The following is a 119,518-nucleotide window of genomic DNA, read 5'->3' as shown; positions in this document are numbered from 1 at the left end:
TTCAAAGGCACAAGCCTTTAAAGTATTTCACACATAGACAGTTAGCCAATATTCTCAATTACAATACATGCTTTTGTTCTTAAAGAAAACCACCCCTGCTATTTATTTCACTGCTGATACAGGTTTGTATCTGTTGGTGCTTTGAATTTCCTGATTTGGATACTCCCAGAAGGAGTACTTCTATATAGCACCCTGTCCCAGATAGCTTAATACAGAAAAGGGTTCCAGTAAGTCTTGTACATGGATGTATGAACACACTATATATAAAAAGAAATGTACACCTGTAGAGCTCTGGTATTGTGAAATACAGCATTCAAAAGTGCTTAGCTCCCTGAAGTATGATGGCTCTTCATTTGATCTAGGATATGCAGGAGTGGTACAGATAAGATGTGTGGAGTGATAAAGAGTATTTTATATTAACAGACTCAAACGTTTCCTTTCCTTCCTTCTGTGGGTGCTCTTCCAGTACGCTACAGCAGTTCTGCTGCTGAACAATTTTTCTGAGTTTGACCTGTTATTAGTCACAAGATTATCCCAGCTTCATGCTGAGCCTTTACCTAGGCTTAGTTACAAGGGTTTTCTCAAAACCTGGTGAAATGCTTTTCACCCTCAGTACATAGCTTGGTTTCCGCACACAGTGTTCTCCTGTGGATATGTAATGGACATATGCAATGTCTTTTCCAAATCACAGCAGGTGGAAGCCTGCTTTGAGACTACACTGGAACATCCAATAGCACTGACATTTTAGGCAGTGGCTGTTAAAAGTTCTTGGAAAAGCAAGAAGTACTTAAAGGTCAGAGGGTTCAGGAAGTTAGCAGGAGCTTAACTGGCATCAAACCATGGCACAACAAAAAGAGTGAAGAGGGTATTCTTCTGCAGCTTGCTTTTTGAAATGAGAAAAATGGAAACAATTTATGAATGTAAACAGGAAGGGCACAGCACTTTTCAAAGAGTTTTGAACTGCAGAGATGTGGAGTGCCTGCTTCTTCCCAAAGCAGAATAATACCTAGAAACTCAGCCAGTGGGTGAGGGCATTGCACTGACATCTCACCTGAAACAGCAGAGGTATCCCTTTTAATTTCTGCCAACACACTTGATGGAATGAAAGATCCTGAGCCCAAAGGAAAGGAAATTTTAGTGTCCCCTAAAGGATGGACTGCTTCCTGATGAGAAAGTGCTAAAGATGTGCTGCTCTCTGTGCAAAGCTGAAGGGGTGCCCAGAGAAACAACAGCATGTCCAACAGGTGTGGTTAATCCTTGTCAGGGAAGCAGGCTCTTCCCAGGACTACCGAGCAAAATATGGCTGAAAGAACAAGTGAGAACAGAACTTTTTATTAAATATTAGCTTCAGCCTGGATAAAAACTTGAAAAATTATACGTTCATTTATTAAAAAAAAAAATCTAGAATGACATGCTAAAAATCCTCATCAAAGACCTGTAAAGAGACTCCAATCATCAGAGCAGTATATTCCACTTAAGATTTAAAAAATGTACAACAGAATTTGGTCTTGATAAATAACTTGTGTGCAGGATCTGGAGCAGTTTTGTTGGGATCTCCAGCAATGCCATCACTCCATCTCTAAAAGATTTTGAGGTTGGTGTCATATCAGCAGTATCAAGCCTGCAGGCTGTGTAACAAGCTAATGATGCAACACTTGAGGATGAAGGTGGAGGTGCTGCTAGAATGACAGAGTCCCACCACACACAAACAGTAAGAACCAACTGAGATTACGTGAGGCTGCAATCAAACATGAACCATTAAAGACACTGCTTATTAAAAACACAGACCCAACTAAACTGAATTTATATAAACGATCTAATTAACAGATTAGAAAACCTGATATGACCTGTGTGATCTTCTAGTCTGACTTCTGGCATAATGGAGAGCAGATTTTCCTGAACTCGTCCTGTCCCAACTAGATTGTATCATCTTAAGGGGGGGACATATATCTTGATATAAATATCAACAGGAAATTTACTATAATTCTTGGTAACCCTCTCAATGGTTAATTATGGGTAACTATAAATTAAGATTGCAGGTCTTGGATCTTTGTCTGCCTGAGCTAAGGCATAGATTTTTAAATTAATATTTACACCATAGAATGGTACATAAAGGGCCCCCATTAACTTTCTCTTTGATAAACTAACTAGGTGGAACTTCTTGAACCCCACATTCCAAGGAGAGTATCCTTTAATCATGTCTCGTCTCTACTCTATGAAATCCTTCTAATTTTTCATCACTCTTTTGAATTTAAGACCCAGATCCTGAACAACATTCCACCTTTCCTTGCATTGGTACCAGATAAAGGCGAAGTATAAATCTCTTTATCCTTTCTCAATATTTACTTCCTTGGGCAATCAAGAGTTACTTTCCATATTCTGATCACCATGGAAGAGAAGTAGCAATTGTGATCTGATAAAATTCCTTTTCAGTGACTTTGCTTCCCAGCAGAGGACTTCCTAGGAGATTTGCTGGGCCCTTGTTCTTTCTGAAATACATATTCTGCATCTTTATTTGTATATGGCAAAAAGGCTCTCTCAGTGATTTTGTAGAAGAATAAGGTTCAAAGGGATGTATCAGAGATTACCACAAAGTATTTGTGAAGAAAGAGACTGGGGACAGGACAGATCTCCTGAATCCCATACTGGCACTACAGTACTGCACATTTCCATGTGAGGCTGAAGGACAGAGGCCATGGCCAGATGCATTGTCAGCTGATGGATACAATCCTGGGATCAGATTGAATGCTGCCATTTCTTTCCAGATGTATCTAAAAGTCACCTGATGAAAAAAAAAACCAGGATTTGAACCACTGAGTCTAACTCTCTCCTGCCATGCCTTCTCTTTCATAAATAATTCCATGCAAGCTTAGGAAATAAAGTATTTTTCCAAACAGGAGAAAAAAAGTGATCAATTTGGAAATACAGACAAAGGAAATATTATTTTAGTTAATCCTTCCTTGTCAATTTGTACGTAACTTTTACTGAAATGTGCTTTTAATTCTGTCATCTGTCTCTTACTGCAGAGAACAGAGATTGTCTCCAGTGTCGGTCTGGTCTGGGTAAAGCATCAAACTTGTTGAACTGTGCAGACCAAGCAGAAGAAATCCTGTGATAAAAAGTCCAATGTAAGACCAAATCTCATTATGAGTTTCATTTCTTTGTTCAGTCAAACCCTGTGCACCAGTCAGGATTGGCTCTCACAAGCTTCCACTGTAAAATTATACAAAAGAGACTGAAATCTAGGCCACAGCTAGAAATAATTCTTAGGAAGCTCTCTGGATTTCCTGGAGGGTAAGGTGTGGCTCTTTGTGTGGGAGGTAAACGCCAGTGTTTTTCTGTTACCAATAATTATGTGCAACTTGAGTTTCAGTAATAAGAGCTACATATGCATGCTGGAAAAAAAGAGTTTATCTTACAATGGGATTATACGTTCCAAGATAAATGTCTTACATTGCTTTTATCTTTGTTATTTTGTGATTAGCACTTTTAAATGTCCAAAAGAATGCACATAGTTTATCAACACATAAATAAAAAATACAGTTACTGAGAGTTTGTAACATAAAAGAGAAAGAAATCTTGTAAATCGTCATATTAGCCCACCAGTCTGTCTACACATTTTGGAACTACCACTTGCACTAGCATTTGTTTTTATTAGCTTCAATAATTTTGCTTTTGATGTTTTTTATGATCACTGCCAAATACAGAATATGCTTTCCAGAAAGTTATCCTGAGGTGAACACCCAACATTGAATTATCAGTCTTAAAGGATTTGATAAACCAATAAAGAAAGAAAATCATATCAGGGGAAAGGGGCTTGGTAGCTTAAATAAAAGAAATACTGCAATTCTAATGACTATTAATCAAAATATAGAAATAAAGACAGGCAAAACCCCCAACTTTAATGTAGCTAAAATGTAGCCTGTTAAATGATTTTAAAGTCCATTCATTGCAGTGTCAAACCCCCTACCATATGAATATTATGGAAGATATTCTGCAATTCTTATAAAACATTTGAAAGAGCTTTTTCTACTTCATTTTGAGTTTTCATAGCATCATGGGTTTTCAGGCCAGAAGAAAGCACCACAAGTCTCCAGCCTGACCTTTTGCATGGTACAGGTGATAATTACACTGAGGGATGTGTCCTTTGGGAAAGAACCCACCACCTTGGTTTAAAGTTTTCATGTGAAAAAGAATACTTCACGGGCCTATCTATCAATTTTTTTCCGAAGGCTTAGTTAATCCAAGAGGTTTTCTGTTTGCTTTGATTTTGGTTTTAATCAAAAAAGATCTCTTGACTCAGTTTTCAAACCTTGCATCTTCTAAAAGATTTGTCTGTTAAACTGGAGATTTCTAAGATTATTCCCTTTATTTATGTAATTTCAGGTGAGTTAGTTCTTCCCTGATTCATTGATGGGCCAAAGAGATGAAGCTTTTTAAGTCTCTTTTGTAAAAAGGGTTTCTAGATCCCAAAGGAACCACATAGTTCTGCTAAACCAGTTTCTCAGTTTTTGTCTCAGTATCAGGGCAAGACCTACTGTTCCACCAACAAAATCCCCATTGCTGCAGTGCTCCCCACATTTGTTCACAAGGATGGCATTTCTGTGTGTCCCTAACTGCATTTCTGCACCACTCCTTTTCATGATGCAGCCCTCCCTCAGGTAACTAAATTACATTTTTCTTTTCTAGCAATATTAGCCTGCACTTAACTATCCTAAAATGCACATTGTTTAAGTTAACTCACCTAGATTCTGGGAGCATTGTGGACTAATTTCTTATCATGTATCACTTTACAACTTCTGTTTCTTACAAAAGATTATCTTAAAATTTGTAAAATAACTAGTAACTGTCACTAGCTATTTATAAATACTTCTCACTTATTAATAATGCCAAGTAAAAAAATGATCCTGACTATTTTTCTCAATTTAAAATGTAAAGTATATACTAAGAGCCTAGTGTAATATAGCCAGACACTGAAATGTATTGAAACAGAGGAATATTTAAGCAGTATTTTGCTTGTTCTTGATAGAATGTGTGTTGACAACATGGAGTTAAGAGCAGTCTTCAAGGGGAAGAGAATGACAGTTTCCGTTGACACCTTTTGCTTTGTAATAAAATAATCACCTTATTTCTGTAGTAGCACCTACAAATTATGTTGCAATAATTTTGAACAAGGAGAAAATCCTTCTCTATCTGTGGGCAAACTGCATGCAGAAAAAGAAGCAAAATTATTGGTTATACCAACTCTATTTCAGCAAAATTATTCCACTACTGCACAAATAGGCTTTAATATAAAATAACAGAAATTTAATAAATAAAATGAAAACACAAGGTAGCATATTCTGAGAAATATCTGCCTAGAAATAAGTCATACTCTAATCTTGGATTAACTCCTTTTTTTTCCATACATAAAGGAGTGTTTTATTAAGGCAGCCCAAGCTATGTGTAATTGCACCAGCAGAAAGATACAAGCATCACTTTCTGCAAAGAGAACCACACCTCCCAAGAAACACAAGTTTTTCTACATACCCACAAGGCTGATGAAATGTTGCCATGGACTATCTTCTCTTTTACAGGATAATTCTTTAGCAAAGGGTAGGGATCTCCAGAAGCAGCAAAATGAATTCAGCAAAATACCAGGTTGGAAACAGTGGATGCTTCTTCAGTACTTTGCCATGGGTAACTATTGGATAAACTTCTCAAAAAGTCTAATTGTGTCAAAATACAACTTTATTGTCCACAGAATTTCTATTTGGGGAAGTATTCCAGTTTTCTACACTGGACACTTGAAACTCTAGCAACTGCCATTATCTATTTTTTTCCAGCTTATATACAATTAATGCATTGTCTAATATTTATAATCTACTAACCAGAAATGCTGACACACTTGTAGTAATCAAACACCCAGTACCAGCCAGGCCAATCTGTCCAGATTAAGAAAATGACCAGCTATGCCATCTTGATAAGTCTTGTGGGAAAAAAATATTATGTTGGTTATAACCACATGTTTACTACTGTGTTGACATCCATACATAAAGTCATTTTTTTAAAACTCAAGCAAGTTGAAAACTGGATGCTCATATGCAGCAGAATATGGAATTTCTATAAATTTTAAATAATACATTTGCAAGGTTTTTTTGGAAGAATTCCTTATAAAATGCCTTCTTTTTTAAATCCTCTCCTTTGCTTAATTCTTCCTTAGATTATGCAAATCTTGCTCAGTCAGGCTTCCAAAAGCTTTGCTTCTTTTTCTTTCTCACATGCACATAACCACAGACACACTCTGAGACGTTTGACACAGAGCACTTGAACACATCCCTACTCTTTGCAGTGTTTCAGTAGAAGGCTGCACCAGGAGCTGCTGCAGCTGCAAGAAGAGCAGGAGGGGAAAGCCAGGGAGCTACAGGTCTGCTCTGTCCTCAACGTGAGTGTGGAGCAAACACTGCTGGGACACATTTCCTAGTGTGGAACAAACACTGCTGGGACACATTTCCTAGTGTGGAACAAACACTGCTGGAACACATTTCCTAGCACTTGAGGGACACAAAGGTGGCTGAGAACAGATGGTGCAATGTGGCCTTGCCAAGGGCAAACCTTTGATGGGAAGACTGGCTCAAGAGGAAGAGCAGTGCTTGCTGTTTACCCTGACTTTAGGGAGATCTGCAGCATGGACTCCCACAGTGTCCCTGCAGTGAAATGGGTGAAATAGGGAGTGGAAAAGTGTGCAAGGTGGATGGGTGATCAGCTGGGCTGTGCAGTGAAACAGGTGTGGATCAGCAGTGCTTACTCCACATAAAAGGAGGCTGGTTACTAATGGTGTTCCTCAGGGACCCGTACAGGGGCTAAAACTCTTAATGTCCTTTTTAATGGCATTCTCAGCATGTTCAGATGTGATACCTTTTGTGAGCAGGGGTGTCAATACTCAGGAAGATAAAGCTGCTATTCAGAGAGGTCTTAGTTCTTTTTTACCATTGTTTTCTTTTTTAAACCTAGGACTTCTTACACAAAAGCGTGAAGATTGTAAAGAAGCTTTCAAAAGAAAGAGCACTACAGAATGAAAACGAAAAAAAATCATTTGGTCTCCTTATTGACCCATAGTACACCAAACTTTTTTAAACACTCAGTCTGCATTCCTCATTTGCTCAGTGATGTACCTGAAATTTGGTGTCTAGAATGATCCTGAGCATGCGGACATTAATTGTGAATCTAATTGAATATAGTTGTGGTTTGAACACGTGGTGCTAAATATTTGTAAAATAACCTTTAGATGTCTTACACTGGGCATTCTAAGTGTGTTTGATAAATTTTGTTTTGACAGACTAGTTTAATTTTCCCATCTGTATAATGGACATCATGCCTTCTTTCCAATAAGCATCTTAATGCTTGTACACAGCTCAGGTACTGTAAAAAAGAGCAACCCAGAAAAGCATACAAAAATTTTTTTTTTGGTGTTATGTTATGGGATGAGGACAGGGCATTGAGAGCATATGGTTAGATCTAGTGTTCATCCTGAAATAATAAACAATACCCAACCTCATTGTGCATGGTACCCATTTTATCCATTAGAGAGATTGCCCTGGGTGACTGAAAACACTGAAATTAAAAGACTGTAGACAAGATCCACTAAGGAATGCAAGCCTGTAAGTCTCAAACAGATCTTGAAAAACTACCCACACACTTCCTGCATAGTCACCTGGTAATTTAATGAAATGCACTCCTGGAGAAACAGCTCTGGGTATGCCTGAGTCTGGGAACAATGTGGAAAGAGCTACGCAGTTCAGCATTTATTTTGTGCTTATGCCTAGCTGACAAGAGACTATTCTACAGTGGAAGCCCCCGATGGCTTGGTACAATAATACAAACCAAGCACCAGTGGCTTAGGCTCTCTGCAAAACACAATTGCAGGCTTTCTCTCAGAAAATGATGGTGTGGATGTCCATCTTTCATAGGACAGCATATTGTGATGGGCCCATGCCCAACTTTCTTCAGCTGAGGAGAAGTGGGCTCAAAGACAGATTCCCCTGCCACAGGAGCATCTCCCACCACTCTGACTGTTCCACCCTGGTGAGGCCACGCTGTCTGTTCTTTCCTGTGCAGAAAGCCCAGCAGAGCATCAGGCCAGCAGCGTAGAAGGAACCAGATTCTTCAACTCAGAGATGAGAGCGTACACAGAGAAACTGAAGCTGGTCTCTATAACTTGTTTTTTGCTGTGTAACTTTTAAAGTAAACTACAGGGAGAATACTGAGATCTGGCCAGTAGTCAAATCTTGCTTGCCTTCAGAAGGAGAGTGCCCAGCCTGGCTATTTGATTCAGCATTTTCTAGATCTTACTTGACACACAGCAGTAGCTTCAGCTGGAAGAATGAAGACACTTCTCACCTCAGAAAACCTGCAGGCTTGTGGTCTCAGTGTTCCATTGACAGGTAAGATGATAATCTCCAGAGGCTGGAAAGTCCTGTCTTCTGTATCCTTCTTCAACTACCAGTTAAGCAAAGCCACTATCACTGACTCTGCTGCACATTCCATGGTGTTCAGCAGCCCCTGGAACACCTACCAGAGAGAAGCTGTGAGCATGAGGGGCCTGCTGAGGGGTCAGATGTGATCAAAGCTGCCCTGAGGTGTTTACAGGCATAACAAAGCCAGAACTTTGGGGTACTACTTCATTATCTACACAGCATTGTGGAGGGAAAGAGACAAGTAGTATGTGCTCTCAATCTTCAGGAAAACCAATTAAAAAAAACAAACAGGAAAATAGCAAAATGCTGGTTATTACACAAAAATAAACAAACAAAACCCAAACCAACCAACCAACAATCCCCCTAAAAAAACAAAAACAACAAAAAGGACAAAGAAGAAAACCCCTCACCTCCAAAACAGTTCTCTGAATTACTGAATCCAAAGGTACCTTACCCTATTTTCTCACCTCTTTCTATATTTTCTTACTTAATTTCCTTTCCCCAGATGAATTTTTGTCATTTTTACTTAATCTCAAAGGGTTTTTTCAATTTTTTTGAAATGACAGAACAGAAAAAAACCAAAACAGTGTTCCATTGATACAACTTAAAATGATGCTTCACTACTGAGCTGGGTTAATTTACAGAATTTTTCTTCCAAAATTTCTAAGTGCTTACATGGAATCAATGTCTTCATTCATCACTTTTCTATAGAGAAATTGCTTGTTGGGGGGTTTTGTATGGGTGGGTGGGGGATTGTTTGGGTTTTGGGGTTTTTTTTTCCAATTGTTTTGTTTTTAACCAAGCAGTTTCTTCCAAAATATTTTTTATCTTCCAAAAGGTTTTTTACAATGCTACTTAAGTTGTGAAATAAGAGTATCCTGGTAAAAATGTTGTTTGTACAGAACTGAGTTCATAGCTAAGAAAGACCTTGGAACTTCTGTGAAAAAACTAAAGTAATACTATGCATGCATTTATTAGTTGGGCCTTTTATTGAAGTTTAATTGTACCTTGTCAGTGATCTCTACCAAATCCTCAGTGTGCTTCTGGTGTCTTTCGTTGTCCCTCCCCTGCCCTAGGAAGTTCTTGTATTATTGTGTATCATTATTTTGTTCCTCTGAGTCCTTGGAAGAAAGGTATTTGAATAATATTAGGAGGCTGTCATCCCTCTTGCTAGGAGGGAGAAAGATGATATGTTTTTTCCCCTTGTATGCACTCAGTGATCCCAGCAAAAACAGCATCGCAAACTGGAACTACAAACAACACAGAGCTCCCTGTATGCTCTGCTAATAGCACTGATGAAAATCTCTGCTAATGACTTTGAGAAATAACCTTGCAATCTGTGACATCTGCATGAGCTAGAGAGATAAAGTTACACCAGTCCTTGGTTAACATATTCTCAACAAAATCCTCTCAACCTCAATTACCATGGAAACTACTTATCCTTAAGGCAGTAAGGATAGCTGAAATATTTTCTCTTGACAAAAATGGGAGCGAGGCCAGAAATATATGGGATTGTGCATAATGAGGCCTTTGATCTTTGATTTCTGTGTTAAGCAGAAGTAATCTCAGTGAAGCAAGTTGAGTTGCAGAACAAAATTTGTTTATAGGACAGAACAAGGCTTAAGACATTCTTTATTATTCTGGTTATTTCTAGGTATTTTTTTATTATCTTTCTATATTCACGTTAACAGATTTCTTTTTCCCTTTTCTAGTGAGAGAAAAGCATAGTAAAGACAAATAGTACTTGTATATAAAATTAGTAGACATCGAGCTTTGAAAAAATGCTTGGGACAAATGGAACTAAGCAGTCCCATTGAGGGTCAGAATTTTGCAGTCTGAAATTAAAAATGTCTCCAATTTAGAACAGGTCCCCCCAAATCCCTGAGTACTCAATTTCTATAAAACACTGTGTAGTCTTTGCTGTGCAGAAGCATTTGCACATCTCCAAGCATGAAAATCAGCTCAGGAATAGAAATGACTTTATGTAAATTGAATCTCTAATTTGCTGTAGGAGTTCTTGTTTCATTTTAACATCAAGTTTTAACAGACTTTAATGGAATAAAAATAACTTTTGGGAACATTATCATCAAAACCCCTATGGTTCCTAATAAACAGGTGCTCCCCAAAACTTAAATCACTTTGAGCAAAGGTCTGAAAGTGTGCACACGTGCAAGCACTGCGGGGCCATGATGTTACCTGCAGTAATGTAAACGCATCAATGTGTCACGTTTGCTCAGAGCTTCCCACTTTGACAGCTAACTTGGTTTATAAAAAACACTGCAGCAATAACCCCTATGAAATACACTGATTTTATCTCCAGGTTCGCTGTCTGCTGAGCAATGAGCCCTGACACGTCGTGGGTCGAGCGAGGTGACAGTGCTCTGCACTCAGCCTCGAGTATTGTGTGCAATTTTGGGCACCACAATGTTAGAAAGACATTGAACTATCAGAGAGTGTCCTGAGGAGGGCAACAAAGATGGTGAAGGGCATTGACGCGAAGTTGTGAGGAGGGCACTGGGTCTGTTCAGCCTGGAGGAGCCTGAGGGCAGAGCTCACTGCAGTCACAACTTCCTCGAGAGGGGAACAGGAGGGGCAGGCACTGATCTCTGCTCAGTGACAGGGACAGCACCCGAGGGAATGGCCTGGAGCTGAGGCAGGGCCGGTTTAGATTGGATATCAGGAGAAGTTTCTCCATCCAGGTGTATGGGCACTGAACAGCTCCCCAGGGCAGTGGTCACCGCACCAGCCTGAGGGGTTCAAGAAGCGTTTGGCACATGGTGTGTGCATATGATGTGACTCTCGGGGGCCGTGCAGGGCGAAGAGCGGGACTGATGAGGCCCCTCGGCCCCCTCCAGCTCGGAACACTCTGTGAGGGTGCGCGCGGCAGGCCCGCGCTCCGCCCCGCCCAGCGCGAACCCGCCCTGAGCCCGCCGCGCGAGCCCCGTGCAGCGCATGCGCGGCGCCGCCCGGCGGGGCAGAGGCCAAGGGTGAGGGGCCGGCCCCGCCCCGCAGCGGCAGCAGCGCCATGGCGGGTGAGAGCAGCGGGCCCGCGCCGGGGGATGGCGCCGGCCCGCCCGCCCCGGAGCGGGTGCTCTTCCCGCCCACCTTCAGCGTGTCCGAGATCAAGAACAAGCAGCGTCGGCACTTCATGTTCCTTCGCTGGAAGCAGCAGCAGAGGAAGGTGGGGCGGGCTGTTGCCGCGGGGCGAGGGAGGCCCGGGCCTGGCGGGTCTGGCTAACGGAGCGCTGTTCCTCTGCCCGCAGGAGAAGTTGGCCCTCAAGAAGAAGCGGAGGAAGGAGCGAGAGGCTCTCGGAGACAAAGTAAGGGTTCCGGCCGCAGGAGCCGGGGTGGCGGCGAGGTCGCTCCTTCCCCCCTGCAAACGGGGCGCTGCTCGCCAGGGTGAGAGTCCGCAGCTCTGCCCGGAGCTGGGGCTCCTCAGCTTCCTGAGCCGAAGGGTTTCTCCGCAGACTTCAGGGAAGCGGAGCAGTGAATACAGTGAAGGTGATAAAACACTGCAGCGGGATGCCCAGAGTGCCCTATCCCCGGAAACGTTCAAGGCCAGGTTGGAGCGGCCCAGAGCAACCTGGTCTGGTCCAAGATGTCCCTGCTCACTGCAGTGGAATAAATGGCCTTGAAAGGTCCCTTCCAGCCAGACCATTCTGCAGTTGTATGCTCTTTGTGCTCGCTGGCTGTGGTAGCCTTCAGAGACACTGTTGTCTAGCAGAGGTATCAAACAGCTGACTTCAGAAACCTTGTTGCTCCTGTGCTGTAAACAGGCAGGATGAGTTTTAAACTTAATGACACATCACCACTCCTGAAAAGTTGTCTCTGATGTGATTGCTGTTGTATTTGTGTTGCTATTATTAGGAATTGTACTGCAATTTTAATTTTTGTGTAGATTAAAACAATCAGAACTGACCAAATCATGCCTAGACCAGTTATCTGCTGGATTCCAAGCCCAGCTGTGAGGGAAGGTTTTGCTTCCTTACTGGACTAATTGAAGATATTCAGATGTGAGTTCCTGTATTACAATAGTCTCACCAGAGTAGTGTAAGTTAACAGGGTAAACATTAAAAGCTATTAGTCATTAAATTCTAGATATCAGGGTTAAAATGTGTTGCAGTTGAAAGCAGAATCCTTTTCTTCCACAGAAGAAATAAAAATGGAAAGAAAGTTCCCCTGTTTTTTGTGTTTTGTTTTGAAAAGTGACATTGTTCCAGTGGTGCTTCTCTGCATCTGATGCTCTCTGATGTCCCAATAGCTGTGCATATTTTAATCAAGGTTATGTAACTTCTTTTTTAAAAGTGACATCAAATAAATAATACTTGCAGTTCTGTGTAGAAATACAAACAATATTGGGGTGGTATGAATGTGGTATTTGCAATGCATTTAATAATGACACCAATATGTTATGTTAATAAACTTTATGTATTTTAGGCACCTCCAAAAGCTGTACCAAAGACTATTGAAAATCAGCGAGTGTATGATGAAACCACTGTAGATCCCAATGATGAAGAGGTAACTGCATGTGCTAATAAGTTAACCATTGTTTTTCTAACAAGGGACATAAACTCCTTGATGAAACTGAACAATCCCCACTTTCTTGTTAATCTGTTGATGAATTACTTTTTACGCATATCACTAAGAAGTGATATCATTCTTTCATTATCTGTATTAAATAATTGCCATACTGATAAAAGCTGCCCATGTTCATCACACTAGATTCTTAAAAATGTGAAAACCATGTGCCTTTGGGTGATTAATTACAGAATAGATCTTGTGAATTAAAATTTAGATCACATTGATCTAAATCCTCAGGTATTTCATACATGGTGGATTTAACAAAACTTCTGTTCTTCCAGGTTGCTTTTGATGAAGCAACTGATGAATTTGCACCATACTTTAATAGACAGACTGTTCCCAAAATTCTTATTACAACATCAGACCGACCTCGTGGGGTATGTATGTTTTACTTGGAAACCAAATGGTTTATAAGATACCAGGGTTTTCATCCTATGATTGTTACATTAAAACTGAAGATAATAGCATTCACATGGATTTTTTCTGTCATTTTATTTAGTGCCCAACAGTAACCTTGTATGTGTATGTAATCCATTGGTTTCTTCAGCACTGTTTGTTTCCTCCATAAAAAAACCCCAACTTTGTGCATGTGTTCTTGTATTGAAATGATCAGCATTGCTTGATTAAAGAGATTAATGACATTTTTGAAAACCATAACAGAAATTGCTTTAAAAATAAGAAAAAATACACCTCAAACAGTTTGTCTGAAAACTCAGACATGAGTTCATGAAGAAATTGTTATATTGTATTTTGAGATGCTGTGAACTTTTTATAAACCAGTGTGCTTTATAAATAATGAGTGTGGAGAGTATGCTTTTTGCATTTTCCCGCTTTTCTGTGATGGAGGAAGGGGGAAAAGAAGTCCTTAAAACATCTCTGGTGTGCTGCATTCTTTACTGCAAATATTTTTTTTTGCACTAACTGAATGAAGTAATTTAATAGCTTATCTTCAAATCTTTATAGAAGAAGTGATACATGCTCAGGGAGTGTAGTTGGACTGACCAACCCTCTGTTCTCCTAACAGCTGAATTCTGCCCACTGCAATTTATCTGCCCTGTTTTGCAGAGAACAGTGAGATTCTGTGAGCAGCTGGCCACTGTTATACCCAACTCACACGTCTTCTACCGAAGAGGGCTGGCTTTGAAAAGAATCATTCCACAGTGCATTGCAAGGGACTTCACAGATTTGATTGTCATTAATGAAGATCGCAAAATACCAAGTATCCTTTTGTGTGTTTATCAGGGAAAGGAAACAATTCTGTTGTGTGCACCAGAGATCTACTTCATTCTGTTTTCTTTCTCTTCACAGTGCAAATTAAAGAGTTAAAAATCACTGTGCCAACTTGAGTGTCTGATGGCTAATGGAACTTGGACTTATTAAAGAAAGTGTTGGCACTTTTTTGTTGTTTGCAATGCATGGTTAAGCACTGTTATTTTATCAGTAAATTTAACAGTTTGATTAATTAGTAAGTTTTTCTGACCAGGAAGATCCATTTTTTTTTCTGGCTAGATATAAAACATTATGAATTCATTAAATGTGAAAACAGTAGAGGATAACCCTTGTTAGCATGTAATGGACATCCTTCAGAAAGCTAGTTAACCAGTTTGGGAATGTATGTTTGAACATACAACAAAACCTTGGGAATAGATTATGAATCTAAACCTCCAGTGTAATACTGCATTTTGCATTGAATGTTCCTCTATAAGTTACATGCTCAATTTTATCAGCCTTTTTTTTTTAACTTGGTGCACAGATGGTCTTGTTTTAAGTCACCTTCCTGATGGTCCAACTGCTCATTTTAGAATGAGTAGTGTGCGTTTGCGTAAAGAAATAAAGGTGAGACTCAAAAATATTTGAAAAATGGGTTATCTGTTGGTTAATTACAAATACATCCAGTCTACTTCAACTGTCAAAACTGCATTTTGAAATGATTCAGCTTGATCTTGTAAATGTGGTTTTTTGGCAAGCTAACAGGAGGCTAAGGACTAGTGTATTCTACATCATAAGCAGCATATTTCCATTTTCAAGCTTATTTGCTGTATTTCTTTAACTGCCAAGTATTTTATAATCTGACAAGTATTTTTAAAATCATATGATTAAATAGCAGATGATAACCTACATCAGTAGGAAATACCACATGTCTAGAATACACACAATAGGGTATATGAAATCAGCAGTGTAAAAGGTTTCATTGGATGTAGTTTGTCTTGAATAAAACCTAGGTCTTCTTGTTCCTATAGCCCTGTCACCTCTGCTTAGTATTGCCTACTTAGCCCTAAGTAATTTGCAGTAAAATGGGTTTTCTTCTTTGAAATAAGTAATCTCTAATTAGTTTTTATTAAAGAAGCCCATATGCTCTCAGTCCCATATATCCCTAGTTGGTATGAGTACAGGGGGAATACTCCTGTGATAGGTAGAGTGCATTGTCTACTATAACAGGTTCTGCTAAGAGTAAAAAATGGTGCAGGAGAAAATATAAAATTATTTGTGCTTTTTCATTGAATTTATATTGTTGAACCAAAGATCCTTATGTTACCAGCTGCTCCTTTACACATTTATGAACTTAGGTTGTGTTTGAAGGAATGATTAAGATCTGGTTTTGGCCCTGTCTTCCTATTTCAAACACTTCTTAGGTAATACATTAAAATCCTTTTGCATTCAGTCTGTTCTTTGCATTGTTACTGCTCTGATTTCAGCGGAAGGGGAAGGAGCCCACAGAACACGTGCCCGAAGTGATCCTGAATAACTTCACAACGCGCCTCGGCCACTCCATCGGCCGCATGTTTGCTGCGCTCTTCCCACACGATCCTCAGTTCATTGGAAGACAAGTAGCTACATTTCACAACCAGAGAGACTACATCTTTTTCAGATTCCACAGGTGACATTTTCCACAATACTCATTTACAAGTGAGAGAGAATGCTCTTGTAACTTAATTCCTAATTTTAATTCTTTTCTTCCCCAAGATATATCTTCAAGAGTGAAAAGAAAGTGGGAATTCAAGAACTTGGGCCACGTTTTACATTGAAGCTGAGGTCACTTCAAAAAGGAACCTTTGATTCCAAATTTGGAGAATATGAGTGGATTCATAAGGTATGTCTTAGTAATGATAATAGTCTTGCTTGGGGAGGCTAAATCTGACATGAAATGTAACCAAAAATCTTACCCTCGAAAAGTGGTATAAATGCAGGTCTCAGTGGGGAAGCACTTAAATTAAGTATTTAGAGGTGTATTTTGAGAGTCATGCAAAGCAGAAACATCCTATTGTATTTCAAATAAAAAATAAAAATAGCAAGGACAATGAATGTCAATATACCGTAACTACTTATTTACAACTCTACTGTACAATAACTACATTTCACTGTCTGCCCTGCTATAAAGTGGAGTGGTCCTCCTTGTTTGTTTCATCCTGTTGCATGAACTTGCTGGTAAACAACTTTCCTATTCAATTTCAGCGTCGAGAAATGGACACAAGTAGAAGAAAATTCCATTTGTAAGTGAAATCTGCCAATTGCTGGTGACCAGGAATACAGCAGCTGCTTTGAACTATGGATGATCTTGGACTACTAACTAATGATGATGATACTGAACAGTATCTGTCTGCAGAAAGACAAACAGGAAACATTAAAACTTTCTACAGCAGCAGATCAAGTAGGATGTGACTCTCTTCCTATTTGTAGCCAACGTGACAAGGACAGTGACTTTTACCAGTTTAGCAGGAAAAACTATGGCTGTATTTGAGCAACTTGTCATTTAGCCATCACTAAGGATTTGCCAGAAGTGCTGCTGTGCTGTAGAAACAGATTATGCTTCACAACATCAAAGACAGCAAATATGTTGGTTAAAAAAATTTTCAAAATAAAATATTTCTAGTTTTACAGTTCCGTTTTATTTTTTCTGTTAACCCAGACAGCTTCAGTTAATCAGGTAAGAGATAAATATTTGAAACTTATTTCTAACTTACAGTTTGCTGTTCCCTGACAGTATGGGGAGTTTTCCAAAAAGGTTCTCCTATCCAGAGAACATGGAGAAGGCAGTATGCAATCCATGAAGTCCGTGGTCTTTTATTTCATTAGCATTTTGCATAAAATAGGCATGTTGCTGAAGTTACAAAAACAATACACGTAACTCCTACAGGCATCTCTTCTGTATCACATTGACAAGAGGTCTGTATATCCAAAGCAGTTGAAAAGCTGGGAAAGAATTCATAAAACCCCCTTACAGGACAGACATTTGTAAAGCTATCATCTAAAAATGCTGCTCAGTGACTATGTGAGGTCTCTGAGCAGGGTTTTCCCCACTAAAATTTTAAAAATGCTTCGTCAGCCTCACAGCAACACTTGAGTTTGTATTATCTGCACATAAACTACTGTTTTGCCTTAAGTTGGCACATTCACTGACAGCTAAAAGGTCAAGTTTTCTTTGAGCTACTTTCCACATACAGCTGTAAGTGCTTTTTCATATTTACCTAATGAATAAGAAGGCACATAGAGTAAGTTATCTCCTAGGGTAGAATTACTCATTAAGATTAAGATTTACTCTGTCTTAATGTGATTCTATGATATGGCACAGCTGTATAGCTGAATTATAAACAGGCTCAAATTTTTTTCTGTTCTATTTCTGTTATGCTTCTAAGTATGGTCCTGCTGGAGCCTCATTGTTCTGAAGGACTGTTAACCCCAGGCAGACTTGCAGCAGCAGACGATATTCACACTCCTCTCTCTGCCCTCCAGCTGCTACAGGGATGCACTGACTGTGAGGTGCCACCATGCCCAGAAGTTAATCCAATTCTTACAGTAATTTCAAGACCAGACTAAGTCAAGACACTTTTATTTTTTGCTTGGCGTATAAAAGTGATTCCCATATGAAACAGAAATACGTAACTAGCATACAGTTCATCTGGAGAGGTAGATGGTAAGAAGTTTGACGACAGTAGCACTTTTAGAGTTAGATTTGGCACGTTAAAGCTAAGCTTTTTTACAGACTTCAAACCAGGCCACTCCTTGAGGCACTCTGCCCATACACACATCAGCAGGTAGGAAAAGATGCTAAAAGATCTGAAAAACAAAACCAAAATCTAGTTAGAAAGGTATCACTGCTGAGTGAAGCAAATCAAAGAATACATATTTCAGAGTATGCCATGGACAACTGTTTAGGAAAAAAAAAATCCATTTTCCACAGCTGTTTTATTAGCTTAAAAATAAACTTTAAGTGAAGTCATGCCCAAAGATACAATAAGATAATCAAAGCTCTTACAGAAGAACTGAAGCTTAGTGTCTCCTTGAAACCAAATTGCTAAGTGAAAGAAGCAGCTGTTCCCAGTCACTTTCTGCTCACCAAAACACCAGGTTTCTACTTTGTCTTTGAAAAGCAGGGAATTTGTTGTGTAACTAACAAATTACACTTCCTCCTCAGTGAGGTGGTGCTGACTGTGCAAACACAAAGACTACTGGCTCATCAAGAAAACACAAAGAATCACCTCTTTTCAGGAAGTGCCTGCAACAGATACTGCAAAGTGAAGGAGTTTCACATAGAGGTAGTGTAACTAAACCAGAAATTAGTTCCATTCCAAAGGCTGTAGCAGAGAAAGAAGATATTAAGCCTTCTATGCCCTGTGTGTGCAGGTGTGGTGTGAGACAGAGGAAACTTTGTTTCCCTACATCCACATCCAGGAATTTCTTAACCTTGGCAAACCTCGGTGGGGAATTGTACCTGTCATGGATTAGAGTTTATTTGGCTTTGTGTATGTTTTCAGTCTATAATGCTTACAGATGATCTGATGTCTTCCTTGGATTAGTGCTTACAGCTAAAGCTACACTAGGGTAGCGTCCGAGAGGTTTTTTTTTAAATAGCAGTAATTGGCAAAAATTCACAACAGAAATAATTGTAAAAGCTACAAGAACTCTAAAGCACATTTCAGTTATACTGTTGTAATTCACTGCTCAAAACAATGTGGGCTGTGGTTTTGCTTGTTATATAGTTAGGGATCAACTTCTATATTGTTACTATTCTAGCCTTTAAACGTGGTTATTCTGCTAGTACACACATCTGCAACTTTTCCACAGTCTGCTTGAGGGGAGAATAATTTTATCAATCCAATCTGACTGTGGTCACCCTTCTATAAAGCTGCCTAACAGCACAATTTAAATCTAGCAAACTACAGTTCTTTGGATGATAGAAGTCAGCTACACAACCAGAATTTTTCAAGGTTAAGACTCACTATGAGATATGTAAGGATTGTGAACTTTGCTTAACTGTGTATCAGGTGCTTTGAAATAACGTCTGTGCTCTCATCTCCAACAGATCCACATCAAGGGGCAACAGGAAGAGGGAACATGGTAAAATCATCATGCATTTACTGTGGTCAAAATAACCAAGTTATTTGGACTCTGAATTTTGGTGAAACTTGTGCATCTAAAACCCACCTTGCTAAAGAGGTTAGCCTAAAATCTAGTCACCAAAATGGCAGGTGAGTGAGTAGTCTTCCTGGTGATAGCAGCAGTGCTAATGAGCCTATGAAAGCTCTGGAATGAAAATCCACATGAGTGTTCCACTGTTTCTAGTTATTTAAACTGCTACCCCTGTAGTAGCTTACTTGAGTGGCATGTGGGCTTTTAAAAGTAAATACTTCTTAAAAAGTATATATTTTTTTCTTTTGGCAGAGAGGGCATCTCCTCCCCACAGTGGTCAGTGCTCTTCTTGGGGACCACCACCACTAATCTGTTTCTGGAACTGTTCATTAGAAGTTTAAGAACTGAAGTCTGTTTTATCTGCCACAATTAGGATTCACCACATTAATTCTAAGTGAGAAAAGGGAAATAATACCCTTATAGAGAGGAAGATACAGCACAATTACTGTTCAGCTGGGTTAGTCCAAAGAGCAGCTCAGTAGTAGCTGGTTCCACCATTCTGCTACACAAACTGGTGGAAGCTGCACTAGCAAAGTGCTGCTCACAATACCAATGGCCAGCACGTGTCCAGTACAGAACTGTGACCAGAAAAAGGGAAAAGGGACCAAAAATGGGATCTAGACCAACACCAGCTGCACAAGTCAGATGTTTCTGAGTGCCTTTCATAGAGCCTGTCTCATTTAAATGACAAAAGAGTTTATGAATTGTAATTCAAGAACTTACCACTGAAAGATACTGAAGTAGTTCACATAATTACAAAAAGGAACAAACTTTCTGGGGTCTGAATGGATTTGTACTTGATGATACTCCCGTCAGTAGGGGATCGTGTTGTGCATTCTGCAGGCAGAATTGCTTCAAGTCAGCTGCAGCTTGAGAAACCTAGTTATAATAAAAGCTGGCATTAGAATTCACTGAACACTCTTTACTGAGGATGTGTTTTTTACGTTGAAAAGTACAAAGAATACTACTAAATTATTCTGCAATACAGTTTATGTAGATTTTATGCAATCATTTCATTGTAGTTTTTTTGTTTCTTAAAGACAAGAAGATGAACAATGTAAGAATGAGAACTGATTTGGAAGTTTTAATTTCCATAGTAAACTTTTAAGTATGAAGGGTGACAGATGAGCAAGATCTTAGAGATGACTTTATTAAATATATGAAGATCCTTGTTCTGGCATAAGCAATTCAAAAATACTGTCTATGTTTAACATGTTCTACTTCACTGAACTCGCATTTCAGGCTCCCTTGGAAAGCCTGAAAATCCTGAAATCCTTATGATGAGATAATGGGGTTCTGAGCACTCTTATAAGGGGTTTTTGGCATGCTGTGCCTTGCTAATAAGCGATCAGTGAAAAAAAATCTTTCTCTTGCTTTTCTTTGCTGTAACTCTGAACTCATACAATAGAGCGATCGAAGTTGCAAAAAGTTGCATCTTCCGCTGACACTCGGTAGGTATCTGCAGTTTGCCCGGTTTCTCTGCCGTGCCAGGCGCGGTCTGGCCCCGGCGCGGCACGAGTTCAATGCACTCGGTGTGCCTGGCAGCGACATCTCCATCTTGCCGTGCCGGGCCAGCCCAGCCCGTTGTGCGCCCCGCCCGGGCGGGCTCCCCGCAGAGCCCGAGGGAAGGGCGCTCCTCGCTCCGAGGGCACGGCCGGGCCGCGTCCATCGCCCCGGGGAGCGCTTCGGCCGGGAGCGGCCCCGAGGGGCGGCGGGGAGCGAGCGCCCGAGCCCCGGCCAGGGGTGGCGGCGGAGCGGACGCGGCTGCGCTGCCAATCCGGGCTCGCCTCGGCCGGGGAACCCCGACGGAGCCCCGGGAGAAGCGCGGTGGCCGCCGCCCAGCCGGGTCCGTGGGGCGGGGCAGGTGGGAGCCCCCGGCCCCGGCCCGGCCTCGGCGCGGCGGGCGCGGCCCCGGGGCGGTGAAATGGCGGCGCGTCCGCCCCGTCCCGTCCCGTCGCGGCTCCGCGCTCACCTTCACGCGGGTCACGCTGGCCTCCAGGCGCAGCTGCTGCACCACCTTCTTCATGGCCGCCACGTTGGAGGAGCCCGACATGGCGGGATCGGCGGCGGGCTCGGCTCGGCACTCGCAGCACTCCCAGCACAACTTCCCGGCGCGGCCACAAGTGCCCGGAGCGCGGCGCCTGCGCAGCTGGGGCCGGGCCGTGTGCCGGACGGGCCCGCCCTCACACACTCATCATGGGGACTGCCGGGGCGCTGCTCTCGCACCGAGGCGGCGAGTCTTGGTGGTAATACCCACTGGGTTCCAATCTGGGGGCCATTTTGAGATAAAATGGATGAAGTTCCTAACTTAGTTCGTGCTAGCAGTTTGAGTGTTGACTGTAGCCTGGAGGATCAGTTTTCTAGTCCTGTTCATTGCAGGAAGTGCCCGGGAGCGGCAGTGAAGCGGGGCGCGGGGTGACATCAGGTACAGCAGCATCTTCCCTGTCGGCGGGAGCAATGGCAGCAGCCCGTGCTGTGCCTGCCTGTGGCGGGCAGTGACCGGGGCACTGATGGGTGTCGCACCCGGGCCATTTGAGGGAGCTTGCAAGTAAGGACACTGACCCTGTTAAGCAGGTATTTCCCATTGACATGAGGAAATCTTAATTCCACAGCACCAGGGTGAGACTTGGAAGGTCTGGTCACTCGTGCTCAAAAGCAGGTGAATTAGAAGTAGCTGGGGTAGAGGCAGGAGGAGTGGAGAGATCTCCTGTTGAGAGCAGGAGAACAGCGCCTGAGTTCAGTAGGTGAAAATCCAGAGGAGGTTTGTAACCTCAGAGGGGCTGGAAGAGCCTTCAAAGAGAACACCAAGGAAACTCCTAACAAAAAGAAAAAGATGGAAACGAGCATTTTAGCAGGGCCTGTTGCAATAGGACCACGTGAATGAGTTTAAACTAAGAGAGGGTTGATGAGAGGTGAAAGGAAGAAGTTTTTTACACTAAAAGTGGTAAAAGCTTGGAACAGATTAACCAGAGAGGTGGGAGATGCCCCACCCTTGGAAACATTCAAGATTGGATGTGGAGGTCTGGGCAACCTGGCCCAGTGGGAGATGTCCCTGCTCACTGCAGGGCTTGGACTAGCTGACCCTCAAAGGTCCCCTCCAACCCAAACTGTTCCCTGATTCTATAACATGTTAGGACAGAACCACGGTTATAATTTATGGAAGTATTTTTCTGCCATGGTTGCCCAGCACAGTCACATTTCCTCAGAACACTGCATTTGGCTGGCACAATGTGTTTGCTGCAGTTCACAATAATCATCACTTTATCAGATACAGGTCCTGCAAGAATCTTGTTTTGTGGGGTTTTAGGTCTCTGTCTTTAGGAAAACAGTGGAATTGTGTAGAAAATTGTGTACTACCAAATTCATATTTTTATGAAAGGGGAGGAAATGTTAAGAGGAAATGCTCTAGGGCAGATCTCAGAGGCTCAGGGCTATGATTTAGCAATTCCCCCCGTTACTTAGGTGACACTCACTTGTGTAGAAGGTGTGGTTGGTTCTGTTTGCAGTTAGCTAGAAGCTTTCTGCCTCAGCACAGGCACAACTTCCGTTTTCTTAAGTGGAATGAAGATCAGTAAGTGAAAAAAGGATATTTATGAAGTAACTTCTGTCACAACAGATTATCATGAAACTCATTCTTAAAGAATGCTTCAATCAAAAAGAAAATTAGAAAGCCTCCTGGCATTTGCTGTGGTCACACAGAGGGACCAACATGTCATTGAATCAAATGAGACCTCGAACTTCACAGGTGAGAGATTTTGTGCTTTTCCACACAGATTTTTTAGATTTCACAAACAAAAAATAAGAATACATTAAAATAAGGTTCTAGAATACCTGCTTTTAAAATAGTATATGTAGAAAGAATTATTTTCTAGTTCATATTAAGTAACTCAACACTTGCAGAAGTATTTAATATAGATTATTTGCATGGTTTTTAGTTGAAGGGAAGTGTATCACCCTTATCAATACTATCTGAGTTTTACTAAAAATATCAAGAGCTGGAAATTAGCAGTGCAACAACTGCCACAGGTCTCAACACAGCCCAAGTGAACCTTGCTCACAGCCAGCTTAGTTATTCTTTTTGCAGACATTAGCAGGAATATTTTTGTGTTTCCAAGGTAGCTAATATTATTTAAAACAGTCAGAAATATTTTGAATTTTTTTTTCTTGATTACACAGTCAAGCTGTGGTGCTATTTGAATCAAGCTTTCAGGGCTTTGCATTTTTTATGAGATGAACAAAGGTAGGATTTCAGCTGTGGGATTCTTGTAGTCATGACACTCTCCAGAGTATCAACTGGTTTTGGTAAGATCTCTCCATTGCTGTCACAGTGATACACAGCAGTAGCACAGGCTCTTCATTATCTCACTTGCATTGGGGAGCTTGTTCTAATGTGACTTGTTTCAGCTGGCACTCAGTCACAAATTGCTCTGCTGTCACTGTTGTCACAATCTAGTCATCACTGTGAGACAGGGCCTCACTGTTCTAGTCCCTGTGCTAATACCAAAGGAACCATTCCTGCTACACAAATTGGAAGTCCACCTAAAAAAACCAAAGTGTATAGGAAGAGGATGGTAATACATTTACATCTGTTCTTTTTTCTAGCTGTTGGAACTTCATGTTTTTTATGTCCCAGCAGAAGTGTGGAACTTCAAGCTGAATACAGTTCCTGTAGCTCTTACTAGCAAATTTGTCTCAGCTGGATTTATAAGGTGAGTGTGGTTTTGTGGTTCATGTACATGGTAGGTCCTTCACACTGTCCTTCAGTCCAACTTTTAGTCCAACTGTTGCTCTAGAGAGCACAATTACATCTGCAGCAGAAACTTGTTGTCTAATGAAAAGTCTGGAGTGTAAGTGGTGACCATAACCAGCATTATGTTAATTTGTACTGTGTCAGGCATGGTGTAGACACTGAAAAGCACTTCCAGAGCAGTGCTAGTATTTCTGTAGAAAGATTTTTATTGTAAAATCATATCTTACATTCTTTCTGTCTCCTTGAGTTTGATTATCAAAAGCTGGAATACTTCTGGGCAATGGGCCAGCCTCAAGAAAATGGCATGATGAAGATTGGATAGCCTGTCAGTTCCCAGGAACAGGGGTAGGGTGGTCTGAGCTCTCTCAGTCCAGAGAAAGAGCTGAAGCCTTGTTTCTCAAGGGAAAGCCTTACAGCCCATGAACCAGCAGCATTTCCTCTTTCTTCTTGAAAGAAGAAAGTGAAAGGCTGTGCACAACACTGTGCACTGTGTGTGCTCTCAGGTAGCTGTTTAAAGGACTTAGTGAAAGAATACCCTGGTTCCCAGTCCTAGGCTCAAACCTGGCACAAGGAGTTGTATTTTTCATCTGTCAAAACTTTGAATTTTTTTTAATACTCCTAAAACGCTTTGCTCACAAAATTCAGTATCTAGTGTGGTGAGAAGTTGTAGAAAACTCAAATAATGTAAAGAAGTGTATTGAAACTGAGATTTTACATACACCTTGTCTACATCTGTGCAAAACCTGTCAATTCAGCTAAAAGTGCAGGGAATAGAGGTTTTAATTAGTTTAAATTGAGTCTTGTATTGTCCACTTGAGAGAACATACAGTGTAGCTGAAAAGACTGACAACAATCAGGTAGGACCATGTAGGGCAGAATGCATTCATTCTCACAGCTGCTTTTGTTGAAAGGCTGCTCAAAACCAGAGAAAATAAGAGCATAAACTCATTTTGTTTGCTGTTCTAGTCTGCAGCAGAGGTGCAGAATACAGGTGTGAAGTGGTAACTTCGTTTCATGTCATGGACATCTGCCACTGCCCTATATTTTCTAGTGTAAATTTATTTCACTGAGGCATGAAATTAAATTAGGATCCTCACTGATTTCAGTGGGTTTGTATCTACCTGGATAGTGTTGCTTGCTAGTAACTCTTAGATAATTGTTAATTAATTCTTCTGGGGGTACTATGGGATGATAAAGGATATTAGCATTAACATAACTCATACCTGGCCAGTGAATCACTGTCTTTAAAAACAAAAAATATTTTTAAAAACTTCTTTTATTATAATCCAGGAGAGGGAATGACTGGTACTCCTGTGACTTGGACCTGTTGATAGCTCTGTTGTTCAGTCAGCTTGACAATGCCAGTGCTGTCTGAGTCAGCTTTCCAAAGGATTCCTGGGTCAAAGTACAGGCCACTTCCATTAGCTGTGAAATTAGAGGAAGATGTTAAGGGTGTAATTTTCTATGGCCCTGAGTTCTTGTTCCCGTGAACTTGATTTCTTAGACTGTTTGAGCTTTTTTTCCCATTCCTCATTCCTCACCACAGAAGCCAAACTTTTATTTTTTCTGGATGAGATGTCTGCAATGAGCTCTAGTTTGCATTGCTTTTAAAGGGACACCCTGAAGCAAGTGACTTGTATGTGACTGTTTTCTGCCAGCCAGTGGCAGCAAGTGACAGACTAATATTATTGCATTTTCCTAGCAGCTGCACTGGCAAACAATTTTGAGCTAAATTTCTGCCCTGTATCTCAGGATCTGGATACCTAGATACTTTTCCCCCATTATAAATTGTAGATGTGTCCACTCTGCAGACTGTTTATGATCTTGAGGAGAGTCCTCTAAGTCCAGGGTATTTGAAATAATACAAGGCAAGCATTGTGTTCATGAGATGAAAATGGCAGTGTTTTTACTACGTGCTTGAGCTGTGAGCTGAAGGCCTAAAGGGCTGCTTGCAAGTGCAAACAAACCTTGACAGGGTAATGTTGAAGACCTGTTCAAATGGAAGACCTGGCAGGTTCTTGTCTGTGCTCTTTGCTGAGAATGGCATGTGCAATCCCCCAAGCTGTGTCTGTGCATTGCTTGAGGAGTCAGAGCTGCCTGGGCCAAAATCATCCTGCCACTTAATCAGAGTGGGTCATTAACAGTCTCAGGCCTGCATTTGTTCCCTGGTTTCTTATATGGCAGCTTAGAACAATTAGAATTGCTTGTGCTGTGCTGCAGTGCTTTGGTATGCCTCTGGCACATTTGGATTTATTGTGCAGAGATGCTATTTATTCTGTAGTGATCTTTCTACTGAGCTCATTACCTAAATATTTGCATACTTTCAAGTAGTACATTAAATGATGTAATTCATATTTGTGTCCACATTCTCATCCTCAAATCATGGTGGAAATGTTCACACTGCAGTGTTTGGTTTTTATTTAAAATACATTTGCATGCACACATGCACACACCTAACTGTAGATTTGTGCTGGAAAAGAAAAAAGCAAAGGAATGTGCCTGCTGCTTAAAGTGGACAGTGCTGAAGGCTCCTCTGGTCCTGGATGCTTGAAGGGAATGTTCAACAGTCCTGGTCCAGCCCATGAAACTGTGTCACTTATATGGAAGTGCATGACTGTAGCTTCCAGTGGTGTTGTTATTCATCTGCAGATGAGCAACAGCATTCTGAAGTAAATTTCATATTTTGTCTGCTTCCATGTGTTCCCTTTGTGTGTACAAGGTGAGTCTTGCTGGTTGATGTTAGGACAGCCCTTAGAGTGCAGTGTTCTGAGTGCCACCCCAAAACCCTCTGGCCTGTCTGTAACTGGCTTCAGTTTTAGGACACAGCTCCCAGTTTGGGTCATTCTGGCTGTGCAAGCCAGCTCATACAGACCATTATCTTCCCCCTCCTACTAACTAGCCATCATTATTTGGTCTTACAGATATATTAATGAATGACAACATTCTAGGGTGTCTCCTCACATCACATTAAGAGTGCTGCGGGAGAGGCTTGGAGAGTACCTGAGTGGAGTGACAGTCACAGATAAATTCAGGTTTTTAAAATGCATTGGGAAAAAACTAGCAGTGGTAAGTTATTTCTTTTTCTTTAATGCTTTTCTGTTATATAATGTAAAGCAGAGATTTCATTCCTGCAGATGAAATAATATCACATAAAGTAGAGATAACTTTAGGGGCACTGTTAGCATTTCTTTTAAACATGCTGCAGCCTATGCTCTTGTCAGAGCATATCTGCTTCCCCAAGTGCAAAGCTGGCCAGTTGTATTACAACTACCTTTAAAGCAACAGGTGTAATTAGTCACCATCCAGTGAAAATATAATGGTTTTGGTAAGTCCATGGATTAAATATGACAAATCTGGTTGCATTAAAAAAACCCAAACCCATAAGGCCATTACTACCTGTACAAGGTTGGGGATTATTCAGTTGACAAAGTGCAATGGAAGCTCAGTCAGAGTTCCTCTAATGGCTCCTGCTGGGACCTACCCAAAAGCATTTAAGACATTCTCTGAATGAAAGCTTCTCTGGAAGTTCCACTGTTTAGTCCAATAATACAGCCTGAGATGTCAGTAATGAAACCTCTACATGTGTGAATCATAACTGTTCCTCCATCAATTCTACATATATATCTTACAAAGTATAGCTAAAAATTAAATCAACTTCAAAATTAGTCCAACTGAAAGTTTGTTCATGTAACACACAAAGATACAAGTCATTTATGTAAGTATAGAATACTTTTTCCATGTCTCATTTCACCTCTTTCTCATGAATTTGGAAACTAACTACGAGCAGGAAATTCGGTGCCATTCTTTATTTTATTTCTAGTTGAGTTGTCACTAAAATCACTCTCACAGAGACTAGAATAAATACTAAGTGATATGCAAAAACTAGGTGAAAATACATGAAAAGAAATTTAAAAGAGTGTGATACAATCTAAATTGGAAAGTATTCATATGTTTCAGTGAATTGAGGTCATTTTAACTGGATGACAATAAGTAAGATGATTCATTTTCATCCCCACATAAGATAAATGGAGAAATCCCCATCAGAGATAAATGGAGAAATTTTCCAGCCTTTATAATGTCAGCAAATGAATAAAATATTTTATGTTAATAGAGAATTAAAGGTACTGGTAACGTACATGAGGATTTATAGAGACAAATGAAATATACAGTTTTTCTTTGAGATATTTACTGTTGCTTGATGTTTAACTTTATAGCAAAGTGTAAAGCAATGAACCAACTGCTTTATTTGTTGTTTAGGGTCATGGTAACCTCATTGAATTACATCTCCATGATCAAATATTTGTTCTCTCCCCTTAGTCTTCTGTTTCACAACTCTAACAATGTAAGCAGAACTAAGAGCTGTGCCCTACTTGCAAGCAGGGGTCTCTTAAATGAAAAGATAAACATAAACTAAAATCATGTTCATTTGCTCTTCCTTTTTTATATACAACCTTTGTGTTTAATTCAATATAGTGATTTGAATGTAAGTTCAGATTTCTTTTCCTTACATTGGAGTACATCTTTCAAATATATATTGACTATTTTAGACTTTGTTTTCAGGACAACTATTTAAATGTGAAAGTGTCTGTCACAAAAAGAATATGAAGGAAAATGATAAATACAAGAAGACATAGGATAATATTTGACTTTTTTTCCATATACATTCCATATTTTGCATTACTGTATTAGGGAAATAGAGAAAATTATGTGAGACTCAGAATTTCTGTCCAGATTCAGCTTGAAGCAACTTTTGATAAAGAAAGTTGCAGATTTTCTTTTCCTGGGACTGTTGGATCACGTGTAAAGGATAAAAAACCATTCAGTCTGTGCATGTAATCTTGTGGGTCTGATTAAGATTTTGAAAAATAGACAAAGTTTCAGAACTCTGTCTGAAAATACAAATGTACTCTGAGATACTTTTACCCCATAAAGCCACTACAGATTATAGTGATGGTTATAAAAGAATGCAATGTGTAAAAATGACAATAGAATGCATGTGTCACATGCAACACCATTGATGAAAAAAGTATTTTATTTGTTATGTTTCCATACTTTATCTTCTGAGGTGAAAGCAAAGCAGGAAACAGAACTGGAACTGAAGTCATTTGCTCCTCCTTATGTAAGTACTGAATGGCTTGTAAGGTACCATTTTCAGAAACTTTACATTGCACATTTTCTTTGTGTCTGATGGATATAATCTGTAATTTCAGGCACTTTATCCTGAATTATATTTATTACCTGGAGTGGATTATTTTGAAGATGTTTATCCATTGCTATCATCACCTCAACAAAAACACCACATTAGTGAAGAAGCCAATAATAGGTTTGGTCATGGATCAAGATTATCCAGCCTTTCCCAACAGAAACCTGAAAAAGGCAAACCATTTTTAGAAAGTATACAAAGCAGGCATCAGGTAGAAAATGTGGAAGTGCCCAGTCCTGTGGAATGGGGTGAGAAAGAGCCTGTTCCAGTTTCACACACAAACAATAAGCAAGACAATAACAACAGGATTCCAGAAAAACAGTTTGAAGAAAAAGGTAAGCTTAACCAGTGTGGTGAAGGAGGGTGATGAATGAGAAGAAAAATAAATATTGTGGTTAACATTTACAGTAAAATAATATCTCTGTCATATTATCAATTATTATACAGATCAAAGTAGTTTTGATGGATCTCTCTTCACACCAAGTCATTCCAATCCTGCAGACCAGGAGTGTGGAAAGTGGGACCTGGTATTGCAGACCTCTGAGCAGAATCATCTCAGCCAAAATGAAGAAGACTGCAGTGCTCCTAGGTGGAATGACAAAGCCAAAGGAACTGCTCTTACTCATGTAAACCACAGTGATGAACAAGGCCAGGGTAACCAAAGACCCCAAATTCACATTAAATATCAAAAGGGTACACATGTTTGTTATTGTCTTTGTGCTAAAGCAAAGTAAAGCTAAGTTTTAAGAAATCTGTAATTAAAGTGTAAGTTGGAGTAGCACTATGAGAGCAATATTCCATTTTTTAAAAATAATGATATCTTCCAAAGAGATGTGTTTTTACCTTTGAGTCCTTCATTAGCAATGTGTGCTGGTATAGAGAAACACTTTACTGTAGTTGATACATTTGTCTAATCACCAGAATTAGTCAGATATAAATTCTAATTACAAAAATACCTTTTTCCCCCCTTGATTTCTTTCTTCTGTTGTTTATGGAGCATTTCCAAATCCTAGAGATAACACCACTTGCTGCGTTGATTCACTGAACTTCCAATACAGGTTAGAAAGCCCACTCATTGACAGTCAAACCAGCCTCATTTTTGCAAGTGTAATCTATGTATTTTTGTCATCACTATCCTGTCACAGAGCTAGCAAACATGGAAAATAATGAGCACCAAAAAGATACCAAATTAAGAAGAGACAGAACACAGGATGCTGAAATTCTTAAAATAGGGGAAGACCAAACTACAGATTATGTCCACAAAAAACAAAGGTTAGCAAATAATACATCTCCTAAAATAATGGATAATATTAATTCACCAATACAAACTTACTTTATAGACTTCAAATAAATGGAAGAGAAGGAGGGGAAAAACATTTTGGTCAATGAACTTTTGCTTGTTTTTTTGATTTTATCTTAGCTTGCAGCAAAACAGAACTAAGAAGACTAGAGTTGTTCTTGGTGAAAAACTGGATAATCAGGTATGTTTTTCAAAGTAACATTCCTAGTAATCTTGAGCAATAAATATAGTCCTCCACCTAGAAACAGTCTCATTTTGTACGACTGGTGACTCATTATAAATATGAAAGATTTGAGAATAATTGAGAAAAGTTTATTCATGCTGTGCTACTTAGCTTAGATTTTCTAATGAATATCAACTATATTTCTAAACAATTAAAATCTACAATTACAAATTTTAATTTAGAAATTGGCAGGTTTTGATTTCATAAATAACAAACCAGGTGGCCATTTTAAGGCCCTTAGCTCCTGGTCTTGCATGGGACTATCAGTAACTTGGGGGTTATGGGCATGGACAAGAACCAGTAGCAATAGTCTGTAGTTTTGTCTGTGTGTTCTCTGTGATGGAAAAGTTCAGTGTTCTCATTTTGTTTGCAGAGATCCAGCTGTTTGTAATTTAGTGGTCATGGGTATTGGTAACAGACTAAAAAATCCTGCCTGAAGTCTAATTCAGCCCTCTCCTTCACTCAGGCCACTTTCAGGGCATGTGTCTAATGTAACTATTCAGGATTATGGTTATGTACTTACAGTTGTGTCTTTTGACTCTATAGGCAGATGAAAACAAGCAAAATCATCTTACTTGTCCAAAAGAGTGTATTTCAGCTCCTAGTTCACCTTTTTTGGCATTTACTGTAAATCCAGCTCAAGTTCCTGTAATTCAGGCAGCAAGTGAGTACATGATTCCAAGAAATTGCAAGGAAGTGAACTTTTAATCAAGACTGAAGACTCAATGAAGACATAAATACCTGCACTATTCACAGTATTGTTACAAATTTTAATTTTTAATAGAAAATTCCAGGTATTTATGATTGCACGGGCTGTCCTAGAGCTTTGCAGGTTCCCAGCACTAGAAAACCCAACTTGTCAAGTGGATGGAAGGAGAAAAGGAGGGAGATCAGATTAAATGCTGCAGGCTCAAGTGAGAATGCAGCTAAGAAAACCACAAGTAGTGTTGCTGAGGGGGAGGATACTGAGAAGTTAAGTGTTAGACCTATTGTTGCAGACTAGTGACAGTCTCAGATATTGTCCTGCAAGCTGGAGTTTCGGGCAAGATTTCTCTACAGTTTCTATTGCAATGTATTTTAAGCAGGAAATAGTCTTTTGGAGGCTTTTTAGGCTTCATTGAGAAGAGTTTGCAATGTATGGAGTGAATATATTTCTTGCTTACATAGTTTTAGTGATACATTGTCTAAACATACAGAAATATGTTTGTTTGCATGTGTGTGTGCATGCCTGGATGCATGCTGGATTTCCATCTTTTTCTAAAGCACCAGCCATTCTGAAAAGTTAGATTAAAATGAAACCTGATTAAAATGAAATTGTTTCCACTGCTTGCTCTGACAGAGCTTTTGGCATTATTTGTGATGAGTGCATTACAAAAGTCTTCACTGATCCTTTGTACTTAGAATATTCAAATGCTTGCTAAATATAATTGTAATATCTTTAGAAAACAGGATGGCAGAACAATTGCAACAAATGAAGGAAGACAGAAGGCACATGGAAAAAACTAGAGAAGAGCTGAGAAAAAAAGCTAAAGGGCTACTGGAACAAAATAAGCTGAGGAGATACCATGGTACACTTCTAATTTATTTTGGAATTTGGATTGATTGAGAAATTACTGTGGAACCAATGTGAAAATATTTGTCTCCTTGTCAGTGAGCTTAATTACAGAGAGATCAGTCTGCTAACCAATAGCTCCAAGAAGACTCATGTTGTGTAATAGCATGCTAGAAGTATTCAAGGTTGCAATGTTTCCTTACACTTTTTTTTTCTTTGTGGCATGTCTTATAAAGTTAAGGTTGTTCTGCCTTTCCTAAACTATTCAAATTGTGTCTCATGTATGTGCAGTGCTCAGAGAGCTACTGCAGGCTTTTCTCTGAGGCCCAGGGCAGCCTGGCATTTTCTAATCCTGCCTTTAGCTTACAAGAGGCTTGTACTGTGTTGATAGGGCTTCAGGTAAATTGCAGCATAATAATTTTTGTTCCTCCTATCCAATGGTATTCAGCTTATGACATGGAAGTTCCAAGCCTGTTGTGACAAGCTGGACAAACTTTGGTTTTTAACAAGGTCAAATCTCATTGAAATTTCACACAAATTTTCTTCATAAAATTATTTTCAAGTTTATACTTAAAACCATCTTCCCTAAGTCACATCCCAGTTATACAGAAATGAGATTTAATAATTTTGATGTTTTGAGAGCTTTCTCTTCGTGCTTAAATGTCACTAAGTCATTACTAGTCTCAAATATTACTTGTAGTTCATTGAAAGGAGAGATCATTCTTTCAGTTATTCTCTAAGGACATGGCTGCACAGCCTGGGGAATTTGTATTTAAAAACCCCAAACTTGGGTGTGTGAAGCAGTAACTCTGTAGTAGCATTGAGCTGCAATTCAAGGTAGAGATAAGCCCTAAATGGCACCTGCATTGCCTTAAATTATGTTATCCAGTTAGGTAAAACAAAGATTATTTCACAAGGATTCAAACAGCTTCTGCAGGTTGTGCAACAAGCATCTGTACCTCTGATTTTTTTTTTTATCAGACCTGAAGAGTTTTGTAAGTAAGGGCACATAGCAAGCATGCTTCTTTACAAGGTATTAAGGAAAGATAACAGCCATCCAAGTCTGTATTTAATATCCTCCTAGGAGTGCCATGCTGACAGGCACTCTCAGTTACCTGGCACAGAGTCATCCTCCAACAGTTGAGCTCTTTTGGGTGAGTTTCTGTTGTCCTGCTCCCACAAACTATGCCTTGAAAGAAGGAATTCATTTAAGACACTGCAGATTTGCAGTGGCCATAAGACTGGGGCATAAATACAGGGGCATTTATGTGCTACCTCTTGATAGCACACTGACAACACAGGGGGAATCATAGTGAAGTGTAAAGGTAACTAACTGTTCCCTATAATTTGGGATGTCAAATTGAAGCTGTTCCAAATCTCTGGCCATGAAGAGCATAAATTTTGCTTAAATCTACAATGCTACATTTTCTGGTACAGTAGAGCTGTGGAATTCAGACTCTGCTGGGCATACCACTCTTCACAGGAGCACCTAGGTGCTGCAGAGCAGCCAGGCTGAATAAACTTTGGGTTTGGACCCTGTGTTTTATCTCAGTGGACAGATAGAGCCCTTTGTTGCAGGTTTATGTGAAAATTCAGTTGCATTTAGAGAGAATGTAACTTGAATGAAGATTTTTTTCGCTACATGTTTATTTTAAAGAAACCTTCTGCCATGTTTCAGTATGTGCATTGGCCAGCTGAAGCTTGTGGGGTGAGCTGTCATGACTGCCTTCAGCAGACCTTATGATAAGGTGAACAAGACCAAACCCTGTTACTGTTCTCCTGTGCAGTGCGTGAGGAATGGAAGAAGAAATACTTTGAAACCAAGAAAGCTACAGTTTCACTGGAGGACACTTTAAACAAACTGCAACAAGATTTAGAGCTTTACCACCAGAAATTGCTCTTGCAACTGGAAGCCAGAAATAGCCAAAAACGACCAAACAAAACAACAACCTCCAAGGTATTTGCTTGTATTATTTATTATCTCTTTTTTCACAGTCTGAAGGTTTTTTGTATAAAACATAAATTAAAGTAACAGATTTGTCACCAACCAATAATTTGTAAACTAGCTTTAGCTCAATGATCTGAGGGACAGAGTTCCTTCAGGCCATTTGTCTTCAAAAGACTGCAGAAGTGCTTGAGTTTGAGCATTTGTTTCTTTCTGCTTTCTGTTGGTACCTTTTTGTAACAAAATCCCCTTCTGTTCAGTGTAGTTAATGGATTGTTCAGTTCTACTTTGTTTCTATCATCCAAGATTTCATACAAGGAGGCAGTGAATGTTTGGAGCACAGAAAACATATCTGTAGCTTTTGAAGTGGTTGCACTTCAACTATTGTGCAACTGTGAGTTTCACAGGAAGTTCAGAGGGATTAAAAAGAGAAAAGATAAAAGAAAAGGAGGAAACACCCTTTCCAACAGTTGTCTGCTAATTTTCTACGTGCACTAATGGAAGCAAGGCTGTTGAAAACAAAACTGAAGCTAGCCTAGGAAAAATAAAAGTCCCTTTCTTGCATCTGAAAGGTGTTTGCATGCACAATCTAAGAGTATATATTATATACAAACATGTATTATTGGAACTGTCTTGAAATATCTATGAAATAAAAACAGGAATAGGGTTGGCATTGCATTGTGGCTATGCTCAGACACATTATTGGTCCTTTTCTGTAGTGGGCAGCCCCCTGAGAAGGGAGCCAGGATTTGCAGAGCTGTGAGGCTGAGCAAAGGATGCTCCCCAGCCCTCGAGAGCGACGTGCAGCCAGGCAGGCAGCAGCCAGCTGGGCAGGCAGGGAAGATGGAAAGAGGTTGTTAGAGGATTGTTTCTGAGTGGTGAAGGAACACCCAGTGAGGGACACATGCACTAATGCTGCACCTCGAGGTTTGTTGTTGTTTCACACAGAATTACACAATCATCCGGATTGCTACAGTGCAGCACGAACTCCATCAACTGAGGAGGAAGCTAGAGGACACAAAAATGAGACTCCTTATAGAAATTAAGGTACTGTGCCTTTTAATTACAGTCAAAATGTGGCAACGTATAGAAAAAAATGAGAATTTCTCAATTATTAGATGATGTAAATATTCGCTAAACAGTTCTTGTTTTATGCTGTTAGTATTAAGGTGTTAGGTGTTGTGACTTTAGCATTTGAGCTAAATTACTCCAGGACACAGGTTATCAGATGATTTGGAATGTATGGCATCCAAACAACTTAGATACTCAGTGTACTATGTAAGCTAAGGTTCACAATCTTGTTCATGAAATTCCCATTTCATTCAAAAGGTAATTGAAGAAATACACCTGGTGTGGTGAGGCACTGAGCAATAATAAATAGACTGTGGCTAAAGGTAAAACATGGAATAAAGGAAAAAAAAAAATAAAAGGCTGTCTAAGCAGATGGCAGAACTTTTCCTCTGCTTTATTCCATATCAGTGTTGCCTATGACTCTTTTTGGAAGGTAAGTTCTTCACCCTGGACAGCTTTCCAGCTCTGAAAGCTTGAAATAGGAGTGTTCTACATCACAGAGATTGCCCATGCTCCTGTTTACTGGGTACTCCAGGGTGGCTGGAATTATTATGACTCCTCTATTGTCTAGCAAGGAGTGGAAAGAACAATTATTTTTGCAGTTGTTTCAAAAACATCAAGGCAAATTACAGAACAAAGTAGTGCTAGAACACATAAAATTTCAGAGATGAAAGATGTATTCTGTATTCAGCCATCCTGCATAAAATTCAGTCTTAGTTATATAAACCTATATACATGTCAGCTCCATAAAAAGCTTCCCTAAATTGCCATTCCTTAAATGATGGGTTTTCTTGCAGATGAGAAAGCAAGCAGCATCTGATTTACAAGCACTGAGAGCAGAACTGACCCAGAAGAAGATTCATTCAGCTTTAATTCTCCAGTCCGGAAAATCAGGAATTTAAAAAGATGACATGAGTAACAGCTGTGAAATGTACAGCTCTCTAGTGTATGGGAAAGAGAGTTTCAGAGCATTAATTTGTATGTTCTTGAAGTAACTTTGTAAAAAGACATTAACTATATAAATGTTGTGGAATTTGTATGCTAGGCTACTGAGGTAATGCAGCTCACTTCTTTTTAAATCTCACTGTAAGATCAGTCAGCTACTTAAACATACAGTTTAAGCTAGAAACATGTCTGAAACTAAGCTGTTATTTTTAAAGTGCAAATTAGTTAATTGTGTAACATGCCAGTGGTATGCTGATGTTCTTTGATTAACTACATACCTACCAAGAAATAAACCTAAAATCTATAACCTCCTGTCCTTTTTTTCAGGCTCACACATTCTGTTTTTTAGACATTATTAAAATATAGTTTCTGTAGAAATACAGCAACAGTAATCCTTTATTTGGCTATTTACTGGAGTATGTTTTTGTCATTATAAATACATCTATCTATAAATTACCAATGTATCATTACTGTATTATTATGAAGCATAAACAAAATCTCAGATAATCTCACTTTTTTCCATATCTAGCTGGTTTTGTTCCCTCTCTTATTAGGAAAGGCACAAAAACATTAAGTGTATTCTGTAGTTTGAAAGCTTGCCTGCAAGCTTTCTCTTGGGCCAGTAAAATGATGATCCTGGTCCAATTTACACTCCTGCATGTTCTGCCTTTCCTTAATTCCAAGATCACGCCTGCCCTGAGATTAATAATTCTCTGAAAGAGGAATCAGAATCCTCTTCATAGGAATTTTTTCTAGCTCTGCTGTTTGCCTCTTTGCAAACCAGATGTTATTTTATTGAGCAGAAGAATAACATGCTAGAAATTAATCTCAGCTAAAAAGCTATCAAGGCTGTATTTATAACTGGAAGTGAAACACTCATGGGAAGTAAGTTATGGGATAAGAAAATTATGCAGCTCTCAGAAGAACTAAGTTAGAAATGTCTTGAGTCAAACCACCCATTATCCAATTTATTTTCTTAAAGATAGGACTTAACAAAGATTTTAGTGCTAAAGGATTGAATAAATTATTAAAACTACACCCACTTTTGCCTAATTCAGGGTTGAAGCTCACATTCTCTATTTAAGAATTGTGTCTTATTTAAGATATGAAAGCAGGCTACCAGCTACTGGAAAATCAGAACCTAAATTTAAAGTTTAATATTATCAATTCATGATTCTTGACTGCTACACAAAGGAGCGTTTTATAATTAAATCAGCTGGCCATCAGAATTTTGCAGGTCAGATATTTGTAGCAGAAGACTCTCAGTTCAGCAAATAGTCATTTCACAGTATTTAAGCATTTAAGTAATAATACATGAAGTACATATGTGTGTGTGTATATATATATATATGTAATATATAAAATGTAGGAGTTTCTCTTAAGACTTATAGTTCTAGTGAAAAGCATTCTGATTTGTCAAGGAAATTTTTTAGTTTCTGTAAGAGCAGCAGGCTCCACCTTCTGCTTTCCATCTCCTGTAATATCAAGCAGACACTTCAGATGAACTCTTCCAGTCTTGTCCTCAGTAGCCATTATGGTAATGCTGCCATACTATGGTAACTCTTCAGCAAGCAAAAACAGCAAGCAAAGACAAAAAAACCCCAAGCCCCCCAACCAAACCAAACCAAAAATCGCACCAAGCCCACAAATGACTACATCTACCTAATGAAATAATTTTTTAAATTAATGGAGTCACTCAAGCAGGGCTCAATTGCACTTTAATCTGGTTGTGAAACAGTTCTGAGAAGCAGACAAGCAGTGTGGGCTGTAAGCCGTAGAACAAGTAAAGCACAGACAGGGAACATTGTTTACAAGCCTTACCAAGAGCAGCATTTTATTCAACAAAAAAATCCTGTAAACACCAGCTAATCTTTACATCACTATGGGTATTTTAAAAAGTTATACAACTTCTTTAGGCAACTGATTTTATGAAAATATGAACTAGAAAGAAAACATAATCTCCTGTTATCTCAGAGGCAACATCCCATAAAAACAAAAAACAAGCTACTGAATAAATCTTAGGGTGTGTGGGAAAATAGATATGCAGTTTATTAAATAAGCTTCTGAATTCTATTTTCAGGAAGTAAAGTAGTTTGAAATGGAAGGAAACATCACCCAAGTCGTCTTCATATTAATGCTTCTTCTTCAAGCTAAGGTCAGAGATTTTCAGCTTTTGAAATCGAGGAATTTATGTGATACATAAGCACAGTGAAACTGGAGTTAATTGAATATTCCTTTCTAACAACAACTTTGATAAAAATCTTAACAGCAACTAGTTCATGTTATGTAATTTCTTCAGTCCACAAAAATTTTTTAATCTAGAAGAGTAACCAAGCTGGATATAATCAATAATCTGTCTCTCCAGTATTCTGTTTAATCTGATTCTAGAGTGACTTAGCTAAAATATTGTTTGGGTTGGGAAGTCAGAAGGCTGAGACTGCACCTGGAATAAGTATTTGCTGCACCTGGCAGCTTTAGCAAAGCATCATTATGAGACTGCCCCTGTAAATCCATCAATTGGTTTTGTTACCAGATACACACTGGGTGCAAGCATTAACTAACTTACAGTAACTGTGAAAAATTAAAAATATGAGCAGTCTTAAAAAAACCTACTGATACAAGGATTGTTGTTCCAAAGCAACAATGGAACTTTCTGAAGAATGAAAATACAGCTTTGCATATAAAATAACAAGATTGATTTGCCTAAAGTTTTTTAATCACAATATATTTATATAAAGTCAAAATCTGTGATAGTGTAAGCCAAAATAAAAAATTACCAATTTTCATCATTCTAAATCAAGGGTTTATACAGTTCTTATGGTGTCAGAGCTTGCCACATTGCTTGAGTTTGTTGTTCTGCTGCAGCTTCCCTGGAATAGTCAAGACTATTTCCATTCCACATGCCAATGCCCCTTAAGCCTCGACTCTTCACATATGCTGCTTTTAGAGAGATGCTGTGAGGGTCATCAAACCATACCTGGTGGAACTGACCAACAGAATCCTAGAAAAACATTTAAATACCAGTCTCAGTGATCACATTTTCTTTTGAACAGTAAACACCGTTAAAAGTACAACTAAAAACTGAGATACACAAGCTACAGAGATTTATATAATATTTTCCTGATTTATCAATTCTTTGTCATATGGGACAATTAAAAATTCTAAGCCAAATATTTGGATTTTTTTAAATTGTAGAATATTAGTTATAAAACAGTGACACAATTTAACCGAATCTATCTAGATAAAAAGGCTTATCTAATTTGTTTTTTAATATTTTTTAAAAATACAGCTAAAATTTCAGATACAGTATCTAAGATAACAGGTGAATTTAGTTTGAGATTGTGGGTTTTTTAAGCAATAAGCAGTTTTAGAGGAGGTTATAAAATTTTATCAAGATCACGCTGCTTTTACCTGGTCATTGCTTACAACATCTTTTTATCACCAACATGTGAAACTTAAATAATGTTTAAAGAAACAAGACAAAATGGACACACTGTAGTGTTCTTGTAAGCACAGTCATTTATGGACTCTTTCACTGTGTCCATGTAGAAAACAAATGCAGAAGAGAACATGCATGCAAGGCATCAAGCTGGACAAAATTAAGAGCATCTCAGAATCATTTTTAGTTTAAATCATTTATCAACTCATGAAAGTAACAATAATAGTGAAGGATGGAGCTATAGGATGTCTTTGTGCCAAAATGTCCTTTTTGCCATCATGCAGTATTGGAGTTATGTCCAATGCAGTAACTCAAGAAGACTGGAAAGTAATAAAGATTTTTACTACTCCTGTAATCTTCAGGCACTGCATTCCTCTCTCAGACTAGGAATTCAAGACACAGCTTTTCAGCGATTCTTTACCGTACAAAAAAAATAAAAAACCAACCAAAACAAAACAAAACGTAGAAAACATAAAAGGAAGAATCTAACCCAAATAACTTTATAGTCAAAGATCTGTGGTTCATGAATGTTTACTCCACACCTCAGTGGCTTGGAAAAAGAGAAAAAGACTTACCTTGTACTCATAAAATGGAGCCTTCTGCACCTGATCCCACAGCAGCCCTGAGAGAGAACTGTTCACCTGCTTCATGATGGCTGCGTAGGGCACCTGGCTCCCCGCAGCATCACTGCAGGGAGCCCCACGGAAAGGCACCTTGGGGAGGGAACAAACATGCTCCTGGGAAACAAACAGGGAGCCACGAGTGTCAGGTGAGATACCCTCAACTCCAGAATAGGAGTACAGCCAAGAACAATTCACAAAAGGCGTCAGGGCCACAAGAATTCCAAATCTTCAAGCAAATTCAGCAGATACTATTTGTAGAGAAAAGTAAATTAAAGCAGCTACATTTTCTTTAATCTTAATACAGGACTGGATGGATGCCCTTCAGCTTAAACGGTTTTATCTTTTCCACCTTTAATTGACCCTTACATTTTTCATAATATTTGAGACCTCATAAACTGCTATGCTGTAACAGTCGTAGGTTTGCTATGGTTTGTTGCACCTGTCTTTACAGTGGTGTTCAGAAGGCACATAAAAGTGTTGTAGGGCCTTTGGACTTCATCTCTTCTCATACAGATAACATTTATAGCTCCTTAGCCAAACACAGGGCTTGGATGTCATGGGGTTCAGGCTGCCTAAGGAGCTAAAATGTCTGGTAACACACTGCCCATGAGTTATCAGCCAAAGAAAAAAATTAACAGTTTGATTGCAAACAAACAATCTTCACCTTACCGTGGACAGGTTTTGGCAGACATAGTCATAGCCATACCAGGGGACACCCATCACAAGCTTCTTAGGATCAATGCCCATAGCAATGTACTCTTCATATCCTAGTTTTGAGGGAAACAAAAATTAACATGCATTATTTACTTTTCCTATACTTTTTATTCTTACAATTAATTTAGAGCCAGAGCCATTGCATCATACCCAGAAACCAAGGTGCAAGCTGTCCTTTGCCTTCAACCTGCGCTCTCCAGTGAGTGAGAGGCTTGGTCTGCTGAGATCCCAGTAACTGCTCCAGTTTCTCACATTTAAAACCATCTGCCCTGAGCAGAGGTTCAAAAGATGAGAGAAATGTTTCAGGTTCTCTGCAATCCCAGGCAGACACCACTGCTCTGGCTGCCATTTGTCATTCCAAAAGCGTTCTTTGCACTCCTGAGGTTACAGGGACCAACACACAATGCTGAAGGTCTGCCTGTCTGCAGGCTCATAAGGACCAGGGACACTGTGTTCATACCCTGGCAACACACATCTGAGCACACTCAAAGCCTCACTGCAACAATAGCAAAAGAAACCTGTCTGAGAAAAAGCCCTCTTTTCTATCTACTCATGTGAGCAAATGGCAATGTTCTGACTCTTGGGGAGGTGTTCAGTCCTCACCAACTAAAGTCTGCAGGTAAGGAGCATTGGCTTTTGCAACACAGTCTGTCCAGATCTGGCTCTGTTCATCATATGACATCACAAATAAGAAGTCACAGGCATCTGCAATCCCAGTGTAGTTGTAGCACCTTTTATCTATGCATGCTGGAGACCAAGCCACATCAAAGGTTACCTGAAGGAAAAATGCACAACTTAGTAACAAGTATGGCACTCAGGAGCCCTTGTTATCTCCTAAATAAAAAGTTATGACTTTTAAAGACAGTATTTCCCAAATGGTACAGTTTAACACATCTTGATAATAATGAACTATAGAAGAAGCTGCTCATCTGATAAAACAAACAGAAGATAATAAAGTGAGTACCCCATTAGTGAACATATAGCACCAAAGAAATTAAAATATAATATGAAAACCCCCCAAAATATGAAGCATGGTGCAAATCTTGAAAACTTTCATCACAGGTTTACCGAAACACTATCAAGCTTTTGCCCCAGAGGGCTGTATTTGCCCTACTTTCAACAATTCATTAAGGCACACTAAAAACTGCCAGCTCACACATAGCAGTAACATTGCATGTACAAATCTCAGCAAAGCCCATCTCTCATTGAAATTCACACAGGTCAAAAAGAGTGATTCTTACAAGATTATATCACAGCTAACATTCATAATTAAGCATTCACTAGAATATTATATTTAGATCTGCATAAACTTTTTCATCTGCTAAACAGCACTGCCAAAAGTCCTTACATTTCATAAGGATAAATTTAATGTTTGCATAAAGTACATTATTATTACCTGTGATCCAGCTATTTCTCTGTGAAAAGCATCTGTAGTTTCTTTAACAAGCTCTGTCAATGCATAATACTCAGGGGAGGTTTCATTAACTTCTTGCTCTATATCTAAGTTAATTCCATCCATATACTGCTTTTTTGCAAGATCCACCTGTTGGGATATCCATGCTGCTCTTTTAGCAGGATCAACAATTTCCTGAAGAGGTACATCACCTGGACAAGAGGCCTTCAAGAGTTAACATGCATTTGCACCACAGTAATAGTAGGAAGGAAAAGTTTGTCTTTAGTTTACCAACAAATTTAAACACAACATTAAAAATGCCCATATCAATACTGGTAAAATACAAAGGAGTTCATTTTTTCCTTGAGCATAATTTTGAGAAACCACCCCAAAAAAGATTACCAAGGTCCTTTGAGAGAGTGGTGTTAAAATTAAGTTCCTTTCTTTATCTATAATTTTAATCTTCTTGCTTCTGCTTAATATTCTTTTAGCTATTGTAAATTACCTTTTTTGAAATCAAAGTACTTTTAGCATTTTAACTGGTCATATTTAGAGGAAAGCTACTTTTGTGTTTAACATTTGCTATTTTCCACAATGTAGTCCTGGATTCTGCTTTTTCTCAACAGAGCCAAAAGGTATTTACAACATGTAAGCTAATGAACTTTGTCTTTCTAATCAACATTTGTACCTGCACAGAGTTCCTGAGTAAGCATGTTTTAAAACTCAACCACTTCCTAATACAGAGGGATTAATTTAAGTGCAAAATACTAATTACTTAAAATCCCTTTCCTTACATAGTCTTTTGTGTACTCCACATAAAATCCAGCATACAGACCCAAATATCCGGCTTTTTCTTTCCTCCCTCTTTCCCCATAGCAATGATATTCCCTGTTAAGAGAACTTTTATTAAGATGTCACTGGGATGGTTTGGTTACTACTGTGGCACAATCCACTGTTGGTTTCAATACCCTGCATACCAGCACATGCAAAATGTCAAGGGTTCATTAAAGCCTTATTAATTAATTCTCTTAATGATTTTAATACTCTGCATACAACTGAATGTAAAATGTCAAAGTAATATAGCCCTGTGCACCTTATCTTATTCCCGTATCATAAACACCCATGTTTCTCCAGTGTAACCAACCTTTCAGTACTACCCTCGAGCCTTTGGAGTGGGCATAGCACGTGAGCTCAGGATCGTACTTCCCGAAAGCTGCCACAGTGGTAATTTTGGACCAGTCGTAGGATTTCCAGGCTTCCTTCCCCACATCAAACACGAATACCTGGAAAAGGGGTAAAACGCACCCTGGTTATCCCTGAGCGCTTCTCAGCAGGAGCAGCATTCTCCCGCGGCTCCCGCACCGGCACATCCCCGCTGGGCAGGGATGGCAGCCGGGGCCGAGTGCGGGACACTGCCCGGGGACACTGCCCAGCCCGGGCACAATGCCTGGGGACCCTGCCCGGCCTGGACCGAGCGCAGGGCCCCCGTTCGAGAGCGTCGCCCGGGGCGCGGTACTTGCTGCGAGCGGCGCTGCTGCCGGGCCCGGCCCCGCCTGCGCCGCCAGCGCCCGCCCGGGCCGGGGCCGCGCACCTCGAAGCCGGCGGGGCCCGTGACGGGCTGGCACAGCCGCGGGTCCCGGCAGGGGCAGGCGCCGGCAGGGCCCAGCAGCTGCAGGAGACCGACGGGCAGCAGCCACCCGCCCCACGGCCGCCCCATGGCCGCCGGTGCCGGCCCGGCCGCGCAGCCTCGGCCCCGGGGCGGGCCCGGGCGGAGCCGGGCCCAGCGCGCCGCTTGTGCAGGGACAAATGAGCTCGGCCAGAGTTCAGAGAGCAGCTGTTTATTGAAAGGTCACCCCGGGGCCGGGTGCCCGGGTTGTTTCCAGGATCCCCGGGAGAAGAAGCAGAGCAGAGAGGCCTCCCGGAGGGCACGGGGCCGATCCCCGCTGCCCGAGGCGGCCGGGCGGAGCGAGGCCGGAGCGGGGCTCAGGCCGGGCACTGCTGCTGGCACGAACACGCCGTGTGAGCGGACACCGAACTCACGACATCCTCGGATTTCTGGTCCAGCCGAAGCTGCCCGTCCAGGCTGAGAGCGGAGTCTGGGGGAGAAAGGAGAGCAGGGTTGGTTTTACATCGGGGCGCTCCTGTGTCAGTGCGGTTTTTCACAGAACCCCGGTGACACAGCGTGGCGTGCACAGCTCACCAGACTCACCGGCTGGAACGCAGTGGAAGCCCACGGACACGGAAACAGTCTGGGTTGCTGAGCAGCCTTTCACACAGCGAAGGACTGGCTCCACGGAGAAACATTTTTCTGCTGCCTTCTCAAATGAAAGTGGCTTCTCACTTTTGACAAGTTTGTGCTGCAGTTTACAAGCTACAAAACATGAACTCTCTTAAAGCATGCACAGAGTTTAGACAAATAGCCTTCAGTAGTTAATTTGTAGAACTGGCAAACACTAAGACCAATGGATGAACAGTGTGACACAGCTAGATGAAGGTAATCAGGTTGAAGTGAATCAATTTTTTGTCAAAGGCTCAGGCTGTGAGAAAATGAGGCACATGGAGCACAGTTGCAAGGACAGAGATGGGATCTGGATGGGACACTGATGTCCAAATCCGAAAAGATACATGTGAAAACCTTGGTCAGCTGACACTCAACTTTACTGAAACTAAGACAGCACTTCATTTTGGGGCAGCAGTGGCTCCAAGGCATATCCTCTCTGTACTGTGAGCAGCACCACACCTGCTTTGCCATGGCTGAGTAGCTTAGTCCTTAAGTCTATGATCCAGCCACCCCGGAGAAACTTGATCTAAGAAAATATTACAGAAAGGCCAACACATGCCCACAGGGTTGTGTTCCACACAAAATGTGTAGTGCACCCTAATGTAACCAACACATTCATGTTTTTATGTAGGACCTGGATGGCAAGAACAATCAGTCATTCCCAGGCTGAAGTTTTCAGACTGTGTTAATCTTCAGCCTGAGGACATTAAAACAAGTTTTTCCCACCTCAAATGCCCTCTAGTTTGATAGTCAGGGCTAGATATGATATTTTAAATCTAAACTAAAAGACTGTAAATAACAGAAGTAAAATAAAGAATGAAACTATTAAAGATAACATAAAATTACTTTTGTCAACAGTCAAACTTCCTCCTTTTCACACTAAGTTATCAACTTAGAGAGTTCTAAGTTGAAAACACAAACTCCAGGTAACTACTAAATTCATAAGATGTTGATATAAAAACCCAACAAAACTAGAACTTGCAGTAAGCTACCAAACTCAGGAAAAACAGATTTTTTTTTCTTCATTTAGTCTGTGGCTACTAATCACAAAATCAGCAAAAAATGAGATGACTGTGCTACAATTAATATAAACCAACTATTCATGTGATTGATTGATTGATTAATTAATTATATGAAGGCAATTACATTAATATATGTTGGCATCTTAGTACCTCCAGTACAGGGGTCTTCTGAGACAATCCAAGAGTGACCAAAACTCACAGCATCTTTAGCTAAATATCCACTGGGTGTTTGATATTCTCTTTCTATCTCAGCATCATATTTTCCACAAATGCCGCATGTTTTTCCAGCCATCCAGAAAGCAACTTGAATCTTTGTGGAAATACAGAAAAGTTGCATGTAAATGCTTTTCTTCTAAAACTAAACCCACTGAAAGTAACTTAAAAATTACCTCAAGTTTATGCCCATCATAGTATATTTTATCTATGCCATAATCTGGGGCCTTTAGTGTCAGTCCTTTCTTTTCACTGCTGAGCAGCATGCTTGCAGCTGCAACAGAAAAGAAAAATGTGATCTTTCCTAAAATGAAGTTATTGTTTTAGGATCCACCCTGAACCTTTTGTTAATTTGCTGGGGACATAATGCACACTCTACAGAATCCCAAAAGAGATGGTGGGAAGTAAGAAGACTACTGCTCCCTGCCCTGGGAAGAGCTGAAGCCACTCACAGGGGTGGCTGTGACAGGGGTCATCTAAATTCCTGTTCTGGGGGTCTCTGGAATCAGCAAAATGTACTGCAGGCCTCCATTTTTGGTCTGTGCAAAGATACACAGGACCAGCATCTCTTTCTTTGCTCCTCTTTCTTGCCACCCACGAGAAAAGCTTGCATGGAGGCATGTTAAAGTCTCCCAACTCTTTCTCAAATTAGTCTCCTAACTCTTTCTCTTTTATCTTGTGATGGGTCTGCAGGATCATGTCCTCTCCTTAATCAAAGGATCAGGAAAGATTAAACAGAATCTAAAGATGAGTCTCTTACCAGTATTAGATGTGTATGGAAAATCTTTTGGGGCTTGGACACCATTAATCTTCAACTGGATGAGTCCATTGGAAACATACATGTCAATCTCACTTTAAATAAAGGAAATTAGTGTAAACAAATGCTTCTCCTTTGCCCTACTCAGCTTATAATTTGCTGTTCTGGCAGAACCATCACTGCAGGATGCTCATATCATCCTGGCATGAATCTGCCCTTTAGGGGAAGGCTGGGGGCCCAGGTGAGTGTGCCAGCAGGAGGGCTCCCAGTGCCCCTCTCCTGGCTGTACCCATCTCTGGGGGGCTGCTCATGGCCATGGCACAGGCAGGGAGACACCAGGCTGCAGGAGCCTTGCTGCAGAGCCACCCAATTGCTATGACCTTCACATAAATGGAAGGTGCTTTACATTTCAAAGGAAGGTTGGGTTCCCTAGGGCAGTTCTCTTACAGCCTGAACAGGTTGTGTATTGTAGTATTTTCTTCAGAGCAGTGTTTCCTCTAATAGAAGAAATATGAAGCTCAAGCACATCAAAAGCACATCCATACAATTGCATGAAACAATCAGGAATGATTCAGTGATGAGGAATGTCTTTATCACAAAAGATACAGTCTATAAAACAAGCATCCTTGTGTTCTTCCACAAAACAGGTGCAGGGAATACTGGATTCCCTCTGTTTCTCTAACACTATGGCACGGTTAGGCACACATTTTTCAGAAATAAACAATTACTTGTAATGAAACCTTACAGATCAAAGTCTATTTATGTGCTTTGAAGAACACTCCCTGCAATGATTTTAGTATGCATAATCCCATACAATTTAGGGGTGATTGCTCCAGGCTGAAACAAAGTGTATCTTAAATGAATTTCAAATAGATTAGAATATTATGTACCGACTGAGAGATGTCCTAAGAGAGTGCCTCTAATCTGGGATAAGTAATGCCCTTTTTAGCTATGTCCACTTCTCAACAACTCTGTGTAATGAGTGTGGGTTCTAATTTGTTCTAATTATTAGCTTAGTGTAGAAGGCCAGACGAATGATTAAAATTTATGTGTCTGCCTAATCACTAAGTACTGAAATGAGATGGTTAAGTTCCAACAAATTAATGAAGAATATGTGGCATTAAAGTCTTGAGGTTGCTATGAACCTCAGATATATTTCAGAAGCACTTTTAAAAGACAAAGTCCCAAATTTCAGTGACACTCCTAGATATCTTTCCATTGACATCAGTACTTTCTGCATGGATCTAATGCTGCCCTGCCAATCTGATCTTCATTTATAGCATATTCAGCTTGGCATCTATTTTTTATTAAGTTTTCAATTACTTACTGGCTGGCGACTCTGACATTTACTGCTATAAGGTCAGCAGCCTCTTCAAGTCTTTTCACCATCACCAGGAATTTAAGCTCTGGACTACAGTCCTGCACCAAGACATGGTAGCACTTTACAGGCATTGAATAGTTAAATTCAACACCATTGAAAGTTGTGATCTTATTTTGGAAAACTGTACAATGACCTGAAAGAAAAAAAACCAGTAAAAAGTAAGCATTTTATAATTTATATGAGACAGATATTTTATTCTAGTTTTGTAATTAAAGGAAAAAAATCTTCTGATTCTGCATGTTCTGATGTAGAAATGAATTAATTCTGTCAGATGAGATTTTAGATTTGTAGTAATTCAAAAGTAAAACTTTTCCAGTCCCCAGGCAGCAGGACAACACCCCTGTGATTCAGGCATTGCGTGAGATGAATTGTGCTCACAGCTGGTGCAACTCTCAGTTTGTGGCATTTTGGCTTTCCTAACTTTGTTGTAATCAAAAGAATTTCACAAGGGTTGATAACAATTCACATACCATTACCACTAGAGAAAGTTTACTGAAATGCAGATGCCTTTATGAAGTCATAACCAGGGTTAGAAATAGAAGTTGGGAAGGAAAAAATGCCACACTATATTTTTGTCTTTTTCACTGTGATGGCATTTTGTTGGAAATCCTACCAGCTCTGATTAGAAATTATTTTGCAACAATTGGAGTTAATACAGATTAGTTCTGGTGTTTACCTAAGAAATACCATAGAATGGCTCAGGTTTGAAGGAACCTCAAAGATCATCTTATTCCAATCCCCTTGCTATGGACAAGGACGCCTTATAAATATGCATGGTATGATATTATCCCACTGATTCCAAGCAAAATGTGACTCCTTATTGTAGGATTACATAAAGCTTTTAATTTTAAAACTTATCCTAAGTAAGTATAATGTGATTAGCTGTTAATACAGCATTAATAAAACAATAATCCCTTCAAACTCAAAGTGCAGGATTTGAAATTAATGAGTACACTTTTGGAGCTGTTTCAGCTTCAACATAACAGTGCTAATCAAGCAGAGCACCCTAAATCAGAGGTTACTTAGATGTCCCTCTCACAGATTTTGTATTGTATTTTCATCACAAACAATTTTTGCAGTGAAGCTGAAATGGATGCATTGGGAATGGAAGTATTTGAAAGTATTATTTGGCATGGAATTGAATGTTTAATCTTCCTAGTGTGTCTCCATTTCTTTATATTTTTGCAGCTTCACAGATTTTCATAGAGATGCTTTGTTTCTATCAGACATCCAACTGATTTTTAAGTGAATAGATAAGTTAAAAAAAAATTACATCAAAAGTGTAAATCATACAAAATTTACAGAGTCAATCAATGGCTGTGCAGATGGTTACTTGCTGACCTTTAAGACTTTCAATGAGTGAAAGTGTTGCTTGGGAAAAGCCCTTCCAGCCAGGGGATGGTGATGCTGAGATGGCTGTGCCCAGATGTGAAGGGACTGGCAGGGGCAGACTGATGGCTGTGTCGTAAATTGTGAGCTGAAAATCAGGCAGGAAACAAGCATGAATGGGAATGGAAGTGCAAAGTACAGTATAGAGATAAGGTAGCATTTTCCTCTAATTTTCCAAGACAACTGTGCTGACTGAAATCTAAATTAGCATCTGGATTTCTGTCAGAGAGAAAAAGAAATCAAGTCTTCTATCTACAGCATGAAATAGTTGTACAGTGTGACACATCTGCAACCAGTGGAAGAGCAGTGCTAGAAATGAATTTGGATAGTCACCAATTTGCAGCTTTTTGGGTAGCTGTACATCACATTTGTTCTCAGGCTGAGCAGTTTGCTCACCTGAGATACTCACATTCTTTCTGCCTGTACATCAAGTGCTGCTGTTTGGCTGTCTCAACAGCCTGGTTTTGCTGTCTTTTCCAGACCACAGGAACACCTGTCTTCTTTCTTAAGATTTTGGGAGGAGTGGGCTTTTTAATAAGTTATTTTTTAACTTGCTGTCAGTCATGATGATTGTTTTCTAACCTGTTTATTTCATATGCTTGTAAGCAAATGAAATAAGCATACATGTGAAAGACAAATGTGTTGTAAGATATTTTCATACTAAAACAAACTGCATGAATATAATGTCTTCTGAAGCCAGCTTCTTTATAGTTTTGTTTTTTTTTTAATCAGCAGGTTAAAAATCCCTTAATAATCCATTTCCTAGGTATTGATTGCTTCAGGATAAAAGATGATGGAAATTGTTACCTCTGGCAACTTAAAGACAACATCACAGGTTCTTGGGGATGTCAAAGCCATAACCAAGGTTGCCTGGTGAGAGGGACTAAGCTGTTGCCTTTGGGAAAACCCAAGCAAATAGGCAGCTCCTGGGAGAAATGAGTAAAACCTGGGGGGGAAAAAGGAAGTTATTAAAATGAACTGTCTTTGAAAGAAATTATTATTATTTGTTCACACTAAAATACCTCCATAAAGTAATATGCATATGTGTTAGCATCAGGGCATGTTTTGCATCAGGGTTTGGTAATGCATGATGTTGTATATTGAAAGAGAGGCAGCAAATTTATTTTTTAATTGGTGTAAAAGATCTCAAGAGTCTGGATGGAAGAGTAATATGAGAAGAAAAGTGGGGCAAATTTGTTTTAAACACATTCAAACTTAAAAATAGGCATCAATTACATAAGCCACCAAATACTAACATGCTAAAACAATGCTAAATTAGTATTTCACTTTAGAAGGTCAGTCATGCAGTGGTAACTTTAGGCAAGGATCCTTTGCCCACTAAGACTGTCAACAAGCTGATGGAGGGATCTCTATGAATGAGTTTCCAAACAATCTTGGGACTCAGATAGAGAAATACAGAAAATGTTCCTTTATAAAAAGGCATAATCTCTGAGCAGAAAAAAAAAGCTAACTTCTGTGTTTTTGCTCCAGGATAGTCAATTGGGTGGTTTACCCTCCTCTAATAAGTGCAGATAACAGATGTGGGTAATTCAATCTAATGTAAAAAGTTACCTTCTTCAGGAGATTTTAATCAAATCACCTGTATGCCTTTAATGTGAAAACTTGTAAGTGTATTTAGTTAACTGAGTTGCTGTGCACGACTGTATTTTAGTAGCACTATGCCAAAAAAAGAGGCCTCAGTGTGTATCTATATGTTATTGCAGGCAGATGCGTGGAGGGATACAATGAATGAATGCAACAGGTATTTCATTAAAAAAGAGAAACATGTGAATGGACCCCAGAATGTACAGTTTTCAGTTTTCTTACATTAACTGTCATAAAATATTTGTTATTTAATGTGCATAAGTTTTATGAGAAGTATTTGTATCACCTGCTTTAGAAGCCAGAGGCAAGTGTCTGCATTAGGAAATTAAGTAAGAGACTGATTTCATCAGAGACCCATGGTCAGGCTTCTGCTCTGAGCCTCCATGAATCAGGAAGCATGACAAGAACAATCTCCTAATTCAGGCACTTAAAATTACAAGTCTGCAATAGATTAGGTGAAATCCCATCATCCCAAGTGGTTTTCTTGCATACAAAAATGCAGTAATTATGCTTTGAGGGAATGAATACAGAGAAGGCAAACATTTGTAATCTGATTTTATGAAATCCTACTGATTGAAGGGTTTTTTTTCTAGCTTGGAAATTGCAGAACTGAACCTGCAATTATTTGGAGCACTGAGATATATTTTTCAAAGACTAAAGTGAAATCTCACCATCTTGCAGTAGTTCGGATTATTGAAGGCACTTTCAGCCACTCCAGCTTCATCTGCATAGCTGGGTAAGCAGCAAATTGTCCTGTTGCAATCTGAGTAGCAATCTGGTAGTCCTGGCAATTTTTACCCCATTTAAGAGAACCCTAGTAAAGGAAAATAAATAAATTTTTACATAAACCATAGTAAGATCATTACGTTTCATTTAAATTTGGGCCGATTGATATTTTAAACTTACTGATATTTTTCGGTAATTTATTACTGAAGCATCAGCACAGAGTTTCCATCTGCTTGGTCCTGTGATGCTTGAACCAAACATCTGTATTCTCCACCTCTTGGGCTGTGTGTCAGTGTACAGGACAAGCTGAAATCCTGTTGGCTGCTTGTTTCTGTAGATGGCACGAAGAACTGCAGCCAGTATTGGTGGCTTTCTGTCTCCCAGGAATTCAGGCTTTGGTGAGTAGAGAGGAAACAGAGACCAAAGGCACAAAGAAAGCATTAGAATTACCATAGTAAAACCACTGGCATGACCAATGCAAGTAAGACTATGATGGGAATTTTTTTGTAAATTTTTTTGTAATTTCAATGCCTAATGAACAAAAGAGTGGCAGAGTCAACACCTAAACTTTTACAGAAAGATACACAAGGAAAATATCCCTGAAAACAGCTTCTGATCCAGCAGGTCAGCACTTCTAAAGTGTTCTGGTTTTTATAGTGAATTATTTGCTGAGCAAGACAAATTTCAACATATACAGCAATACATTCCAATTTCATTCAAAAAGATAACCTGTATTAAATTAATATTAAATTACAGTCAGTGATTATCCAATGTGCTCACCTTTTTAAAAAAATAAAATAAGAAACAGTTCAATTTCTTTCTATATACCTATTATGCTAAATCACTGTAATTTTCCTATCTGTTATAAATATACAAAAACTGGAAATGCAAAGTAAATGTTTGGGTTTCTTGCAGATTAGACATTCACCTGAGATATGGCTCTGGAGAAATCTTCATCACTAGCTGAGGAAGAAGAAGAGCTGATGCTGATGTTCAGGATTTCCCCTCCTGTGTCCTGCAAAAACAAAGAATCACCTTGAAGCAGGTGCCTACCACTGGAAGCTGTTGCAGAATTAATTTATCATATTTTCACTCCCAGAGAACTAGGATCTAATTGCAGAAAGACAGCAAGACTAGTTGTACATGCTGCATGCAGTAAATGTACCTGTTCATCCACTGGCTTAAACAAAAGTTGGTAAACAGGTGGGTTTGCCTGTGAAAACAGATAGTATGTAAGATCCAAGAGAAAATAAAGAACTAGCTTTTGAAAAATGCATTAAGAATTTCAGTTCTGAGTATGGAAAAAAACCCCCTGCAAAATTAAGTTTTTTAAACATTTTACAGTGAAAAATTCTGAAATGTCAAAATTCTGGTCTGAAATGCTTCAGAGAACCAAGGTTACTCTTTCTTTGGTCCACAGTCTATGAGCACAATTTTCTGATGTACAAAAGCAGTCACTATAAAATAAAAGGTAATTACCTGTTGGTTGGAATATTCCCTGTCCCCACTGCAGTGCCTGTCCCCAGAGTGGTCCTCCTGGCTGCTGCTGCTGCTGCTGCATGCTGTGCTGCCAGCAGAGCTCCCACTGCTGCTCCTGCTGCCACGCTCCTGCCCAGACTGCCTTCTCTCATCTTTCCTGTGATGATCTCCAGGCTCTCTGCCATCAGCAGAGGAAGCAGCAGAGGAGGAGGATGAGCTGGATAGGTGGGGTGTGCTGGGCTCTGCCCACAGGCCTGTGTGTTCAGTGTTGTACTCTCGGTTGATCCGTTTTGTGCGGCGCCGTGTCTTATTTGCAGCCTCCAAAAACAGTTGAAAGCATTATGAGTTTATAGCTTGTTCTGTTACATTTCCCTGGCTGTCAGACAAGATGCTCACCACAGGCTTCCAAAGAAATAGAATTCCTCCCAGCCCAGCTCCTTGCTTTCCCATACCAGTTTCCCGCAGTAGAAACCCTTGGCTTCATTATAGGAAATATTTCCCTCCCTGATGCTCAAAGTCTCTTACCATGAGCACCTCTTCAATGCCTAGAATCTTCTTCAGTTTAGCTTGAATGTCCTCGTATGGAGCTGCCTCTCCCTCTTCCTTTGACCCTGAGCTTGATACCTCAATTATTTTTGAAGCTGCTTTGGGTCCTGCTTGAACCTCCAGCTGTATTTTGTCAATGTCAGCATCTGTACGAACTAAAGGCAAAAGCATTCCAGGGTTTGCTGCTTGAGCATTATCTACAGTGGTTGTCAGAAAAACTTGTTTTTATGATTTTACCTGGCTTTAAAATTATTTTGGCTTCAAATTCTTCATATAATTCATGCAAATAGGTATTTCTTAAGGAAGCAGAATTTTGTGATTTAAGGCTGAGACAAGTAGAACATCCCAAACTTTCAAATTTTTTACAGAACCTGCGTGTGTGAAATCTTCTTCTTGCATTGTTGTGACGTATCTCTTCTAGACCTTGCTGGTATCCTTTGGATATTGCATTAGGCATGCTGCTTTGCTGCATTAAACAAAAATAAGGCAGATAAAGTCATTTTCCATAAAAAAAAAAATTGTCCCAGCTCTTAAAATAATTCCTCCAGTTAATGAAGAGAATGATGACAGTCCTGCTTAAAGAAGGAAGCAATGCTTAGAATTAGAGATGCAGGCACTGAAAGCAGTGCAGTTTCCTGCAAAATGCTCTGTGGAAGAGGACATCTCTCCTGCTCACCCTTTCTCAGGCAATGCTTCACAAACACACTTCCAGTGAGAACCTGCAGGGCTCTTTGCAGGGGCAGTGCCTCTGCATCCATTTCAGGCTTCTGGTCCTCCTGCTGGAAGCCAGTGCAGCCTTCCCATGCCAGCCTCAGGAGCTAAAGAGCACATGACAGAATGTGCTCCTGCAATCCACTCAGGGTTATCTCAGGATTTGGGAAGAAAAATCTATATCCTGCCCAAGAACCATATTTTTCCCAGTAGTCTGATTAAAAAGAAAAAAAAAAAAAAAGAGATATTGTACAGAGGATGTGAATTTCAGACACCTTTCCATGACTGTAAAGAAATAGGAAGACATGCTGTCAAAGCAGCCCTGCCTGCATGCAGTGAAGAAAGTCAGTGGACTGTGTAGGATCATGTAATGAACCCATTGGGTTTTAGGCTTGGTGTGGGAAGTATCAGGCCCCTGTTGAATTTCACCATTCCTGTGTTTGTGATCTGGTTGGCCAGCTCCCATGTCAGGGGTGCCCAGCCCTTCAGGGGAGCTCTCTGCTCTCTGCCTGTCTGCAGTACAGGTAGCAAGAGGCTTCCTTACCTTCCAGCCACCAGGTTTTGATGATCCTCCTGTTGACTCCGGGTCAGAGATACTTGGTATTTCTCCTTTGGGGAAAATCTGGGATTTCTTTTCAGAATCTACTTCTTCCATGTTCCTTGAAATAGCATAAACTTCACTCCTGTGTAGGTGATAAATGGCACAGAAATAACACCTTCTGATTTCACTCTACCCATCTTTCCTGGTGCAAAAAAGACAGTGCTAAGCTTTGTGTGACTGCTGAGGTATGGCAGCCCTTAACAAGTAGTTGTATACTTGTTATTTTATAACAGGGAACTCAAAATCAGTAACACAGAGCAAGCAAAATGAGAAAAGCTCTTCTGTACCTCGCAGCTGCGAGCTCAACCTCTTGATGGCAGGGAAGGGTTTCAATCTTCAAATTTTTCTCTTTCATATTTATCCTGGCATCAAATTTCATTGTAGTGTTGGCACTGAACTCTGCATGATATTCAAAACCACTCTGAAAGTACTGTGTGTTAATCCCCATCATTGCAATCATATGAAAATATGCTCTGAAAGAGTGGAAATAAAACCAGGCATAATTATATATTAATATGCAAAAATTTAACTTTGAAATGCAAAAGTACATTTTCATGCTGTTCTTTTTATTGTAAGACCCACTACAGATGGATGAAGAGATTTATCACAACAGGATAAGAAAAAAGCTAAGATGTCACTGGAAAACGTGGTTTGTCTGAAAAACAAAGCTAACATGGACCTTCTGACTGCATTGTCACTGGTATTGTCATTGTCATTGCTTGAGGACAAGCTAACTCCAGAATCTCATAGCTTCAAATTCTGCCTATTTTTATAATATTGTCACTCCTATTATTGTTATCATCATTGTTACTATTATCATTATTAGTACTGTTGTTTTTGCAGATCCAGAAGCATTTCTCCTTGCTCCCTGAAATCCTTCTGGCTTATGCCAGGTGATGATGCCATTCTATGCTGAAATTGCAAAAAACTTGATACGTAAGATAATATATTTTCACATCTGAGTATCTTTAGTCATTGAACAGGTACAAATGCAAGCATTTCTTGCAGTGGCAGAATAGCATAATATCCTGTGGGATACTATGCACATTGCTGGATTTGCAGGGTTGTAAAGCATCAGGGGATTGTGTTACATTCTCACAATCTTGCTGCTCTAGACTAGCAGATTTGTCCAAAATCTGGGACAAGTAAGATACCTGTATAGCTACACATAGCTATATCTGTGTCACAACATATCTATGTCAGATATAACTATAACTATAAATATTAATGCTTGTGTGTGTATGTGAATATATATGTAATATTTACTTTGGCCTGATGTCAGCATGAATATCCGTCTTGGTTTCCCACAGCTGTGAGGGTTTAAAATTGTCAGATACTGGTGGTGATACCTTTACATCCACTGAAAAAGACAGACAGAAATTATATGAACAGAGAAACAATAAATTATGGGAATAAAATACTTTCAATAAGCATAGTCACTAAGGCAAGGGCAGTGCTTTTACATTTTGAAATACTTTACATGTTATTTAAAGGTTGCTAATACCAAACCAGAGTTATACAAATATATCTCAATGACATATCCTAATTACTTCTCAAATCCTTCGGAGGCAGCTGGTCACTAATGTTTCAATATTACTGGGGTATCTTTCAAGATTATAGAGGATTCAGTTTGAGCAGAGGGACTGGACCCACAGTTGTGTGGGGAAGTTGCTCAGTTTGCCTTCCCACACTCACCATCAGCTGCAGCCTGGGCCACCGCGGCCCCGCACAGCCCGAGCTCCAGGGGCAGCCCAGCGACGGTGGGGACGATGTGCCTCATCTCAGCCACCAGCACTGGCAGGGTCCATCGCCCTGAAATGCCTCTCTGGACCTCCTCCACCACTTTTTTCACTACTGGCTGCCAGTCTGATGATCCAGTTAGACTCTGGAAACAGAGAAATAGGTTAGGTAAGAGGAGACACGGAAGGGAAGTTATTCAGAATTGCAGACAAAAAGTCAACAGCCTTGTCAGTACCATCATCGTCTGTTGAATGGCCTCTTTGTCAATGTCAGCAAAGGCAATCTCTTGACCGAATACTTTGATGTAAGCAGATACCAGGGGGTCTTCTGGTGGCAGTTCTTTCCATCCCAGAAACTGTGGTGTTTAGGAGACATGGGGAGAAAGGGAAGGAGCAGAAAATATCATTTAAAGTGAAGCAATGTATTAACAAAGAGTAGATCCCATCTGAAGGATGAGAACTGTGGTTCCTTAGCCAAAAACCCAATAGGCATGTTATAGGTCTGAACAAATGTGGCCTTTCTTAATTGCATAGCTGATTTCAGAAGGAGTTTCCCCATGTAAGGATGAGGTAAGGGCAAGGTAATTTATGCTGCTGTAAGTAGTAGGTGACACCCAAGGAGTCATGAAGGAAAAACCTTATTCAATTATCATTTCAAAATAGAAGAACAACCACTTAGTGTGTTCTAACATACACTTTAAAACATTTTGGCTCTCAGCAGCAGCCTCATCTTTTGTTCTATACATTAAGAGCTAACACATGTTGAGTGAAAAGGTGGCACCTGTTGAGAGAGTAAGTACAATGTAAGTGCGGCTTTCCATGACTGAACAGGATGACAGACTCCTTTCTTCCAGAAACATCAAAGGGATGGCTCAGTGGGTGGGTGATGCAACCCTGGTGCTGTGAGGAGCTGTCTGATGCAGACAGGTCAGAAAGGTGCCCAGACATACCGATTTACCCAGCTCCTTCAAGGTCTTGTACGTGTCATACTCAGCAAAGGGAATGTTCTGCTTCCTCAGGAGCTTGGTGAGGCCTTGTGACCGGAAAGCCACCTGTAGGAAAGAGTCAGGCAGCACAGCCCCAGTACAAGAGAGCTCAGGAAAACTCTTGTGCCTGGGATTAACTCACTGAGGCCACATGAAATACTTGTTTCATTAAGCCATTGCATTATAAGGACATGTGTACCTGGTGGGTGGCTGCAGGCTATGGCTGCAGATGCTGAGGATGTGCTGAGCCAGCCAGCCTTAAATTAGTCAGCAGGGATAATTTTAGGGTAGGGCAGAACTCAGCCCAGGCTACAAAGCTTGCTCAAGAAGCTGTGTGAATTCCTGCATGCTGTTACATGGAGCTTTGTGCTGCCCTGGCTGTACTGCTGGCTGAAATTTAATTTCCCTGTACTTATGCAAAATACCCTGGATCCCATGTGACTTTAGGTGGGCAGATGGATGTTCTGCTGCATAAGCTTTCCTCCGCTCCTAGGCTTACATGCCTATACTGGATGTGTTCATTGATGAATGTGTGTGTCAAGAAGCCCAAATAAAAGAAGTAAAATCATAATCATTATCTAAATTTTCCCTTCCACATCCACCCTCACAGCCAGAACTAGAGTTAAACACTACATCACAGTCCAAAAGCTGGCTGCCTTAATGCAATACTTACCTCGATAATATCCATTGCAGTGTTTGCATAATAGCCTCTTACTTTTGTGATTATGTCAGATGGAAACATGGTGCTGGGACTGTTCATTAGATAAGCCCTCCAAATGGCACCAGCCTGATACTGAACTGTCACAGGAATAAAAAGCAGCAGAAATTAGGGTCTCCAAGGTTCTGGTGCACATAAGCCACCTCAGCTATGTGCTGAGGGGTCAAGATCACAACGGGTTGTGTCAGGGTTCAGTCCCATAAGTCCTCAAGCTTGCAACCTCAAGAGGAGGACTTTATTCTAGGGCAGAGTCAACACAAGCCCAGGGACTGAAAAAGGAGGCCTAAATCTGTGTGCAAGCACCACTTTCCCAAGCAGATACCAGAGATTTGGATTTGGAAGAGTCACAGGAAACTTTGCCTGTTAGGAAGTTCTTCTGTTTTTTCTATTTCAAGAGTGCACTAAACTCACAGTTCATGATTGGATTTTGGATGAAAATCACAGAGCACAATAGAGGCATTTGGCTACCTAAGCTGAGGAAGTGCACATGCAGCTGGTACTCACAGGAATAGTCACTGATCTGAATGACCTTGCTGTAGCGATAGCTCAGCCTGTCAAGCCTGGGGCCCAGGAGTTTAATGGCAACGTTGCAAGCAGCAGATCTGAGTAAGAGAGTTAAAATCATATGAAGAGAGTAAACTGTGACCAAATTCTTAGAAAACTGCATGGAAAAAAAAAATCTCAGTTTTCTACTAAAAATACACTTCTTCCTCTACTTACAGTTTATGGAGCTGTGGGATCCTGCCTGCTGCCAAAGCCTTCATGTGAGAATATGCAAAACTGGCTACTTGCAGGCTGGGCTCTGTCAGCAGCGAGGTGGCCAGAGCTGTTACTGTTGGAAGAGCAGGCTTGGTTTCGAAGAGAACGACACAAGCCACCATTCGGACGTTGGGAGCAAGCGTGCTGTCCATAAACACCTGCAGGGTGAGCTCCCTTACCTACAGGGGGGAGAGAACCTCTGAGAAGCCCATAACTTCCTGTGAGCAGTGCTTCCAGAACAGTGCATATGTGCTCTGCAGAGGATGGAGAACAGAACCCTAAACAAGAGATGTGGGCACGGCAGCTGTCACCAAAAGTGAAGATATTGCTGGGTGCACAGTGAGCATGGCTGGGAGAAACAGCCATTAGGATGAGCATTACAGGGACTAAAGCACTCTTTCCCAGGATATCAGCAAGGATGGGACGATGTCAGGAGTTTGCAGCATGGGCAGGAGGAAGACCAGTAACCGAGAAGCCTGTCCAGAGTTGCTAACATTACCTGATGGCTTTGTAATCCCTGAATCACTAAGCAAACCCAATCCATACCCTTTAAGACATTTGTTTAAATAATAATTGCAGTTACTTTTGCAGGGTCTTTTCTTGCAATTTTCCTTAAAGCCAACACAGCATCAACATGAATTCTGTTTGGTAATGAAGCTGCAGCTGCAGAAAACGTTGGCAAAAACTTCAGGATGCGTTTGATACTGGCTGGCTCTCCTGCATTGCCCATCGCTTTCAGGGCCAAGGACATGTCTTTGGCATCACCTCTGCTGGTGGCTTCAGTAGCAAGGTCATGGAGTGGCTGAAAATGAAGCAGACACTGTTAACCTCACCAGGTAATGGTCAATGATCTTGTAGAAGTGCATAAAAATGTGCTTTCCATAGCAAGCAGAACAATTACTGCTGCAAATCCCAGAACTGAGCTCTTCAGACTTTTCTCCCAGGAAAATCCCGTCATTATCAGGATGCTAAACATGGACCATACAAATAAACTTGGTTTTCTCCTTGCACAGTGTTGTAGTTGATTTTGAATTGTGCCTGAGCCTGAGTGTAGGAGACAATCCCAGGTGGCTGCCTGTACCAAAGAGCCTTTTGCAAGTCCAAAGGCAGTGCGGAGCTGATGCCAAGCTCAGTTCTTCCCAGGGCCACCTCTGCCAACCCTGCCAAATTGCACTTGCATTTTTCACTTCCTACAATAATTTCAAGTTTACTTGAACAGTTCTGCTGTTCTGAGAAGTAGAATTACCATTCTGGTGGCGTGGCTTTATTTCACTTTATTTTGGAAGATTGAAACACATGTCAAACACAGCAAGGCCTTCTCAGTGCTGTGGTCCTGCTGAGCAAGGAGCTGGGGCTGCACGGTCCAAGGACAACATTCTGAATATTTCTGCAATTGTGTAGCAGGGCTTCCTTGGAAGCCCTAACCTATGACATACCTAGAGCTTTGCTTATATTCACACTTCACTGTCTTTTTAAGTGTACTCTACCTAATGTCAAAGTGGAATCATAGAATCATGATTATTTTGCTTTAATCCGAGTTTTGTCACAATTTAACTCAGTTTCAGGCTGGTTACAGGATCCATTATCCTAATGGGCTTCTAGTACTACATTTGAAATTCTGAACTATTCCAGCCTGTTCTCTCAAAGGCATCAGATCAGTGTTTCATTCTGTCTTTGTATTGCTGAGTGAGGCATGCAAATAGTGAGTTACCTAATTGCCAGCATTGTGAGAGCTAAATTAAAAGCACTTTTAAAAATTTTTCACCTTTTATGAGTAAGAAATGAGAGTCACATACCTGAAGAAGTTCATTTGGACACAGTAAAGCGTGAGCACAGTATTTATTCACCATGCTACCATATCCTAGGTAGACAATTATCCTATGCATCAGTACTTTCTGGATTTCGGGACAGGTCAGAAAACTCTGCAGAAGAGAGAAGTATCATTTTTTACATTTACATTTTTACATTTTATCATTTTTACATTTAGAAGTATCAAGTTTCTAGTAATTAGAGCTGTATTTATCAATAAATGCATGTGAGAAATAGATGAAATTAATTTGTGCTGTTTCTAAATAATTTCAGGAATTAAATCGAATGCTAGACATTCAGCTACAAGAAAATTAAGTAGATTTGCCCCAGTTATGTTTATGCTCTTTAGATACTGATTACATATTATTTGCTTGAGTTTGTCTTTTTTCTTTTTAACTTCTGATTTGGCAAAAAGAATCAACAGTAATTTTTTTATAGTTTGTGGGGTTTAATATAAAATATAATTACAAACTTTTGGAAACAAGTGTTTGGGAACATTTTCTGAAGCATTTCCCATTTTTGTTACTACATTGCATTTTATAAGTTTAGATGGAAATGTGTTGTATCTTTCACTTATAATCCTATGAATTGACCTTTAAAAGGGAGTGAGAGGGAAAGCAAAAGGACGAATGATCTGTACTCACTGAGGCAATTTCCAGGGTCTTGATGTTTGGTGTAACAAAATGGAAGGCAAGAGGGAGAGCCACTGTTGCTTCCCAGATGCTCAGCTTCTTGTCATGGATTTTTTGCTTCAGGAATCTGAACGTGTCAGTGGCTCCAGCAGCACAGATGGCACTCAGGAACCAGGGCCTGCCAGGGAAAGGAGCACTCATCACCTCACTGCCCAGTGTGCCTCTGGTCAGAATCCCTGGCTGAAGGCCATAGTTACCTGTAGGGGAGTTCCTTGACAAACTGCAGCCACAAAGACTCGATTTGGTCAAGGGTTGCTACACGAAAAAGCTGGATCATTTGTAAGAACTTGGCTGTAGCTTCTTTGGTGGCTCCTTTCTCATTATTCTGAACCAATTGCCGCAGCGTCTCTGTTAGCTGGGGGAAAAACAGACAGCTGGAAGCATCCACGTCTAAAGTAATTACGTGATGACCTGTTAACCTTATAAATAGTGAAAGTGGTGAAAGTAAGCCTCTAATACCTGTAAATCTGGATTTTTTATCCTTAATAGAGGAATTGGCATCTGGAGTAGCTCTCCTGAGAAATGGTAACGAAGACTCCCCTGTTTATGCAGCTGAACTGTTGGTTCACTGAGAGGAGGCCTTTTAGTGCCCACCAAGGACAGCTCTTGCCTTCAAGGGAAAGAGGGAAATGCATCAGCAGACAGCAAGCACACTGTGCATGAAGGGCTTGCACAGCGTTGGAGCAGACTGAGGGTTACCCAGCAGGACTGTAAATGGAGGGGCACTTCTCTGTTCATCCATGGCTCTGGATTTTCTGGAAAAGTCATAGACTGCAAAAGCCTTTGTGAGAGCTTGCTAAAGTCTCTGAGAGGTTGGACAGATGTTTTGGGTGGCCTAAACAGTAGGGCACAGGCCAGCTGAAACACCCCGGGCATCCTGGGCTGGGCATCCCAGGAGCTGTATGGTGTTTTGGCCCTTGGCAGCCACAGGCCAGACACTTCTTGTTCTCTCACAAATCAACAGCAAATATATAATCAGTTTTAAGCATCTCCTCCTGGCTGTGATAATGTAAGGACATGCACAGTGCCTACCTCACCTCCACGACTGCTGCCCCGTTGGGTTCATTGAAAGGAGAGATCTGGTACACCTGGTCTGACGTAGCGGACGTCAATGATGCCCCGCTGTCGTCATACCTGATCTTGTAGGTGGATGTCACCGTGCCCTTAATGTTTCTGGCTTTCTAGAAGTGCAAAGAGACCACTCAGAAATGGGAGTGGGCTGGTGAGCCCACTCACCAGGAGGAGGAGTGGAGCCAAAGAGGAGAGGAGCCAAAGCCCCACGAGCAGCAGTGCAGGGGCGGCTCCTGCCCTCGTACCAGGGCGCAGGTGGGGCAGGGCCGCATGTAGGCCATCCCCAGGTTCCTCACTGCTTTGTCCTGGCAGTCTGTCAGGTCCTTGCTTTTGGAAACTGTGGCACGTTTATTCGTGCTGTCGTCCTGGATAACGTATCTGGTTTGGCAGATGCCTTCAATTCCAGCCTGCAAGTATGGGTTAAACACAGTGAATGCCCACTTGAAACAGCAATAAAAAGGTCAAAGGAAATGGTCTGGGAAGTATAACTTACTCTTTAATTTGAAATGAGACTAAAAGCAAAATCAGAATGGAAAAAACAAACCTCCTGTAGCTCATACACATTTTGTGTCTTTTTGATGGTTATCTGCAGCATGTTCAGAACCCCTCTCGCTAGGTTAGTGCACAGAACAGGACAGTCCTCAGGGGCAAAAATACTCCCAACCCTTCCTTCAGTGTATTCAAACTTAAAGGGCTGGCTGAGACAGGCAGCAATGGTTTCTGAGAGCCTCGAAGACGGAGTGAAGGAGTCAGTGGGCCAGAAGCCATTGTGTTCCTCCAGCTTTGGAGATCGAATCTGTGAACAAAAATAGGAGAACAATCATACTGTTCACCATCAGATTGAAATAGTGCTATCATACAGAAACTGGACACTCCTCTTCCATGGCAAGACAAAAGTCACTCGTCTAACACTGCAGGAAACAATTTCCAATTTGGACTCCTGTGCTCAGCCTAGGGAGCATCCTTGAAAATGCAAACTTCCATGAAGGATTTCTGCCAGAAAAATAAGATTATGTGAGCAGAATTCAAAAGTTCAGCAAGTCTGATTAAGTTTGTGGGCTGAGTGAAACACCAGCTACCAACCATCAGTACAGGCAGGATACTCACTCCTTTCCCTCAGATGACAAGTGATATCTCCCTTCAGTCTGCAAGGCAGCCAAGCCATTATTGCCCAAGCTGCCTGCCTGAGCACACAGGGACTGTTCTGGCTGCTGCTCCAGGTCCAGCACGTCCCGAGCACCAAAGGCACGGCACAGCTGATGGGAGCAGAGCTCACACCTTTGGAAGTGGCTGACACCCCTTGAGCTCCTCTGGCTGTAAAGCCTGTGCTCAAGTCCTTGACTGCTACCTAGTGGAAGTGTGTGCCTGCAAGCACAGACCCATCCAGTCCCTCACACACACACCTCCCACCCTCGTGCATTAAAGTACATGTTCCTGCAGAGGGAAAAGGTGTGGGCTCAGTGCTCTGTTCTATTTTAGGCATTTATAATCGATGCTGTAAGGGTGGCTTGCTCTTGTCACATTTTCTCAAATTAAATCCTACTCAAGGCTCCTGTCTCAACTCCAGCGAGGTTACACAGAGCCTGCAATGGCAGCCCTGTGCAGTTTGACAATAGATATTCCTTCCCACTGTTTCACTTACATATGTGCAGGATTACAGACTGAGAAAACTCCTAGGTGAATGCTAAGGGCAGAGCTTTTTCTCCATGTGCTGTTTTTCTCCATGTCTTCTCAGTCCCTAGTCTGTGGCCTTCGTGCCATGCCAATATTTTAAGCTGTTTGATTTAATCTTTTTGATGAGTAAAAATGCTTCTAGATCTGATATTATGATAAACACAGATATTACCATTAGAATTCTTCACATTTGAATTAATGCCTATGTGAAGAATATCAAAAGGGGGACAATGGAGACAGTTGGGTCTTTCTCATGTGATATCTGAACTCCAGTGCTGAGCTTTTTTTAGGCAATGGACCAGGTTAAAAAACATGGACATTTCATTCTAGAATGCTCATGTTCATACCCAAGCTTAGTGTTGCCTTAGTAAAATCATGTTAGGACAGTTGCTTAAAGCAGCTGCCAGCCATATTTTGTATGGAGGTGAACCTAGGGTAGCTTTAGTCAGGGGGCCTCAGGCACTGATGGCAGCAGAGAGAAGCAGCTCCAGCTCCTTCCTGCAGAGGAGCAGGCTGTGAGCCAGCCTGTGGTGCTCTCTGTAGGTCCCTGCCAGTGACCAAAGCGTTCTGGATGAGCTGCAGACCCTTCAGCAGTGCCCCCAGCTCTCCCCACCCATAACTTGGTGTGCAGGGTGCAGAGCTCAGTGCCCATGTCCACACCTCTGTCCCTGCTGGGGAATCTTCACTGCCTCAGGGAAACTGCTGGGGCCTGGAGGGCCATCTCAGCAGTGGGTAGGGCCCACAGCTTTTGTGAGAGCTCTACATATTTTTGTCACTTGTTCTGCCAGCCTGGAGGAGTGAAGGAAGCATCTTTAGCTGCATGATCTCGGTGGGAGGGTGGGAGGGCTCCTATGGCCATGGTGATTTACCTGCAGAAGGTGCTCACTGAGGGACACACGGCTGATCTCCACCTTGCTGGCCAGCCTCAGCCCTGCCGTGGCCATGCTCCTGTCAGGGAGCCCGTGCATAATGATGCTCTCATAGCTGTACAGGTAGGTCTTGCCCATGTGAAAAACAGGCTCTGATAGGGAAAAAATATAACACAAACACTTCCATGACTGTTGTGATGTTACTTGAACCAGCCCAGCAAAGAAAGATGAAGCTGCCACTGCCACAAAACAGGGGCAAGCAGCGGGCAAGGCCAGGCTGTGAGGGAAGGCAGCAAGGGAGCTGCTGCCTGGCAGGGGAGCCACTTACCAAGGTCCTGCTTCTGGCCCTCTGTGAGGAAGGAAAGAGAAGTGTTAATGAAAAAAAACATTTCTGTAGATCCTTTAATGTATTATTCATTAAGTCAGCATGCCAATGGTTGGCAAACCACCAGAAATGGGGCTCACCCCACACCCCCAGGACACCAAGCCCATGCCAGCCCTGCTCACTAGCTGCTGCTTGCTTGGCTTTGCTGCTGAGCTTAGCACAGAAATCTAACAGTTTACAGCTGAAGCTATTAAAGGACTTCAGCAAATGAAGTTGTAAATATCCCTGAAAAGCCCCAAGGAGATGCATTTGCCCAGGATCACACTGGCTGTCACAGCTCAGCAGTGATGGTAAAGCTTCTACTTACCCACGAGGGCGAGCACCAGGGCCAGGATGAGTCCCTTCATGCTAAAAGTGACTGAAGTACACAGGGGAAAACCTGTGGCTTTTATAGAAGAATTATTAACAGGCACAGTGAATTTTGTTGAATTATCAACTTCTTATCAACCACCCAACAAACCCTTTGAGGGAGAAGGGTTGGGGTCAGGGCAATGGATATTTTTGCTGAACCTAAACCATCACAAGTTCTGTTGTTCTCACTTCACCAACTGAATGTCTTGAAAGTACCTTTAGAAACAACTACCTAGAAGTATTAAAACATAGTTAAAGCCAAAATTTTTATTATGTAAACAAAACTACTAATTATCCCCACTCCCTGAGAGCACCTGGTGCTATTGCAGTCTGTGCTGACTCTGTCTGGGTTGTCCTGACCTGACCATAAGACACACAGCTTATCTAAGTGATAGTGCTCCAGCAGGATTGTGCAAACCCTGGGCAGCCCTCCTGTGACACCGTGCCCACCCCTGCCCTGCTGTGAGTGGGACAGGCTGTCAGCACAGAGCTGCTCTCTGGGGCAGGGACTTCACCCAGTGACACAAACATGCTGTCATTGTCACGAGGGCCATGGCTAAATGCTGCTGACGTCCACGCTTCCCTCTCCTGCCTTCTCTTCCAGGGCTGATGTGCCAGCCCTTCCACCAGTTTGTTTGGGCACAGAGAGGTGTTGGTTGGGGCTGCCTGGCAAGGGGGACAGGGTGAGGCTGACAGGTGTTACAGATCAGACCTCTTGGTTTAACAAAGGTGGACAACATGCAGGCCACCCAAACTCTTCACATCCCACAACAAGGGAACTTCTTCAGCCCATGGTGGAGCCCCCTTCTCTCATCAGAAGGCATTTTCCCTGTCCCTTTGTAGCCAAACCCACAGCTCTCTCAGGCTGCTCTGGGCTCCACATTTGGCTCTGTTCCCTGCAGTCAGGTCATGGAGTGCTCCATCAGGAATCAGCACAGGGAGGGCTGAGGCAGCCCAGGGCTGGGGGTTCACCTTGGCGCTGTGTGGCCACTGCTTCCCCACCAACCTTCTCCTCTCTGGGTGGGAACAAAGCCACTGCAGCCCAGCTCGCTGTGGGAAGGGACTGGATTCATTTTCTCATCCACAGACCAGCGGCTCCTATCCAAGACAGCTTAGTTTTTGTAATGCTGTTTAGCTGATGGGGTTTTATAATTAGCCTTTGGGATATAATTTATAATGTCTGACAAACAGTGGATTTTCTTTCTAGATCAAAGACAGCATCTGTAGGGAAAAAAAAAAAAAAGAAATTTGAAGCATTAAAATCCCTCACCGTGTTTTTACTGACTCTATTCAGGTCCTGTTTTTTTTAACCCCTTCCCTTGTAAAGCTGGTAGCACATGATGGAAAGCCAAGGTATTCACTGGAGAGTTTTGTCATGTCTTTGGAGATTTGGTAAATGTACTTAAGGATTTGAGTATACAGCTACTGGCCACTGGCACTCAAGGTTCAAAAGCTATTATGGCATAGCTATGGCAGCTGCATAGGTTTGGGTTTTACAAAAAAAGAATCCTGCAGGCAGCAAGGACTTGAGGTCAGTGGCAGTACAAGTAGAAAGCTGCTGTGATGGCAATATTAAATGCAACAACGCTTGTATTCTCAAAATCATAACACTATATCACTGCAACATCACACTATAACAGTGACTTCTCAAAAAAAAGGTCAAACAACATTCCTCAAAATGAAGGTCCTCACTGGCAGCTGTACAGGCTGCACCCAGCTGCAAGGGCAGGGTCTCCCCCAAATCACCAGCACTGCAGAATCTTGTCCCCATCCCTCCCTCTGGGCAGCAGATGCTGCATCCCTGGTCATCCCAGCCATGCTGCTGCCACAGGGACATCTGTTCTTCTGCTTCAAGGGTCACCTAAACCCGCTGGCAAGGGCTTTGTCTCTAGTGACTTCTTTATGAAACTGAAACCTCTCCTTTTCTAGGTCACTTCTTCAGTACCTCAAGAACAATTTCAAATCCCAGTCTTTGCCCCCATATATTCACAGCCCTTTTACACTAGTGTTTCTCAGAAGGATATGACCTGAATTAAAAAGAAGAGAGGAAAAATAATCCCCAAACTAAGAAAATTGTGAGGGTGACAAACAGTTTGTCTGAGCCCATTTCCCTCGAGCTGTGGCAGTGGAGAGAGGAGCAGAGGCTGCTGAGGGCTCTCCATGGGCCCTCATGAGATGGACACCTACACCCACCTGGCCTGCAGTCCCACAGAGGCTCTGGCTGCCCTGGCTGATGCTCACCCAGGCTCTCCTGCCAGGGCAGTGCTGCTGGGGTTCAGCAGACCTGCACGCTGAGGCTGCTGAAGAACAATTCCCCCAAAACTCCGCTCCAGCCTTGGCACATTGGGAAGAGCCCCATGGGCTGCCCCAGCTGGAGCTGGAAGTTTGTGCCAGCATTGCCCACAGGGGCCACATAAAGCCCTGGATTCTGCAGGATTCAGCCTGAGGTTACCTGGAAATCTGTGCTTTCCATCACTGCCCTGTGTGAGTTCCAGGCACGCAGCAAACCACCAGCTCATGGCTTTGCTGCTGCTCCAGCTCCCCAGCATTCTGCAGAGCACGTTACCATGGCAGCATCTAAACTGCATAGAATGGTATATTTAGATCTTTCAAACAGATTTCTTTTGGTACTAAGGACTTTACCTTTCTGAACTATAAAACTGATACCCAAACAAGAAAACTCAGGTATGTGCATCCATTGAAGGTGCAAAAGCTGCTGGGGAGAGCAAAACGACACAATTTTTACAGAATGTTCTCAAGTGTTCTCAAAGTCCCATTCACCCAGTGTGCATACTCAGCCTGCAAACAGAGCCTCAAGGCAAGCAGAAAACACCCTCCAGGTCTGTTGGAATCCTTTGGGCTGCACTGCTCAGGGCAGATGAGCTCGTCCCTGGCCATGCCCACACAGACCTGGGCAGGGCAGGAGGCAGAGCCCACCTGGGGGGGGCTGCAGCCACGACTCCTGCTGGGCACAGAGGCTGGGGCATCTCCCCCTGAGTGCAGAGGCTGGCTCAGTTCAGAGCCTTTGGCAGGTGCTGTGCTTGATGATGCTTGGTGTGCCCCACCCTGTCCTGCTCCAGGACACCAATTCACCATAGCTTCTGCACGTGGCACACCAGAAACTTAACCTGTTCCTGGCTTCCTCAGAGCAGCCTTGCCCAGGGACACAAGATTCAGGTTTATTCCCTGAGCCTGCTGCTCCCTGCAGCAGCCCTGGCCCATCCCAGAGCTCTGGGCAAGCCTCACCGCTGCGTGGCTGCTGCAGAGGTGCAGCATCACACCAAGGTGCTGCAGGTGCACAGGATCCCAGCCCCAGGGAGGGAAGCACTGGGGGAGCAAGCAGGAGCAGTACCACAGCTTCCCAACCCAGTTCCCAGTGAAACCCTGAAAAGAACCCCAGTGCACAGAACTCAAGAAGTCTACAAAATGGGGGATAAGGAGAACATATGCAGACCTCTGTCCACCACCAGTGAAATAAGGAAACCTTCACAATTTTTTCCATGCATGGATTTATTATGAAATCAGATATTTATGGGCAATCGTAACAGTTTCTACAATAATAAAGTTTAATACTTTAAATTACTTGGGAAGATTCCCCATACAAGATCCTTAAGTACTTAATTTAGTATCTATTATTCTTTAAAACAAGGTTTTTTACACTACACAATAGAAACATGAAAGTATTTCTGTTTTCTCCTATGCTGCAAAGGTACAGCTTCATATGCAGTTTTCATTCTCACAACTACATGCTATGTGTGCATCAACAGTGTCCTTCATATCCTCTGACTTCTGGTCAAACTTAATCTGCTTGTCTGTCAGGCTGGTGGCTGAATCTGATGGGGAACAAGAAATGAAAATTAAACAGTTTACTTCACAAGTAGTTCTGCAAGCTACAGCATTTACCATGCACTAGTTATTAATTACAGCAGGCTTGGCTGTTCCTCACTGATTTACATATTCATATTTGTCTAAGTCACACAGAGATGTTCCAGGAAATCCACTTCATTAATAAGTCAATTCTACCTTGAAAGCTACTACTTCCATGAAGAATTTTATTAATGATACACTTAGGAAAGGGTATTACAATCTTTAAGAAAAAAAAAATTGGAAAACAGATACAACTCTATTCTCTATATAATCTAAATCTATTTTATCTAATGTCTTATAATCTACAATACATGTATAGAAAATAAATCCTCCTATATATCCCTGGGTCTGTGTGCAACAATCCTGTCGACACCTGCCCTTCTAGTACCTAAATCAGCACAGTGAAGTAGGATCACACCCAAAGGCAGTGATTTATAAAAAATGCAAGGCAAGGATCCCTGTTTTGGGGTGCTGTGCTTGTTCCTCCATGGCTCAGCCTGCACAGGCTGCAGTACACAGCTTTTCAGCTGAATCCCAGGGCTGACTGTGCTGTTGTACTGCCCTTACTTTGCCAGCCCTAAGCACCACGAAGGAGAATTCAGTTTAGACTTTAAATCCCAGCACAACGAAAACAATTAAATGTGCAACAGAGAACCATCTCCCTCACTGAAGGAATATTTGCCTATTAGTAGAACAGGGAAAGGGCTTCAGCCAATAGGGCAGTAAGTCCATGCCTGCCTATGGCCATGCTGCATTCATGTTTTTCAAGTGGAACAACTAAGTGACAATGTATTGCTGCTCCTGCCCAGCTCCTGGGCAGCGGGATGGGTGTTGCCTTACCTGCCGGGACGCAGTGGAAGCCCACGGTGACCGGGGCGGTGCGGGTGGGAGCACAGCCCTTGTTGCAGCGCAGCACGGGCTCCGTGGAGAGGCAGCGCGACTCGACCCCGGCCAGCTGCACCGCCCGCTCCAGCTTCACAAAGGCGTGCCGCAGCTTGCAGGCTGCAACGGGCGGGGACAGCCTTGTGACAACGGGACACAGCTCCGGACCCCCCAAAGGACAGCCTTGTGCCAACGGGACACAGCTCCAGACCCCCCCAAGGACAGCCTTGTGACAACGGGACACAGCTCCAGACCCCCCCAAAGGACCCGTCTGCCCACACTGCCCGCCTGCAAATTCCCCTCTGTGAAAACTGTGCTTTGGTCATAAATGAAGAAGCTTTACTGGCTGATCAATCTTTCGAATCAGCTTGTTGGATATGGAGCCCTGGAAAGCTAATTTCCAATGCAACTGGTCTGCTTCTAGATCAGGATATAGAAACATTGTACTTTCTAATAAACATTTTTCAAGGTAAACTGAAAATCCATCCAAAATCCATCGGTCCATTCCGAATAAACTAGGAGGCATACTAGCCCTAGCTGCCTCAAACCTCATTCTATTCCTCACTCCATTACTACATACATCAAAACTGCGACCAATAACTTTCTTTACTGAATAGCTGTCAAACCACATTTTAAAATGTTGAATGTTCAGCAGTGGAACTAAAGGGGAGACTTCTGACCAAATAAAATGAATCACTAAAGAACTGCATTATTACCAATGTCATTCAGACACAGAACTGGTCAGAGCGAGAGCAACAGTCACTGCTGCCAACAAGGAATATTGATCTCATTTTGGATTCCCAGGACAAGCAGTTACAAGTGAGAAGCTAAACAGACCACAATTTATTCCTAGATATAAATTTTAGTCTTCAAATTTCAGCAGCTTCCACCATATGTTAAATGGAAGCAGAATGTGCTCACCACCAGCCACAGGAAACTCCATATCCATCTAAAGCAAGTTTGTTGTCCAGAATTTGTGACAAAAACATGGAAGGGTAACAGCTAATGCTGAGCTAGACATGCACGAGCCATCTGCAGGGACTGAGGATGCCCTTCCCACAGGACAAGTCTCCGCAGATGCAACGTGCCTGCTCTCCTCAAGCACTGTGGTGTGATGTTGCATCATAGCCTCAGTGAGAGCTGCACACCAAAAGATCCTAATCTATGAAAGACTTAAAATGCAGCTTTTTAATTTCAACCATGTAATTAAATCCCTGGACTGCTCATCTACTTTGTACATACAAAACATGAATGCTTTGTCTGACAGGTTGCACTGGTTCAAAAACCAGGTGGTCAGCCCTGGTAATAAATACTAATCCCCATCTGATTTTTGATGGACTAATTGCTGAAAATTGATGTCCAGAAAATGGGGTTGTGCTTAAATAAAAGCATTGTGTGTGAAGCTTATCCTCTTTCTGATCCTCATTTAAAATACTTCAAAACTGAAACAAAGATTTTGATTCATATTATTTTTTGAACTTAACTAAGTTGTATATTTTGGCTTGTATAACCTGTCTTTTCTTATTTCTTTCTCAACTTGCAAGTAATTTTAAAAGTTAATATATAACGCAATAATGAATCTCCTAATATGCTTTTTTTCCCCCAAATATATATGGATTTTAAATTTTCTGAACAGATTCCACATTACCTGAACAACTGCAGTAATATTAGATTAAATTTATTAGAGCTTGCATACCTCCTCTACAAGGCCTTTCTTCCAAAATCCAAGAATGCCCAAAGCTCACTGCATCTTTAGCTACATATCCGTTGGGCATCCGATATTCCTGTTCGCATTCTGCATCATATTTTCCACACAGTCCACACATTTTCCCTGCCATCCATAGAGCAACTTGGATCTTGGAGAAGAAGAAGAAGAGAGATTTCAAGTTAAAAAAAAATGTAATACCTGTGGAGCACATTTTTGCTATGCAGGTCCCTTCTAGTGCAAGTTAATGCACAAACATTTAAAATCTCTTTGATAAGAATTTAAAAGGATCTGACAGTCAGATGCCAAACTCCTGTGGGGCTGCAGAATCTGTAACTGATACAGTCTTCATAACCTACTGTGCTAGTCTAGGATGTTGAGTTATTCATGCTCTAGACTGTTATTAATATGCTGAAGCTTTTTTCTGGTGGTTGTTTTGATGGTATACAAGAGACAGACATGAAACTGTTTACCAACCCCTTATGTTCCAGCTTCATGTTAACTTCTGTGCAGACTTTAAACCACTCATTTATCTAACAAGAATGGTTGCATTTTTGCTGTTTTGAAGAATTATACAGCTGTAAGGAGAGTGTCAGGGGCTGAAAACTCATTTTTCTTGCAAAGGCACTGCTGACTCAGCGTGTGTACACTCACAGACCCGCTTCCCAACACACATTTGTACTGCAAGAACAGAATACTTGTGTTGATCAAAGATTCTCATTTCTCACACCCAGAAATAAAGAGCTACAGGACTGTGCAATCCTGTAGCATCATCTTCCCTTTGGGGTTTTTTGTGCCCTGCACACACTTGCCTTTGCCACTCTACACCCTTGCCCTCATACACACAGATTTAAGGGAATTCTATGGAAATTTCTTAGCACTCAATCTTATGAAGAGGAAGAATGATACCCTGAATGTGTATCCATCAAAGTACAGTTTGTCAATGCCATAGGCTGGGGCGAGAAGTGCAAGCCCTTGATTTTCACTGTGGATCCACAGAGAAGCACCTAGAAGAAAAAACAAAACAAAACCAGACCAAACTTAGCTTCTTTAGGAGAGAAAAAAAAGCAACTGTCATGTTTCTAAAATGTTCTTTTCTTCAAAATTCCACACTTACCCTATTCAAGAAACACAAATATAGAAGAAAGCAATGTAGAAATGGGAATATATAGAAAATGGATGCTTGCAAAAGGATGGAAGAGAATGTTAATGGTCACAGATTTATTAATTTTTTTGGGGTTATTAACATAATCTCATTTATGTCTATAAATTATTACTGAGCTGTCGATAGTAGCTCTGTAGTTGCGCAGATCAACAAGGCTCCAAGTGCACTGCATTGGAATATGGAAATATGAGGAACACCTTGACTGCCACTGGAGCCATTTCTGGCACAATTATCACTTCCCAAGTACATAACAAATAGGACAGAGCTCAGCACTGGTACATGCTAACCCAATTTCAGCAAGATTTAGCCCAATTCATAAATTGCAGCTCTTCAGTCAGAATACCCACACTGTATATAGCCCCTGACTGCACAGGATGAAACAAGGTCCTCCTGTACTTTTCACAGAAACAAACTATTCCTGTTTTGGGAGAATCAAGCAGGCTGTTTCACCAGCTCTCCATACCTATCCCTGGCAGAATGCAAGCCAAATTTATACCTACAAATCAAATCAGGAAAAAACATCAATATACAAGTCACGTGTAGTGGATTTTAGAAAAGCTCTACTATGTTAATCAAGCAAAATTTGATAGCATAGCCAAAACCCTTCTCAAATTTGGAACTACAACAGGACCTGCAATGTTGCACAAAAAGGTGGGATCTTCCTGCTAATTATATCTTGCTTATTTAGGCTACTTCAAGAGCTTCACACTCTAATCAATCTTTCTAAGTGTCCCTCTGCAAATGAGTAAAGTACATATTCTTAAATATTACCTTAAAACCAAAGAAACACGGATTGAATACAAACTGATCAAGTCTCCTTCACAGATTCCGTCTCTTTCCTCCTTTCTCCCAAAGCACATGTGACCACTGAGCAGCCCGTGCTGCACCACTCACCAGCAGATGTCAAGGACACGTTGGCTGGGCTCTCAGCCCCATCCACCAGCAGCTGCACGTGTCCGTCGGCAGGGCGCATGTCGACCTCACTGCAAGGACAAGAGTGCTCACACCCTGCCTGTGCCACCCTCACACACTCACAGTGCTTCCTGCTCACTCAATATCACTGCTCAGAGCACAAGCTCATTTCAAATGCTTAAATTGCAGCAGGGGTACTCTTGTCACCCAAGATGCAGGATAAGAGCACCAGCGTCCCGTTCAATATGCATGGAAAATAAATAAGGGGAGTGCTGAAACCCCATGGGCTGCTGGCCATTGCAGGAAAGCTCAGAGTGGAGCTCCTCTCATGCTAAATGTGGGCAGGGAGGTCCCTCATGCTCCCAGCATCTGGCAGAAGTTACTTACTGATTGCCAATCTTGATGTTGATCACTTTCAGGTTCACAGATTCATCTCCATTCTTCATCATCACCAGGAACTTCAGGTCAGAGCTGCAGTCCTGAGCCAAGATGTGGTAGCAGTCTGCCGGCATGGTGTAGTTAAACCGAACTTCATTAAAGGTTGAGACCTTGTTGTAGGAAACTGAGCATTGAGCTGGTTAAAAAAAAAAAAAGTGGTTTGTTTTTGTTTTCCATGAGAGAAAGCCACTAAATTGTGTGGTTTGTTTTAGTGCCATAGTATTTTAGCTTTGTATTCGTTTCATTATGTGATATTTTCATATGGTTCACAGGGACTTTTGGCTAGTAAGCACCCATAAATTCTTAAAAAGGCATATAAAATGTGTTCTTCTATCTAACAGAAAAATAATTGACAGAAATTTAAAATTTTATCAATTTGGATAATTGGTATCTTGATCCCTGAAATGCTGATGATTTCTGTTCTACATGCACAGTCTTTTCTCTCAGTTGAACCATCCTCACATCATTACAGAACATTTCCTAATCAACTGAGATAAACAATGCCAGAAAAATTTACAAGGTCTCCAAATGAATTCTGAGACTGAAGTTGTCATGCTTCTGAACCCAGTTAGATCTGACCTTTCAGATTCTCGAGCACTACAGAAGGGGCTTTAGCAAAGACATTCCAGCTGGGAGGCTGCAGCTCTGACGTTGATGTCCTTGGCCCTACAGGGAGTGACAGGGGAAGCCTCATGGCTTTTTCATAGAGGGTAATCTGAAAAGGAATTCAAAAGCACATTCAAAATCTATCTGGCCAGCAAACAGCTAGGATTTTTTCCCTATTTCTTCTACTTTCATTGTAAAGAATTATGTGAACATCTGACTCGTTGTCCATGAGGTTTTTGCTTTTGCTCAGTTTTCTCTCATGGCGTGAGAGAAGTCATTCAGGTATTGTTTGGGAGATAATTAATTACTCCCTTTCAAAAGTGATGAGGTGAACACTTATGGAGATACTACAGATAGAAACTCATGTCATTATGAGTACCCACATCTCTCTCCATGAAAAGAATCACTCTATAGACATGCTTCTATGAAATATTACAATGATAGAAATATATAAAAGTAATTTTCATCATTTGCACCCAAACTAATGCTAACTTAATTTTTCTTTCTCAGAATTGACCCACTGTAATTAAACAGTTACATTTTTCTACTAGGAATAAGATAGAAGAGTGATAAAAATATTTCATAATTACATCAGGAAGCTTGATAACAACATCACAAGTCCTTGGAGAAGTTAGAGCCACAATCAGCTTGGCTTGTCGAGAAGGATTCTTGTCCTCTTTTTCAGAGAATCCCAGCATAAATGCAGCCCCAGGGACAAACTTGTAAAACCTTAAAATGTTCAAATCAGAAAGATTTAGTGAGATGGAGAAAAAAAAGGCTGCACACATCCCAGCTAGATTGTCTCACACCTGTGTGTAAGCAGCATAATAGTCTGCAGGACCCCTGGTTATGTCCTCACACCCACTCTGCTCTTTCAAGTGTTCAGTGAAAGGATCTGTTCCTCAGTTTTCAGTAATTATGGCAAATATCAAGAGTTACTGTATGTTAAAATGAGATGTAATCTCACTCAGCTTTTATGTCCAAAGGCAGTACTTGGACAGATCAGAGAATAAAGTATCAGCCAGGACTTAAGCCACTAGAACCTCGTGTGCAGATGCTGATTTTTCCCAGTTGACCAGCACTGTTAACAAGTGTCACTGCAGACTCAATTCTCACCATTCTGCCACGGATCTGATGCTGGATGGAACTTTAGGCCACTCCAGTTTCACTTGTACAGCAGGGTGGGCAGCAAACTGCCCAGTTACCAGCTCAGATGAAACCTTGTAGTCCTGGCAATTCCGTCCCCATTTCAGGTAGGCCTGTGATGGAGGGACAATGGTTCCTTTTTTAGTGCCTGGAGCATTCCTGTGATGCATACAGAGCTGTACAAGCCAGTTTTGAGCCTTACCTTTGCCTTGTGAGCATTGTGGACTGAAGCATCAGCACAGAGCTTCCACTTGCTTGAATCTGTGAGGTTGGACACAAATACCTGCATCCGAGGCTTGATGGAGTCAATATCAGCATACACCACGAGCTGGAGGCCTCCTACCTTCTTATCATCACGGATGCCATTCAGGAAAACTGCTAACACTGGGGCTTTAACATCTCCCAAAAACTTGGGCTAAGAGGAAGGGGGAGAAGGCATGCAAAACATATAATTATAGAAGAGTTACCATGGAACATTTTAGATGCAAGATCTAGATGGATAAATGGAAAAAATAAACAACTGAACCACAAATATATACCAGCATATGTATCACACACATATACATGCCTATAAAACCTCATGCATATGTCTCTAATGTGCACGTGCCTCTGCATGCCAGATGGCTTTTAGCACTGTGTTTTTATGAGCCAAAATGTGTGCCATTTCCTGAGCTACAGCTGCTACCATGGAAATAGTCATATAATTAAAACACAGCAATGACTATATGATTGGGGCTTCATTGTTAGTATCCAGCCTGTGAATAAAAGCAAGTGGTTCAGTTTGAACATCAGCTGTCAGTGGTATGCGTCATGCATTCCCACAGCAGAAACATCCCCACTCATCTCCTCTTGTTTATCTGTCTGGGTCCTGTGCTGGCTTTCTGCTCACACTTGGGCTGTGAGCTCTGTGGAGCAGTCAGGTTCTGCGTTTGCACAGCAACTCAGCACAGAATATAACCCAGGACATTTTCTGCAACATCAAGAACCCCTTCCCTTGGAGAACAGCCTGAAGTGCATCATGACCTTCAATATCTTCTCTCCATCATTCTCAATCCTGCACTCCTCTGCCTGGTGGTGCTCCATGCCCCTCTGGAACATGACTTTTGCTACCATCAATGTCCTCACTCTGGCACTGCAGCACCTCAATCTCCCTCCAGGCTGCAGAGGTCACAAAATGAGTCTCTGCAGGCATCTGTTGGGTGGGATTTCCATGAGGGAAGGGTTGTGAAGAAAGTAAGAAGGATCCTCACTGCTGGGGAAAGTGCATGTGGGAGCTATGGTGCACGTCTTGACTGCTACCTGAGACTCAAGAGGCTGGCAATTCTCCCTTCCCATGATTATTGTAGCTATGATTATAGACAATTACTGTCAGTGCACAGCCACTCTGACATTATTCCAAGCTGTCAAAACCCCCTAAAAATGATGCAACTAACCCATGAAGCTCGAGATGTGGCATGACTGGATCTGGCAGAGGAATGTGAGCTGTCAATTTGGTCATCTGGGAGTTTTCTTTCTGGGACCTGCAAAAAAAAACAAACAACCAAAAACCCCCAAAAAATCAAACCACAACAGGCTTAAGAGGGTAACTTTAAAGCATGCATGAAGAAATTGCACGAGGCAGTCCTGAACAATACTCTCTCATGGCACTTGGCTTTGCCCTGCTTACTATATAGGATCTAACTCTGAAAAATTTTGTTTCCCCAAAATGTCTGACTCTTCACAGTCCATAAGGACCATATGTAGATGAGAATTCCCTGTATGAAAAAACAATGGACCAAAGCAAGTCAGATTTAATCAGCTTCTCACTCAATGTGACAGACCAGAAATTCTGCACAGGCCTGATGAACTGAATGGACTAACTGAATGGAAAGGAGCATCTGAGTGGACACACACTGCTCAAATGTTACTTTTTGAGGAGCACTAGTGCCAAGTACACTGCTCTGGCTGGCTCATGCCCTAGTAAGAATCTGCTCAACCAAAATACTATATAATAAGGTATCTTTCTACATTTGTCACCATCACTATCCTCGCGTACCTCAGTGATTTCAACCCAAGAAACCAGGTGATCAAAGCCAATCAAGTGAATCAAGCTTCTCATGGTTCCTTCAAAGTGTGCAGCTCCAATCTGTTTTATTGTTTTAGAAGAGGCTTTGTAGCTCCTTTGCAGAGCCACAAGTGGCTTCATGTGCACAGCACAAAAGGGAACACAGCTCGCTGACTTTACCCATCTCAGAAGAACCACCACGGTTCTAATGTTATCAGTACTGTAATTTTCCTCAACAAAGATAACAAGTTGCCATTAAAATCTCCATTTGACTCTTGACAGATTCCATACTTCTTTTAGTGAGGAAAGAAAAACTCACCTCTTCTTGTTTGTGTGCTGATTTAAAGCGGTACTGATAAATCTCATGGGCTTCCTTTGAAAATGACAAAAAACAAGATTAGAAGTCTCAGAGGAAAAGAAATGCTGCAATTACATGAAAATCTAAGAATTGGAAATTAAATAAGAAATTTACTGATTATCATTCATACATAGTCCTGCATGCTTAGTCACAAGAACATAATTTTGCATTGCCTTTGTCAACATGAAGTAATTTATATAAAGCATTAATGTTTCTACTGCAAAATTAAGACAGAAATATGCAATGTTTATGGACAGCAAATTGTCAAAAATCCATTTCCTGACAGTAACAAAATTTTCAACAAACTTGTGAAAACTTTTGAGATTAAGTAGACATCTGTGCCAATGATTGCAGGTGTGTTTGTAGAATAAATTCTTCAATTTTATGTTGCTAAAATCTACTGGCCATCCCCTAATGTCCTGACTTGTCATGCAAAGCCAGGAGCGTGATTAGTAGCATCAGTTGATTTACTGACAAAATTACCCATATTTTGGAATATGCACTGCTGCTGCTGCCACCTTCCAGATGTCCTGAATGATGTTCATGGCTGCGGTGGCTGAGTGACTCGCTGCTGCTGCTGCTGCTGCCATTCACATGCCTCGAGTGATGCCCATGGCTGTGATGACTTGATGACTTCCTGCTGCTGCTGCTTCTGCTGCTACTACTGCTGCTGCTGCTGCTTTTGCTGCTGCTACTACTGCTACTACTACTGCTTTTGCTGCTGCTGCTGCTTCTACTGCTGCTGCTTCTACTGCTGCTGCTCTTGCTACTTCTGTCACTGCTGCTGCTGCTACTGCTTTTGCTACTGCTGCTCTTGCTGCTTCTGCTGCTACTGCTACTACTCTTGCTACTTCTGTCACTACTGCTGCTGCTCTTGCTACTTCTGTCACTACTGCTGCTGCTGCTCTTGCTACTTCTGTCACTGCTGCTGCTCTTGCTGCTTTTGCCACTGCTGCTGCTCTTGCTACTGCTCTCACTGCTGCTACTCTTGCTGTTGCTTCTGCCACTGCTGCTGCTGCTCTTGCTGCTTGCATCTTTGTTTTTCGCTTGCTCTTCTTGATTATTCTCATCTTCATCGCCAGCCTCTTTACGACGAGGAGAAACAGCAGATGATGAGGAAGAGGAGGCAGCTGAGGAGGCAGAAGATGAGCTGGAGGGATGTTTTGTGTCAGGGTCTGCCCCAAGCTCTGTAAGCACAGTGTTTTCTTTCTTTGCAGGTTGCTTCTTCGGGTGTCGTGTTTTATTTGCAATCTGCAAACACAGTCCAAGAGGTGCAAAAGAGAGAATACATCTGGTCCTGCTTTTGCAAAATAAAACTTCTGTGGGTGTTGGACAAAGCTGGGTTCTCACACCAGCTTTTCAAGGAAAAACCACCTTCCTGCCTCACTCACAGCAGAAACTGCAGAATTCCCTCAGATCCACTCCATCCAGCTGAAACCCAGCCCAGCCCACCCTGCTGGATGCACCCCATAGGAGCAATACCTCAGCCTGGGGCACTGGCACCTTCCAAAGCAGCCCCAGCCTTTCTTTTCCATGCCAGCTTCCCACACTGTACCTCTAATTCCTGCCCTTATTTAGGGGAAAATGTTCCCCACTGCCATACTCAGTCACTTGCCTTGAACACATTGTCAATGCCCAGAATCTTCTTCAGTTTAGCTTGAATGTCCCCATACAGAGATGATTCACCCTCTTCCTCCGACTCCGCGTTTACTTCATTAATTATTTTGGAAGCTGCTCTGGATCCTGCCTGAATCTCCAGCTGAATTTTGTCAATATCAGCATCTGTTTCAACTACACACCAATTGCACACGTTAGGAAGTTATACTGCTTCAGACAGCACTGACAAGCCCAAGACGCTCAGTATTTTACCTGGGATCAAGACTATTTTAGCCTCGTGCTCTCCGATCAGCCTGTGCAAATAGGTGTTCTTCAGGAAGCTGGCATCTCGTGACCTGCTGGCAAAGCAGAGCTGACAGCCAAGGTGCTGCAGCTTGACACAAATGTCTCGTTTGTGAGCTTTCCTTCCCGTGACGGGGCCAAGATCCTCTTGAGAGCCATGGGCACGTTTCCTTGGGGCGCTGTCAGCTTCTGGCTGCGTTAGAGATGAGGGTGTGAGTGCCACTGGGACTGTCACCGGCAAGAGCGAAACTACAGATATCCAGTGCACAGAGGGTGAATATTACTGTGTAAGCCAAAAAAATAGGTTACCTTTGTGAAGTCTTCACTGGAAGCTTTATCTGATGGTTTGAAAGGTTCTTCCACAATATTTGATGAAGCATCTCCTGGGAGAATTGCAGTTCTCTTTTCAACACCTAGCTCTCCTAAATTTCTTGATACAGCAAAAGCCTTATGTCTGTTGAGATATATGCAAAAAACAGTAAATTATTCCAACCCCTTGTCTTTGGATTCATACATCCTTGTGAATATCATTTGACAGCACAGAGGTAAGATATTTGAACATAGGGATTATATATGAATTCAGAAATATAAATATTATTGAAAACAAAAAAAGAGTACATGACAAATATAATTTTCTTATATTGCAGGAAGTTCTCAAAGTCTAGATAAATTTCAACAAAATTTCCAAAACATCAAAAATATTCCTTCAAATATAAATCAAAATCCTTAAAAGACAATAAAATAATAAAAAACAATAAGAATACAAAATAATAAACAATTTAATATAAAAATCACACTGCTAAATAATTCAGATATCCTCTGATTTTTAGCTACAGTATTTGTCTTCTTTGTTCTTTATCCCAAAGGTTCTGCTACACACTGAAGAGTCACTCTGCCTCCCTAGAGACCTCTGTGGGAGCTCAGTCAATAGTGAACTTTGTGGGGCTTCAGCAACACAAAATATTCTGCAGTAATGCTACCGTACCTTCCAACCACTAGCTCAGTTTCCTCATGGCATGGATTTGTTTCAATCTTAATATTTTTCAGCTTCATGTCTATCTTAGCATCAAACTTGATTGGCACTCTTGTCAGGACCTTGCCTTGAATTTCCACAGCTTGCTGGAAGTATTCTGTGTTGACACCCATTGTTGCAAATTTCTGTATGTATAAGCTGAAACAGAGTGCAGCAGTCAGGTGTAAGGAAGGTGCTCTTTTCACCCATGTGGTTCTGCCTTCCCTTGAAAACCTCCTTCATATGGAAAGCCTCAGAAACCTGCCATACCTGGGGTTTATGTCAGAACGAATCTGCACGGTGGATTCGAGCAACTGTGAAGGTCTAAAATCTCCAGTTAAAGGGGGAGATATCTTTCCATCAACTGCTAATGCAAGAACAATATTTAAACATTGTAAAAATGAAAGAAAGGAGTCAAACATAAGCAGTTTCCAGTAGGAGGTAGTGTTTTTGTTAGTACAGCAAATGCAGACGGAAAACAAGACAGACTTTGGGGTACATGAAACCTTTCATGATTCTGAAGAAAACTGAAAATGCAGAGGAAGCTTGTTATGTAGGCAAAGGTTCTGATGCAACATACTGAAAATGGAAATAAAAATATACTAAGAAAATGAAGAGCTGACCCAAATTGAAAGTTTGATAATTGGTGTAACACTAAAATTTCAGAAACATGGGGAGTCAGAAGACCCTCTTCTCTTCCTCCTTCTTAATGTTACTAACATTAAGAGTGCACTTCTGATTGTTTTCTATTTTCTTCTCTTTTTAAATCAACATTGATTCCTCCTTTGCTTGTGTGAGCACCTCTCAGGAACCACCCCCTTCTGCCCATGTCTGCATCAGCTCTCCAGGCAGCTCTTGTGGTTTTATGGCTTTGAATGCTGTGGCCTCTCTCTCTCTGATTTCCTAGGTTCTCATCTCACCTCTTCTGTCTTCAATCCCTTCAAACTCAACGCACAAACCAGTGCACCCACCTTCTCTTCAAACACCTTCACTGCCCACTCTCCAATCCCCAAGCCAGCTCTATTTCTAACCTCCTGGCTCTCCCTCCTTTCTCCATGCTCTCCCAGGCGTCGTCCCCCCGCGCCCGCTCCGCGCTCACCGCTGGCAGCGGCCCTGGCCAGGGCCGTGCTGTAGGAGCTGTACTCCAGGGGCAGCCCGGGGGCCGTGGGGACGATGTAGCGCAGTTCTCCCAGCCACAGCGGCTGCGCCCACTGGGCCGCGGCGCCGGCGCGCAGCTGGGCTGCCGCCCTCCTCAGCAGCGTGCTCCGGCCTGCGGGCTCCAGCACGGCCTGCGGGAAAACAGGGAGCAGAATGTGGGCACGGGGGGCTGGAACGCTGGCCAGGACTGCACAGAGAGCACAGGGCCCTGGTACCTTCACGGCCTGCTGCAGCACCTCCTTGTTGATGTTGATGTAGGCCAGCTCTTGGCCAAAGAGTTTAAAGTAGGCTGATATCAAGGGGGTTTCTGTTGGCAGCTCCTTCCATCCCAGCAGCTGGGGAACAGATAAAGAGACAAGCAAAGTTTCTTATTGGAACACTTAATAAATGATAATTCATCCTAAACCACCCATATCTAAACCCATCACTGGCCAAGCTGCCCTTTTCCTTTGTAAGATTTCCAATTGTAAATAGGATTGTGGCACTAGTTCACACTTTCTCCCACCATTGAGATGCCCACAAATGTTTGGTATCCCAATACAGTAACATTCACACACAGGGTCTGAGCCATTAGTACCACTAAACCCAGTTTGAAAGCACTGCAAAAAAAAAGTCTTTTCTCTTGAAGACAAAGGCATATTCTTGTAAACTAGATGAAGGGAGGGAGTAGGAAGCCTGCCAGGCATGTGACACACTGTGCTGCAATGCCTGCTACTCCCTTTCCTCCTGTGCTCCTCCTGCAGCCATCTCTGAGGTGGAGAGGAGGCAGAGCCAGAGCGAAAACTGGCAGAAGCCATTGCAGCCATGGCAGATGTCCCCTGCAGTCCCCACTGCACATCTCTCGTTCACAGAAATACTTGAGCTGACGCCTTCAACTTCCTGATACAAGGCTTTGCTAAAGTGAGAAGCATCACCAATGCCCCTTCACATAACCCACATGTTGTATTACTGAAAATACCTACAGCTTTTCCAATCTCCTTTATCTTTTTGTATGTGGAATATTCAGCAAATGGGATATTTCGTTTCATGATGACATCTGTGAGGCCTTCCACGCGGACACCAGCCTACCAAAACAGCACAAGAAGGAGCAGTCTGAAACATGCTTACAGAGAGGAAACTTTGTGAGGAGTTTTAATTTGAATTTGATTTATTATTGACTTAGGTAAATATTTACCTCCACCAAATCAGCCACTGACCCTGCAGAATATGCCATCAGCTTGGAAATGATTGCTGATGGGAACATTGTTCCTGGGCTGTTCATAACAAGGACTTCTCCAGCAGCACCAACTTTATAGTTATCTGTGGCAGAAGAAACATCAGAAGAGACATCTTTTTTCTAACCATTCTGTTTATCATTCAAGATCATATTCATGCAGCTTTTTCCACTGCCAGCTTTAAGATATATCAGTACATAAACTCTAACTGTTTAGGCAGAAATTATTAAATGGCTACTCTAAACATATGAATCTCACATTTAATTTAATTTCTCACTGAAATAAAGAATGCCATATATCTGCATTAATATTTGCATTAATAAGGACTTAATATTTTAAGAATGGATTTCTGAAGTGAAAGTTTCCTGATCCCTGAAACACTTACTCACCAAAGTAACCACCAACACGTATGACCTTGCTGTAGCGATAGCTCAGACTGTCCAATTTGGGGGCCAGCAGCTTAAGGGCAATATTGCAAGCTGAAGATCTAAACAAAATGAGAAAGGTAATAGCATCCAGAAACAAGCTCCTGTCAGTAAATAAACTGATCTCAGTTCTCAGCACGTGCAGAAGATCATAATTTGCTGAAGAGCACCTGCTTTGTTGCTGCCTCTACTCACATGTTGTACGTGTATGGCAACCTGCTCTTGGACAAAGCCTTCATGTGGGAATACACAAAACTGGCCACTTGCAAATTGCTCTCCTTCATGGCCACGTTGGCAATGGTTGTTATCAAGGGAAGGGCAGGCCTTGTCTCAAAGATAACAGCACAAGCCATCATCCGCACTTCGGGGGAAAGCGACTCGTCAGCCAGGATCTGGATGAGATATCCCTGCACCTGCACAGACAAAACAGGGTCTGGAACTAACAATAACTGAAACCATTTTGCAATCTGGATCCACACCTAACCCACAGAAAACACGGGAGAGGGGATCATTGTCCCTGCAGAAAGGTTTCCTGATCTTTTTTACTGCAGGGTTCCACATAACTACTAATATAACTGAAGGGGCCGTGGTGGAACAGCCCCATGAAACCACTGAAATGGAAATAAATGTCCATCTATCAACCCATGACAATCCAAAAGGCATCAGCATTGCTTTGTACATTACCGATATTCAAACATCAGTGAACATCTATGGAAGAAAAAAATGTAGATAATAACACAGATTCATTGTTTGAAACAACTCCACTGACTCAATGAGCATGCTTAATTATTTTAGACCAGTTTTAAAAGGGTTCAGCAGTTCACCAAAGACAGTCTGAGTGAATGGTTTCTCATATAGGTCCTATACCTAAACCATCTGAAAATCTTGCCTACACTTTCTGTGACAGCAACCTTGGTGTGGGGTCAGTGGTGACTCGCCCAGCCTCAAGGGAAGGGTCTAAAAGAGGCAGAGCAATGCTGACATTTGGCCAGGGAGTTTAACAGAAAGTGTCTCTCCTCCTGATTACAGAGGCAATTTAAATTATATGTCTGACTCTTAGGTGGCTAAGTGTCCACTATCTATAACTAGCACAGGACTTAGTTGGTTACAACAGATGATAAAAGCAACACTGCTGGAAGATTCCTACTGACTAATTATCATTACATCTTAGCAGAAAACATCAGCTAAATGTAAAACTGTGTAGTATGGTTCTTAAAAATAATCTTTTTTTGAAAAAACTGAATTCACACACACAACCATTAAAACCATTACACTTATGGTACATATTCTAATTCACTAAGTTAACAAAATCTACCAGATGCTACGTACTGTTTTGCAGTCCTTCCAAGCAATTTTTCTCAAGGCCATTATGGCATCAATCTGAATGTGGATGGGGATATCAGAAGCACTGGATGAAAAGATGGGGAGGAACTTGAGGATGCGCTTGATGCTGGCTGGTTCTCCCATGTTGCCAATGCACTTCAGAGCCAATTTCATTTTGTCCTCACGGCCCCTGCTGAGTGCTTCATCTGCCAGGTCATGGATGGGCTGCAAACAAAGCACAGTTCAGTCTTCTCACTCTAATCTATAGACTGCCCACAGTGTCCCCCTTACCCACTGAAAAGCCCACCACAATAAAGCAACTGGCTTTGATAAAAATCACTCAGTGCTGGTTTCTCCCGGGATTTTACCCTTGCAATGTGAAAACTGTGTTTTCAATGATGAAGCAAATTATTACATTGACAAAATTATTTGATGCCTTTGTTCTGAAGAAAACCTGCAAAATGTGTATTTATACTTCCAGTCATCCTTTTTATACTGTATATTAAAGAATTGAGCTAATATAATGAACATTACTAAGCTATTAAAAAAAAAAAGCTTGGCAAAAAGCTACCTGGAGAGCTTCTTTAGGACAAGCTGAGGTCTGAGAACAGTATCTATTCACCACAGAACTGTATCCCAAGCTGGCAAGTTGTTGAAGCAAGGGATTTTTCTGGACTCGAGAACTTGTCACTAAATCCTGTGAAGAAGAAAGAAAATTAATTTGTCAGTTAATACAGTGCTTCACAAAGCTTCCAGAGCAGGAAAACCATCAGATCTTATTTGAAGGGATCAATTTCAGAATGATTACTGTTCTTATCTAAACAAATTAAAGTAGGTTGTAGACATTATATTTGGAAGCTTTAGTTAGGAGCTTAATTCTCCACTAGTTTATACATACATAAGCTTACATATAAGCTTACATAGCTACATTTTGATTTTTATCAACTGAACACTGAAAACATTAAGATTATGGATAAACATCAATGTATAAATGGAATACCTCCAGAAAAATGTGCAACTCAATAATATTGATGATGCACTTTCCCATCATTTCTGCTTTTCCTGTTTAAGAATATTGGCAAGAGATGGCAAAAATCCTGTTCAGAATTAATGGTTCATTATTGTGTCAACGTATTGTATGCTTGCACTAATACTTTTCCTGCAGCATTTTCCCCTTCATGGAGTAGTTTGTAATTGAAAGAGCTGCTCAAGTGACATAACACACCAATCATCACTTGTTTGAGAAGTAAGAGATTAAAGGGACAAAGTTTTGTCTGTAGAAGGCATGCCATGTGAGCCCAGAAAACTAAAATGGGAATTATTGCCAGAAGCTCTTATAAGAGAAGGGCTTTACATCAATATAAATAAATGAAGACACGGAACTATTCTCTAATAAATGCTATGCCAAAAAAAATTCACGGGTCAATGTTTCCACAAAATTAGTGTGCACAAGAGGAGAATCCAGCCTCTAATGTACTTAATCACAGTTGCTGATTATCCCTCCTTTTGTTGTGAGACTGGAAAGATTCACATGGCTTTACTCACTGCAGCTATTGGAACAGTGTGTTCATCAGCTTTTGTGAAATGGAGAGCAAAGGGAACACTGAGAAGAGCCTGAAGGTAGCTGAGGTCGTCACTGCGGATTCTGCTCTTGATGAATTTCAGAGCTTCTGGGGTGCCCGTCGCAGAGACTGCGCTCAGCAGCCACCGCCTGCAAAGAGATAGTAAAAATCCTTCATTTTAGCTCCCAGTTGTCACAAACCCAGAAGAGTTTCTTATAGGCTGGTACAATGAAATACCTGTAGCGGGGTTTGTCTGAGCATTGTCTCCAGATGGACTCAAGGGTGTCAGCGCTTGACAGCTTGCAGAGCTGGACGAGCTCCAGGAAGCGGTATGGGAGATCATCATGGAAATCTTGCTGGTTATTCAGGACTATGTGTTGCAGTGTTTCAAATATCTGTTACAGAACACAAGACAGAGGGCATGCACAATTACAGTCTTTGGAATTTATGATCAGGTTGGGTTTTTTTTAATTAGGAAAGAAATTTGGAAAAAGTACCCGTTGCTCAGGGTTTTTGGTCTTGATGAGCTGCACTGACATCTGTGGCAGTACTGCTGGGAACTGGTATCGAAGGCTTCCATAGTTCTGCGTGGAGATCTCTGGGGAGCTCCCCCCTTCACTCTTCACCTCCAGCAAGGTGAGTTGTTGTCTGTCAAGAGACAAGAGTCACAGGAGAAAGGCATTATCTCTCTTCACCCGTGTGCCAACTTGGTTTGTTTGTTCAGTGATACCAACAAGGTAACTGTCTCACTCTTTAAAAAAATTTCTTATCAAAAGAAAACCTTTTGCTAATGAATAAAGCTTTCTATCTAGAACAAAATGGCATTGGAGTTATCTACAATGAAACTGTTTCCGAGGAGAAGCAAAACCACTGTCTGCTGAATGACAGCTACTGACCTGGTGTAATGAATGATCTTATTTCTACAGACACTATTTCCTCCTGACACTACAAATTAGCCCATTTTCAGAACAAACAGAGCAGCAAAGTAGCCTTCTTATGGTATAAGTGAACAAAACAGCTTTTCCCCTTTTCTTTCATGCAATTGTAATGCCAGTTTGACCAGGGTACAAATAGAAAATGGTTTGCTGAACTTTTTGGACTGTGGAAACTCCAAGTGTGATTACACATCTCCATTCAACTGCTGTGGAGCCCAATTCTCATTTCACTTCAGCTGGGGGTGAAGGGAACTGATAGAACCTCTAATTATTCTCACTTTGTGAAGCAAGCCCACGTCCCACCTACTTTGCTTCCGTGACAGCGACCCCGGTGGGTTCACTGAAGGGTGAGATCTGATACACCTGCTGAGACACAGCCTCTGTGATCAGGGCACCACTGTCCGACTGCTTCAGCTTGTAGGAGAAAGCTGCAGTCCCCTTGATGATCCTTTCTTTCTGTAGGACAACAGGGAGACCCAAAGAGTGAATAAATGGGAACACAGTGGCTGTATTTGCAATTAGGAAGATCTTTCCACATCTCACATACCATCACGTCAACAGGGCAGGGGTAGATGTAAGCCATTCCAAGACTCTTCACCACTTTTTCCTGGCAATTATTTTGGTCTACGGTTTTGGTCACAGAGACTCGGTTGTTTTTCTTGTCTTCCTGGATGACATACCTTGTATGGCAAACACCACCAATCCCAGCCTGGCAGATGAATACAGAAAATGTGACTTCCCAATTATGTCAGGATTTCACTGTGTGAGAAGTTTTACTTAATGAAAATTCTCAATGAATCTGCTGCTATTACATACAATCATTCCTACTGAACTAAATAATAGGCACGTGAGCAATACTCGATCAGGGGATGGAGTTTAATCTTAAAAAGTAATCAATTAAGATCAACAATTAGCAAATAAAATCAATCAAATACCTGTATTACTGAGACCATATAAATTAATGGATAATTTAATTAATTAACAAATAAATTAATGGATAATAATTATTATTTGCCTCCAAAGAACTGCATCTTAAGACTTAAAGACATATGACTTAAAAAGAATTCAGCCCAGGTAATTTGTTGAACACACATGCACACATCTACTTCTATGTGAATAAAAATCACCTTTTTCTTACTGCAATCACACAAAAGTAGATGCAAATAGACAGAAGCTCAGAGGAAGATCAACTAAAGAGAACAAATACATTCTTTCAGCAAAACAGTTTTAGAATGGAAAGAAACACACCTCTTGCAATTCATACACATTCTGTGACTTCTTAATGGTTATCTGGATCATGTTCAGTATTCCTCTCACGATGTTAATGCAAGTATCAGGGCAGTTTTCTGGGCCATAAATGTTTCCAACCCGTCCACTGCTGTATTCAAACTTGAAGGGCCGGGCAAGGCATGAGGAAACCATCTGTGTGATTTTGGAAGATCGAGTGAATGGGTCCCTGGGCCAGATGCCATTGTATTCCTCGAGCTGTGGGGAGCGGATCTGGGAGGAAATCAAGATACTTACGTGAATAAAATCCCTTTGGTACTAAATACACAAACATATTGGAATAAATTAATATAACCCCTAGTGAGATACTCTTTTCTTCCAAATGTAGGCTTAGAAAATCATAGAGCAGTTTATTCTTTTGTCTTGTGCTTACACTATTGCAAAACCAGTGCAAATCCCATCTGCTCAACAGCACTATTTTATCTTACAGAAGCAGTTAACATATCAAATAAAGTCTCCCTTTTTGTCAGCCTTATAATAAATATTCTGCTTTAGATGTAGCATTTAAAAAGCTTATACCATTCTAAACATAAAAAAATTTGCAGTTTTAGAATGTTTCATTTTAACTTATTCCTATACAACTTTTTTTAGACTAAACTAATTACTACATTTGCTTCATATTTGTTACTTATTTAAATCAACCAAAATACTCAAGCAATGAAAAATATATTTATAAACACTGAGATACAATGTCGATAAGAAACAATTTCAATAACTTTGGTAAAGTTACTGCCAGCTTAGGTGCCTCAGAGCACAGGCTGGTGCGCACCATACAAGAATTTCAGGACAAAGTCTATAGTGTGAAATGCAATCCCTAGCCCCCAGTTTTGAAAGATCTAAAGTTCAGTACAACTGGTGACAGCTGTCACTGAATTCAGTATTAAAAAAAACCCCTCTGATTTGTAACTGAATTAAAGAGATAAAAGTATATTTCTGAAGCATATTTATTTTGAATTTAGTCAGGTCCTATCACTGCTGACATCAGCAGAGGCATGATTTCACTTGTACAGACCTTTTACTGCATTATTCAAACACCAAACATTATTACACACTCCTTTTTCATGACTTTCACTTTTTAATCTTACCTTGTATCACTTTTTATCATTAGCTTTTATCACTTTAAGTCTATTTTTATTAGTTGCCTTCATGACAATGATTTTACACACCCAAGTCCTGGCTTCCCACAAGGAGTTAGAAATGTGTGCTAAGACTAGAATCAAATCTTAGAGCAGGTTTAAATGTCTTTAGTTTGCCATTTTCTAGCAAACCCCCAGCAGCTATATTTACAATGAGTCTTGAGGAACAGCTGCTACCAACAACTTCCACAAGGAGCACAGGTAAGTGATCCATCCCTCTGAAACAGCAGCTTGCCGCTCATTCTCTGACACCTACAGTGATAAGCCTCCCGTTGTGTTTCCTGCAGCTTTCCTACACCCCACATCAGGCAGATGCAATTAAAGCTGCGATTTTAGCTCACTGTTGCACATTTAGGAGGTGCAGTACCTTGAGGAGGTAGCTGTTCTCTGACAGCCCGCTGATCTCCAGTTTGCAGCTCAGGCGCACGCCGGCTTTGGCCAAATTCTTTTCTTGAAGCCCATTCAACACCCAGCCTTCATAACTGTACACGTAGGTCTTTTTGCTACTGAATCCAGGCTCTGAGAGAAACAATAGCCATTTTCACAGTACTTGTAAACATGTTCTAATAAATAGAAATAACAGCAAATTCACTGAAAACAGGTTGTAGAAGGAAATTTACTTACCAATGTCAAACTTCTGACTACCTACAAAGAGAGATGAAAAACCAGGTAAGTAATGTTCAGTCTAGATCCAATTGCTGCCACTGAACTTTAAGGAAAATTTGGAAAAGAAAGGTGAAGCAGGGATACGTAGCCTTACCTACAAGGGTGAGCACTAGTGCAAGGATGATCCCCCTCATAGTGAAGGTGAATGGGGCTGGGGCAGACATGGTGAGACTTTTATGGAAGGAAGCTCAGGAACACGTGGCTGTGTTCTGCTGAATTCTCAAGTTTTTTATCAGTTAATGTAAACACCTCCCTTTTTGCAATCATACTTTCTCTTCAGATGGAATAACAGAAATCAAGTCATACCTTGGCATCTCACTGATTATCTCATGAGCCCTTTGCTGAATTGTTTAAAAGTTTCAACTTATCCTAATAAGTTTTTACTAGATCACTTACAATAATTTTACAATAAACACATTACTTCATTTCCTAGGTTGTGTCACAGCTGGCTGCTGATATTTGGTCCTGCCATGGACTAGGTTGAATTTGCCCAGGTTATGCTGACCTGGCACCTGACCCAAACTGTTATCTAGCTGATAGCAGCCCAATTAGCAGAGTCAGTATCACACACTGGCACTGTTCCTCCCCTTCCCTCAGCACTGCCTCCAGCTGCCCCTGCAGACAGCACATCAGGACAGATATCCCCTTGCTATTATACTCCTGTGTGCACCAAAGCCCATTAACAATCTAATGAAAGCCTATATATATGGCATATAAATATATTTATTCAAATGAATCAGAGGAACAGTGTGTCCTTTCAGCTCTGGTCACAATGACCAGGAATATTTTTAAATGAACAAAGATTTCATAAGCCATCAGTAAATATTTTATCTTTCAAGGTAAATGACAGCCAAATCTGAACAATTAAAAGCCACAGACTCCTCCAAGCAAAGCAGGGGGAATGGGAGTGCAGGTCAGCTAGAACTTTCGCATTTCCTAAGGAGTCAATCCCAAAATGCAGCTGAATCACCTGAACAGTTGCAGGCTTGCAGCCAGCTTCACCATGAATTAACAGTGAGAGCCCAGGCACACATTCACACAGGGTTTTTTCTCTTAGAAACCTCAGGGCCACGGAGGCAAGTGGAGACGCACCAAACACTCTTGGTCTGTTCGAGTACAGTGAGGGACAGGGGGATTGACCAGACCCATTCCTCCCACAAGTGACACAGTCTCCCAAAGCCAGCTAGGTGGCATCTGAAGAAGAAACAAAAATGCACAGGGGCTTCTGAGCTGCAGGATGTTTCTGAAGGAGCACCTCAAAGCCTACAGTTTGTGTTGCCTGAAGTAACACAAAAGTCATGAATCCCATTCAAATTCAACATCTATGACAAACTGGTTAATCAGACACTTTATTCTACTCCCACAACTCCTATAGTTACATGATTAACCACAGGAGCATGCTTTGTGGCAAATGCTATTTGAACACCCACAATGAACATTTATTTTCTATTTCACAGCTCTACAGCCTTCCATTAGCAAGTGCTGTTCCTGGGTTGTCTGTCCCATAGGCCTTGACTATTTCAGATTCCACATGGACTGAAAATCCACCTCAGGCTGTATGAACTATTTTGGGAACTGTCACCCAGCTCACTGCAGAAGACATTTGAGGGATGAAGGGTGGACACTTGCAAGAAATGTCTCATTTCTCACTATTACCTATGTTCAAGGGAACAAGCATCTTTTGTGCCTCAGGGGACAAGCTCTTTTATACAGTTGTAAATAAATTTTTATTAGTAAATACTTATTTAAAACAAACTTACCTGTTATGTGTACCAAATAGTTGTACATCTTGTACAACTCAAAATGTGAGTAAAGAAACAAACACTGACAAGCGTGAAAACGACAACAAAATATGAAAACTACAACAAAATGCACGCCATGGCAGCTTAGGTTTTCATTGCAGTGCAGCTTTGTAGGGTATAGTGAACATTAGATATCAGATGTATTTTCTGAAAGCAATAAATAAATCATTGGATAATCTGAACACTTCTTGTGAGGTCAGCTTTTTGATACAGCTATGTCAGCATTTCATTTCTTCTCATCAAATTCTCTTGCAAATCAGAAAAAATCTAAAACCGAGATATCTCATAAGGCTTAGTGATAACTACAAATTCAAAAAAAAAAAAACCTGTATAATAACTAAGCTAATTCTACGTGCACAGTATTGCCATTATTCTGCACATCCTTCCATTTTCCTTTCAAGAATAATGTGATTGTATCGGTATTATCTACATATATGAGTTACCTTGACCTGGTTGAAACCTACCTGGACACAAAACAAGCCCCAGAAAATAAGTTAAAATTCAAACTGTTTTTTCTTTTGTCCTGCTACAAGTGAAGTAGTGCATGCCTGCAGAATCTGGTGGAAGTAGCTCTTCAAAGTAGGAAGAAAACAACAGTTGTTTTGTAGGGAGAAGGTTCTCTTAAGAAAAATTTCCATTTATTAGGTTTTTCTGCTATACAGTCTGTGTTGCAGGAGCTATATATTGTATAGCCCTTAGCCACTGGAGATGAAAGGGAAAAAAATTAACATCTTCAACATAATCCTGGAAAGTAAGTACTCAGACCTAATCAGACTGATATTTAGGGTAAAAGCACACTCATCACAGCCTGAAAAAGCAGCAATGAATGTTGTAGCTAAAGATTCTTGTGAAACACCACAGTTTAAGAGAGCCACTCATCTTTTCCATATCATGCATGAGTAGCTAACAATAGCTATTTTGTCTTCATTTGCCGAGAGTCTCTACTTCTTGTTCCTTGAGAAGAGCACTCAATACATTATTTCAAATATACACCTATGTGAAGTGACACACCTGTATCACATTCCTGCAGGAAGTCTCCCTCCTTTTGCTCTTCAAGTCTGAGTAAGATCCTGTAGGTGTTTCAAACAGCTTTAAGTACCACAATGTCACCCTCTGCAGAGTTCACACCATTATTAGCCATAGTTTCAGATTTAAAATCTTCCTGGACACCGTACATAGAGAAATCCATAAACTCTAGCTATATTTTACTTCTTTACACAGACAGGACCCAATCTGTACTCCAGACTTTCAGACCAAGTCTGAGGCCAGCTCAGGACTCAACTGCATACACCCTTCTAGCACAGTTAGCTCTTCCATGGAGACAGTCACACATTTCCACTTCTGCAAGACGGGTTACACAACTCTAAAGCAAAAAATTAGTACAAAATCTTTATTAATTGCTAATCACTCAGCAGACAGAAACAAGAGTCTAAATAGGTTAGTTATTTTGTTATTCAAGGCATTATTATCCCACAAGTTAAAGAAAACCAGGCTGAAGAAGGAAGGCCCAAGGAAAGCAAACACAATTGACAGTCCCAGCAGGGCACTCACGAGCAAGCACACAATGGAACAGCAGCAGCCCCTGGTGGCACCTGGATCCTGCCTCAGCCATTGAGATCTCCAGCCACTACTGGCTTGAAAATAATCCTGCTTGCAGAGTCCTGTTCTCCTTAATATATTAAATTTTCACTGAAGTTTTTTGCAAGCGTATTTATTCTTCCACAAGGAAAATTCAGGCAAGAGCTGCCCAACAGCTGGGAAATAGGAAACCAAACAGGAACTGTACTCTGCTAAAAAGCAGTGAATGACAGGATTCTGAACACCCATTTATTGGGCAAGAACAGGAGAAACAGAAATATGATGCTGTCTTTCCAACCTGACTACCCACGCAGCAAAAAGCCCACCAAGACAATAGTACTGGTTTATCATTATATCCACTTGTGCTCCCTTACAGGTGCTACATGAAAACCACACAAGTATCATCCTCTGCAGTTTACATTGGCTATTACTTCATCTCAAGCTGGAACTCAATGGACTGAATTCACTGCAGCAGAAACTGCAGCTTTTTACCTCAGTTTCTTTGAGAACTGCAGTTTCTTCTCCCTGTATGATCCTACTGCTATTTTTCCAGATAATCCAATCACTACACTCCATCCAACTCTGAAGTGAATGAGCAGAGCAGCAATATCCTTCAGTGAAGGATTCTAAACTTGAGTTAATTTCCCACCTCTGACCCCAAGAAAGGCAGTTTAAGCTCAGACATCTTCCAAAAGGCCAATTACACATGGATCAGAGCTATTCAAGTGATCACACACGCACAAAAACCCAACAAGAGAAGATGGATCTGTACTGGGCAAGGAAAATCACACACACTGAGTAAGGTGAAGGAGACCTTGAAACATCTTACCTCTAACTTGGCTATTTTTATTACATTATAAACAAGAGACTTCCCCAAGGCTACACAAAAAATAACATTCTGGAGTCAATTAAAACAAAAAACCAAACAAAATACAAAACCAGCACCAGATTTGTATACATTGTATATAGCCCTATTACCATGGTAGCTTAAAAGTTTACTGCACACAAATCATAGAACCAGGGTTTTTTAGAATAGAATTTCACGTTTATTGTTCACATTTGAAATACTTTGGTTCCTGACTGAACCACTGAAAGTCCTAATGGATCTGTAAACTGAGTATCACTAGAAAACAATTTAAAATGCATGTAAAATAATATTTATGTATGCATGTGTTTCATTTCATGGTTTCTCAGCATGACCACATGTTCTATTTACAAATATATAAAGATTTGCACTTTAAATCATTGAGATATCAAAGAGGTATTTTCAAATCACACAATAAATATAGAACCTGTTTTGTTAAAAATCTACAGTATACTGTACATTCAAGTTGAGGCAAAAAAGGATTTAATGCCAGTTACACTTGAGACTTAAATGAATGTTTCCAATAATTAAACAATTTCTAAAAGTGCTATCTCTGCCTGTGATGAAAGGTAACATTAAGATCCAGTATTTCATTACAGTCAAAGTTTCAGACCATTGCTTTATTCACAGAATTAGAGCTTCTGTTACTAGAAAAATATCAAAGCTTTTATATATTCTTAAATTTTCTTTCAAGACTTGCAAGAAAGAGGCAAAAAATGATCTAAAAAATAAAAGCCATGTGCACACACATAGAAACACACCACGATTCAGATCACCACATAATCCTCCAGAAGAATGATCAAACTCAGAGCATTCTGTTTCATTTAGAATGATAAGTTTATGAATAAGTCTCTAACAAAAATCCCAGCAGGCAACCCTAGAAGTCTAAGGCAGCTGTTCCATGTGCAAGTTTCTACATAGAGTGTCGAGTCCAGAGTCTTCCCATGTCTTTGTGCATTCTTCAGTTTCTTCTTTGCCATCACTTCCCACCCACAGATTTGGCAAGTAATCTGCAGCAGGTTTTTCTGATGCAACACTGGAAGCAGAAAAAGAAGTTACAATACAAATAAATAATGCTTTGAATGGAAACAGAGTATTGCTTTTATGATACAATGGTTAATACCCTTGGTTATATACCAAGCATAAGCTTTAGATTACGCTGTGCTCTCCATGGAGTTCAGCACTCCACAAACCACCCACAACATTGTTTCACAAACCTGTTTTGGGTAATGTACTGGGATATCTGGCAAGGCTCTGGTGAAGCAGTAGTACTCAACACAGAGGGAGGTCTCTTTTGCTGAGATGCAGATCTCACTAAACGAAGGTCTGTGTCAGCACCTAGGAGAGACACACACCAGTTAAACTGCAGCCCCCTGGAAATAAGCAAATCCTTCAAAGGTTTGTGTCCTCTGCTTTAAAGAAAAAAACAAAAAACCACGAAGATCTTAAAGTAGAGCTATAATAAAACTGTCATTGATATAGACCTGGGATAACATTTTTAAAGTATTTGTAATGCTATTGAATGAAGTTATGTTAAAATTAGGACTCTAAATTTGAAAATGCAGCATTTGCATACATAGCTACCACTGAAGGTAGTCATATGAAGTCACTCAAGTGTAATTTCTCACTTTACAATTAATAAAGCTTTTTTATTCCTTAGGTAAAGACCTCTCCAGCATGCACAGACATAACACCAACATGAAACCTGCAAACCTGTCAGAATATAGACAACAAAACCAAAATGAAGTTAGATGTCTTACTGTTTACATGAAACTAACCATCACTCAAGTCAATGGAAAGACATGGCAAACTTAGCAGGGCCAGATCAATCCCTTCTCACATTTATATTGCAAAGTTTTTATATGAAGTGGAAAACCAGAATTATTACATGTTCTTCAGTATTTATGAAAGCATCTGAAAGTTACCTGCTGTGCTCTCAGGTATTTGATATTCACCAGATTGTTTCACAAATATAAATTCATTACATAATTACTTATGAGGAAGGAAATTACAATTCCTTTTTGCAAAGGAAACTTTCAACCAGTTGCCCTGATATATGGAGGTATACAGATGCATGGTAAAATTTTTTTGAGACCTTTTGGTTTTTTGATTGTTTTATTCATAGTTGTGACTTCTTGAAAGGAAGAGAAAGAAACTGTACAAGAACATAATCTGAACCAAATACTTGCTTCTTAAGAAGGCACTTGGAGTTGTTGAATTTTCAGACTTGCAATCAGCAGTCATACTTAAGAACTGGTGCTTCAGCCATGCTCCTCTATCTTCCTCAAATGCCTTTCTCTAAGAAAAGAAATGACAGTTTACACTTATGACCACAGGAAAAAACCTAGCCCACATTAATTTGATGCTATTCTATTTTAGAAAGCTAAAGTTGTAGCATGTTCATGTCACCAAGGAGAACCAGCAGATTAACACAGCAAATACTGTCTGAGAGCAAGCTTTTAGCCCAAGGAGGATTGGCTGAGGAGGCACAGCCAAATCCCACAGTTTGTTCCACAGAGGTCACAATAATCCTTTCACTTCACTGCTCTCCACTCCAGTGACCGCATCTCCTGTGCTCCCCATTCCCCCAGAGCAGCACCACCTCTTGGAGCAGCTCTCATCCAAGGCAGCTACCAGGAACAATTACTTCTTAAACCTTCTAAACAGGGAAAAATTACATTGAAAATATCCCTGATTGCTTCTGTCTAAAAGGGAAACAGGTTGTTTCCCTTTCCAGCCCCTCTAAGCACAGAAAAAGAAAATAATGCCTAACAGACAACCTCCAAGAGATCCAACAGCTCTGGAATCAAGCAACAAGCTATTTCATCTCCAAAAACCATCAGTGAAACAGGATGCTCCTATTCTGTGTCAGTAGAAAAACAGAGGAAGCTGAACTCCAACGCAAACTTTCACAAACACCTACAAAGCTCACAGCATTGCTTCTCATGTCATACCTCAGCATTCTGACAAGCTGAAGCATGAGCAGTTATACTTAGGCTGCAATGGAATCCTAAACATTTCCAGACAAACAACTATTGTGTATTATCACTCATTACCTTTAAACCTGAATTCAATGTGCAACATGTAATTAACCCACTCACTAAAACGCAAATAAAATTGAATTAGTCATAATTTGTATTTGTTACCATGTGAACTACTGCTATCCCAGTAGCTAAAGTAAAATATGGAGTATTTTATATTCTGGGTCAGACAGGTTGGCCAGTCAGCTCTGTATTCTGTCTCCAACATGGCCACAAGAGATGCTATTTATGAGCACAGTCACTTTCTGCAGTGCATTTCCTCACAGGTTCCCATTCCCAAAAGCCTTTTGATTATAGATACTGAAAGGCACCCCTTGTGCCCCATTTTTATTATCTGTGACTGTGCTGCCCATAAGCTCAGAAAAGTGCTTTTTGAACTTGATGGTACACATTGCCTTTACAATCTCCTTCCAAAAAAACCAGAAATCAACTACCTAACTATAAAAAAACTACCTTTTTGGGTATGTTTTTGATTTAATTTCAAAATTAAGAGTCCCCTCTAGTCCAAGTCTTGAGGGATTTGGTGAACAACAGTAGGGCTTTCATCTCCTCAAACTGAATCCACAGCTTTATAAATTTTAATCACATCCCACTCCAACTTTCTGCTCTGCACATCAAAGCAAGCTGTTCTGTAAGCAATGAAGTCCATTTCTCTTTTCCTGTCATATCTGTACCATCCTAGTTCCACAATCACTCCATGATGACCTTTCCCTGGCAAGCTTGTAAGCCCCTTCACATTTTTGATCTAAACTATGGGCTAGACCAAAGGACATGTGCTAGAGCTCATTCACAGACACATCTACCCTGACTGCCAGTACCTGTGCTTACTTAAACTGATTTACTGCCCAGCTTAACTACAAAACCAGAACAGATAATGACGCTGTTAAGGGAAGCATAGTAATTACTTGGTGTTTTTGCAAAAAATCTGGTTTTCACCAAATCTTAGAAATCAAGTACCTTTGAGATTCAACCCTGAGGCCAAATTTGACTGAAATTTGCACAGGCCTTACTTTTGTAGGAAACCAACCTTTACAAGTATCCAAGGGATTTAGGTAATAAATTTTGGAAGCACTTAAGATATTTCAAAGTCTGAAACAAAAATGGCTTGGTTCCAGTTGCAGAAACTGTATTTTCCAATATACACAAAAACCTTGGCTTTTTCAATTGCCAAGAGAATGATCTTCCAGAACAACTAAAGATATGCTTTTTACAGTATGGCAATGACCTTCCTCTACAGAGATCAGAAACAGACATTGCTGGATGGCTGCACTTTGTCACACATAAAAGAAAGACTTGTAATTCATCTTCCATAAGAGCTCCCTTTCCCAATACCTCAAGTCCTAATCTAATAGCAGCTTCTGTAAAACTTTTTCGTTCCTTCTCAAAATTCCTTTTTTGCTCTCGAAACAGCCTCCATTCTTCCTGGAGACGCTCTCTTTCTTCCAACAAATAGCAGTCTTGTAGTAACAGAGTGGTGTCATCATCACAGGTAAGCTGTTGCTGTAGATATAAAGCAACAAAAGACAAATATTAATTTGGGAGTGACTTAAGAGGTACAGTATTTCCACAGTTTCAGTTTTACCAGAAAAATGGTGGAAGTCTAATATGGAAACAATGCATATCAAGTTGGTGGATAGTGGGAGTAGATTTCAGATAGCAATCAAAATGTCCCTGTTCAGACAGCCTCACCTTTGTTTAGCCTCCAAAATTATTCCTACCAGGAGTAAAAAGTCCTTATATTATTAACCAAGCCACTAGCACAGTTATACTCAGACCACCCACTAAGTTGTTTTATTTTAAAAGTACAATCAAGGAATGGAGAAAGGCTCAAAGGCAAGAAGAGTGGAACATTAAATAAAATAAACTTGGATTCAATTAAGAAAAAAAAGAAAAAATAAGGCCTACTACCTGTAAGAGCTGTTGCTGAGTTCTGATCATTTCTTTACATTGCTGAATCTCTAACTCTAACTTTCCAGTTTCTAGCTCATGGTCTTCTCTTGAAATGACATCTTTTTCATTCAAAGCTCCTGAATGTCCACGTGACACTAAGGGAGAAAAAAAGCATCTTTAAAGCAAGTTATAAAAACCCCAACACCTCATATCAGAGACACCTTGGAAAAGCAAAAGGTTTTGGACTCTTTGTTTCAGCGTGAAAGACAGATACACAGCGTACTCAAAAGCATTTCTATCAGAGACAAGAGTTCCAAAATTGGTGCTACAAGAGTAATTTGCATCAAATCCAGTACAAAAAAAAAGAAAAAGCAATGAAAACATGGCTGTTTCACATTCCCCAAGGTAAACCAACCATCTACACTGCAGTAAGTGCTACACAAAATCCACAATTGCTTCAGCAGTCATTTAAAAGAAAAACTCAAGACAACTAAAGATTTTTTTTTCACTGACATGCTGTTAGCCCATTCTTCTGAGCCCATTTTTGAAGGGCTTATGTGTTCATAAAAATATGACAGTAACTATATTTATCACAGATATAAAAAGAAAGCCTTTTCCTTCAAGTCCTGAGAAGGAGAAATGCAACAAACACTGAATGCATGTTTTCATTCCAGTAAGGGAATGAATTACAGCAATGGCTGTATTTTGTACAATTACATACTGGCTTATTTAGCTTAATGCAGGCTAAATCACAATGATTGCAATAAGACAACTTTTGGTCCCCTAAAGCCAGTATTTGAACATTAATAGAATCCTAAAGGGCTATACTATGGTCACCCCCTATAAACTAAAAAAAAAAAAACCTAGAAGATGACTCCAAAAAAAGAGCAAACAATTGTAACATTTTTTCTCATGCTTACTTTTCAGTTAGTAACACAAAATAAAGTATTACAAGAATTCTTGAAATCCTTTCTAGGGTGTAAACATACTCTCAAAGGCCATCTGCTGTTTTATTTGCAAGCGCATGCATGACCTTCTCAATCTTACTCTTGACAGCAAACATCCCTGCGGTAGTAGCTGCATTTACTTGCATGGAAAAATAATACTAGGAAAGAATTTTATATATTTTTAGCTGTCTTAATGCTGTTTAACAGCTGGAAATGAGGAGAGTCCAGCACCATACCATCAGTCAGTTTGTTATAGAATGCCACAAGAAGTCCCAGATGATGTGACAAGACTAGGATCTTTAGAGGGAATTATATGTTTTGCATCCAATTATTTGAAAGTGCCACATCTGCAATACTTTTCCTAAAATGTATTTTATATGTACACATAATGCAGTTGAAGACCAACCTTGGTTATCCAGCTTTTCAACGTGATTTTTCAACATTCGCCACTGCTTTCTAATGCTGTTGGTAAGCTGCTCTCGCACAGTTTCACAAGATAATTCCCACATATTTTCTTTGTTTAATTCTCCAATATCTTCCTCCTGGTCTGACAGCACCTGTAGAAGCAGAAATAAGAAGCTGCAAACCATTTCATCCCTCCAAATACATGTATTTGTTTATATAAAATATGTGCATAGATTCAATTTACTGAAGAGAAAGAAAATCCTTACATAAAGATTTTTCCATCCAGGGAAATCTGACTCTCAGGGAGTTCATCTCCCTGACAGCATAATGCTGAGGAGGCAAGTGAGCAGGCAGATGCCAGAACCCCATCACAGCTAGCAAGGCTCAGTCACTCACATCTCCAACCCAGACAGGGTCAGAGTGCTGAGTTCTGCTGTCAGACTTAGGCAGCAGCTGCCCCAGTATAGGGGAAGTCATCCAGTCAAGAACAGTACTCACACCTTATAAAGAAGGTGACAGAGAACCTACATGGCTGTTCTACACAGCCATGGCAGTAAACTCTTCAATAAAAATATCCTGTGTAAAGAAATATTTAAAATCTGGAAACAAACAAATAAAACTCCCTAGGCATCAAAAACCCAGTATTTTGCATTACAATACAGAATTACATACCAGTAGCTACTACATTTACATTCATTCAAAGAAGACTTTCAAGCTTTTAATTTACTTACTGGAAAGAATACACTGTGTATTGTTCACAGAGAGCAGAATATTTATATTGGATGAATTTCACACAAAGCACATGATGTGCAATCCATTGCAACTCTCAGAAGAAGTTTACTTTCTTTTTAACAACTATCAAATTACTCCAGCACTATACCAAACTACCATGGAGACTAAATTTTAACTGAAGAATACTTACCGGCCCATCTTCAGATCTTTCTTTAGGTTTTTGTTTCTGTGGTGGAAGAAGTGAAATAATATCTTTCTTCATTTGCTGAAGAACTTTCTTTAGCTCAGTATTTTCCAGTAAAAGCTGTTTTTGGCGTTGTTCATAATCACTTAACAGAACTTTGTACATTTCTTCCTCGTTTCTGGAAGAAATAATCTCACAGTAACAATATACCAGCCCTCATACATGCTTCAATTAATGTTGTTCTAAGACAACTACCTGGCTTCTGTCTTATCAGTCCTCCATGCACCTCTCTTCCCATCAGCTCTACCAACATAATTTAGAACTTCCATAGCTACAAATGAAAAGGATATTTCAAAGTGTGAATCAAGATGCAAATAGATAAAAATTTAGATGACATTTCATTTATATGTAGTTATTATAAAAAGATCATATTACTCAAATATCCCCCTCAAACTTCAGGCTCATTAAATCACATGGCCCTGCTTAAAGCAAAAATAACACAGTCAAAGGAAAAAAGGTAAAATTTTTGAGTTCTGAAACTCGGAAGGATATATTCTCATCCTGTCTTTTGATGCATTTCTTAATGACAATGACACCTTCATCCCTATTTCAATTTTTGCATCAATGTATCAAGTCTATGCTCATTCTGGCAATAATGCCAGTTTTATCTCCTGTTTAGGGTAAGGGACTTAAGATTGTTTCTTAAGGCATTCCTCAAAACTTCTGTCCACATTTGAATAAAAACAAAATCAAAAAACCCCAACCACACCAACAACAGAAACCCAAACCCAGTGTAAGACTACAGATTGGTGGTCCAAGCTAGTTAGCTATCAACCAAACAGCAACTAGTTTTAAACCCCTGCTATTTTTACCTCACTGACACTTGAACTAGTACTAGCCACCAGAAGTCAAGAATGTTTAAGTTTTGCAGACCTCAGGGTGAAGTTTCTAGAGCTTACTGAAATGATAGCTTAAGATTTTCTCCAGCCAAAATAGGTGATTCTCCCACTGTGTCCTAACCTGGTTTTGCTTAAGCACAAGGACTTACAGCAAACTAAATAAGCAGAGAACCATCTTGGCAACAACAGGAATAGTTTTCTTCTGGTTTCATGACCTCAATGAGCTCACTAAAACATGGACTACAGCTGGCAAACAGCCGAGTTTGGGGGCAACAGGTGGACAAGAGCAGGAGTTCCTTCCACTGGCGATACATTATAGAAATACTTTAAGGGCACATATATGAACCAAAAGGTAAATTTTTTTTTAATACCTAACAATGCCTACATGGTTACCCTGTATTTATGGTAAATAGCACTGATGAATGTCTTGAACACAATTTTTGGGCAGTACAACATACAAGTACTCATGATAAAGGAGATCTGGTTTCTCCTCATTTCACATAGTACAGGATGGAACATCTGCCTTGTGTTACTTCCTCTCAAACCTCTCACTACTTGTGCTAAGCACAAGCAGAGCATCTCCAGAGTAAAATCCTATGCAGTGTGCTTTCTTGATGGCAACTGCTTGGAACAATACAGATCTTATGACATTATCCAAAATCTTATGATAGCAACAGTAGCAAGAAAATGGAGACAAGATGGCTCTGGCATAGGCATTGATTCCTATGGAACCCTAGGAATAAATTTTCCTTAGTAAGGGCAAAAAAAAAAAAAAAAAACAAAAAACCCCCTACCTCATTAGGTAAAGATCAGCATTTGGTTTATGCTTGGTAAGGAATCTTATGGAACACAATGTAGAAAAGTCTTACAGTCAGTTAACATGAAATATTGCATCTTTTCTTTAACATTCTAATATCCAACTAAAATATGCAAAAGGGCCACATTGCCTTTAATGATTAAAATACTTAAAAATGGCTATGGTTAACACACAGAATATGCTAATTTTGCTGTGGTAAAATTCAAAGAGCTACTTACCTAACTTTTTATCCTTTTTATTCATGACTAACTGATGTAAGCGCTCCTTTAATTTGTTATATTCTCGCTCTTTCCTCTTCATATCATGATTGTATTGTGTAGCTCTACTTGAAATTACATTCTGTAACTTCTGAACCTAAAAGCAATGCCACAAAAGCATGTTTCTTCTACTAAAGTATAAACGTAAATTTCTTCAAAAAACCAAAACACATGAGGCAAAACAAAACTTCTTTTAAACTGTTCTTCTGGTGAAAGGAAGTGACAAAAGGAATCAGAAGAGCTCTCCCACCCCATGGATTCTGAACTCAGACTTATCTCAGGAGAGGTAGGCTCTTTTCAGCAGAAACCCACATCATAAACAGCAGATTATAATACTATAATTTCCCTGAAGTACAGCTGAATTCATGTTCTGATAAGTTACATAGCCTTTAATGGCTTTATTGAGAGCAGAGAAGGATGTATTTTTACTTTCAGTAATTCATGTTCAGGATCTAGGTTTACTCCAATCCTAAAGCATGCTTGTTAGGCTTACACTAAAAAATAAACTCCTCTTCCTTGGGGCAGCAGGACATTAAAAGAAACATTATTCCATTTGGTCTAAAAGAACATTAAAAGATCATAAAGCAAATTTTTGACATATACTATCAATTTCTACAGTTGTATTGTTTGGGGTTTTTTTAATTTTATGATTTAGCCTTACAAACACACAGCACATTCAATATTTTAAACTGGCATTCCAGGAAGTTCATTATGAACAGTTAGTACTGTTATTCCCAACTGTATGAACATGTTTATGAACACAGAACATGCACAGAAACTTAGAGGAGCCACATTCACAAAAACACAGGAGCCGTGTGAAGTACAATGCTAGGGAAGGAGCATAAAGGAAACAAATGCCAAACTAAGAAGTGTCATGGATGTCAAAGTGTTTTCTGATCTTAATTGTTTCAAGATATTTAAGTTTAATGAGATGGTGTTTTTGAGCTGGGTTTCTCTCCACCTCCCTTCTTATTGGTCTTTTGCTCCCCTCTATAATATAATAAGAAAACCCCAAAAGCCTCTATACACAAATGTTTAAGTGACTGAATCCTGTTGCCCCTCCTACTTTTTGATATATCTGAACATTCTAAGCTAAAGTTGTACAGAAAATCCCAGAAAACTGCATATCTGTATTTCTGCATTACTCTCTACTATTGTTGTAACTTGGACCTATCCCTTATAGAACCTATTTATCCATATGCAACATGCCAGTCAACTTAAAGACAACATTTACCAAACAAAAAACCACATTCAAAATGAGCAATTACAAGACTCCGTGCATAAAAAAAATATTCTTCAATATCTACATAATGACTTGTGTTAATGTACAAAACAACTCACTTCATCCTTTTCATTTTTAAGTAACTGGTGCAAATTTCTGTTCTTGCTTTGCAGTTGTCTGTCTCTTTCCTGAAGCCCAACTATTTCCCTTTTAGATAATTCCAACTGTTCCTAGAAAAAGTGTTGATAGTTCAGTATCAATAGGAATTAAAAGCAAAGATTTAAAAAAACCCCAACCAACCAAAACAAACAAGCCATGTTAACCAAACTGCCAAACCACCTCACGTGAGATATGGCTTAGTTTTTAACAGGTATTATCTTTTACAGTTAGGACTTTTTCCTTAAGTCAGGATTCTGTAAGCATATCTGCACTGTGAGAGTGAGGTGGATATTAAGCAACCTGGATGAGTTTGGAACTACAGTTTTACTGGAGCATTTCTGCTGAATAATTAAGGGTACAATTTACACAGATATACAGACTGTGACCATAACAATGCAAATGGAACATTTCACATATACAGAGAAGGCTAGACAGATGATCTTGTTACAACAGACAATGCAAACCGGCATTTTTAACAGTTTTGTCCACGAATGAGACTCAGACCTAAAATTGGCAGCTTAAATGACAAGCCAAATACAAACTTTTCCTTCCTATGAGTACTGAGGTACAAATGTGTAGATATGCGTAAGCAACAAGAACTTCTAAACACACCACAGTGAAATACAGGTAACACAATAGTGGAAGTCAAGAGGATTGCTGTATGGTAGCTGAAAGAATCTACATGAGGAACTTCACAATCTGACAGCCAATTAGATGCCCTGGGATTCATGCAGTACTAAGAAGATTTCCCTCTCTCCCCTTACAGCTGTTCATCTAGGGAAAGCAACTGGAGTGTTCTAGGACCTAACATTTTACAGTGTTTGTATAAAAATCAGAGCAGTTACAGATTACTTTGAATCTGTAATCAAAATCCTTCTACATGAATGACCAATCTCAGCAAGATTGGGCTACTGGGATTTTGAAAATCTACAGCGGTATTTTTCAAGGAGACAGTGCTGACCAGCCCAAGTGAAAAGCAAACCTAAAAAAGCACTGAATCATGCACTGAAATATTTTCTCTTTTTTATATTTTATTTTCTTGACAGAATTAAGAGAAAGTCTTTTCTAATATGACTGCACATACAAGTGCACCCAGGAACTTCCAATATATTAGCTACTCCACAGGGACTGGCCTTGAGCATGTGTTTATCCTGTGATAAAATGAAGCTTAGTAACTTGTGGTTTGACAACAGTTTCTGAGCAATTCTTACAAAGAGACTTTGTAGTTGGATGCTTGAGGCACCCAATAACAAAAAAAAAAAAAAAAAAAAAAATGGAAAAAGCTAAAAAACTATTATATGGAAAAAGACTAAAAAACCCCACACTAGAAGAGTTATGCATGCTTTTACTTGCTACAATTACATTGGGAATTTATCTTTAAGAGCTGGGCATACCCTTTTAAGCAATACTAAGTGATGGGAACTGAAGTGTTTGATGTTTTCACTCTAAGTGTACATTAACACTCCCAGTTCAAACAGTCTTCCCCCTTCCTTGATTAAGGAGGCTAAAATTCCAAGTAATTCGAAGTTCTCTTGTTAGCTCATAATTCATTAACACCAAGGCATTTTCATTTGGAAAAAAAGAATTCCAAAACCCCCAAAATACACATGAAAATACAACTGTAAATTAGTACTGGGTAGAAAAAAAAAAACCCACAAAAAAAGAAGAGCTGCATAATTCTAGTGGAATGATCTTTTTTTCTACCTTTAACTTAGTATAGCAGTTCTGCAAGTGATCCATATCACTTCCCAGTTTGAGATGCTGTATTTCTATTTCTTCCTGAGCTCGGAGGTTCTTGTGCTGCATTACAAGCAATTCATTCATACAATTGACCATAGACACTAAATCTAATTCTTTTCCTTTGGACTCCGCATAAATAGAGGGAAACCCCATCGTTGTTAATTCCTGGTAAAAGACAAGGGGGGAGAAGGGGGGAAATGAGATCAATAACTGGATCAATCTCCCACCATTCTGTAAAAGACAGAAACAGTTTCAGGTGAAATTCTGTATGAAGGGGGAAAACGTGACTCTACTTCCCACCAACTTCAGCTTCTGGGCACTGAGGAAGAAGCATTCTTAATCCAGTCAATCTTTTTTAACCACAATTGATTGTGTGCAGGTGACAATCCCCAATAAACAGAAAGATCTGGCTTACCCTATCAATATAGGATATACTCTGTTCAATATTCTCTTCTGTGCAGAAGGCACTGAAAAAGCTGTGCATGCTTTTGGCTGAAGGCAGTGACAAGCGTAGCACTTCTGAGCTCATGCTTGCAGGAGATTTCCTTTCTGAGGTATATGGAAATATATTTTTGCTATCTAAAAGTTAAACATTAAGAAGAAATCAGCTATTATTTTAACACATCACATAAAATCAAACCCTTATGTATTCAAGTTATTATTTACAGAAATTTAGATTCTAGAACTGAGAATTTGATCTAGAATGACATTAAACAATTCCTAAGGTACATATAAACAGAAACTTCCACTGAAGACTGAGACTCAATAACACTTTAAAGTGTTGTACCTTTCAAATTTTACTCATCCACCAAGAAAAAACTGAGCACACTTCCTTTTTTATTGACTTGCTACAAAACAGGTGAAGAGATGTGCATTCAGTAAAATTCTTATAGAATGTATGGTACTACTATACTTATTAAGTATATGCTGTAATTTACCCTTCCACTAGGCAGAAATACGCAAGAAAATATTTACTCCTTTAACAAATTTGTAACCAATTTATTAAGCAAAAGAATATAGAACAAGTAAAGAAATCTGTGAAAACAAGATACATTGATAGACATGGTTATAAAAAATAAAATGTGACTGCAAGCTCTTAACCTTTCTATACATGTGCAAGTACAGTATTTTACATTAGCATTTCTGTAAGGATTCAGTCCAAGACAAAGCACTGTTTGTATTCTTTACCACACTGTTTAACTACTCAAATATGTCATGCACAAAACTCCAGTGTCTCTCTAGCTGCTATAACCTTGCTGGTAAAGTCAGGAAATCAACTAAATTCAGAATATTCCCAGTTTACCTGACGACAGCAGCGGCACAGTAACAGTCCTCCAATCTCCCATAGCAACAGAGACAGGCTGGGTACCTGAGCAACTGGTTCAGCAGCAAAGTATTCAGTACAATTGCTGGCAATGTGTGTTACGTAGGCATCTCCTAAAATAGCAAGAGCATTTCAGATTAACAAAAGCAGCTAATACAGCTAGAAGGTTAAAGAAGGCACAGGAGAGTGACTACTGAACTTGAACCACGTGAAATTTCTCTACTTCTTTACACTAAATTTGGAACATAGTAAGCACAGCAAATAGTATACTGTAAAAAATGTTGCATCTATCTATATTTATCCTTAACTGTCTTGTAAATCATTAACTAAAGCCAAAATGCCAGGCACACATGAAAACTAAGACTCATAGATAGCTAGTTGTTTCTGTTGATGTACATCATAAAAAACAGAGCAAGACAAATACTTTTTCCTGCCATATATAACCACGAAGCAATTTTATTACTGTAAACTTGCATGAAGTTTTAACATATGTCTGTCCCATTGTTACTTAAAGAGACTTATTACAAACGCTCCAGAGAGGATATATCAGCAGGGGGTAAAGGAGCTTTTAATAAATATTTAACCATTTAAATTAACTTACACATTTATTAACATTGCCTTTCCCTAGCAAGTTGCTTGCTTCCTTGCAGAAACCCCAAAACTGTTGAAGGAAACAAACAGGAGAAGCCTTACCCTGTTGGCACAGGCTCAGTACAGCACTGTCCCTCTGAAAACCAAAGGGAAGCCACCCACTCTAAAGAAAGAACAAACTGATTGTCCCTTCACCCCACCTCCACCACACAGAAGGCACATAATAGCATTAGTTATCTCTCACTGCTGGAAACTTTAAATCCAGCTTGGATGCTAAAGATTTGGACAGCACAACCCATCAGCTGTTAGGGGAACAAAGATACTTCAGGGAAACAAACTTTCCACCTGACAGAAAAGAAGGCCCCTTTGTTTCCACCAACACTTTGGAACAAAGTCTAAAGTCTGTTTTAGATGGATTCAGTAGATTTTAGAGCACATGCATGTTCTTCCCTAACCCCTTGCTAATGTTCCAATAAACACACTTTGGCTAAGCAACTTCTAAATTTCTGACACCAAAACCTTGTATTTTTATCACTGTGGAAAAAATATCATTTGGGTGGGGAAAGAAGGGAAAGGACAGGAGGGAGTGTTTTGTTACCCCTAAGGTCTCCTGAGAACACAAAGATAGTAAAAATCCTTATCAAATGACAAAGCACAACATACAGTGTCCAAAGAAACACCAAGTGTTCAAGAGATCATACTGGTGCACAGACATGTTACGGAATGCTCAGCACTAAAAAAAAATTCTAAATAATTAACCAGCTGGATTAATACATTTTCCCAGGTTCATAAACGTACATGGGAAAAAAGGTAAACAGTTATTCCTCATGTGTTGTAATTTAGTAGCTCCTGAAAACTTTCAGATCAGAAAGTACACACAAGCCAGCAAGAAAACAGTCAATGTAATGATCTAGTTGCTGTTCTTGGTTTGTTCTGCTTTCTCTCTACACTTGATTTATTTTCATATTTTCAATTTTTTCCCCCCATAAAAGCAAGATGCTCACAAACTAACTAGACAACAGTGCCTTTAAAACAAAATTCAAAGTCAGTAGGTATTAAGAGAACACACTTCTTACATTCTACTTTATTTCTGCTGGATCCATCAGACAGATAAATGCACAAACACAAGAGAAAAAGGCATCAAATAAAGGTACAAGTACATTTTCATTACTGACATCACAACCCTGCAATCTTATAACATTTTCCAAAAGATTATTAAGAATCTTAAGATACAAGTTCCATCAAGGACTGTTGGAAAATCCACAAAAATACTTATCTCATTTTAGATATGGTGCTACTTCCAAACCAACTGGCTTTTATTCTTTAACAGACCGCACCCACACTCCCTGCACACACAGTATTATCAACCCCCAGGTCTCTCTGCACTGACAGAACTATTCTGACACAGCATCTGCCACCCTAAACAATGCATTCCTACACCTGGATTAGTGGAAGCAGCACTAATCCAGGTGTAGGAATGCAATGATTCTCTAAATTTGCACCCTGCAAGTCACACACAGACTCATTCAGAGCAGATGCTCTAGCAAGACTACCCTGTGCACAGGGATTTGTTAGAGTTAATTCCCTACCAGGTTCAATGACTTGCCCAAAACCCTGTAACCACCCACTGCTCTCTAGAGGTAATTGCCCCAGCTGGGATTGTCACTTCCTCTCCCAAGCAAGGAATTCCTGGAGGCCAAGACACAGATGGACTGTGCAAGAATGAGCCTCTGGGACCCAGCTTCCAAAGTGTGAATACAAGAGCAGACCAATCTCACTGAAAAAAAGAAATCTTATCTACAACAAAAAGACCCAAACAAACACCCCACTAAAATCACAGAGGGTTTCATTACACCAAGGAAGTAGTAATCAAACCAAGGCATTTAAGTGCTAGTTGGAACAAGTGAAGTACAAAAACCCCAAGGAACTTTAAAAAAAGCACTGTCACAATAATAACATACCAGAACTTCTTTGAAAGTCACCTTGGGAAATTTTGGACAAGAAACCACATAAGTATTTCCAGAAACATCTAGATAATTCATTAATAAATACATCTTTCTTTTCAAGAACATGACTAAAGTTCAAAATTAATATATTTCATAAGTTCAAAGAGCTCAAAGAAGCTGTTCATAAAAGTACTGGCTTGTGTTTTGGGGGACGGGAGAGGAACTGACAAATGTGCCAAGATTTAAGACAGAAATCTGATTAATTAAGCCTGAGTGCAGGCCATATAAAAACTTGAAAGTCATAAAGCAACAAGAAGTAGAATTATAAACTTAACATAAAAGCACACTTAAAATTTCTAAATATCATGTTTAAACTTGAAAAGGAGCAGTTGTAACTGGGTTTGTAAAACACACTCAAGCAACCAGCAGAGAATTGCCACAGTGCTGTGCTGTGATCACATTGCACCATCTGGTCATCCCCAACCCAGACAGGGTGCGACACAAGTGGGAAATGCAGTATCTGCTAACCCAGAAAACTTCTAGCCCTGCCAAGGTAGGGAGGAGATGGAAAAGCACCTCTGGAGACATGCAGTGCCTCAGAAGAAAGTCATCACCAACCAGAAATAATCTACCATTCCTTCTCTGTGTATTTCAAATACAACTTGTGACATGCATGTGTTTCAACTTGTAAAACTGTGGGGGTACTTAGCATTTACTTGAAGACCAATGTGATTCTTTTCTACCAAAATAATACCAAAGGGAGCTATGGAGCTGCTTAAAGCTTTTACACTTGTCTAGTAATCCACAGATGTCACACAGATGGCTTTTATCTGGATAGAAACAGAGACATAGAACTCTAGGTAAATTTAGGGTGTAAACCCTAGACATGACACTGAAGGTTTACAAATACATCCCTGGTTATGCCATGATATATACTTGCTTTAATTCAGGTAATTGCCATAAAAGTCCCTGCATTTCCTTCCTAGAGTTTTGACATCTATTGTCTCTCTACACAATTCCTAATAATAGTTTATCATTAGCACTAATATATGTATTATATCCAGTGATAATGGTACAGTAAAAAGAATACCTTCCTCTAAAAATCTATTCATTCTAGCGACCTTTATTTAAAAATGTAATTTTAATGATGGCTCTTGTAATTAAATCTGAGCCCAGATTTTTCTTCCCACATTTACAAAATTGTGGCAATTTAATCATTAATCTATTAGCTTCAAAATGAGGGTGAAGAAATCCCTCAACTTATCCACATTCCATGGAAACTTTAAGTAATATCAGATTTTCAGGTGAATTTCCCAGTAGCATAAACAATCAAGTCAAACCACCCAGCCTGTGGGTATGAAGTCTCCATTCATTCTGAATACATCATACTCAAAAATCCCAACTACATTTCTCTCCTCCATTTTACTTAAAAAAACAAACAGGAAAGCAAATTAAAATTACCAAGGGCTTTAAGAAGAGAAGTATTCAATCTTCTCAACACACATAATTACACAAGAATATACTCTTACATCTGATAAAATTCAATGTTCAATGACTGATCTGTCATGGTCTTTGCCTCTAACACTCAGGTTACAAGGAACATAATCTGATGTACTGCCTCAAGATTCAACTCTACATGCTACATACAGAGGTGACTGAAATTCTGTTACTTCAATCACTGAAAAATTGAAACACATGGAAACATTTTATCTGGCTCCCAAATTCCTACCCCATTTTGAGCTAACACGATGGATTTCACATTAGCATTTTCCTATCACTAAACAATTACTCTATTGTTATCTTCAAAACTGCATTTCTCCCTTTGCATTCACAACCCATTTACTATATGTAGCCAGAGCAGAACATTCTGTAACAGACAAGAGAACCTCAGAAACCATCTTCTGCATGTTCTCCTCTTCTCCCTGAGGTCAGCTTCAGCCAAACTTTACAGCTGGCTGTCTCTGCAAGCAGACAAGTTTTTAAAAGAAAAGCAAACTGCTGTCTTATTAGTTCCTAAAGTTGGTGAGACATTTACTGGGTAGAGCCACAACTAGTATTCCAGATATCACAAATCAGGAAATTTACATGTTTCAGCAGCATGTAACCTGAAAGCTTAAATCAGGCATGGAATGCAAGAAGATAACTACATAATTTCTCTAGAGATTAGCAGGGAACTCAAGGAATAACTCCCCTGTAAATTCTAGGTTTCTGTTAATCAAAACATGTCACAGAAAAGACTTGACAAACAAATGGGACTGGTGAAGTGTCAGCAACCCTTCTGTGGAAGGAAGGAACACTAACCAGTCTGCCACAGTGCTCTGGAAGAAGGAATCATTCAACATACCTGGGCAAGACAGCATAATTGGATTTTCAAAAAGCTTTTCACAATGTTCCCTCCAAAAGCTCTTAAATTAAGATGCTAAGGAATTTATTAATGATCAATTATAAATGGAAAGGGCAAAGTGTAGGAACAAGTTATAGATAGCTGAGCAGTGTATGAAAGTGACAAAGGGAGAAAAATCAGAGTTCCAAAGGGGTCTGTGCAAGCATCTCTCCATAACACATGATATGCTCATGTACTACACAGAGTTATTCACAAAAATAAACACAGGTTGAATGACAAACTGCAGAAGGTTGTCCTCAAACTGAACAAATGGATAATAAAAACCAGCAGCTGAATTCCTTGTTCATAAACACAAGCACAATGAAAAAAACAACTCTGCCATGCACTTAAACCAACAGGCTCTAGTTAGGCATTATCATGCAGGAAGAGATCCCAGTCCCTATGGCTGGTCTCTGGAATAACAGCTCCCAGGCAGTTAGCAGAACCCTGGGGCAGAGGACAGAAGAGAGCACCATAATGTCTTCCAATGAATACTAAGCTTCTGCACCTTAAACATCTCACAGAGATATAACCTGCACTGAAAAAAAAAGACAGAATATACCTAAATATGGCGCAACAAAGATCAAGCAATACATTCGTGCAAGAAACTAATAAGCTGTGACTTTTCAACGAGAAGAGGAAACAGCTGGAGAAACAGAACCAACATACAGAAAACAAATATTCTTTGCTTCTTTTAACACAGCAGTTATAAAGAACGCAATGAAACATTCAGTGCACAAGCTGGGAAATAAGGGCATTTTCCACATAAAACACAAACTGTGGACTTGCATCACCATGAGTTACTGTGAATACTCAATACATAAACTGCCTCCAATGTTTTGAAAAGCCTCCATCAGCATCTATTACATTTTAAAAGACAGATGCAGCCTTCAACTCCAGACTGCAGCATCTTGGGAGGATGCACAGATAAAAGCATGGCTGTACAACCCAACTGTACTTAACAGCTTTTCCTTAGCATCTGCTGCCAGCTTCAGAACCAAAATACTGAGCCCCATGAGCCTGCTGTTACCCTCTCCTGTGATCTTTTCAGTCCAAATTATAACCGATATTGGTATCACAGCTTTCTCCCCCCAACCTCCCCCCCCAAAAAAACAAACCCTAGAAACAATATCTTCCTCCATAAATACCTAATATCTGAAATCCCCCTTCATCGTATCAAATAATTTCCTCTAGGTCTCCTTTCCAAGTTCACTATTAAAATTCACCTAATACGTTCACATTACACTTCCAATACTTTGTATTTTAAGCCATTGCCCTGAAATTCCTATCATACCTTGGCAGCCTATGGAGCTCCGCTTAACTATTTCACTCACCACCGCTGGCAGCAGAGCGTTCTACACAATCTGGGGATGCAGGAACACTACAAACTAGTCCCGCATTACGATCTGATCTTCAAATTTAAAGTAGCTTTGCTATGAATAAATAAAATTAAAAAAAAAAAAAAAAAAAAAAAGCCCAAGTCACTTACGAAACCTGTACTCCTACATCACGTGAGCCCAGCTCAGCCCGAGCAGCCACAGATTCCCTGACTCAGTAGAAAGCTTTACGGCTCTCACCTCCGAGCATCAGCCGCTTGTAGCCTCACAGAGATAGCAAACGCTGGGCCTTACAGCGCCGGGAGCGCCGGCAGCCCCAGCCCCAGCCCCGCCGCGGCTCTCCCGCGTCCCGGGGATCAGCCGGAGCCTGAGAGAACGGAGCACATGTCAGCACCCACAACCCGCCCGGGCCGGCGGCTCCTGCGCCCCCGCACGGGGCCCTGCCCGGCCCGGGGCGAGCCCAGCCCACGGGAGCGCCGCAAGCCCCGGGCTCGGCAGCGGAGCCCGGCAGAGCAGCGCCGCTAGCGCCGCTACCTCCGCCCCGGCCGCCGTTACCCGCCGCGCCCAACGCCCCGCCCGCCCGCGCACCCCCCACCTGCTGCGGCCGCAAGGAGGCGGAGGGAAGCGGCTCCCGAGCGAGCCCCGCGGCCGGCACGGCCCCGGCCGGGCCCCGCGGGGTTAAACCCGCGCCGCGCCCCGCCCCGCCCCGCCGCCATTGCCCGCGCGGTTGCCGGGAGACCTTGAACGGCACCTGCCGCCCCCCGCGGGCCCAGCGGCGCCTCCGCCACCTGCCCCGGCCCCGCCCGCGGCCAGGCCCGGCCCCTCGGGCGGCGGAACCCGGCCCCCTGAAACCCGGCCCCCTGGAGCCATCGCTCCCTGCCCGTGTCAAAGGCGTTCTCTCTCTGAAAAGCTCTCTTCAGGAGCGGGAAGGCGTGGTGAGGCTTCCCCTGAGCCATCTCCAGGCTCGACAAGTCCAACTTAGCCCGAGGGGCAGAGCTGCTCCAGCTCTGAGCATCTTCGTGCTCTCCTCAGGACCCGCTGTCCCAGGGCAGCACCGTTCTTGTGCTGAGCACACCGGGGCTGGGTGCAGTGCTCCGGGCGGGCTCTCATGGGAATGGAGAGGGAGAATCCCCTCCCTGACCTGTTGGCCATGGCTCTTTGGATACCGCCCAGGACGGGGCTGGCTTTCTGGGTTGACTCATGTCCACCTTTTCCTCCACAAGGACCCCCAAGTGCTTCTCCACAGCTCCTCTCAATGGGTTCTTCTCCCAGTCCCATGTCACAAAAATGCGTCCCTGTGGAAGACCTGACAGCCTTCTCTGTGGCTGGGAGTGATGCTGAGGGAGCGCCAAGATACTCAGCCTGGCACATGATTTATTCCCCAGAGAACATCAATTAAACTTTCCAATGTCTCACCATTAAACATGTGACTTGTTGCCTTTCAAAATTCAAAGTTTTCCTCCTTATGTATTTCTGGGTTAATAAACAACAATTTTCATTATTATCAACCTTAACCTGTTGTGGTATTTTTTTAATTAGGATGAGGTCACCAGAACAGGTCCAATATTCTCTTTACATTTAGTTTTGAGAAGAGCACTTTGTTGGAAAATTAGGTGCAAGTAATCACAAGCATTAAACAAAGCGATCTCAAGGAAAGGAGATTCATCAGAAAATCCAGGACCATAAAAGGGAAATTTTGAGGCATGGGGTGTTCACAAACAACCACCAAAGATGCTCAAAAGACCTCCTATTCAAATAAGTTAATGGAATTAATTAGCATCTACATATGTATTCAGGAAATGTAATGAATATGTAGTAGAAATGTGATGAATATGCATTAGTTCCACGGATATAACCTGGCCTGTTAGGTTGCTCTTCATGAATGCTTTGAGGAGAAATCCCCTTCCATCAAGCACTGCTAATAAACTACTGCCAGCTTTCTAACCTAGTAGATTTATTGGGAGACTTTATTTCCTGGTTTTTGGTGATGGGAAGAGATTGATGATTGTTCTTGTTATTTTTTCTTCAAAAGCTAGGGTGTTATAGACCAGATCAAGAAAATTTAAAAAAAGGGGAAAAAATTACAGAAAAGAGACTTAGAATGCAGTAGACAGAATGACTATTGTGCCTGGAAAGACACCACCACAGAAAAATAGCTGTGATTAGGATATAAAATATTTATTTTTAATAGATTGTAGTTACATACATTTTCTTAAATTCAGTTGTCCAGCCAAGTTGGCAAATTTTGCTTATTTTCTGAGTATTTTCAGTATAAGAAAGTGGTAACATAGGACACAAGTAGTACCATTAGCATTTTCACTGTTAGGGTCACCATGTAAACAGAACAATGCTCTGTGTGCAACAAGGGATGGAGTTGCAAAAGAAAATGGACCTTGTAGGTTTTCCTGCCACAAACACCGCTGTGATAAACCTCCCTACATCTCTCACACACTGCTTGCCCTGCTTCCAGATTCTCTTTCATTCAGTATTTCTTGTTTTCTAAAGTCAGCTTAAGAATGGAAAAATGCTGAGTAAGGTCAAAATCAGCCTTTCGAAAGCAAAAAAAAAAAAATTAACTTTCAGGGGAAAAATATACTCCTGCCATACATATTGCAAATAAAGCTATTTCTCCCATTTATGAGCAGACCATAGCTACCTCTCCAGGCAGGTGGAAAAGAGTAGGGGCAAGTAAGCTGACTATTTCTTGCTGTGTCAGAAGGACACTCTATCAGCTTGCAAAAATACTGATCATTGTTTTGGCTTTTGGTACCTTTGCAAAAGCATTAACATTTTTTTTTTGTGCTATTTGTGTTGTAGGAAATCATTCCTCGCAGTGCAGAAGAAAACTTCCATTTTATCACTCTGGTTAATGCAGACACTTTGGATCTTTATTCTGCAGCTTTGCCACAGGTGCACTTCTAGAAGGAAGCAGACTTACACAGAATATGTTAGTGGGAATGGCAAGGGGGACAACAGACCTTGTTCACAGGAAGGATTAAGCTCCTGGAGCTTTAAAACATAATGCAGGCATGGGTGGTGCTGAATTCCCTTTGTCCATTTGATCTTAGCAGCTGTTCCTGAAGTTGATGCTATTCAAAGGAGAGGTCCCCAAGCACTCTGCTGTGCATCATGGATCAGGTTTGGTTTATGTTTTTTTAAAAGGCTGGCCAGGAAAGGAAAAGTCTTTGTGAGATGCATTCAAGCAAAAGAATGAGAAAATTTTAGCTTATGAAAAATTGTAGTCCAACACAATCCTTCACTGATAATGCACCAATTTGGTGTAATATAGCCT

At 40.8% G+C, this 119,518-nt stretch overlaps 7 protein-coding genes across 10 annotated transcripts; 2 read left to right on the top strand and 5 right to left on the bottom strand.

Moving 5' to 3' along the window:
• The first annotated feature begins 11,479 nt into the window (after positions 1–11,479).
• On the top strand, positions 11,480–16,913 carry RPF1 (ribosome production factor 1 homolog). Its single transcript, XM_054286181.1, has 9 exons — positions 11,480–11,637; positions 11,720–11,776; positions 12,894–12,974; positions 13,319–13,414; positions 14,103–14,256; positions 14,791–14,873; positions 15,734–15,915; positions 16,002–16,128; positions 16,491–16,913. The coding sequence occupies exons 1-9, from the start codon at positions 11,482–11,484 to the stop codon at positions 16,530–16,532; spliced, it is 978 nt and encodes a 325-aa protein (XP_054142156.1). The 5' UTR covers positions 11,480–11,481; the 3' UTR covers positions 16,533–16,913.
• A 170-nt stretch (positions 16,914–17,083) lies between these two features.
• Positions 17,084–21,563, bottom strand: GNG5 (G protein subunit gamma 5). The gene is made up of 3 exons (XM_054286182.1): positions 21,418–21,563; positions 20,169–20,324; positions 17,084–18,092 (listed from the first exon to the last, which is right to left on the bottom strand). The coding sequence occupies exons 1-2, from the start codon at positions 21,496–21,498 to the stop codon at positions 20,199–20,201; spliced, it is 207 nt and encodes a 68-aa protein (XP_054142157.1). The 5' UTR covers positions 21,499–21,563; the 3' UTR covers positions 17,084–18,092; positions 20,169–20,198.
• A 1,591-nt stretch (positions 21,564–23,154) lies between these two features.
• SPATA1 (spermatogenesis associated 1) lies at positions 23,155–36,567 on the top strand. The gene is made up of 13 exons (XM_054286201.1): positions 23,155–23,190; positions 24,048–24,154; positions 27,144–27,261; positions 29,261–29,314; positions 29,406–29,733; positions 29,846–30,052; positions 30,544–30,670; positions 30,819–30,879; positions 31,468–31,585; positions 32,364–32,489; positions 34,261–34,430; positions 35,367–35,465; positions 36,287–36,567. Exons 1-13 carry the CDS (start codon positions 23,155–23,157, stop codon positions 36,389–36,391), a joined length of 1,656 nt encoding a protein of 551 aa, XP_054142176.1. The 3' UTR covers positions 36,392–36,567.
• A 2,582-nt stretch (positions 36,568–39,149) lies between these two features.
• On the bottom strand, positions 39,150–44,335 carry CTBS (chitobiase). The gene is made up of 7 exons (XM_054285926.1): positions 44,195–44,335; positions 43,748–43,886; positions 42,607–42,815; positions 41,814–41,985; positions 41,166–41,263; positions 40,449–40,610; positions 39,150–39,435 (listed from the first exon to the last, which is right to left on the bottom strand). The coding sequence occupies exons 1-7, from the start codon at positions 44,318–44,320 to the stop codon at positions 39,250–39,252; spliced, it is 1,092 nt and encodes a 363-aa protein (XP_054141901.1). The 5' UTR covers positions 44,321–44,335; the 3' UTR covers positions 39,150–39,249.
• A 251-nt stretch (positions 44,336–44,586) lies between these two features.
• LOC128943158 (vitellogenin-2-like) lies at positions 44,587–66,366 on the bottom strand. The gene is made up of 35 exons (XM_054285995.1): positions 66,324–66,366; positions 65,960–65,980; positions 65,632–65,783; positions 63,633–63,884; positions 63,334–63,495; positions 63,050–63,198; positions 62,477–62,627; positions 62,215–62,372; positions 61,970–62,135; positions 61,313–61,438; positions 60,100–60,318; positions 59,478–59,695; positions 59,262–59,359; positions 58,713–58,837; positions 58,004–58,105; positions 57,290–57,409; positions 57,010–57,199; positions 56,581–56,674; positions 55,602–55,787; positions 55,258–55,396; positions 54,240–54,468; positions 53,982–54,157; positions 53,457–53,774; positions 53,143–53,190; positions 52,906–52,992; positions 52,158–52,370; positions 51,923–52,065; positions 50,454–50,592; positions 49,599–49,734; positions 48,204–48,390; positions 46,880–46,971; positions 46,296–46,393; positions 46,057–46,216; positions 44,813–44,974; positions 44,587–44,699 (listed from the first exon to the last, which is right to left on the bottom strand). Exons 1-35 carry the CDS (start codon positions 66,361–66,363, stop codon positions 44,587–44,589), a joined length of 5,169 nt encoding a protein of 1,722 aa, XP_054141970.1. The 5' UTR covers positions 66,364–66,366.
• Positions 66,367–69,879: 3,513 nt separating this feature from the next.
• On the bottom strand, positions 69,880–92,241 carry LOC128942967 (vitellogenin-2-like). The gene is made up of 35 exons (XM_054285705.1): positions 92,202–92,241; positions 92,066–92,086; positions 91,809–91,960; positions 90,267–90,518; positions 89,566–89,727; positions 89,326–89,474; positions 88,581–88,731; positions 88,321–88,478; positions 88,067–88,232; positions 87,093–87,218; positions 86,528–86,746; positions 85,394–85,611; positions 85,163–85,260; positions 84,734–84,858; positions 84,522–84,623; positions 83,775–83,894; positions 83,501–83,690; positions 82,672–82,765; positions 82,375–82,560; positions 81,699–81,843; positions 81,360–81,582; positions 81,106–81,281; positions 79,974–80,741; positions 79,452–79,505; positions 78,522–78,608; positions 77,291–77,503; positions 77,059–77,201; positions 76,533–76,671; positions 75,916–76,051; positions 75,286–75,472; positions 74,881–74,969; positions 73,731–73,828; positions 72,813–72,972; positions 71,075–71,236; positions 69,880–70,200 (listed from the first exon to the last, which is right to left on the bottom strand). The coding sequence occupies exons 1-35, from the start codon at positions 92,239–92,241 to the stop codon at positions 70,085–70,087; spliced, it is 5,625 nt and encodes a 1,874-aa protein (XP_054141680.1). The 3' UTR covers positions 69,880–70,084.
• A 3,577-nt stretch (positions 92,242–95,818) lies between these two features.
• On the bottom strand, positions 95,819–116,904 carry SSX2IP (SSX family member 2 interacting protein). Of its 4 annotated transcripts, none has more exons than XM_054285991.1 (14): positions 116,822–116,904; positions 109,949–110,082; positions 109,061–109,224; positions 108,610–108,810; positions 106,866–106,976; positions 105,486–105,621; positions 103,807–103,882; positions 103,558–103,729; positions 102,637–102,787; positions 101,302–101,438; positions 100,726–100,893; positions 98,542–98,650; positions 97,570–97,690; positions 95,819–97,388 (listed from the first exon to the last, which is right to left on the bottom strand). In XM_054285991.1, exons 2-14 carry the CDS (start codon positions 109,989–109,991, stop codon positions 97,238–97,240), a joined length of 1,740 nt encoding a protein of 579 aa, XP_054141966.1. In that variant the 5' UTR covers positions 109,992–110,082; positions 116,822–116,904; the 3' UTR covers positions 95,819–97,237. The 4 variants fall into 4 exon arrangements, with proteins under 4 accessions (XP_054141966.1, XP_054141965.1, XP_054141964.1 ...); XM_054285990.1 differs by lacking the exon at positions 116,822–116,904 and adding an exon at positions 116,467–116,618; XM_054285989.1 differs by lacking the exon at positions 116,822–116,904 and adding an exon at positions 111,630–111,814.
• Between the last annotated feature and the right edge of the window lie 2,614 nt (positions 116,905–119,518).

This window comes from Melozone crissalis, unplaced genomic scaffold, assembly GCF_028551555.1.
Source record: "Melozone crissalis strain CALT ecotype California unplaced genomic scaffold, PUWL_Pcris_2 ptg000045l_1, whole genome shotgun sequence".
Lineage (NCBI taxonomy): Eukaryota > Metazoa > Chordata > Aves > Passeriformes > Passerellidae > Melozone > Melozone crissalis.
The sequence above is the reverse complement of the archived record's forward strand: the minus strand, read 5'-3'. Positions and strand labels throughout refer to the sequence as shown.

Excerpts from the sequence above, each read along its gene's own strand:
- GNG5 (XM_054286182.1), bottom strand. The coding sequence starts at position 21,498 with ATGTCGGGCTCCTCCAACGTGGCGGCCATGAAGAAGGTGGTGCAGCAG. Across the intron at positions 20,325-21,417 it reads CCAGCGTGACCCGCGTGAAG|GTTTCTCAAGCTGCAGCTGA; the intron begins GTGAGCGCGGAG and ends TATTATAACTAG.
- LOC128942967 (XM_054285705.1), bottom strand. The coding sequence starts at position 92,241 with ATGAGGGGGATCATCCTTGCACTAGTGCTCACCCTTGTAG. Across the intron at positions 87,219-88,066 it reads ACACTGTTCCAATAGCTGCA|GATTTAGTGACAAGTTCTCG; the intron begins GTGAGTAAAGCC and ends TCTTCTTCACAG. Across the intron at positions 81,583-81,698 it reads CCAGTGAAGACTTCACAAAG|CCAGAAGCTGACAGCGCCCC; the intron begins GTAACCTATTTT and ends TCTCTAACGCAG.
- SSX2IP (XM_054285991.1), bottom strand. The coding sequence starts at position 109,991 with ATGGGAGATTGGAGGACTGTTACTGTGCCGCTGCTGTCGTCAG. Across the intron at positions 108,811-109,060 it reads GTATATCCTATATTGATAGG|GAATTAACAACGATGGGGTT; the intron begins GTAAGCCAGATC and ends GTCTTTTACCAG. Across the intron at positions 103,883-105,485 it reads TAAAAAGGATAAAAAGTTAG|CTATGGAAGTTCTAAATTAT; the intron begins GTAAGTAGCTCT and ends TTTCATTTGTAG.
- CTBS (XM_054285926.1), bottom strand. The coding sequence starts at position 44,320 with ATGGGGCGGCCGTGGGGCGGGTGGCTGCTGCCCGTCGGTCTCCTGCAG. Across the intron at positions 42,816-43,747 it reads CTCGAGGGTAGTACTGAAAG|GTGATGTACCTCTTCAGGAA; the intron begins GTTGGTTACACT and ends CCTCTTGTCCAG. Across the intron at positions 41,986-42,606 it reads GAGAAATAGCTGGATCACAG|GTAACCTTTGATGTGGCTTG; the intron begins GTAATAATAATG and ends TTTTTCCTTCAG.
- RPF1 (XM_054286181.1), top strand. The coding sequence starts at position 11,482 with ATGGCGGGTGAGAGCAGCGGGCCCGCGCCGGGGGATGGCGCCGGCCCG. Across the intron at positions 11,777-12,893 it reads GAGAGGCTCTCGGAGACAAA|GCACCTCCAAAAGCTGTACC; the intron begins GTAAGGGTTCCG and ends TATGTATTTTAG. Across the intron at positions 13,415-14,102 it reads CATCAGACCGACCTCGTGGG|AGAACAGTGAGATTCTGTGA; the intron begins GTATGTATGTTT and ends CCTGTTTTGCAG.
- SPATA1 (XM_054286201.1), top strand. The coding sequence starts at position 23,155 with ATGTCATTGAATCAAATGAGACCTCGAACTTCACAG. Across the intron at positions 23,191-24,047 it reads TGAGACCTCGAACTTCACAG|CTGTTGGAACTTCATGTTTT; the intron begins GTGAGAGATTTT and ends TCTTTTTTCTAG. Across the intron at positions 27,262-29,260 it reads TTGGGAAAAAACTAGCAGTG|GTGAAAGCAAAGCAGGAAAC; the intron begins GTAAGTTATTTC and ends TTATCTTCTGAG.
- LOC128943158 (XM_054285995.1), bottom strand. The coding sequence starts at position 66,363 with ATGAAGGGACTCATCCTGGCCCTGGTGCTCGCCCTCGTGG. Across the intron at positions 61,439-61,969 it reads AGACCCTGGAAATTGCCTCA|AGTTTTCTGACCTGTCCCGA; the intron begins GTGAGTACAGAT and ends TCTCTTCTGCAG. Across the intron at positions 58,106-58,712 it reads CTGCAATGGATATTATCGAG|GTGGCTTTCCGGTCACAAGG; the intron begins GTAAGTATTGCA and ends TCTTTCCTACAG.